At 48.5% G+C, this 142742-nt stretch overlaps 3 protein-coding genes across 4 annotated transcripts in view; all 3 read right to left on the reverse strand.

The window, feature by feature from the left end:
- Nucleotides 1-6354: 6354 nt before the first annotated feature.
- Nucleotides 6355-45547, reverse strand: IGDCC3 (immunoglobulin superfamily DCC subclass member 3). The gene is given in 15 exon segments (XM_088024860.1): nucleotides 6355-6731; nucleotides 7006-7225; nucleotides 7389-7527; nucleotides 8039-8143; nucleotides 8277-8468; nucleotides 8739-8783; nucleotides 8786-8902; nucleotides 9095-9342; nucleotides 9630-9795; nucleotides 10954-11112; nucleotides 12406-12543; nucleotides 12980-13110; nucleotides 13421-13565; nucleotides 42667-42972; nucleotides 45469-45547. Coding segments are annotated over 15 exon segments (2418 nt in total). The 3' UTR covers nucleotides 6355-6503.
- Nucleotides 45548-50714: 5167 nt separating this feature from the next.
- On the reverse strand, nucleotides 50715-86415 carry IGDCC4 (immunoglobulin superfamily DCC subclass member 4). The gene is made up of 20 exons (XM_028100160.2): nucleotides 86331-86415; nucleotides 76538-76882; nucleotides 75725-75866; nucleotides 69942-70078; nucleotides 68453-68593; nucleotides 65051-65206; nucleotides 63838-64251; nucleotides 63147-63311; nucleotides 62467-62604; nucleotides 61415-61585; nucleotides 60170-60406; nucleotides 59916-60017; nucleotides 57788-57971; nucleotides 56915-57042; nucleotides 55036-55206; nucleotides 54642-54779; nucleotides 53809-53914; nucleotides 52872-53100; nucleotides 51947-52108; nucleotides 50715-51214 (listed from the first exon to the last, which is right to left on the reverse strand). The coding sequence occupies exons 1-20, from the start codon at nucleotides 86398-86400 to the stop codon at nucleotides 50804-50806; spliced, it is 3747 nt and encodes a 1248-aa protein (XP_027955961.1). The 5' UTR covers nucleotides 86401-86415; the 3' UTR covers nucleotides 50715-50803.
- Nucleotides 86416-100438: 14023 nt separating this feature from the next.
- Nucleotides 100439-142742, reverse strand: part of DPP8 (dipeptidyl peptidase 8) — a 60907-nt gene continuing 18603 nt past the window's right edge. The window contains exons 5-21 of one of the 2 annotated variants that reach the window (XM_028100161.1): nucleotides 141019-141192; nucleotides 139373-139541; nucleotides 133401-133511; nucleotides 131026-131154; nucleotides 130400-130461; nucleotides 127934-128034; nucleotides 127067-127244; nucleotides 126072-126231; nucleotides 122237-122316; nucleotides 119074-119226; nucleotides 118183-118318; nucleotides 116750-116895; nucleotides 111515-111661; nucleotides 110107-110259; nucleotides 108681-108823; nucleotides 107508-107619; nucleotides 100439-104648 (exon numbers count right to left, since the gene is read on the reverse strand). In XM_028100161.1, coding sequence (XP_027955962.1) covers nucleotides 104526-104648; nucleotides 107508-107619; nucleotides 108681-108823; nucleotides 110107-110259; nucleotides 111515-111661; nucleotides 116750-116895; nucleotides 118183-118318; nucleotides 119074-119226; nucleotides 122237-122316; nucleotides 126072-126231; nucleotides 127067-127244; nucleotides 127934-128034; nucleotides 130400-130461; nucleotides 131026-131154; nucleotides 133401-133511; nucleotides 139373-139541; nucleotides 141019-141192 — 2277 coding nt within the window. In that variant the 3' untranslated portion in view covers nucleotides 100439-104525. Of the gene's footprint in view, nucleotides 104649-107507; nucleotides 107620-108680; nucleotides 108824-110106; nucleotides 110260-110879; nucleotides 111055-111514; nucleotides 111662-116749; nucleotides 116896-118182; nucleotides 118319-119073; nucleotides 119227-122236; nucleotides 122317-126071; nucleotides 126232-127066; nucleotides 127245-127933; nucleotides 128035-130399; nucleotides 130462-131025; nucleotides 131155-133400; nucleotides 133512-139372; nucleotides 139542-141018; nucleotides 141193-142742 lie in introns of those variants that run through there. The other variant, XM_088024861.1, reaches the window with a different exon arrangement.

Consider the following 142742-nt stretch of genomic DNA (forward strand, 5'->3'; position numbering starts at 1 on the left):
TGTGGGGCTCAGACTCACGACCCCAAGGTCAAGAACTGATTGCTCTACTAACTAAGCCGGCCAGGTGCCCCACCTTTGCCCATTTTTAAATTGGGTTGCTTGTCTTTTTATCATTATTTTTACTGAGTTATGAATTCTTCATATATTCTAGATACAAGTCCTTTATCAGAGATATGACTTGGAAATATTTTCTCCCATTCTGTGCTTGTCTTGTTACTTTCTTGATGGTGTCATTTGAAGCACAAAGTTTTTACTTTTGATGTGTTTTTTTTTTTTTTGGTGGTTTTTGATGGTATTTTTTCTTTTCTTGGATTGTACCTGTGGCATTATGTCAATTTTTGCCTAATCCAAGGTTACAAATCTGTACATCTACGTTTTCTTCTATGTGCCAGCTTTTGTATTTAGGTTTTTGCTCCATTTTAATTGTTTTTACATGGTGTGAGGAAGGGGTCCAGATTCATTCTTTTTCATGTGAATATCCTCTTGTCCCAGTGCTTTTTGTTGAGAAGTGTCTTCTTGCCCATGAATGGTTTTGATATCCTTGCCAAAGTTCAATTTATATGTGAGGATTTATTCCTGGGTTGGGTTTTCAGTTCTATCCTGTTGGTCTGTCTGTCTGTCCTTATGTTAGTTACCCCACTCTGTTCATTACTGTAGCTGTGTAGTAAGCTTTGAAATCGGGAAGTGAGTTTTCCAACTCTGTTCTTCTTTGTTCCTTGTATTTCCATATGAATTTTAGGTTTAGCTTATCAGTTTCTGTAAAGAAGCCAGCTGAGTCGACAACCCTTTGAGGTAGGAGCATATTATCCCAATTTTACAGATGAGAAAACTGAGGCCTAAAGAAGTTAAGGCAACTCCTCACAGTCACATGACTAGAAACGGCTGAGCCCAGGGGTCAGACCACACCCGTCAAATGCCACCTGGGCCAGACCACCGCCTCAGCTCCAGGGGATGCCATGCTTCTCACTAGGAGACAGAGCTCGTCATTCTCAACAACAGAGCACGAGCTCTGGGCTAGCTCCCAGGTGGCAAAAGGCTGAGAGTTTCTGGCTGGTGAGCCACCGGCTGGAGTTGGAGAAGCTCCTCCATAAAGTGGCACCCGAGCAGAGCGTGGCAGAGAAACCACTCCCTCTCCTGGGGCTCCAGTTCTTCCTCTCCTAGCCTCAGCCCCAGTAACTGGGGGTTTAGTCACGGGAAAGATGACCCCAAGCTTTCAGGCACAAAACTCCCCTGTCGTTTAACCCAAGGTGGTACCATACCAGCCAGGGATGGGACCAAAGAGTTTACTCTTTGTAGCTTCGTGACAGTGTCCCCAGCATTCCAGTCAGATGTCCTCTTCCTGCGTGCCTGCCTTCAGTTCCCGAGTGGGTCCTGGGGATACAAAGTCTATTGTGGGGAGCCAGACCATGAGGCAAGGACCTGCACAGCACAGGACATGATAGGCATTCAGGGGAGAAGGAGCCCCAGGCTGTGGGCATTTTGGAGTGACGGCCAGGGCCAGACCCTGCTGCAGTGTGGCAGTGGGCACATGGTGCGGGGTGACCATCTGTGTCCTCGGGAGATGCGAGTCCAGGGTACATCCCTCTTGAGCCCGAGGAGCAAGGTCTTTCACTCCCTGGTCAATCTGGCTCCCTCTCTACTCTCCTCTACTCTCCTCCCCCCGTTTCCTGCCCCAGGTGGCCCCAAGATGGCCAGGGAAGCAACAGAGTTCCCAAATCAGACCCTATAAAGCTGTCTGTGAGAGGCGCATGGGTCTAGATCTCCCCCTCCGTGACCTTGGCCTGGACCATCTCTGGTTGTCCCCACTCCTTCACTTCCGCTTCCGGTCCCGATCCCCCTTTCCCCGTCCTGAGCGAGGTGACTCCCTCCCCGCCACCCTTCTCCCTCTCCCTTCCCTCTAGGCTCTGGAGCACAGTTCGGTTTTGAGGGTCTGACTGGGTTGAGTGGAAGGGGCTTCAGGCCGGGTGTGGCCAGCCCGGGTGCTAGCCCTGGCCCTGCCTCTAACTTCCCTGTGCCCTTGAGCGGCTCCCACCCTGCATCTGTCTCACGAGAGAGACCGTGGTCCCTTCCAGTGCTGGTATTCTGCGCTCTACCGACCCAGGCTGGTGGGGCTCTCAGGCGTGCACCGGCCTCCTTGCAGGAGAGGGAGCAGGCTGTGGTGTTCACAGGGGCCTCAGGACTGGACACCAGGATCCCTCTTCACTGACGATAGGGATGTGACCCATAAACAGGGCTTGTGTAGGAGTCGGGAGCACCCGTGTCCTCCAGCCCCAGCAGCAGCCCCTTCTGGCTGGGTCCTCTTGCGGGGAGCTTCTTGCTCACCTAGCCCCCAGCTCCCACGTGTTCTCCACCTGCCCCCCGCCCCCGAAGTGGTCCTGTGATAGTTTGAGAACATGTCCATAACGTTGACTCTACTCCCATCAGAAAGTGGAACCTGCTTCCCCTCCCCTGGGATAGGGCTGGCCGTGGTGACTTGCTTCTGATGAACAGAATGTGGCGGAAGTGACACCACACAATGTCCTTGGTTAGATTCGAAATGGTGATGCAGTTTCCGCCTGGCCGGAAACTAGTCTCTAGTCACCTGTCCTTAGACGCCAGCCACCGTGCTTTGAGGAAGCCCAGGCCACTTGGAGAGGCCACGTGGGGTGTGGGAGCCAACAGCCAGCATCAGCCACCTGACGTGAGAGCCAGCAAGCCCTCAGATGATTCCAGCCCCAGCCTTCAAGCCGCAGCCACCGCTGCCTGGGAAAGCAGACAACTGTCCTGCTGAGCCCCTCCCAGACTGCAAATGTCTGACCGAAATAGATGGTAGATCAAGCCACTAAGTTGTGGGGTGGCCTGTGACCGAGCGTTAGACAGTTGGACCCTGTTGCAAGCCTGGGCAGTGGCTGCTTTCTGCCCCTTGGGGCAGAAAGTGTTGTGTATGGGGGTCGGTGTCTTCCACCTGAGGCCACAGGACTATTGGAGATCGGGAGCCAGATTCCAGCCAGGCACCCCCCCCACCCCGCTTTGACTCCTATTTCTGCTAATCTTCCTAATTGGAACCCTGCTTCCCTTTACCTTAGCTTGGTCCAGCCTTGTTAGAACAGGCCCTGCCTATATTTGCATGTATGCAACTTGCATACATCTACGTGGGTCATACAAGGTGGTTTCTAAATGTTTCTGGATGCCCCCCTGGGGAAGGTACTAGCCTCTTGGACTCTTGGAGGGGACAGGGACACTGGGGGTTCACCTGAACTACTCCCATCCCCTGCAGGATCTATTTGACCAGATGACAAACCCACGACCTTCCCAGGCAGCCCTCGGATGGCTGGTGTTGTTGAAGAAGTCCTGTGTTGCAAAGTTCTGTGTAAAGAGAGGTGAGGTATTCTGTCGATATTTGGGCTTGGATCTTTTATCTGGGAAAATCTGGGCAAGTCAACCACTTCCCCCGGAGACTCAAGACAGGTACTGTGGCGGCCTCAGGCTTCTCTTTCTCAGTTCAGCATCCACACACCATCACTGTTTCTGGCCTGACCTGCAGGCCTCTTCCAGAAGGGCCAGTCCAGGGCTTTCAAATGTTCTTTTAGGAGCAGAACCCTGTTTTCTCTCTCATGACCCTGAAGTCATGACCTGAGCCAAAATCAAGAGTTGGACGCTTAACTGACTGAGGCACCCAGGTGCCCCCAGAACCCTGTTTTCAAATGAAATCTCATGAAGAGCCCAACATATTAGATAAATTGGAGCCGCTCTTATTGAGTGTGGGCAGGGAGAGTGGAATCCCCCTGCAGAGAGGTTCACCCCCATACCCCTCCCCACAGCTGGAGAAGCCCAGCTTGCAAACCACTGTCCTGGTTTGCTCCTCACAAAATGTGCCTCTGGATATAGAGCCCAGCCCTCTAGACCTGCAGAGCTTCTCAGGGTGAGCCTTGACTCTCCATTTCCGCAGTAGAGGCAACACTGACATTCTAAGCAGTTGCATTGCACCATTGCCTTTTGCTAGGCTTGAGGCCCACTGAGACCTCCAGATCTTTGTCAGCACAACCACCTTTAAGCCAAGTCTCTTGGCCTATCCTAAGCTTTGGCAGCTCCAGACACCTGGCTTCAGGAGCTTGGACTGAGGAGCGGACAGGGAGTAATGGAGAGGCCTGGCCAGGAGTTACGGCTATACAGCCATAACTGTAACCCTGGAAAGAGTCACTCAGCCAGATCCCATTCCTCAACCGTAGATTGGAGACAAAAATAGTCCTTCCTGGCAAACATGCATGAAAAGTACCCGGCTCAGTATGGGAGTGACTGGTCTCAGATTCCTCACTGCCAGCTAAGGAGGTATAGAGCCATGGTCAGAATACAGACCCTGGAACCCGGTGGCCTGGTCTGGACACAAACTCTGGTCCTACCATAACTGGCTATGTGAGAGTTTCGACATTTCCTTCATTTCTCTTCTCCTTTCTCAGTTTCACCATCTGTAAAATGACATGACGATAACTCGACAGTCTACCTTCCCAGAAAGGATGCGGGGACCCAGGGAACCTGCCTCCGTGTGGGGGCCCAGGATACAAGGTGCCTGTAAGCGGTACACGGGGGCTGCCGTTATTCTGGACTCTGACCCTGTGAGGGTCAGCCGGGCCCACCAGTGGCCCCCCTAATCCCGGCACTGCCACCCCTGCCCAGGACCTGACGGACACAGCCACCAAAAAACTCAAGGTTCACTTTGGCAACAGGACTTTTATTCAGTCAAAATGAGTACAGTGTGACAAAAGTCAGGTCAAGTCAGGCCAGGTGGCTCCTCACCCGGCTCCTACCCCAGACCACTCTTCCCGTGGGAGAGGGGTTTCCGGGATGAGGGGGCTGCCGAGAGGCCAATGCAGGGACAGAGGGGGCACTGTGTGGGAGTTTTGAGGACCTTTGGCACAGGCCCAGCATTTGGGAGAAGGGGCAGACTGCCCTTTCCCGAGTCCACATGGACACGACTCCAGTCTTCTAGGAAAACACCACAAATTCTATCTTCTTCATCTAATTAACTAAACTTGGGGGGGGTTCCCTAGGGGGTTGGGGGTCAGGGACTTTATGGTCTAATCTCATACTTAAGGAATACACTTTTTTTTTCCTTTAAAAAAAAGTTTTCCTTCTATTTAAAAAAATGAGTTAACCAAAAATAGGTCTTTGTTTTCTTGGGTTTTTTTTTTCTTCCTACTTTACGTATTTCAAAAAACACCACGACAGAAAAGAAAAACAAGAAGTCACAAGAACATAAATCTTTAAACACACCTTGTATAAAAATATCTTCCAGCCGCATCTGCTGACAGTGGTCGTCCCACTGTCCAGGGGTTGGGTCAGGCCGGCTGTGTCCCGTGGGCTAGAGGGCTGGGCCATGTCTGCCAGGGACCCTCCCGACCCAACACACGCACACAGCGGTCACGCGCACAGTATGTTCCAAGGGGCCAGCCCGCTCCAGGGGCTCTGGGTCTGGGCAGGATCGGAGGCAGGCTTCAGGGTGACCCTCCCCAACCCCACCCCGGCAAGGCCCGGGCAGGGAGCGGGTTGTCGGGATCCCAGTTAAGGATCAGTTGGCGGAGAGGGTTGAAACTGGAGTGGGCAGACGAGACAGGGTGGAGCAGCGGCAGTGTGCTGGAAGGTGGCTGGTTTGGAGCGATGTGTACTTCAAGGAACACATTTTCCTCTCATTTTTGGCTTTTTTTTTTTTTTTCACATTTTCTTTGACTAATTCCATCTTTGTTTCTGTCGGTCCTGAGAGGCCCACCGTTGGTGACTTAGCCTCTGGCCTCCTCTCTAGGGGCAGGATCGAAGGGCTGCGGGCAGGAGGAGGGTCCAGTGATACAACACAGGCCCGGATAGCCAGCGAGCCTTGAGGTAGATGTTTCTTTCACACCTGGAAATGGGGAAGTGCTTTTTTTTTTTTCCTTGTTTTTTTTTTTTTTTTTTTTTTAAACTCTGGACAACCATATGGGGAGGGAGAGGGGGTTGCCCCTACAGGGGCTTGAGGTAGGAGTGCATTTGGGGCTCTGTGGGGTGGGGGGGGCTGAGGCCACGGCCCAACTCCCCCAAGAACATTCATTCCGGCTGAGGTAGGTACTGAGAGCCAAATAGCAAAAATCCATCCTGAGAAAACAAGGTCAGTGGAGGGTGACAGTGTCAGGGGCCCAGCCACAGCAGGGGCGTATTTTTGGAGTCTAATTCACCTTCCTCTCTCTTCTCTTTTTCTTTTTTTAAAGGAAAACATTAGTTCCATTCCAAGTCATGTGGATACCAGACAGAGGTGAGGGGGGACATTAGTCCAAGGGAGAGGCTCCTGCAGAAACCCCGCCAGGTCCTGGGGCGGGGGGGGGGCGGGGGGGCGGGGCGGGGGATCCCTGCTGAGGCTACTTTAGGTCTTGACCATCTGAGGGTCAGTCAGGACAGAAATGCTGGGAAGCCCCCATCTGAGTCCCACATGACAGGAGAAATCTTGCCTTTGACCTGAGAAGGGGGTGGTGCCCCCTCCAGGACCTGCCAGACACTGGCTACTGTCCCGAGCGAGCTGGCTGGGCAGCTGGTGCAGTGGGAGCCTGGGTAGCCTGTCCTTCGCTGAGGAGGCCGGGGCCTCCGTCCTGGGGTGGCAGGGCGGCTGCAGGGCCTGCGCTGGGGGCCTTGGCTTCTGACATCCTCTCTTCCAGAAGGCTGAATCCCTCGAGTGGCAGCATGGAGAACTGGGTCTCCTCACTCAGGGCAGGGTGAGGGTCTCCCAGATCCTGCTGGGGAAAGGGCCGGCGCACCGGCGTCAGCATGAGGGTCAGAGCCCGCGAGCCCCCAGCCAGAGGGTCAGGCCCTGGACCCAATCCCACTCAGGACTCCGGGCCACCCTGCCTGATTCAGGCACTCAGAGAGGGGCGCCGGCTGTAAATTCTGTGCCTGGAGCTTGGAGAAGGCCGAGGACCCAGGCTTGTGAGCAAGGTGAAGGGAGGGCCGGACGGGGAGGTGGTCTGCACCTGAAGCAGGAGGCTCGCTCGAGGTGGGGGCACTCACCAGGGGTCTGGGGTCAGGTCTGGGGTCAGGCCGCCCCGCTGCCCCAGCTGGGGGGAACAGCTGTTCCAGTTCTTTCATGTCCACAGGCTTCTTATCTCGGCCCAGCTGGCCCCGCTCTCCCCGGCCCGCCCCATTCAGGGCCAGGATGCTAGGATCCCTTGGGCTCCGGGGGCCCTGAGGAGGGGAGAGCTGGTTTTCTACATCCTTACACAAGAGGACCCTAAGGGTTGAGCCAAGAATTAGGGGGAGGGTTTGGGAGGGGGAGCAAAAACAGAAGGCTGGACACCGTGAGCCCCAACTCTGCTTCCCCCCCCCCCGGCGGCAATGCCTTCCCTAGGGCCCCCCCCCGCCCCCCCCCCCCCCGCCTCCTGCCTGGGACCCACCTGCCCCTTTGGCCGAACAGGAGGAAGAGGACGCAGAAGATGATGCAGGTGACCCCGATGTGGATGCCAATGACGAGGCCTGTGGTGGGCGTCTGGTTGGTGGGCTCCTCCTTCCGGCAGTCACACGGTGGGCTCAGGGCTAGGGGCAGGGGAGGGTTGGGCCCTGTGGCTCTCCCAGCCCGAAGCTTCTCCAGACACCCGGCCTCTGGGAGCTCCTCCTTCCTCAGCTGAACCCGCCTCCACGTCTACATCCCCTTTGCCTTTGGGACCCCAGCCCAACCTTTTCTGGTTCTCTTTACCTGCTACCGAGTACTAACTTTGTGCCCGATACTGCACATAACACCTCTACATGGACCATTTCATCCTTACCACGGCTTTATAAAGTAGGTGGTATTAAAAATAAATAAATAAAAAAGTAGGTGGTATTATCCCTATTTTATAGAGGAGACAACGGGGACTCAGGGTAAGTAACTTGCCCACGGTCACACAGCTAGAATGTCATACCGCCAAACCTCAAACTCAGATCTAGGCCTAGGTTCGCAAGGGCCCCATGTGCTGTTACACTCGCCCACCTCCCCTGGGTCCCCGTCGCCCCCTCCTCCCTCCGCGAGCACCAGTCTTGAGCCCAGCAACCCCCTCCCCCAACTCACCTGTCCTCTCAGATGCTCCCCTCAAAGACACGAAGCGGACCGTGGCATTGCCCTCCCCGTGCTGGTTGTAGGCGAGCAGCTTCACCTCATACACTGCGCTGGGGTCTGAGGGAAAAGCAGTGCTGTGCTGAGTGACCCCCCCACCCCAGCTCCCACCGGCAGCTCTGCTGCAGCAGGGGAATAGAGGTGACTCCTGCGCCGCACCCCTGCCCAGCTCCCCACGCGCGGGCTGCCTCACCGAGCTGGCTGAGGTTGTAGGAGGAGACTGTTGCAGGCAGCACGATGGGGCCGGTGAAGGAGGCCCTGCTCCCTGGGCGGTAGAACAGCTTGAAGCCGCCCTCGTGCTGGGCCAGCCGGGGCCAGGGCCCCCACCGCAGCTGCAGGGACGAGCTGCCCAGGACCCGCACCGACAGCGGGGGCGGGGCAGGGGCTGCAGGCAGAGGAGGTCCGGGGGTGAGGGGCTGGGCCATCTTCCACCTGGGGCCCCCACGAGCCTGGCTGCTCTCTGGCCTCTGCCCCAGGGCCTCTGCTTGCTCAAACCCACCTTTACGTGAACTGGATGCCCCCTTCTCAAGTAGACCCAGACCCCACTCGGCCTCGGGGCCGGGCGCCCGGTGGGCTAGCATGGTGAACAGGTGCGCGTGCTGTTTTGCTCTAATTCCCGGACTGTCTGGTAGCGCACTCTGTACCCAGGCCTCACCTTCGCCCAGGGTGCTGGCCAGCACAGGGGCAGAGGCTGAGCTGGCCCCCTTGGCGTGTAGGCCTTGATGTAGAAGCTGTAGGCAGTGGAGGGTTCGAGGTCGCTCACCAGGTGCTGAAAGGTGCTCTTGCTGACTGCCTCCTGGTACTCCAGCTCCGGAGGGTCTAGGGAGGTGAAGGGGAGGGCAGGGCAGTGTAAGGGATTCGAGGGAGTCCCACCAGCGCTGGTGAAATGAGGGCATCCAGGGTGCAGGGGGGGGGGGGACAAGGGAGGGAAGGGGTTGGGTTAGGACACTCAGGATTGAAAGGGATGAGAAACAGTGAATGAAAAGAAGGGGCTACGGAGCCCCCACTCACCAGCAGCCTTCCTGATGTGCAGGACATAGCCAATAATCTCCTTGGTGTTGACCAGGGGTTCATTCCAGGACACACGGACCTCAGTGGATGACACGGAGACTGCCTGCACATTGAGGGGGGGGCCAGGAAGACCCTCAGCCCATAGCACGGTCAGCCTGGCACTGGCCTGGGAGGATCCAGCACTGTTCTCGGCCACGCACTGGTAGATGGCCTCGTCTTCAGGACCGATCCCAGAAATTGTCAGGGTGCTGTAGGGGGAGGGAGAGCCTCAGATCGCCTCCTCCTCCCAGAGTATCCCTGAAATTTGGCCAGATCACCCCGTTTGAGAGATGGAGAAACAGCCCCTCCAGCAGACACGACTTGTCTGAGGTCTCTCCGTAAGTCGGGGACAGACCTGGAACTCAAACCCAAAGTCTCCGGATCCAATTTAGTGCTCTTTCCTGGCAGGAGGGGCACAGCCCATTCAGGCCGTTCATCCGGGCCCCCTTCCCCGCATCTTCCCCCGTTCCCACCCCAGCACACACCACACACATGCCTGTTGTTGTTCTTGAGCCTGACGTGGCCTCCTGGCCCCAGCACCTGTCCGTTCTTCAACCATGTGACATGTGGGGGCGGCTCCCCCTGGGCTTGGCAGGTGAACATGGCTGTGGTCCCAGCTGGCCTGGAGATGGACTGGGGGTGCTGGACAAACTCGGCTGGGGCTGGGGTGGGGAGCAGAGAGAAGCCGTGAGGGGTAGGTGGACGGGCACGAGAAAGCTGTGAGTGAAAGGATGGGTGGGTATGGGGACAAGGTGGGCTCGGGATGCACACATCCGCCCCTCAGAGAATCCTCCAGGTGGAGCCCACCCTCCACCCTGGCCCAGGCTTCAGGAGATGACAGCAGGCCTCAGCTCACTGGCCCCAGCGAGGCAGACCCAGGAGAGGACTCCATTTTAATGACTATTTAAAAGACTGACATTTGTATCCGAAAGCAATCAAGCTGAGCTCCCTGTTCAGGAAATTGTTAAATAAATAAATGTGCTAATAGGTTTGGCTGCACCTCGAAGGCGGTAATGACGGGGAGATGGATGAGCCCTCAGTACCAGCTCCCCTCGCCCCTATATTCAATTCCCCCCTCCTCCAATCCCAGGCCTCCAGCTTCCATTAACACCCGAGAAATGAAATGCTCCATCACTTTCATTTGGACAGATTAACGGCACATGGAATGCTAAACAAACAGGCATTTAAGTTCCTAATTCCCCTATCTCCCACCCCTTTCCCAGCTCCCTGGGAGGGAACCACCCCAGAAAGCCCCTGAGAATGGGATCCCAGCCCAGTTCCTGGGGACAGTTGAGCCCCAGTGCAGGAGGAGGGACAGAAGGACCTGATCAGCTTCAGAGGCTAACACCCGCGCCCCCCGCCGGACGCATTGGAGACCAGCTGTACATGTGCACGTGTGCGGGGCAGGAGCTGGGGTGTGAGTGAGAAGGAGAAACACCTGAGAGCGTGCAGGCAGGTGTGAGCGTGCAGGTGCCACGTGTGTGTGAAGGAACACAGCACGTGGGGAGGAGGGCACGTGTGAAGAACAGAGGGTTGGGGGAGGCAGCGGAGATTATAAAATGGGAATGACTGGGCATGGGCGGAGGGATGGCAAGGGCACCCCGAGGGGCACGCAGGGGCCGATAACCCAGAATGCATTCCCCTTCTCGGCACATGCCTTCCTGGGGGAGAGCTGGGGGCTGCCTTTTGGCCTGGAGGCCCGGAGAGGGGCAGGGGCCAGGGTTAGGAGTCCAGGGCCCTGAGCTTGGGTCAGGGCTGGTGATGAAGCCAGGAAGGAATGGGGCAGGAGAAGAGGGCTGCGGGCCTGGGGAGCTCCATACCTTGCACCACCAGCCGGCCCTGCGCTGTTCTCCTCACCCGGGTGCCTGGCCTGTTGGCCGCGCAGACATAGACGCCGGAGTGCTGGACCGTCACGTCTGAGATGATAAGATTTCCAGTGCCCAGCACCTGGATGCCCTCCACCCCAATGGGGCGGCCATCTGAGGAGGTAGGGGAGGGGGGTAAGAGTGTGGAAGAGGGCAAGTGAGGAATGGTCCAGGGAACCTCAATCTTTCACTCTGCACCCTTCCTCCCAAGCATCAGGGCGTTGCGGAAGCAGCAGGACCAGCACTGCAAACTTGCCTATTAGCAGAGACCTGGGCTCTAATTCTAGCATTTTTACCGATTCGCTGGCAACCTTCAAGTCCCTTCCCCTCAGGAAAGTAAAGGGTTCGGATTAGATGGGCGTTTCCCAGCCTGGTTTGTCTCTCTTGAAAAAAGTCCATGCTCAAATTTTCATTCCACTTGTGGACTGTCACATTGCCCTTTTAATACAAAGGCTCTGAGAAGTCCCGCAGCAAAGGGACCTGGTTAAACCTGTTTTCCAAAGTTGTTAGACGTTAGACCACCAAGCCATTCTTTCCTCCCTGCAGATCACGCTTTGGGAAATGTTGGACCAGATGGTCCTTGCAGTGCCTATGGGCTCCTCCTAATGGTGAGGCCACTCTTTCCAGCCTCTCCCAGGGACTGGGCCCTCCCCCCACCCCAGGATCAGATTAGCACAGTCAGAATGCAAGGAGACAGCTCCCCATTCAGTCGCTGAAGTGGTGAAATCTACTCCATTATCCTGCCTGCTGCCCCCTCCTTCCCTGATCACTCAGCTGCTACAATGTGGCACAGTCTCCTTGTGAATGCGACCCCACCCCAGCCCCTCCAGACTCTCCTTCCCCTAGTGACCTTTCCGCTCAGACAATGTGGGCCCATCTGCACCCTTTCACTTCTCTTCTTCAGCTGCCTAGGGATTTAGGCTGGGGATTTAGGGGGCCAGGCTAGAGACTGGGGGGCCCACAGATAGGGTGTGACAACTGGCTGAGATTTTGAGGGGTTTGGAGTGGCACTGCCGGGGAGTATAGCCAGGGTGCCGAGGGCAGGGACACGCAGGAGGGAAAAGAACCTGGGGGAAGGAAAGCTGCCGCGGGGGTGGGGAGGGGTGGGGTGGGTGGTTCCTGGAGAGCCTGGTGCCAGCAAGGCAGGCCTGCCGGGACTGGATGAGGTAACCCAGGGAGCTAAGCCACCCGTGCAGGGGGAGGGAGAATGTAGTGGGCAGACCGACCTCCCCAGTCCTGCCAAGCAGAGGGAAACTTACCCCCTCCATAAGGCCCCAGAGAGCACCGACCCCCATGGAGAACAAACAGGATTCAAAGTCCCCCCCCCCCAACAGCTGGGTGATGAGACCGCCCTCCCAGGAGGTGGGACAGGGGTGGGAGAGGCAGGGGCTGTAGGATGAGGCTCACCCAGGCGGCTCCAGGACACAATGGGGCGCGGGTTGCCCGTGGCGACACACTCAAGCACTGCGGTCTGGTGCACCGTCAGGGTGAGGTTCTCAGGCCCCACGAGAATCACTGGCTCCTTGTAGGCCCCAGAGCCCGAGCCTGGGAGGAAGAGGCCATGTTTTTTCACTTGAGCTGTGACCCTTCCCACCTCATCCCACCCACAACCCAGGACACGGGGAGTGGGGAACGAAATTCAGCCCAGAAACCAGGTCCTGTAAGGCAGAGAGGAGATGCTAGGGGCGCCAGGGCCTTGCACACCTCCATCCCGTAGCTCCCAGCCTTGCAGGGGCCCTCTAGCAATGGGAGAGCCCCAGGGGTAAGCAGAGGATGGGCTTCCCTGGGGAGAGCTGAGCCAAAGAGTGGGCCTCTGAACCCTCACCACAAGGAGCACAGAGCCGTGAGCTTAGAAGGTGCCCTGCGTTGTGCACTTGGCTGACAAGTCTCCAGGGCTCAGTTGAACAGGGATTGGTCTGAGGGTGAGGAGAAGTCAGGGGGCTGGTTAGGGGCAGAACCAGTCAGAGCAAAAAACCCTCACCTGACACGGTGAGCCTGGCCCCGTGGCTGACCCGGACACTGGCAATATTCGAGGCCACACAGTGGAAGACACCACTGTCCTCAGCCCGAAGTCCTGTGATCTGCAAGACCCCCTTGGGCAGCAATGTATACCTGTTTTGGGGGGGGGGGAGCAGAGCTGACCGCCAGCACAACCACGGGCACCATCAGCCATAGGGACACTGACGTCACACAGACACAGCCAGGTCCCAAAGTCAGCATCATCATCACAGACCCACACTAGGGCTCTCACAATTACAGCCTTGACAATGATCACACACAGTCCTCACGGATAAATCCACCAGCCTCAGATCTGGGCCCTGCCAGCCACACGGACACTTAATCTCAACACAGCTGCAGAAGCACCACCCTGGAGGCTGCCCACCTCCCCGTCTTCCCTCCAGCTTTCCCACGCGTGGCTCACCGCTCATCGTCCGTGTCAATGGGGACTCTGTTCTTCTCCCACGTGATCAGGGGTTTGGGAAGCCCATGGATTTGGCACTGGAAGCGGGCCACACCGCCCTCCTCTCCCACGGCGGCCTGGGGATGCACGTGGAAGTCCGACATGGCTGGTGAAAAATAGGGATGTGTGTATGGAAGAGGCACACTGCTGAGGTGTGAGGGGGAGGAGGGGTGGGGTGTCACAGTCCCATGTCCTGGAGCCCCGGACCTCACCCGCCCTGGGGGCTGCAAGTTTTCCCGGAGCTAGCAGATGCAGGGCAAAGGCTTGGGGGGGACACACCATCACTGACCCTGCCTCCCACCGTAAGAAGCATCTCCCCCTAAGGGGTGGTATATGGCTGGGACATGCTGAGAAAGGTCTGGACAAAGTCTTGGACAGCAAGCCTCTAACAAGGAGATCTTGGGCTGGTGATCCACAAAGGCCCTACTCCCACTGTTTCTGCTGCTTTCAGATGCAGCTGTATAAACTCCCCCTAAGGCATCGAAGGCCTGAGTAGTATGCCACCTGGTTTACAGATTAGGAAACTGAGGTCCCGAGAGGGGAAGCGGTTAGTCCGGTGGCGCCCAGCAGAGACACCAGTCGTTAGACCCTGCTTACCAGCGCCCAGCAGCCTTTTTTATTTTTTGCCTTTCCTCAGTTCCCCCGTCCCCAGTTCTGCAGCGTCTCGATGCACCCCGAGAGGGTGGTATATCCATCCAAGGTGACAAGCCTCTCAGAAGACTGTCAGACCTACAATCTACATTTCAATGTGTCATAAATATTCAGGGACCCCCTCCCCACCTTTTGGGGATCTGAACTGCTTGAACTCTGGTCTGAAGAGGCAGGGCCAGAGGGGCTATAGTGCACCCCCACACACCCCATTTTAGGCTGGTTAAGTGTCCCTACCCACCCTCATTCCCACCCATCCCCAACACCCCCCACCCCCGTGAGCCCAGGGAAGGTGCCCCTCCCATGCAGGTTCCCAGCTTCAGCACGGGGGGGGGGGGGGCGGGGGGGCTGCGATTTCATTAAAATCCACTTTGCTTCAAGTGCGGGAAGGCGGCTCACCATCTGTCCAGGCAGGCAGCCCCTCCCCTCGGGCACTCCATCAACTGGGACAGTTGTCCCCTCCCAGAAGGAGCCCTCCCCCCACAGCAGCATGGGCACTGGAGCTCGCCCTTGCTCCTGCCCCTGGCTCCCTGGTGTGGGTGGGCACACCCCATCTCAGGCCCCCTTAGCCCCCTGGCTCCTTCTGGACTCCAGGGCAGCCCCTTCGGCAGAGCCTTTGTCCCTTCTTCTCAGAGTCTCTGGGGGCTGACTCTTTTGTGGCGCATTCTCCATCTCATTTGCATGTGGTTCATTAAATATAAACATGCATAAAAATCCCCCGCCCTGCCTCCTCCTCTTTCAGGGCCTCCTGGGAGTGCAGCTGATGGGTGTGAGCAGCTCCTTGCACATGTGTGCAGGGCTGTGTTTTCTGGGAGGATGTGGCTGTCTCCATCTATGTGGTCTGCGTATCTACGGCTGGATGTGAATGGGGGTTTGTAGGTCTCAGCTCCCCCCGCTAGTCTGATTATCTGTACAGATAATCAGTGGGCCTGGGTGGCCCCACCTAGGTAGAGCCTTTATAAGGCATACCTTGGGGGCCCTTGTGAGCAGGACGTGGGGGCAAGTACCCCAGCTGGTGGCCCCATCAGGCTTGGTGAGAGGATCCCCAGAGAGCACTGTGAGGTCAGCCTGCCCCTGTCTCAGGCCAAAGGCTGTGTTTGGCCAAGGACCTGCAGGTCAACCCAGGGGCTTGCGAGAGGGGGTCCCCTCTACCACCTCCGGGCCTCAGCCTCCAGGAGGGCAGGGCTGGATGCGGGCCTAGGGAGTGGAGAGGGCACCCAGGCTCCCGGCTTGGCTGCCGGTACGCCCGGGGCTCTGCCCATTCGGGAGCTGGGGAGAGGCCTGCCCCCTCCCCACTCCAGCCGGAGAAGAGCTCGCAGCCCCCCAGGGACCTGGGGCGGGGCCTGATGGCTCTGCGGACTACAGATGCCGACTCATTAAGGAGCTGACTCCTTTTGTGTTTCTAGCCCCAGCCTGGGCTCCCTGGGGGCGCCTGGAGCGAGAGGAGCTGGCCTGAGGAGAGTGCTAGGGGTAGAGCTGCTTCTTCGCAGGGAGTTGGGGATGGAGAAAGTCCGGCCTCTACCATCTCACCCCCTCCGCCTCCCCCCAAAAGCAAACAAGGACGACAGCATGGGTTGAATGTGTGCCAGAGGGTAGTGATCAAGCAGGCAGTGGTCACAGGTAAGAAGCCGGCCTGCTGTACTTCACACAGTGGACAACAGGATTCCTAAGTGGCCCCTGAGATGCAGCTGAGCCCCTCTGCCCAGGGCTCTCCACACCTCCCTTCCACCAGAGCGGCCCCTCTATCAGCTCTATGCGACTGCAGTTCTCCCAAACATGTCATTCGAGGGGCAGCTTTGCCTTTAAAAGTACTTGAAAACCACTCCATCTGAAAGCCAACCCCTTCATTTTCTGAAGGGGGCACTGAGGCCCAGGCCCTCTGCAGGGGTCCCTTAGTTCTCCAGCAACTTTGTCACGTTGTCACTCTCCAAGGGCAGGTAACCCCAGAGTGGACTGCATGTCAGACCAGCCTCTTCCCAAGGGGTTGGGAGTTGGTACCACGTTGCCGGCTGAGGGAAGAGGAGCTTCAGAGAGAGCTCCTCAGTCCCACCCGTCGGAGCCCAGCTGGCTGCAGGTGTGGCCCAGGGAAGGTGGATGTAGTAGGAGGGGGTGGTCTTCTTTATCTGAGGCTCCTTCTTGCCTCCCCTTCCTCACACCCCCTACCCAGCCCTTTGGTCAGCCCTATCTGTTCCTTAGATGTCCGAGGGGGGTTGCCACGAGACCTGGGGTAGGCAGCGTCCTCGGACACCAGTCCGCTCATCTGTAAATGAAGGGGAGCAGGTACTCCCCCGGGCCTTTCCGGCTAGGACTCCCACTGCCTCCATAAACAGGCCCTTGTCCACATCCACAATCTTGCATTCACTCTTCTCGTTCACAAGCAACTTTTTTTTTTTCTTTAGGAAGTGGGAGAAAGATTCTAGGGGCCACTCAGGGCTCCTCCCATCTCTCTGGGACCGGTTTGGTTCACAAGTTTGTTTTTGCCCTGGCTGGTGCTAGCAGGCCACAGAGTCAGAGGGAAGGCGTCCTTCACGATGTCTCTCCGGGGAAAGGATTTCTGGGCAACCATGGGCATGTGGGCCTGAGGACGGGACCTCTGAGCATGCTGAGCCCTGAACCAGTCATCCTGGAGCCATGGCGTGATCGGTAATGGAACGCACAGGTTACCCGTGTAGCTGGAGACACTGTCTGTGGCCGCTGTTGGTAGTGTTGGGTCTGTGGCTGGTGTTATGTGAAGGTGGTGCTGTGCCTTGTGGCCGTTGATACTTTTGGTTAGGCAGGGACTGTTTTGGGTCCCTCACTCCAGGCCAGGTAACGGGAGGGGGTAATGGGCAGTGGTTGGGAGCCCTTCCAGTGTGAGGGCTAGAGAGAGTGACAGGGAGGACAAAGGCCTGCTTAGGGGCCACTGCAGAGAAAGCCCTCTGTCCCCCAGCCGTCTGGGAAGGAGTCTCCCAGTCCCTCCCTGCCCCACCATGGGTACAGCCAGGCAGTGGGGCAAGATGGGCAGAGAGAGCCCAGCAATCCACGGGGCTGGAAAGGAGCAGAAACAGGCAGGAAACAACTCCTGGACACCCCCTATAAATCACCCAAGGGGAGCGGGGGGGTCTCCTGAGAGCCAGATCTAGACCAGCTCACAGAGGGGAGGGAGGACTTGCCTCCTGGTCCAGGACCTCTGGCGAGGTCAGGTCTGGATCTGATTAGACAGGCTCCAGGGGGACGCTGGGGGGCAGGGAAAGGTCGAGGCAGAGTGCTGGGAAGGAAGCTGGCAGCAACCCCCAAGCCCAGCCTCCCGCTCTCTGACTATAATCCGACGTATGATGACAAAAAGATCAGTGGGCATGTTAGGATGGAGAGTTCAAAACACAGCCTTTGCAGAAGCTGGTGGCACTGGGGGTCCGAGACATCAACTGCCCCCCACCCACCCACCCACCCAGGCAGCTGGTACATGAGGAACAACCACAAACGACAGACTCCTCCAAAGGCCACCAAGGCAACCCCTCCTTGTATCCATTCCCACCAAGGATCAGGGACACCCTGGATGCCTAGCCCTTCCTCAGGCAGCTGAGGTGATTGTAGTGTTTTTCTTTACACCGTAGACAAGGCTGAATCTCCTCTGCTTCTACCCACTCCCCCTAACCGTCCCCTCTAGAATCACATTTTCCAATATAGTAGCCTGCTATTAAGCACTTGAAATGTCGCTAGTCCAAACTGAGATGGCTGTTAAGTGTAAAATACTCATTGGATTTCAAAGATTGAGTATAAAACAAAAAGACACTAAGCATTAGGGAAAGGCAAGTCAAAACCGTAATGAGATACTGCCTCACACCCATTAGGATAGCTTCAGTCAAAGCAAAAACAGAAACAAAAACAAAAAACAACAGAAGATAACAAGTGTTGGCAAGCATATGGAGAAATTGGAACCCTTGTGTACTGTTGGTAGGAAAGGAAAATGGCGTAGCCGTTACGGAAAACAGTGTATGGCAGTTCTTCAAAAATTAAGTAATAGAATTAGCATATGATCCAGCAATTCCACCTCTCGGTGTAGACCCGAAAGAATTAAAAGCAGGGTCTTAAAGAGCTATTTGTATACCTGTGTCCAGAGTGGCATTATTCCTAACAGCTGAAAGGCGGAAGCAGCCCAAGTGTCTGTCCCTCAGTGGGTGAGTGGATTAACCCCATGTGGTACACACATACAAGGGAATATTATTCCGCCTGAAAAAGGAAGGACATCTGACACATGCTACCACGTGGATAAAGTTTGAGGCCATCATGCTAAGTGAAATAAGCCACACACAAAAGGACAAACACTGTATGATTCCACTTACATGAGGTACTTAGAATAGTCACACTCAGAGAGACTGAAAGTAAAGGGGTGGCTGCCAAGGGCTGGGGGAATAGGGAAATGGAGTTTTACTTCTGGAAGGTGAATTCTGGAGATGGATGGTAGTGATGGTTCACACAATAACATGAAGGTACTTAATGCCACTGAACTGTACACTTAAAAATGGTTAAGACAGTAAATTTCAGGGGCGCCTGGGTGGTTCAGTCAGTTAGGCGTCCGACTCTTGATTTCAGCTCAGGTCCTGATCTCAGGGTGGTGAGACTGAGCCCTGCACTGGGCTCTGCGCTGGGCACGGAGCCTGCTTGAGATTCTCCCACTCCCTCTGCCCCTCCCTGCCTCTGCACACCCGCCCCCCAATGAGTGCACTCTCTAAAACTAAAAAAAAATTTTTTTAACTTAATACTTTAAAATTTAGTAAAATTTAAAAGTAAATTTTATGTGTATTTTACAACTTAAAAATTGGAAAAATAATTGTAATTGGTAGTAATAATTAATAATTTAAAATACTGGGGCACCTGGGTGGCTCAGTCATTAAGCATCTGCCTTTGGCTTGGGTCATGATCCCAGGGGCCTGGGATCGAGCCCCACCTCGGGCTCCCTGCTCACTGGGGAGCCTGCTTCTCCCTCTGCCTGCTGCTCCCCCTGCTTGTACACTCACTCTCTTTAAAGATAAAAATCTTTAAAAAATAATTTAAAATACTGATTACAAGTTCAAATACTATTTTATTACTATTTTTTTATTTTTTTTTTACTATTTTACTATTTTAAACTATTAACTATTTTACTATTTACTATTTTAAAGATTTGGTTCACAAAAATGCAAAAAACCTTATTAACAATTTAAAAATGATGATTATATTGGGGCACCTGGCTAGCTCACTTGATACAGCATGTGACTCTTCATCTTGAGGTTGTGAGTTCAAGGCCCATGTTGGGCATATAGATTACTTAAAAAAAATAAAAATGAAAGTAATGATTATATGTTGGAATAGTTTAGATATATTAAGTTAAATAAAATTGATTATTAAAGTTAACTTTGTTTCTTTTTTTTAATAAATGTGACTGACTCCTAGAAAATTTAAAATTAGCTATGTGGCTCATATTATATTTCCACTGGATAGTATTGCTCTAGAAGACAAACAATTTTGTTCTTCACACACAGCCCTTCAAATACTTGAGGTCTGGGTTGTTCCCTGAGAAACATCTTCGGAAGTGAAATACCTTTCACTCCTTCAGCCCCTTGTGATGTGAAATGATGTTCAGATGTCTTGAGCCCAGAGACCCTCCTCTAGCCAGGCTCTAGGTGGGCATGGCCCCCTTAGAGTAGGGCATCTAGAAATGGCCAGAGCCCCTTGGGGCTGGTCTGAGCCTTTTATCACCAGAGGACCTTGAGCAGATTTCAGCCATCAGCTGCAGTGAGTGTCCCTGTGCTGTCCAATATGGTAGCCACTAGCCACATGTGGCCATTTAAAATTGCATCAAATTGAAAAATTCAATTCCTTTGACTTACCAGCTACCTTTCAAGCGCTTAAGAGCCACAAGTGGTACAATACGGGACATCACCAATAGAATACTTGCATCATCACAGAAAATTCTACTGGACAGTGCTGGTCTAAATCAAGACAAGGCCTCAGACCCCTAGCTGCCTTCTCTCTTGCCACCCCAGCTGAGAGCCCCCTTCCTCACGATCTTGAGCACTAGCCTAGCATTGCCCCTGCGGGCTCCCTCTGCTCTTGGTCACGTGGACTCAGATGGCTGACAAGGCCCATATTCGATCATACCCTAGGGCTAGCACACTGTGTGACAGAGAAGGCCTCACACAGCAAGAGTTTCAGCTCCTAGTGGGGAAATACTTGCTAAGAGCTTTTAGAGGTAGTAGGACAGTAAATGGTATGGGTTCTGGAGTCAAACAGAACTACATTCAAAACTCAACACTGCCACTCTTAGCTGTGTGACCTTGGGCAAGTTCCTTAATCTCTCAGAGCCTCTCCTTTCTCACATATCACATTGGGAGGAAAACAGCTCACGTTGCTAAGCTGCCGTACTAGGGGGACCCAATGAGATATACCTGTAAAGTGCTTAGCACATAGTAACTCCTTGCTAGTGATTGCTGAGGGAAATTGGTAGAATCTTGAGTTAAAGGGAGCTGAGAAGATACAGAAGAGGACGGTGGGCTTGCGGGGAGAGGGAGTAAAAGCTGTCTTTTCCAAGGGGGTGGCCGTCTTCCCTCAGAGAGGCTAAGGCCCAGAGAATTAGTGGTAGGACCTCAAGCCCTCTAGAGAAGTGAATAAAGACAGAATTTGCAAGGCCTGGATGGTGAGGGGGCATCCGTGCCAGGGGAGGGGGCAGCCAGGTATAAACCAAGCTCAGCTTCTTCTATCTCACTGCTGCCTGGGGCTTCACAGGGGCCCAGGCAAGCTGTCAGCTGGAAGAGGCCACTGGGTAATTGAGGCCTTGATTTCTCTAGTAAAATGTTTATGAAGCCCATAAACTCATGCCTTTATTGGCCAGGCTCATTCCCGGGGATGGATGTGGCTCTCTGAGGTGTAGTTAAAGCACCTGCTGAACTCAGGCACCCGAGGGCTCCTCTGGCCTCCACCCAGACCCACCAGGCAGAGTGACCCCTGGAGGGCAAGGAGGCCAGCCAAGTCCCACCTCAAATGCTCTTTAAACTCCTCAAAGTACTTGTAAATGTCCTATCTCTAAACTTACATGGGAAGGAGGGAGGTGGTAGCAGAGAACCTTGAGTCCTGGGGATTTGCCACAACCCCCAAAGGGATCTTGGTCTTGTCCTCGGGGTTATCTGGCCCAGGCTCACCTTCCCCAGCACTCTGTCCCTGTCTCCTTACTATCTCAGTCCCCACATTGCCCCTGACTTTCACTCTGTTAGGGAAGAACCACCACGTTGATTAGACATTGCCATTTGGGGTGGGGGAAAGCATGAACTTAGAAGACCTGCATTTACTTCTCTGAGCTTCCAAAGGGAAGTCTGAGAGTTGAATTCAGGTTCTGAATCCAAAGAGTATGTTTTTGGGGCTGGGGGCACTTCTGGGGTTGGGTGTTGGATGGGTGTGGGTGGACAGTGTCTGCTTACAAACAGCCCCAGAGGACTGCAATGTCTCACAGGCCATGCTCGGCTTTACTGATTCCCCTAGGCCTTTGCCTGGTGACCCTGCTCTGAGAAGCCTCTGGATCCCTTTGTCTGCCACCTCGCCTCCTCAAGCCCCTTACCCCCTGCCTCAGCCCCGAACCCAGCCCCTCCCACTCCAACACCACCAGCTCACTACGCCCCCCCAGCCCCAATTCTAACACAAAAGGCAACTTTGTCTTTCAAGTCAGCAGCCATAAATCCACATCGCTCCCCTCCCTCCTGGCAGCCACCTCTGACAAATGGGGGCCTGGATGGGGAGAGGTAGGGAGCAGTGGGAGGCCAGCCTCAGCTTGGGAAAGTGCCTGCATCCAGCTGTTGGCCCGCTGTAGGGCTGGTGAGAGCATCGAACCTTTACGGGCCTGATCTTTGATTCCGAGGGACTGTAAGGCCCAAGGCACCGATGCAGGGGAGGCAATCTGGGCCTTCTCTGCACCTCTGCGCTGGGCGTTTACAACCTAAGGAGAATAAAATCTCTCAAAGTCCTGCTTGTAATGATTCTGCCCATAATTTGGGGGCTCCAGTTCTTCCTCCAGATCAAGCCATGAGCTCCTCCTCTGCACCCTCGAGTGGGGGAGAGTGTGCTGAGGGACACTCAGCGCAACTGCCTTACGTGGCCTGGGGGATGTGCCACTGGGCAGGGGTGCGGTGGTGGCCCCTTATACCTCCGGGGCTCAGGGAGCTTATGTGACACAGCCGGTGACTGATGTTAAGCACGCATTTGAACTTGGAGCGGTCTAGCTCCATGGCCGGTGCTCTTTCCCTGCGTCACGACTGGGGTGGGACAGGGTGGGCGCACGTATTCCAATGCTGCTCAGACAGGACTGAGGATACCTGCATACACTCTCACAGAGAAACACAGCATCCTAGACCCTGAAGAGCACCATGTGGACTCAAGGTCAGAGACATCCCACAGCATAGCAGGCTGCACCCAGGAAGGCACTCCCCCAGGGCTTGGAGGCAGGTTTCCCCGAGTGTAACTAATGCAGAGAAGCCCCATGATAAGACGGTGTTATCGCCCCACTAACGCTCCCTGAGCCCACACTTTTCTTAAGTTCTATGAACACAAGTGTATCAATAACCCGGATGCTCGGCCCAGGATAGCTCTTCCCTGAGCATTTCCAAATCAGCAATCCTGGACACCCAGCGGCAGGGAATGGAGAGGGTGGGGCCTGCAGGGCTACTCCCGTTGTCCGATGGGCCTTATAAAATAGAGGAGTAATCTATTTTCCTGGTTTGGGGCGGGAGGGCAAAGCACTGCGAAATACCAGTAGCTTCTGTGGGGTGAATGGCAGGGAGGAGGAAGTGCTCGAGGGGTAGTTGTGAGCCAGACTCAGTTCTTTTCGCAACTGGATGTATGATCTTGATAAAACCAAAGCCCCTCGCTGGGCCTGTTTCCTTCTCTGTAAAAAGAGGGAGTTGAGGGGCGCCTGGGTGGCTCAGTTGTTCGTTAAGTGTCTGCCTTCAGCTCAGGTCATGATCCCGGGGTCCTGGGATTGAGCCCCGCATCTGGCTCCTTCCGCGGGAAGCCTGCTTCTCCCTCTCCCCCTCCCCCTGCTTGTGTTCCCTCTCTCGCTGTGTCTCTCTCTGTCAAAAAATAAATAAAGAATCTTTAAAGTGAGGGAGTTGAGTTGGACAAGTTGTAAAGGCTCCTCCAGTGTCAGCCTTTGAGGTACATTTGCTTCCAAGCACGCCAGCCAGGGGTACAGGGTCAGGGGCTGGGGGCCGACTGGGGAATCCCTCTCTGCCTCAGACTTGAGAATGTCCAGGCCCAGCAGAGCCCCTTTCCACAGACGGCACGTCTCTGCCCGTGTCAGGGTCACCAATCTTCCTTGTGTAAACCTGCCCAGGCCCACAACATCCTTAACTTCCCGTCGTTCTGGTCAAGACACCGGATCTGTCTCACCTCCCGGAAGGGCGGCTGGTTAGGCGGCCCAGGCTGGAGCTATTAAGTAAATTGCTTTCACATGACCATGAGGACAACTCAACAAAAACAGATACTTCCCCCAAATTTCCAGAGTCATATATTAGGATTTGTAGGGACTAATACTTGCAGGGGTCAGGTGATGGACAGGGGACCTGGGATCATGCCTGCTTCTGTCACAGACACCCTATGTGGCCTTTCAGTTCCAACTTTGGTTTCCCCATCTGTAAAACGGAAGTGGGGCAGGACAGACGAGACCATCTCTAAGTTCCATACCAACATTAAGATTCTAGGATAACACTGGGTAAAGTGGTCCCCTCTGCATCCATGAAAGGACCCTCGCCTATTCTCAAACCTTGATCCGATGCTGCTTTTCTGCTTCACAGCTCTACAGAATCGCTGGTGGCTCAACACCAAACCACAGTAGATTAAGGCCTGCTGGTGCCCCACCCCAACAATATTCCAGAATAAGCCTTATCTGTTTGGGGGAAGAGGGAGTATATTCCATAAGAGGATTATAGAGTTTCTTGGTTGGTATGGGGCTGCCAACTCTTGGAAATAGACTTATTTGCCCTCTAGTTGTCAGAGGTCTCCCAAAGCCCTGAGAACCATCTTCCATAGAGGGTTTCAAAAGCTTTCCCATAAATTCAAAGGAGTCACCACACCCACCCCCTAACCTCTCCCTCTCCCTCTCTTATTGATCATCATGCACTCGCTGCCCAAGCTATAAACAAACCAAGGGGTCACTGCCCCATCCTTCTCCCTGTCCCCCAACCAACTGGTCCCCAAATCCTGGTGTATTGTCTCATTTGCGTGCCATTGCCTTGCCTTAGGCTCTTATTACTTTCCCCTCTCCAGCCTTCCCACTTGCGGTCCTCTCTCTCTCTTCCCCCATCCCAAAGCCGTAAGTATCTTTCTAACCATCCAATATGATCATTAAACACCTTTGGTGGTTCTCCATTGCCTTGAATCAAAGCACTCTCCTTGGGATGGCATTCAAGGTCTTCATTATTAGATCCTGTTTCATCTTCCTAGCCTCAAAAGCCAGCCAATTCTGCCTTCATGTGGTTTGTACTCAGACCATGTGAGACAGGTTTGCCTTCCCTGGACATATTATAGATGCTTACACTTCTATTTCTTTACTTCTGCTGTCCCCTGTGCCTGGAACATTTTGCTCCTTTCTCTAGCAGCACCCCATCCTCCACATCTCCCAAGGAGGCAGAATTGTGCCTCTCTCCTTGTCCTTATCTGTATTAGAGTCCATTGTTCACACATAATCTACCTTCTAGCCTGAGTACCTTACTGGCAGGGAACAGTCTACCTTGAGTACCTAGAACAAACACTAGGTAAATAATAATTGCTCATAAATTGTTTCCTGAATGCTGACTTTAAAGGTCATATGGTTTGGGGGGCCCTTCCCCAACATCCTCTCTTCCATGCAAGTCCCCACCCCACCACAATTCAATGTCTGGGGCAGGTAACTCCTCTACCGGAGTCTCAACTTCTGCAATGAAAATGAAGCAGTTAGATTGGGCCACCGTTCTCACACTTGGTTGTGTAGCAGAATAACTTAGGAGGCCAGCTAACAGTGCAGATTTCTGGACTCCACTGCCAGAGGTTCAGAGCCTTTGGTCAGGCGCGATGCTCAGGAATCTGTATCTCTATTAAAGCTCACCAGGGTGTCTCAAATGCACAGCCCGGATTGGGAATCCCTGGTCTGGCAGGTTCTTGAGAATCTGATCTTCCCTAAGGCTCCAGCATCCCATAAGAGCAGATTCTCAGCACAGCCTGCACCCCCTTCCCCCACCCCAAGCTTTGCTCGAAGCGGGCTGGTCCAGGCGGTGTGGACTGCGATGCCACGAGGCGCAGAGTGGGCGGCGGGCGGGCAGACCAGCGTGCGGGGGCCCCGGCACCGTCCCCGGGACGGCGGGCGGGGTCAGCGCCCCGAGCCTGGGGCCCTGAGAGCCGCTCTCTCGGCGGCAGGAGTAAGTGGGACCATCTGCTCCTCTCCTCGGAGGTCAGCGCTTTGTGTCAAGCTCCCATCCCCCTCGCTCCTCCCCCGTCCCCCACTCCGTCCCCCCCCCCCCACCCCGTGCCCTCTGACTCCCGGGACTCGAAAGAAAGAAGCCCTCGAGGTCGTGATGAAAGTGGCAGTGTGATGGGGAGCGACCGCGGCCGCCGAGCTCGGGGCGCGGGCAGCCCCGGCCGGCGGCGGCGGGGATTGCGGGCGGCGGGCGCAGGCCGGCCCGGGAGGAGCGCGGAGTCCCGCGCGCAGCGGCCCGGGGCCGGGCGGGCGGCTCCCGAGGGAGGCAGCGCCGGTTCCCACAGCCGGCCGGGCCGCCGGGCCCCTTTGAAGTGGCCGCAGCTGCACACCCCGACCCGCCGCTAATCCCCGCGGGGCGGGCGCCCTCGCCCCCCCGCATAGCGGTAGTGTCCGCGCTGAATGGCGCTGGCTAATTACCTCGCTCGCACCGCCGCGGGTGAATGAGAGAATCCGGCATTGTGCGCGGCGAATGGAGAAAATAAGACAGCCATTGTCCTCACACGCCAAACGAGGGTTTGATGTCGCTGGGGCGAGCGAGGCACCATTTCCCGCCGCCTCCTCCCCCCGGCGGCGCAAATTCCCCAGCTGGGCCCAGCCCCCGCGGCCCGGGGAAACTGAGGAAGCCCTGCGGGCGCAACCGCCCCGGGCTCCCTCCGGCCCCACCACCAGCGCCTCACCTGCCTTCTCCACCCGCAGGTTCTTCGGGCGCCGTCCTCGGCTCCGAAAACCAGGCTGCGCCCTGCGCTCACCAGCCTGATTAGATGTCGTTGGGAACACGTGAGACAATTGGCGAGGGAGCCGCAGTTTCCGCGGGTGGGTGCCCAGCTGTGTGCCACCAACCCACAGGCCTGGGGGAAGTTCGGGGGATGGCTGGGAGAGATGAGTACAGAAGGCCGAGGAGGAAGACCCGGGAATGAAGGGGAAGTGAGATGAGCTGTGGGGAGCCTGGACTGATGGAGGGACTGGCCTCCTCAGGGAGGAAGAGGGAAATGGTTGGAAAAGGGAGGTCTGAATTATAGAGGGTCAGGATGGGGTGCCCCAAGCACTGAGGCCACTGTTCTGATCCAGGGAGAGTGGTGGGCTGATGGGTAAGACTGCAGCTCAGCATCAGAAACCCTACTTGCCCCGGGGAATCTCCCCACACCTTTTAAGCCTAAGGATATAAGATAGCTCAGCTTAGAAATCAGAACGAGAGGAAATCACCGTGCAGATGGACAAGCTGATGAGCACACCCTTTATGCATTCAATAGATTCTGTGGGCTATACCAGGCTACCTTCTCCATCACCACCAAATAAGGTGTTGTTGGTGTGTGTGTGTGTGTGTGTGTGTGTGTTTTAAGGGGAAGGAGCAGGAGATTACATCCTTCGACATCAGGAAAGGTCTTATCTTTCTATCCCTGAGCCCTTAGCTCAGAGGCACGTAGGCAGAGGATAGATGCTCTTTGAGATCTGTTGATTTGAGAACTGAGCTACTTTAATATCCTTTTCCTGGAAGCACACACTTCCTAATCCCTTCTGATGGGCTCTTCGACTCTTTCTGCCTAAAGGAAGAATGTTATACGCATGTTCCAATGCCCTATCAGGCTTATCAAATGATACAAGGGTCTGGTCTGTGGCTCTGATCCACAGTAGACTGTTGGGCTGCACCTGTAGCCCTTAGTTAGCACCACTGATTGGATGCATATCGTAGAGCTCTTTCTGAGGCTGCAATCTTTTCTAATGTTTGAGTGACCACAACTGGATTATAAACCCGTTATAGGCAACCCATAGCCAGACTCTTATAAACAGGACCAACCATCTACCTACCCGTTCACCCATTTATTTGAGAATAAAAATTAAAGAATGGAAAACACTTGTTGAGCCAAAATTCTGCCTTGCTCTGACGGCCCAACCATAATTAATGGTAACAAGCACTAGCTGTTAACAGTGATACAGGAAAAGCATGCTTTTAAAGGAGAGGAAATTCTAGGTATAGCTCACTGTTTTTCTGACTCAATCCTGAATCAAGGTTTACTCTAACTCTGGTTCTACCCTCAGATGTGGTCATAATATTTTTCTTTATAATTCTCCTAAATCTTTATCTTAGAGTCTCTCTCTTTTTTTTGCCTAAGGCTCGAGAACCTTAAGATTGCTAGGCATCACAGCACCTGCTGCTGGTGAACTACTCCCTGCTTCAGCCAATCTGCCTAGTTAGTTGATCTGCCTAGTTAATTGGTTTAGAGAACAATTAACTGCCTAGTTGATTGGTTTAGAGAACAACAAAACAAAAAGATAAAGCAGAGCTGCTGTGGATGGGGTAAATGTGGGAGGCCTGAAAGCCTCTCCAATCTGGTCTCCCTCTTTCCCCATCTCCAGCCCCTGTGCCCCCTCCACAGACACAGGGACTCTAAGGAATGATGCTTCAAGTTCCCTGATCTAGAGGGAAAAAGGATTTATCCAAGGAAACAAAAGATAGTTAGTAGCAGTTAACTAACTGGAATTAAAAACTTGAAAGAAAAAAAAAAGTAGCAGATCAAAGATCATTCTAATGCTATACAGGCCTCCAGCTTCATTTCAAAAGACTGAAATGACCATTCAAACAGAAACTATAAATATAATTATTACTATATGTGTGCCTTTATGGTTTGCCCAGATTTCAGGCAGAGTGCCTGAATGTCTAATCCCCAGATAAATTATACTTTGGAAAACGATCCACTATTCGAAAACCAAGAGGAGCCTCCAGGCCCAAATTAGAGACTCAATACTTTTAACAGAAAAAGTGCTTTTAAAAGACGCCTATTTCTCTTAATATCTCTTCTTTCCCCAAACTGAACACCATAAGCAGGTTTTAAAAATGCTCCGTGGGTGAGAATTCCGACAGAAAGATAATGAGTATAATAATGATAGTGGGCTTTTCCCGCCTTATCCATTCCCCCAGCAACGTGTGAATATTCACGGGAGGCTTTGTTATCATGGTTATGACTTTTTAAGATAACAGGAAGGCTGGCATGTACACGCAGGGATAGCGCTTGCAAAAGGGATCACAGGTAGCTGGAGGGCAGAGGGATGCTTGTTAGCATGGAAATGGGCCTGGCCTGTTAGCTCTTTTGGGGGTGAGGCCACTGTTCTGGCATTCTGGGACTTTCTCCAGCTTGCCTGGGAGGATGTCCCACCCCAAGGTGACTGAGTACCGGTAGCCACCTCTCCTGTGGTGGCAAGACCGAGGTCTGAACTTGTCAGGCCAAGCCCTTCCCACTCAGCCCTAAGGAGTAGCACCTGCGGCTCAGCCCAATCCCTCCCCTCCCTGAGGTGGCCATTCTTGGAAGTAGGATGTTTCAAGGAAGGGAACAGAATAGGGAGAGAGGGGAGCCCTTTAAGACCAGAAGAGGCTGGGATGGGAGACACAGGGTACAGTTAGATGCAGGACCACTCTCTGCTCCTGACAGTAGGGACTCAGAAGGTAGCTGATGAGAATGGTGTGGGGAAAACCACACCTGCAGGCCCTTGAGGAATAATTTCTGACTTAACTCTGCCCTTCTCCAACCCAGGCTGTGGAGCCCCAGAGGATAAGTAACCCCCAGCAGGCAAGAGGTATTCCTAGCCTCCCACTTCATGTACCCACAGCTCCCCATTCCTTCACCAACCCCAGGCCAAGCACTGTGCCCAGCACTGAGGATGCACAGAGGAGCTAGCCCCTCGCTTCAAAGACAGACAAGCTATATACTCATTGTCCCAGAAAGCACCGTGTCCCCGGACTTGCCCCATCCCCCAAAAACAAAGCTGGGCATACAGACCCATGAATGCTTCTTTAATTGATGTAATAAAAACTACATCGTTTTATTTCAGGAAAGCCTTGATCCCATCAACGTTACACTTACCGGCTTGCTTGCAATGATCTTGATTTTTGTCACAGTTTGATGGGAAAATGACTGATTTGAGAAGCAAAACCAGAAACACAGCAGAGCAGGAATATCAAATAGGCTCAATCGTCAGACTCATTCTCTATGATATTGCTGGTGATCCGACATAATGGAATCAAGAATATTCTAATCCAATCTGCAAAGGAGACTAAATTAGGGCTTCTCTGAGGTGCTTGAGGTTTGAAATACAATTTTAAGAGACCTCAAAAAATTAGGGTGAAAGGACATTATTGCAGAAAGAAGGGGACATTCCAGATGAGCCAGGATGTAAGGGGAAAAACAATAACCCAAAAGGGGGGGGGGGTGAGGAAAAAAAACAAACCAGATGAGATGTGAAGATAGCAGAAAAAGATCCGAGAATTTTGTCACCAACCAAAGACTGGATTTCAATTCCCTAAGATCCTGGCTCTGAGTTAGAGCCCAAATCCCATTTTGCCAATCAGCATGTTGGAAAGCACACCGGACCCCTTCGGTCCCAGCTCTGTACATCCAGGACTTGGGGGCAAGTCCCTCTCTTCAGGGCCTGTTCCCACAGCAGGGATATGAGAAACATGGGCAGGAGGCTGAGGAACAGGGGAAAGTAGGGTGGGGGTCAATGAGCAAAGCCTGGAGAGCTCCTCCAGTCCCCATTCCTGTCTGCCCTGGGGTGAGAACACCCCCAAGCACTGTCAGGGTGCCACGCACCCATCCTGGTGTTCAAGTCTACCCTTCCATAAAGGCTCTGGGACCCTCTCTGCTTCCCTTCTCTCCTAGAGCTGGCCTGCTTAAAGATTTGCCCACAAACTTGGGTCTAGCTCTAGTCCCCGGCCTACACCCCAAGCCAAAGGGGAGGGGTGGGGGGGACCTCCAGCCCTCAGCTCTCCCGCTCCACCTTCGTGCCCCAGACCAGTTCCAGGCTCCAGGTTGGTAGGGGCGAGTTCCCAAGTTCCCGGGTAAAACGTCCCTTCCCACCCTGGCCAGGGCAGCCCGGGGGGGGGGGGCGCGGGTAGGGGCACCGAGTCCAGGAAGCGAGAACACGCACACACGTCCTCCCTCACACCCACACAGACACGTCGGGCACGGTGCCTCGGCAGCCAGCGACTGCGCGGCGCGGGGTTAATTGAATGCACATTGATTCTGCCGCCCGCCTGGCACGCCAGGCCCGGCCGGGGCGAGAGGCTGCAGCGCTCAGTGCCCGGGGTGGGTCGTGCCTCCGCCCGCGGCCGCTCGCGTGACACCTCGCTCGGCCCGGGGCGGGGAGCCGCTCCCTGCGCGCCGCCGGGCTTCGCGGGCGGCCGGGCTCCCGCTGCGCGCGCCTCCGGAAGGCCGCGGGGCCGGCCCGCAGTCCGCGGACTTGAGTGAGCCGCGTGCACCGCCGGCCGGCAGCGCGGGGGAGCAAAGGCGATGAGAACGACCCGGGAGCTTTTCTGCCAAACTTTGATCCTGACATTTAAAAAAGGAGGGGGTCGAGCCCAGCGCGCCAGGAGAGCCGGAGAGAGAGGGAGATGGAGGAGAGAGCTGGAGCGAGCCTGGAGAGGGGCGCGGAGGGGAAGGGTTGGGAGGAGGGACGCTGTGCAAGACAAAATCGAGTTGGTGTCTTCGAACCTTACAAGTGAGAAGGGACTTGAGGAATCTTTTAATCTGGTGCTTTTCACACTACCTCCACCTATGAGGAAACTGAGGCCACGGTGAACTGCCGGGTCCAAAGTCACACAGGGGTGAGCTGAACATTTACACTGTAAAAGCTAGAGGTGGGCTCCCAGGAGGGCACAGAAGTAAGTATGATGGTGTCTGAGTCAATCCAAGACCCTCAGTAGTGGTGTGGTCGCAGGAGGTGTCCCCTCCAAGCCAGTCCAAACCAGGCACCTCCAGTAGGGCCCTGGCTTCCGGTCTCCCCCTCCCTCCCAGCTTCCTGCCCTGCTGACACCAAAGCCCACTAAAGCCCCAATAAAGGGTGCCTCCTTTGGTGGCTAGGGGGTGGACGGTAGGCCCCAACACCCCACAAATGCCTGGATCCTACTCATTCTCTCTCCTTCAAAGACCAGGCAGGGCAGTGCTCCCTCCCATTTCCCACAAAGACAAACTGAGGCCCAGCAACTGTAAGGCGGCGGGCAGAAAGCTTGAACCCAGAGTGGATCCTCAGTGCAAGTCCATCTGCATCTTGCAATGACTACTGCTCCTTGAGAGTGTCAAGAGCAAGTAGAGTTTTATTACAGGTGGGGTCTGGGGATACATTCCAGGTTGTCCTTGATTTCTCCCCACAGAACTGTGCAGAGGCTTTGCACACACAATCCCAGGTGGGAAGGGGCTACGTTGGGAGGGGGGACATGGAGGCATACCCATGGCAGGCAGGGCCACAGGCCAGAGCACATGCCCCAGGAGTTATCAGCCTCCTCAAACCAAGAGCCTTCAGGCTGGGCAGGGGGGGCAGGAACCAGGGCTCACAGCAGAGGTCAGGTTGCCAGGGAGCGACTATGAGGAAGCACTGAGCACCCAGGGCTGCTGCTGGATCCCAAAGGATGGGTTTTGTGCTTCCCAGAAGTACAGGTCCCCTGTTTCTGGCTGCCACCCCAAGACCCAGCGCCCACCCTGATCCAAGGACCCCAGCAAGAACTGGGGCTCCCCTCCCCTTGCCAGTAAGGCCCCCTGCACCCTTCTAGCAGGCACAGCCTGCCCCTCCCTGCTGTGCTGCTCAGGTTACCAAGAAGCCTGCTGCTGTGAAGCCTGCCATCCAACCCATTGTTCAGTGGGGCCAGGAGGGCAGGGGCCCCAACGCAGACCCCTCCTCCAGGTTGGGGTGGGGGCGGATTCTCCCAGCCACCACAGCAGGCAGGGACTGCAGCCTTGGGTTGCGGGAGAGAGGCATCCAACTCCAGGAGGCCTTAGGCCACCTTGCCCAGGCAAGGGGACAGAGCAAGGACAATTAGCAGCCTGGTTCCTGTAGGCTGATTATGGCTCTTCTCTACCCCTCCCCTCCACCCCCCGCAACAGGACCCCTGGGGAGAAGGATCCTTCTCTAGCCACACCAGTTCCTCTCCTGTGATTTGTTCTGAATTTTCAAACAAAGAGTAATTATGACAGATGTGGAGCAATCAGCGTCATTATGCGGAAACAAGAAAGGGAAAGGGAGCTGAGGGGGCCCCACGGGGGAGGGGAGCCTGTCTTTCCTCCTAGGGAAGAAGCAACTCCCACCTCCCCTGCCAGCAGCCCCAGCACCCTCTCAACTTCCTTTCCTGCCGGGAACCTGTATCCTGCGCTCCAGGCCGGCCAAGCCTTCTCTATGCAGAGCCTCCCAGCCTAACTGGCCCTCCACATCGTGGGCCTCCAGCAGTGGCTCCCAGGGTTCAAGGCTCTGCTCCCGACACTCCTCATCTCCACCCTGTACGTGCCAAGGCACCCAGCTATGTTTCTGAGGCATTAATTCTGAGTAAGTTCTCAAGGGACTCTAGCCCCCTCTGAAGACCCTCAGGCCATTAAACTTTGGGTCAGGCAGACCTGGGTTTAAATCCCAGCTTCCCTACTTATACTGTGTGCCCTTGGGCAAGTTAATTAACCATTCTGGGCTTCTGTTTACTCATCTGTAAAATAGGGCTAGTAATACCTCTTAATGGAAATGTTGTGGGAATTAAGTAAATTAACACATCAAGAGCTTAGGATAGTGCAGCCCCATATTGCTAGGAAGACTTCTACTAGTTAGTTCAGTTCAAGTGCCAGCACATAGGTAGCCCTCAAATCACAAGGCTCAGCATCCAATGGGCTTTGGAAACTTGGAGGCCCTCTGCAATATGCCGTGGATGTCAGGAGCCCACACTCAGCGTTTGCTGGCCAACACTCACGTCCAGGCCCACAACCACAGATGAAGCCTGGGGCAGGGCAGGGCACAAGAAAAACAGAAATATATGTATATGTGTCCCAGCTTCCCCCTTGGTGCGGGGAGCGCATAAAAAGATCCCTCCCTTCTCCAGCCAGAGAGGCCCCAGGCAGGTGAGAGGTGTGACGCGCCCCAGAGGCTCTCTTACCTGCCCAGGCTGGAGAACTAGCCACGTCCTTGGGCAGGTTACCTACTTGGGGACTCAGTTTTCAAGTCTGTAAAATGAGAAGCTTGGACCAGATGAGCTTCGAAGTTCACCCCTCCGCTCTGGATGCCTGTGGTCCCACTGGAGGTTGGGAAGCCCTTCAAGGTCCCCGGCGGGGATTTGAGGGTTTTTTTGCTGCAGCCTGCAACTCAGTGAAAGAGCAAGGACTCAGTTTTCTCTCTCTCTCTCTCTCTCTCTCTCTCTTTCTCTCTCTCTCTCTCTCTCTCTCTCTCTCGGTGGTCTGCCCCTCCTCTCCATTTAGGTGGTCTGGTCTCTGTCTGCCCACCCTAAGGCCCTGGAGCCTCTCGCTGGTCCCCCCCCTCACATTCCAATGGCCTTGGGGCAGCAGCCAGACCAGAAAGTCCAGTTCCTGCCCATTATCACTGCTTGCATCTGTACTGCAACCCAACACCAGCATTCCAGAGAGCGGCCTGGGGCTGCCCCCACCACCCACCGTGGTCAGTGTCCAGGCTCAGAGACAGGCCCCAAGCAAGGGTCAGTGTTCTCAGATTCCTCCCAGGGAAGGTCTGCCCCCAGGGGGCTCCGGCTTGCCGGGGAGGCCACGGACCATTTCGTGGGGGTCATCTTTGACCCTCACCTCTCTATCTCTTTGCTCCGTGCCCAGGCCTGAGCTCACCTACTTTTGCTCCTCAGAGGGCTCTCTCTCCCCCAGCACAGCAGAAGATGGTGGGCACAGGAGTTGCCACAATTGGAGAAACAGGCAGGAGGAAGGACAGAACAGTAGAGAGAGGAGCTGGAGAAAGGACAGGGCAGGAGAAACAAGGGCTGAGGGCAATAAAGACAAAGATGGTAAGCATGGCCTCATAAGAAGGCAGGGGTGGAGGGCAGTTTGTGGGAGAGTGTCAAAGGAACCAAGATCCAGAGATAAGATAGAGAAAAGTGGGTGGGAGAAGCTGGGATGTGAACCCTTTGTATCAAATTTTTCTCCCCCTGCCTGAATCGGGTGGCTGGCTGGCTGGCTGGCTGGCTGGTAGCCCATACTCCCCACTCCCTCCATCTCCCTGGGGTCTGGCCAGGAGCTCCTCCTGCCTGCCCCTCTTCAGGCCTTTGCTCAACCCCTGCCTTTCCACCTTCACTGGTCCCAAGAGCACGGGTCCAGGCACCCCTCCTCAGGAAGCCACTGGGACTGTTCCCATCTGTCTTCTGTCCTAACCTTATATTTGAGGGCAGTCACCAGAGTTGGATTAGCATTTCTCGGAGCAGGGTGAAACAAAGTTGGCGGCAGCGGGAGCAAGCTCAGAAATCAAAGAGTGATCTTTTGTTGGGGTATGGAACAGCATAGGCCAGCGGGCTTGGATTACAGTCCGATTGTTGGCACCCGCCTAATAAATAATAATATGGTGTTGACTCCCAAGGTGCTCTGGCCATGACCACATGGCCATGAGGTAAGCCCCCACCCTCCACCAAGGACCTAGGGCTTGTCTCCCTCTTCTCTTGCTTCAGTGGGCTGGGCATCACTCCTTGTAGGACCTAAACATCCTCTACCACTGCCTCTTGCCCTGTGCCTGTTCTGTCCACTCTAGCCTTGCAGTCTGGCCACAATGGCAAGGGAAGCCCTTGGAGAAGAGATGGGCCCCAATCCTGGGCCCCATATACCTCCTTCAGGCACACACCTGTATGCTTAGGTCCCCACACAGGTCCACGTGGCAGCACGCACACACTACCGGTCTCTACATTCCTGGGTGCAACAAGGCTATGGCCAGAGAATCTTAGGGCTCCCTAGGTGATTTACACAAGACAGACATTCTTGGAATCACTTGGTCCAGTTTAAACAAAGACAGCAGTGAGCTGTTTGGTTTTCCATCCTGGGTGCCCTTCTGTTCCATTCTACTTTTTTGAAGCCTGTGTAGAACAGCCTTCAAGCTGCTCTGAAAAGTCTCTCTCTGACACACACACACACACACACACACAAACACACACACACACACACACACACACTCAGGCAGGGACTCTGGAGAGGAGAGGGAAAGCCAATACAAGAAAGCCAGGAGTGAAAAAGTCCTTTCTCCCTGGGGGTGGGGCGGGGACAGGGGGTTAAGGGGGGCTGGGGGCCTGTTTCATTTGCAGGCTGCAAATGCCTCTCCTATTCACGGGCCCACATTCCCAGCCAAGGCGCCCGGCCACGGACAATGCCGGGAACAGGAACAGAGGAGATTTGCACATTGTGTTCAAGGGGCCAGCTGGCTGCCTGCGACAGCGGAGCCAAGGTGTGGGAACCAGAAGCATTCGACTTCCACATTCAAGTCCTGCGGGTGGGGGCGAGTGGGGCCCTCCCCCCTCAGCTGGGGCCAGTGTGGCTAGGGACAGGGGCCTCATCCAGCCAGGAAATAAAGTCCAAGGCAGGAGACCCCGAGACCCAGGCCTGAAGGGAACCAAGCACTTTGGTCTCCACTTCCCGCCCCATCTGGCGAGAAAGAGTCTCAGTTCCTCCGGAGATAAACACGCAGCGGCAGCCACCCCACGATCGTGCCCTGAGTGTGCTATATTCCCCTGCCGATCCGCCCTGCTCACAAGCTTCTGTTCCTTGGAGCTATGCTATCAATTACAAAGCCAGGAGAGACACACAGAGAGAGAGAAAGCAAAAGCGAAGCAGCAAGAGAAACAAGAGAGACGGAGCTTTGCACCCGGAGGGCCACATGTTCATTTAGTTTTTACCAAGCTCCACAGGCAGGGGACGTGGGAAATACAAAAGAGAAGCCCTTTAGGAGCTTAAAATCTAGTTGAGGAGACAGATGGACTATCCAGCCACAAAACAGTTACTTAACAATGTAAGCAGCCATCACTGAGAGGAAGGTTGAGCCTGAATGCCACAGACCGCAAATACTCCCCGCTGTAGGAGGGGGAGAAGAAATTACTGTAAGCTGAGTGGTCTTCGGGGAGGGATCGGCTAAGGGATAAACAGGGGTAAGAAGAGACTGGGAAAAGGCCCAGCAAAGACAAGCATGTCCCAAGGACCGGCTGGCTGGCAAGCAAGCCTTCACACCTTAGAGCAGAGAAGACCCTGAGCCCAAGCACCCAGTTTTACAATGAGGAAGGCAGACCCTAGAGAGGGTGAGTGACTTGCCCAGAGCCACACAGGCCCCCTGGTGTCCGGGCGAGGGCCCTCCCATCATAACTCACAGCTGCTCAGGAATGTCAGAGGAGCGGGGGCCGGGGCGGGGGGGGGGGGGGGTTATCGATCCGCACGTAAAAAGGGCCTGACCCTCCCCCATTTGCACCTGACTCTGGCATACGTACAGGTGGGCTGCCAGCAAGGAGAGCCGGCCTCCGCACACTGCCAGTGACATTTCCTCTGCGACACCTGCTTCCTGCTCTACCCGGTAGGCAGATGTGTGTGTCTGAGAGGCAGTGGGGAGGCTTCCTCAGGGCTACTTCAGCTGCGCTGTCCTTCAAGGAGGAGAGAAAAGCTTGGGCTCCATACACCAGGCCTGAGTGTCCAACCTCCAGGTGACATAGGCCTCTGGGGTTCCCAGCCCCTGTGCCAGGAACCACTTCCCTCCACAGCCCACTGCCCTACCCCAAAACACTCTGCGGTCCCCTCAATACACTGAGCCTCCCCCCTCCACAAACTGTTCTCCCCATTAGCTCCAGCCCATGGTTCTCTCGTCACCCCCTCCGACCTGGTTCCACAGATCTGTGCCCAGACCCTGATCCCAGATCCACACAACTATGGATCTTGCTGCTGGGTTCCTGCGTAGCTGGTTAAACCGCTTTCCCTCAGATGGGAATCGGATTTTAGAAGTGGGTACCTGAGGGCCTGAGAAGTAAGTGGAGGCAGTAGGAGACTCCCTCTTGCCACACCACCCCACAGCCTCTTTCTAGGAGTCTGGACTCACCAGGGGCCTTCCTGGAATCACCACAAGAGGAGCTTAGAACTCCGCATTTCTCAGAATAATAATGTTAATATTTAAGGAACACTTTCTACAGGCCCTGCACTGTGCTAAGTTCTTTACCCAGACCATCACAGGTAATCCTTACAACGTTCTTTGTTGGTAAGTACTATTTCCCCCATTTTGAAGACTCTGAGAGGTTAAGGGGTGCCCGGCTGGCTCAGTTGGTAGAGCATGCAACTCTGGATCTTGGGGTCATGAGTTTGAGCCCCATGTTGGGTATAGAGATCACTAAAAAATAAGTAAACTTGGGCTGCCTGGGTGGGTCAGTTGGTTAAGCATCTGCCTTGGGCTCAGCTCATGATCTCAGGGTCCTGGGATGGAGCCCCACTTTGGGTTCCCTGTTCAGTGGAGAGCCTGCTTCTCCCTCTCCCTCTGCTCCTCCCCCTGCTTGTACTAGCTCTCTCTCTGTCAAATAAAGGAATAAAAAACCTTTTAAAAAAAGGAAATTAAAAAAAAATAAGTGAAGTGTAAACAACTTGCACTGGAATTTAAAAAGATAAAAAATATATTATATATATAAAATGAAGACTCCAAACGGGTAAGCGACTTGCCCAAGTCCATCCAGTGGGGGTATATTTGCTTCTGCAGTCCTCCCTCACAACCACCACGGGGCCCACCCCATTGGGACAGCCCCAGGCTGGGAGGGAGGCGATCCTGGCTCTTTGAGAACCTGGCCACCATCTAGATAGGCTGAACCTCATCCTAAATTAGTGGTCACTACCTAGCACTGACAATACTGCTTAATGATCATTTTCCAGAGGTCAAGCCCCGTGCCAGGTTTTTACACCCCAATCACCTCATTTCTTCCTCCAACAGCCCTCATAGGCTGATGGAGTTATGACCATTTTTTCAGATGAGGGCACAAAGACTCAAGAGGATTAGTAACTCATCGGTGAGTGGCAGAGCCGGGGTTCAAACCCATGTAGGTTTGGTCCTGCGCCCACATTCTACCAACTTCGTCGTGCTGCCCACAGACCCCCATACCAGCGATCATGGATGGCCTGGGGGTGGGCTCTGCTCTAGCACCTGTGGACCAGCAGCAGCAATCAGCATCGTGAGACATGCAGGACCTCAGGCCTTGGCCTAGACCTACTGATTCAAAACATGAATTTGACCAGTTTCCCCAGGTACCTCATGGGCACAGTAGAATTGGAGAAGTCCGGCTCTAGATCACATAGATCTTTGCTCCGATTCTGCAAGGGGCCTGAGACCAGGAAGTGAAGGGCAGGGACTGAGGGCATCTGCCTGAGGGGACTTAGGGGTGGGTCCCCCAATCATCCCCCCTCCTTGTATCTAGCCCATCTTTTTTAAAAAAGATTTCATTTTGGGGGCACCTGGGTGGCTCAGTCGGTTAAATGTCCCACTCTTGGTTTCAGCTCAGGTCACGATCTCAGGGTTGTGAGACTGAGCCCAGTGTGGAGCTCACTTAGGATTCTCTCTCTCAGGGGCCCTGGGTGGCACAGTCGGTTGAGCATCCGACTCTTGGTTTAGGCTCAGGTGTTGAGATCAAGCCCCACATCAGGCTCAACTCCAAGTCTGCTTGAGTTTCTCTCTCTCAAATAAATAAATAAATCTTAAAAAAAAAAATCTCTCTCTCCCTCTGCCCCTCCCCTGCCTCTCCCTCTCTCTAGAAAAAAAAAAAGATTTTATTTATTTATTTGAAAGAGAGAGAGAGTGAATGAGAGGGAAAGGTAGAGAGAATCTGAAGCAGACTCTGCACTGAGCACAGCCCAACACGGGGCTCAATCCCACAACCCCGAGATTACTACCTGAATTGAAACCAAGAGTGGGACACTTAACTGACTAAGCCACCCAGGTGCCCGAAAAGATTTTATTTTTAAGTAATGTCTACACCTAACATGGGGCTCAAACTCACAACCCTAAGGTCAAGAGTCACATGCTCCACCTACTGAGCCAGCCAGGTGCCCCATAGCCCATCCCTCCTTGGCGTCGTCCAGGTGCACAGACTTCAACAGGGATGCATCAGTGCACATGTTCCCACTGGGTCAGGTGATGTACATGCCCTCCCTGGAGCCGTCCAGAGGGTTGGCAGAGGGTCTCACAGGCCAACCCAACTTCAGCCCATACTCTGAGGCTTGGGAGAATCCCTAGGCCTTCCCAGGAAAGAGTTAAAACAGAACAAGTTGCTCTCTGGCTCCAATAATTCCACTCCCTGGTAGATTTCCCTAGTGTACTGCCTAACTGAATCCCAGTGAGGGAGAAAGCTGGGGGCTGGGAACGGAGTCGGGCGGTTTGCTTTTGCTGGCAATGTCAGTATAATCACCTTTCAATGGAGAATGAAGTATTGGCCCCCATGTGCCTCCTCTGTGCCTCCTAGGCAAATCGTGGGGTGTGTCAGTCCTTACAACCATCCCACAAATGTAGTATATGCACATTTCACAGGTGAGGAAACTGGCCCACAGAGAGGTTAACTTGTCCAGGGTCTGTCTCATTATTAACAAGTGTCTCAGTTTGCAGCCTCCAAACTATAAGCACATGGAACTGCAGAGCAGAGAAACCAGATGTGCTAGAAGCTGAATGCTCTTAGGACCCTGAGCCACTCCAACCTAAAAAGGGGATATTGGTGCCTGAAGCCCCCAAGGAATCAGCCTGCAGTGTAGCCCAGCCTGGCCAGGCCACCTTTCCAATGACAACATCTGAGGCCCCTGGGATGGAAGAGGGGGCACTCCTAGCTGTTGCCTCCGGCCGGAGCTCAGATGCCCCAGCAGGACTGCCCCCACAGACATGGACCCCTATGTGCCCCACTGGTGAATCCGCTGGGTGGACTGTGTGTCTGTGAGCCGTGCTTAGCCTGCCCCCTCCCCATCAGCCCCCAGGGAGCAGGCAGGAGAAGCAGGGGGCTCCAGAGGGCTCCTCATACCTTTCAGCAAGGCACCCCCCCCCCCCCCGCCATGTCCCACAACATCTGCAGTGTCTGCAGGCACATGGGCAGGGAGTTATTACCAAAGGAGAAAACTCACGCAGCTAATCAGCTTTGGAAGTTTCTAGGGACATCAGCTTGTGAAGTGAGAAAAGGAGATCCAGCCACCCGGTTGCCTGGTATCCAAGCATTCCCCCATGGGGTCACAAGCCTTGCAGGGGAGAGAGGCCTTATCAGACTGCCGGTGCTTAGAGGCAACCCCCCAGCTGTCCTCAGGACCCCAAAGGATTAACCAGGCTGACCTCACCCTCTGGCCCTGCCCCCAGTCAGAGCCCACAGCTCAATTTCTTATACTGTAGGAGTTTAAGGAAACCAAACATCTTGAAGGTATTACCATTTATAGAAAAGCACATTTACAATTAGCTATATATAAACACCTGGGATTTATCTCCCAGAATTCTAGGCTGGCAATGCAGGGGCCAGTGTTGACACAAGCCGGGGAGAGTGTGGGGGTCCTCTCCCCAAGAAATCTCCTTTCTCTCCTCGGCAAATCTTCCCGGGGGCCCCACCCTGCGTCCACATCCGGGCTTCTCTTCCTCACACCCCAAGGGCTGGGGTTGAGGGGTCGCTGAGCCAGAAGTGATTTGGTCTCCAGGTCCAGGGCTGCCTCCCAGAGAGCTCCATATGGGGGCCTGAATCAGCCTTCTTTAGAACAAAGGGGTATCTTAAACTCAGTGAGAGGGTTCCTGCCTCAGAACAATTCAGCACTCACCAGCCATTCCGAGCCACTGTGCAAATGCCCTCAGAGCCAGGAAGAAACCCGCAGGCCATCAGCCGGGGAAGCAGCGGCATGCCATAGGGGTTAAGCGTGAGGGGAAGGGTTCCCGCTGCCTAGACTGCAGTCCAGCTCCTCTGCCTACTGCAGTGTCATGGGATCCCTCTAGGAAGTCTTAGTTTTCTCATCTGTCAAAGGGGGGCAAAGACAGCCTATCTGCCTGGGCCATTGTGATGACTGAACGAGATCATTCCTGTAGAACACTTAGGCAGGGGACCCAGCACACAGCAAGGGCTTGGCAAGTGTTAGCTGGAATTATATGGGATGCCTGGGTGGCTCAGTCGGTTAGGCGGCTGCCTTCGGCTCGGGTCATGATCTCAGAGTCCTGGGATCGAGGCCCATGTCAGCTCCCTGCTCAGCTGGGAACCTGCTTTTCCCTCTCCCTCTGCCCAACCCCATCCCCACTTGTGCTCTCTCTCTCTCAAATAAATAAATAAAATCTTTTAAAAAACAGAATTATTACCAACACCTTTAAGGTGTGACCTCTTTAAGCAGCATCTTTGAGGGACGGACACTCCCCCAGAAGTATGAAGTTGTGGGGTAGAGAATACTTACCACTTGCTCAAACTTTTGCCTTCTCTCAAGAGCTGAGGTTCTCAAGCACAACATACACCCTGCCACCCACCCCCAGCCTGCCACCTTCAAAATCCATAGATAATTCTGGTTTATACACCCACGAGTGTGCACAAACTAAAGAACAACAGAATTTTTGCGGGCCAGGGCAGTAGAACACTGCCATCATTTCATCACAACAACTCGCGGTCCATCAGTATAAGCAAAGAACAATTCTAGAACTGAAACACCCCACCTGGCTCTTTCGTTCCCATACAAAACACATCAGATATCAAGTCACCACAATGTAACTGTAACTGTAAATACTTATAATTTTATTGTCAATTATACCCCAATAAAACTGAAATTTTTTTTAAGAGGCACATTAGCATGAAGGTGAGTGGGAGCAATGTCATCATGGTGATAACCTTGAAATCATCTACCATATTTTTTGTAAAATGAATTGACAATTGTTGTCAAGCTTCAGAATTGTTGACAAGCTTCAGAATATCATCATCCTACCCAAAAAGATTTGAAAGTCAGCACATAATTTAAAATTGCATGTAGCCAAATTACCCTTCAAAATTCTCTTAAATCACCCATAAAGTATGACAGTTGTTTCTTGAGACACAAGAATCCTACTCAATGGACCGGGATGCTCACAGTATGCAGCCAGGTGGAAGCTAAGACACGCTGACCCAAGAGCTGGATAAAGCTGGCCCTCTTTCTCTCCCTCTTCCCCGCAGTTTTTGGCTATATTTTTCTCGAATCACATTCCAATCAGTTAAATGACTACAGAATATAATTCCACAACCACAAATAACTACTATGTACCTCTCAACCGACCCATGCTGAGAAATTAGTCCTCCAGAAGGCTGCAGAAGAGGGAACTGCTTCCCCTGCCCCCAACCCCTGGGCTGAACCTGGATCCCCAGTCTGGGAAAAAATGGTAAGGGGTGTCCACTTACTTGCAGCCTGGATTCGAGCCTTCCGGCTGACCACCAGCCCAAAGCGGTTCTGAGCCACACACTCATAGTCACCCTCATCCGAGGGGCTGCCTCCCTGATCCAGCTGGAAGTGATGGATCATCAGGGACCCATTGGCCAGCAAGGTGGAGTGGGTACTCTCCAGCAACTCTACCCCATTTTTTCTCCAGGTGATTCTCACTGGAGGGGTCCCCTCCACCCTGCAGCCCAGCACTATAGGCTGCCCAGGGACTGCGACGTCATCACTTGGCTCCATAGCAAATGCCAGTTCGGCAGAGTGGCCAAGACCTGTATAGGGCAGGGGAGATGGAAGGAAAAGGAGAGGTTAGTGTGGGTTGAACAGGCAAGAAGAACTTCATACACAGGTGTCCCGAGTTCCCTGGCTCTGTGCACCCACCCCATCTTTCTGTAATGTTAATGGAAATCTCTATTATATATAGAACTTTTTTTTAAGATTTTTTTTATTTATTCATTTGAGACACAGAGATACAGAGAGAGAGAGAATGAGAGAGAGCATGAGCAGGGCGAGAGGCAGAGGGAGAGGGAGAAGCAGGCTTCCCGCTGAGCCAGGAGCCTGATGCGGGGCTTGATCCCGGGACCCCAGGATCATGACCTGAGCCGAAGGCAGACGTTCAACCATCTGAGCCACCCAGGCGCCCCATATTATACATAGAACTTTATGCATTACAAAGTGCTGTCTTATGCAGTATCTTTCTCAATCAGCAGACCATCTCAGAAAGAGATATTATTTGTACCATTTCCTCTTTTTACAGATAAGGGAACTGAAGCCTGGAGATAATGAAGCAACTTGTCCAGGGTGTCACAATTAATGGTAACAAATCTGAGATCCAAAAGTAACATGGTTAGTTAACACAGTTAGAACACGGCTGCCGCCGCTTCTGTGGTCACTCCGGCTCAACACTGCAGCCTCACAAAGTTCCAGGGTGGGACCTTAGGCAAAGGGTTCAGCCTGTCCTAGCTTCCCATTCCTCCTCTGTTTAAATCAGGAACATCTTGTAACTTGGGTCATAGAGTTGTTGAACAAGATGAACAGACTCAAAGTCACTATGAAAACAAACAAAGATAAAGTGAGATAGTAAGAAATCATTGCTTATTTTTGCTGGCAAAACCATCTGCAACCTGGCCCGATGCCTGGCAGGGAGCAGGATGTGTGGGTCCAGCAGCAGGTACAGGCTAGGCTACGGGCCAGCCCCACTGCCTCTCCCCTAGGTTGCTCTGGGTTTTGGTTTGTGCTGGTTGTTCTGCCTTTGTCATAAGGAGAATTGAGGGGTACCAAGGGTCAACTCAGATTTCCCAAAATTCAGGAAGAGGGAGGTTTCTAGAATCTTTACTCCCTGCGTCCTCACTGCTCCTGTAGAATAAAACAGCTGGAAGAAGAGAAGGGGAACGAAGAGAGAGGGAAGAAGGTGATCCGGGAATCAGGAGAAGCCCGACAGGAAGGACAAGCGCTCCAATCCCAGGCGTGATGCCAAGTCCCCAACTTCTCCAACGAGCAACTTACCAGACCAGTTACAACGTCACTCCGGGAGGAATGAACCCCCCTGGTTTGAAAGGGCAGCCACAGACCCCTCGTCACATTTCCAGGGAACTAGCGATCCTGGAGCTGGCCCCTCCCCAACGGACCAGCGCCCTCTCTGGTTGGGGGAGATGGAAAGTGGGTGGGGAGAAAGGAGGAGGGGGACTGGGGTTACGGGCGATTCCCCCAGCCACAAGGGTATGTAATATTTTAAGACATTTGAGGGTCACAAGCTTTCAAACCCCTATCCCCCGCCCATGCCCTGCGTTTCAGCGGCTTCAGGCCCCAACCCAACCCCAACATAGCAGTCGAGGGATAAAGTTTCTCCTAGATGCGGACGCGGTATTCTGCTTCTCCGGAGCTGAGAGGAGAGAGAATACCGCTGAGACGGGTCTGCAGAGAATCTGGGATGGGAGGGGAAGGGCCTAGATTTGCGCTGCTCTCCCGTGAGATGGGCCCATTACAGCCCCCGAGGGAACAGGGTGGTGGTGACGGAGCTCTGGGCAGCAACGCGGGCAGACCCCCGAGCCTGGGGCCAGGGGCGCTCTGCCGGCGCACCCTCCGGGGAAGGGCGGGCACGTGAGCGTCCCCGCCGCTCGCTCCCTCCGGGTCGGCTTCTCCTCCCTTTCCCCAGCTCGCGCGGTCTCTCTCGGGTCTCCCCCTCCCGAGGCTACGCGCGGCCAGCCGGGACTCTGCCTCCTCTTCTTCCTCGGTCTCCGCCGCGCACTCCGAGCGCCAGTCTCAGCTCTAGACCCGGGACGTGCCCTTTCGGACCCGCCTCCGCCCCCCCCCCCCCCCCGGCCCCGATCGGCCGCGCTCGGTCTCGGCCGCCTCGGGCTACTCTGGCCCACCGCCGGGCTCCGCGCACCCCAGCCCGCCCCCTCGGACGGAACTCAGCCTTGAGGTGCCCCCTGGCTCATTTCCCCCTCTCCCCAACTCCCGCCCGCCTCGCTCCTGCTTTGCCGAGCTCCGTGCTCCTCGGGCCGGGCTTGCGTCCTGCCCGAGCCCTGGAGCCTCGGCGCACTGAATCGAAGTCTCTCCTCGGGGGCCGCGTCCTCAGCATCCCCCTGCGGGCCCGGCCGCCGGCCTCGGGGCCCTCTCCCCGGGCTCCGCCCCGTCCCGCTCGGCTCCCCTTCCCGGACAAGTCCCTCCCGCCCCGGGTCCGCCCGCAGGTCCGTCCCCTCGCGCCCACCTCCTCCCGTCTCGCCCTTCCCGGGGCTCGGTCCGCGGCCGCCCGGGGCGCTCACCGTCGCTCGGCGCGGGCAGCAGCAGCGGCAGCAGCAGCGGCAGCAGGAGCCGGCGCGGCGCGGCGCGCGGAGCAGCCATGGGGCTCTCGGTCCGCTCGGCTCGGCGACGCGCGGCTCCGGGGCCTCTGGCGGCTCACAGCGTCCCGCGGGGCCGGCGCCGGGGCCGGGGCCGGGGCTCCGGCCGGGGCCGAGCCCGGGCCGCGGCGGGCTGGGGCCACATGCCTGCCTAGGAGCGCCGGGGGCGCCGGGGGAGCGCCGCTTGCGCCATCTTGCACCCACTCCGGCGATCTGTCAGCCTCGCCCGGGGTGCGCGCTCCGCACTCGCACTGCCCGCGCCTGCCCCGCCCTCCTCCCTCCGCCCGCCGCCCCCCTTCCCTCCCCTCCCGGTCCCCTCCCCCAAGCCCCTCTCCCCGGAGGCCCGGTCTGGGGAACAAAAGAGCCGGCGAGCGCTTTAAGCGGCCGGACATTCCCGGCTGCGCGGCGGACGCGCCCCCTGCGCTTTGAACTGTGGCTGGAGCGGGCCGGCGCCGTCCCGGGCTGCTGCCCCGTACCCCCTGCCCGCAGGCCAGCCCCGGACTTGGGGGGCTGGGGAAGTGGAGACCCAGCAGACTGTCAAGTGGGTCCGGGCTGCGGAGAAACACGCTTTGACCCACTCTTTCTGCTGCACCCTCCTCCACCGTGTCCAAGTGTGTATTTTCCAGATAATCCCCTAAAAGCTTCACAAACTTGTCAAAGATTCGGTTTTCCATGGTTTCTGGTCCTGCCACCCAAAAGCTAGGACGTTTAGCTGCATGACCGGTCTCTCTCGACTATAGAGTTCTGTCATTGAGTGGACCGGAGGTAGAAGGGGTAGAAGGCAGCTTCCCGCCGGGGCCCTGGGGTAGCCGACCCAACAGGCCAATGAGAACGCCAAAGTAACCTGGGTTCCGACCCCTGTTCTGCCTGCTGTCTAGCCCAGGCAACCCAGGCAGTCATTCTCTGAGCTTATCTGAAAGATAGAAATCATCCTATCTCTCCTGCTCACCGCTAGGGTTATTTAAAGCACAGGGGTCCTAACAAATAACCTGGTAACTGGAAAAGCAAACAAAGTAAAAACTCTCAATAACATTTCTATGTCACAAAGAAGACTCTCAATGTTTCATGTCAGAGAACACATTACCTCTCAGGAGATACATACCCATGCTAACCCTCAGAGATCTTGAATCTTGGCCACTCATTATTAAATGATCTTCTGGTGAATCCAGCGTGAACTAGTCCATCTACTAAGTTCTAAGAGCAGGAGATTTAAAGACGGTAGTCTTTGCCTCACTCAGCCATTTCTTCCTCTGGCATTGGACTGGGATGACAGAGGAATAACTAGGCACCCCTTTTGATACCAACTCTGGAATCTTGGAATCAGGAGTGTTAACCATACATAAACCTAACTTTGGTGCAGATGAGTAAAAAAGTGCAGGCCTCCAGAGATCAGATAAGTTTACTAATGTTGGGGTTTGCGCAGCCCAGGGACTCCTTACTCTTCAGTAGCAATCGGAAGATGAGTCTAGGAGGCAGGACTTGAGGCATATGAGTGAGCAATGGGAGGAAGTAGAGAAATTCAAGGGCAGGGGACACACCCAAACCCCAAACCAATTTCATTGTGAGGAAGGGCAGGAATGATGGGCCTCCACTGGCCATAGGAAAGGGAGGGACGGGGTGGGGTGGGGAGATGCTGCCTGGGCCCAAAGTCCTGGACTTCCCTCCTGCAGGGCTTGAATGCTCAACAACCCCTTCTTGGCTTGTCCTAGACTCAGAGAGGTCAAACTGGTGTCCTGAGTTGCTGTCATTTTAAATTGATTTTGACAAGTGTTTAATTCTTCTTTATCACAACCCTTGGTCTGAGAGTGATATGCAAATAATGGTTATTCTGCTGCATGCAAAATGTGCAGTATCTCTCCCTATGATCTGTCAATTAACACGGGTATGGCCCATCAGCCACTTTAGGGGTGGTCCCAGGCAGGGCAGCCTCTGGCTCTTGGTTCCCTCAGTGGAAAAGCATGCACCGACCAGACTCTGTAAAGATCTTAGCAGAGCATCTGCCAACCATCATCCTGAGATGCATGAGGGGTGTGGGTGTGGAGTTTTGCGTGTGGCTGTGTGCCCATGTTTGAGTTAATGGATCCAAGGGTGTTTATGAAGATGAGTGTGCGTGCGTGGGTCTCTAAGCTGGTAGGCACAGTGCCCATATATGTGAATATGCAGCCACGAGCAACTCTGGAGACCAGAGTTACACAAACGAATAGTAGTTAAGCCCAAATCTCTAGAGTTGCTCGTTCACTTCTCCTTTGCACCCAAGAAAGTTAAAAAAAAAAAAAAAATGTGTGCCCAGATGGAAAGAGATTCCCCAGGAAGCCTAAAAGAGTGCCATCAAAGAAAGCATCTTTCCTAAGTTTACGTCTTTTTCCTAAGTGCCTGCTGAGGGAGAAGGATGGTCTGGTTCTTTTCCATGACCACCGGCTCTCTACCCTCAAAAACCCAACATTTCCCGTCCTGGCAAGAAATACATTCTCCGGCGCCTGGGTGGCTCAGTTGGTTAAGCGACTGCCTTCGGCTCAGGTCATGATCCTGGAGTCCCGGGATCGAGTCCCACATCGGGCTCCCTGCTCAGTGGGGAGTCTGCTTCTCCCTCTGACTCTTCCCCCTCTCATGTGTTCTCTCTCTCTCTCTCTCATTCTCTCTTTCAAATAAATAATCTTAAAAAAAAAGAAATACATTCTCTAGGACAGAAAGGCTGAGGAAATTCTAGTCATTCCACGTTTTTGGAAAATAGTTTATTAATTCATTATAGGGACAGATACATGATCAATGCCTTGACTTAACACTAAAGAATATCATATTTGTGAGGAGGAAAAAAATGCTGGGAAAAGAATTAAATAATATAGCATAAACTAAATACAGACAAATAAATGAGCAGGTACCGATTACACTTGTCATGCATCAAGAAAAGGAAGGTTTCTAAATGAGACTCAAAAAACGTAAGGCATCGATGGTAGGTGACAAAGGGATTAATACCCTGTAAAAGGCCAACAGACTCTTTTCTAATAAAAATACTGCTACAAAGACACAAACCTAACACTTCCAAATTACCCAGAGCCCAAATCATACAATAATGCTAGTGAGTAATGGCCACTTTCTTATCAACTGTGAGTTATAGGCAGATACCAGATTTATTACTTATTTGCTTTTGAGAAACAATTTTCCACCCAACCTAATGGGTTATAAATTGTCTCATTTGCAGCTATTTAATTTAAACCAGAACCTCAGTGCCTGTTAAACAAGAACATGAAAAATGACTATGTGGTGTAATGCTAAGAGCCTACTGTTAAAACAGCCATTTGATTCAGGGCAGTTTTTTTTTTTTCTCCTTTTGGGGGCTGGCGGGGGAATCAAACCAGCAAAATAAAACGAGGCTTTTGACCTTCAGAGCAATGGCAAAACACATACAGTGGCGTCGGCCACGGTGACGCTGGATGCCACAGGAGTACAAGTGACAATTCCATCTTCAACGAGCTACAAACCAGCATGAATAATCTGCAGCGCTATCACAGGCTGGCTGAAGCAGGGGAGGGGAAGGAAATGTAGGTGTGGATGTCAGTTGGGAGTGACACCCGAGTGTAATAAACACAGATGCTGAAAGGATCTGAGGGAGCTGCAACTCTGCTTGAGAGACGTGTCACCATTAAAAAAAAAAAAAAAAAAAAAAAGAAAAGAAAAGAAAAGAAAGAAAGAAAGAAAGAAAAGGAAAAGATAGACTCCTTATTTCTAATTTGGTCCAGAAGCCGGAGTTAACCCTTGATGTGCCAATCAGTTAAAAAGATACATTTAGGGAGAAAAGCCCCCACAACCTATGCTCCGAGGAGAGGCTGGGGTGCAAAATCAAATAAATGACCTTGTCTTCTCTACACAGGAAATAGAAGTCCAGCTTGTCCCTGTGTGACAGGTCAACAGAAAATGACTTTAGGATTGAATTTAAAGAAAAACAACAACAACAAACCAACAAAATGAAATGAGCCAATCACCCTTGTCCTGTGCAAAGGCCTCAGAGTCAGCCCCCAGAGGGTGAAACTCCTCTCACCCCCATCCATCAGCTCCTGTTCCAGGGGTGCAGTGGGAGGGAAGCTGCTCGGCTGGGGTGCCCCTAATCCCCACTCTCCTTCTCCCCGTTTGGCTTCAGCTGGTAAGGAAGGTCCCAAACCCCCTCCATCCAGCAACCCTGCCTCCCTGCCCCGTTCCCTGTCTCAGAAGTCCCCCTGTGTGACCTGGATCCTCCAACTCCAAGGAGAGTCCTCCTACCTCAATCCCAGGGAGAAAGATGCAAGGAAAACTGGAAGATCGTCTCCAAACCCACACTGGGGGCACTGGGGGCATCTGCCTGAGGAGGGGGCACATGGCGGCACAGGGAGAAGAGAGGCAGGACGATGGCCGGGGAAGGGAATGGTGGACACAGAAGTCACGCTATGGCCTCAAAGCAGACATGAGGTAGTCATGTTGTTAGGGAAGGATGCAGAGATTGAGCCCAGGCAGGTGGTCTGGAAGAGGTTTGGGAGACAGGAGGGACAGACAGGAGACAGAAGAAAGGAAAGCGTATCCGGGAGGAGGTGTGGGGCAGGGGAACTGGGGAGAACTGGGGGCCGGCGCTGCACGAGAGTAGTGAAGGGGAAGGGAGGACAGGGGAGCCAGGGCAAGTGGATTTCCAAAACCAGGCACTTCCCAAATGACAAATGAAATGCAGAGCTGCTCTGAGGGGGGCCAGAGTCACCCTCTCAGTTTGGGCAACAGGGATGCTGGCGACGGGTAGTGACGCAACGAAGGCGCTAGGCGTTCAGAGCCTCCTGCACTCAGCCCAGCCAGAAGGGAAAATGGGCCGGGGCTGTCTTTGTCAGACAGGGCACTGCAGACACTCTCAGAGTGTGTAATAAATGGCTGGGTGATGGGGGTGGGGGAGGCCCACAGGGCTGGGGACTGACCACTCTGGGGCACTGTCCTGACGTGGAGGATTAATTAGGCCACAGGGACCACTACGTGGCCAGAATCTCCCAGCTCACCAGCTAGCACATGCACATGTGCACATCACATATAGCTGTGCCTCACAGGTCCCTCCCACAGGACATGTGCCACAGGGTGGGGGGGGGAGTGGATACTCCATTTCTTCCTTGCCCCGCAGCCACAGCACCCCGGGAGGCTCCAGACGGCGTGACGATGTTCAGGAACTGCAGGTGCACGGGTGTACATACTTGGCCACACGGGCCATGTCCCATGATCCATACTAGCCTGCCCCAAACTGCACCCTCTAGGGGAGCTAGGCAGAGGAGGGGACTGAGGCTCTGGGCAGGCCTGGGCTGGTTCCTAGAGGGCAGGGGGCCTTTGGCTGGCAGCTATTCCCTGTGGCCTCCTCCAGAGCCTCCGTGGGCTGGAGGTCTGGGTATGGGTAAGAAGCGCTGGCGGCCTCTGGCAGGCAGGTGAGTCTGTCTGGCCCAGGGGTTGCCTGCTCACACCCCCCCAGCTCCCTGTCCAGCCAGTCTACTCCTTGCCCTAGATCCACGACTCCTGAAGTGAGGTCAGGAGCCTCTGGAGGCAGGGGATCCTCAGGTTCCAGGTCTTGGAGGTGAAGGTCAGGGTTCCCTTTGGATGCACTAAAGTCAGAGTGGACAATGACTTCAGCCTCCACCTGATTCCTGCAGGCTGGGGGCGGCTTCTTCCTGCCATTGCCCTGTTCAGAGCAGAGAACGTAAAGACAAGGTGACCATCGCTGAGAGTGATCATCAGAAGAATGACCAACAGGGGTGCCTGGGTGGCTCAGTCCAACTCTTGGTTTTGGCTCAGGTCATGATCTCATGGGTCCTGGGATTGACGTGGCTTTCGGCTCTGTGCTCAGTGGGGAGTCTGCTTAAAGATTCTCTCCCTCTGCCCCCACCCACTCTCTCTCTTTCTCTCTCTAAAATAAATAAACAAATCTTAAAAAAAAAAAAGAATGACCAACATACTTGGGGCAGAGAAGGACTGACCCCCTCCCCCAAGCCCCAGAGCACAACGACTGTCCTACAAGAGATGATGATCAGGCCCATGTGAAGGCAAGGGAGAATGGAATACTACCCATCTGCCCTTGCCCAGAGTTCCAAAAGTACCAAATTAAGTCAGAGCCTCAGCGCATAGGAGGAAGGGCAGAATGCACTCAGCCCAGGCCCACGCTCAGATCCATGGTAATACTGCTGGGGCCCCCTTAGGCATCAGGAGAGGAGCGACTCTTTAACCCAGGTGAGACAGATTGCCGCAAACTGCCTGCCCTCCACGCACCCACCTTTAGAGACTCCAGGGGCCTCCTAACTAGACTTCCATCCCCATGGATGTTACCATCAGGGGTCACCAGAAAAGTCACCCCTTGCTCTTCACAAGCACAGAGCTCCTTCTCTCCTTTCCTCCCTCTCCCTCCCAGGACACTGACCTTTATGGCGTCGTACACCAGAGCCTGCAGCAACAGTGTCTGCCCCGTTCCAGCAGGGGGCAGCAGAGCCCGGGTCAGAGAAGGCATGGCACCTGCTTGGGGCAGCTCACAGCCTGCCCAGGAAGCTGCCCAGCTTGGCCCACCTGGCTGAGCCCAGGAGATCTGTGAGGGGAGAAAGACATGGGAGCACTGAGGGCTTAGCTGGGAGAGGGGAGCCTAAGAGAGGGAAGTAGATGGAGACTCTTGGCCTCCTGGCCACCTCCCCGCTAAGGCTGTGGGGAGGGGCCGAGAGTCTGGGGGTGAATGTGAGGATGGAGAAGTCCTCCTGCAGAAAAGCCCAGTACCACAGGCTCTGGCAAAGCCTAGAGGTGTCCAAGCCAGGCAGGGTCTCCTTCACCACAAAGGCAGGGAAAGAGGGAGGAAGCACCCAAGGGTTTGGGCAGGCTCCTCAGAGAAGAGCAGGATGAGCCACCACTGCTGGCATGGAAGGGACCTGCCCTACGTGGGCCCACCTTACCCAGGTCCTGGTCTCACTTGGTCATGGTCAAGCGGACCAGCCTCTTGTCTTCATACTGGGGAGGGCCGGGTATATTAGAGGTTTCTCCAGCTCCCAGGGTGAGGAGGGTGTTGTGGCCACACTGAGTCACCAGCAAACAGTCCACTGGGGGCCTTTCCCTCCTTCCGTGAGAACCAGGCTGACCTATTCTGCCAGGGGTGGAGGCCCATCTGCTTCCCTACCCTGCCAACCTTTTCAGGGAGGAAGGAGAGAGAGTGCCTTTTCTTCTGCAGCTGGCCCTGGGAAAGGGAAGGGGAGGGCGGAGGAGTTTCTCCCAGGGGTCACACATTGTGCTCTCGCGCCCCCTGGTGTCCTTTCTGGGAACGAGCTGTAGTGTGGGGCTCTGACCTACCCAGGCTCCAGGCTTACCTTTCTCTTGGAGTGACCCCGGCAGTCAGAAGCACCGCCCCCCATAAGGCTGTGCACTTCAGCCCTGTCCTCGATGTCTGAGGGCGGTGGAGACCAGTCCTCGGGACGGGGGTGCACAAGGGACTCCAGTTCATGGGCAGCTGGGGGACCAGGGGGGCCAAGGCGGGCTCGAGAGTACAGTGCGGGGTTCCCAGCGTTGGCCGTGGAGGACAGGCCTGGGAGGGCGTCCCTGGAAGGGAAGACGGAGAATAGGCACAGTGTTCAGAAAGTGAGGGGCGGAGGCAGGCCTGGGGTCTGGTCCTGCCTAAGTTCTTGGGCAGGTTCCTGTCCATCTCTGGAATTTGGTTTCCTTGTATGGGTAATGATTAAGAAACTACGTTCAAAACAGCCGTGACAGGGGCGCCTGGGTGGCTCAGTCATTAAACGTCTGCCTTTGGCTCAGGTCATGATCCCGGGGTCCTGGGATTGAGCCCCGCATCGGGCTCCCTGCTCGGCGGGAAGCCTGCTTCTCCCTCTCCCACTCCCCCTGCTTGTGTTCCCTCTCTCACTGTGTCTCTCTCTGTCAAATAAATAAATAAAATCTTAAAAAAAAAACCAGCCATGTCGTTGCAAATGGGACCTTTCCTCCTCCCCTCTCCCCAGCTCCAAGTATCTAGAGATTTGGGGTCCCTCTTTCCAAGATGCTGGTGGCTACAGAGGCAGAAGAGGCAGCTCTGCCTATGCTTGCCCTTGCTGAGGAGGTAGGCTGGGGCTCCCCTAAACCCACTCCCCATTCTCATGAAGACATAACCCCCAGTGCCTTCACCCCAGAGTCTTAGTTCCAGTGGGGCCTCTGGGGGAACCTCAGGCAAGTCATGGCCACTTTCCCTGCCCTCTCATCTCTGCCGCCCTTCTGGAAACCTCTCCTCTCTGCGGGCAGACTGGCCCCTTCACCCACCTGTGGGGGCTGCGGCGCAGGCCAGCGCACATGCAGGCCAGGAGGCAGAGGAGGCCCAGGCAGACACCCACAATGATGCCTGTGACTGAGTGCACGTCCAAGGAGTCTGGCGGGGGACAGAGAGGGGACAGAACAGGTCAAGGCCAGGACGAGGTCCAGGGTTCCTAGATCAGGATTTCTGTGGCTTCCTCAGGAGACCACTGGTCTCACCCTCTGGACACAAAAATCTGCTGCTGCAAGAAGGGGTCCACCACCACCTCTCTCTCTGACTGTCCTCCTCCCCACTGGACATCTGAAGTTCTGATCGCTCTCTGTCACCCTGGCCTCTCAGTGAAACACACTAGGGTTGGTTCCGTGGGTGTGCAACAAGAGCAGTCGCACGGGGCCCACACTTAGAAGGACGCCATGCTTGGTTGAAGGTTCTGCTATCACCATCTTGCAATTCTAATTTTTTAACAAGGGTCCCACATTTTCATTTCACACTTGGCCCGGCAAATCACATAGCCAGTCCTGCTGCCCTCTCCCACACCATAAAGCTTGTCACCTCTCCAAGCCGATCCTCCAATCAAAGCAGTCTCCCAAAGAACCAAGCCAGTCTCCCATAAATCTGACTTCTTGACTGAATCACTACTGAACTACATCCATTTCCCCTTCAAATCTGTCCTCTCCCCTCCAAACTATGAAGCCAGCTGTCCAAAACAATGAAAGGGTAGTTGTGCCTGGGGGCAGGGCCCTGGAAGAGATGACTTTAGCATTAGAAGTCAACTCCAGGGGCCTCAGAAGACCTCAGGCTGTCCCAGGGTGGACCTACTCCTCCCTCCCTGCCCTCATACCTGAGAGCTTCTCCTGGAGAGTGATCACATCCTGCAGGCCAGAGAAGGGCCCAGGCCCCACCTCTGTGCGTGCCCCCATCTTGAAGAAGTACCTAGTGTCGCTCTCAAGGCCGTGTACCTCAGCACTGAAGATGTTTCCTGGGGGCAAGGGGAAGCAAGGAAAGCAGGATTGGGGAGGGTTGGGGGGTGGTGCGGGATGCAGGGGTAGCCTGGAAAACGGGACTAAGAAGGTATGCTCTCCTACTCGAGCATTAGCTTCTGCCTGCTTCTCCTAGAAACCGGTGGAACAAGCCTCAGCCACACTCTCACTACTAACCCAGCCACTGGAGTGGTTGGAAAAGGGAGAGAGGGTGGGGAAGCTCTCGATCAGATGCCCTGGGGTGGGAGCCCTCACCCTCCGTGGTGAGCAGGGTCCACTGGTGCTCGGGCTGGGTGTGGTTGTTGCTGTATAGGATCAGATACTCCACGATCTCTCCATTGGGCTCGGTGGGGGGGCACCAGTGCAGCCGAACGGTGGATGGCGTCAGGGGGCTCAGGCGCAGGTCAGATGGGGGCGTCGAGGGCCCTGGGGTGCAGGGGGGGTGGGGAGAGGCACAGTCACTGAGAGCCCCGGCTCCGGGGCAGCTGGGAGGCAGGGCATGAGGACAAACCACAAACCACAAAGCAAAATGAGATCTGATCTCTAACCGGTGAGTTTCTGGAAAACATTTGGGGTGGGGGGGCTTCACTACCATTCCTCCTCTCCAGAAATTCTTCTTCACTCCTTGGAGCAGATCTCGAATTTCCACACCCAAATACTTCCAAAGGTGGAGGAGACTGTCTGGTATTCCAAAGACCTGGGGGCAGAGCTCAAAATTTCCTGGAAGGTTTAATTTTATTTTGAACTCTCATACTAAGTTTCTCCTCTATTCCACACTAAAGTTTAACCCAAAAATAGTGTTTAAAGTTATTTATCATTGAAAGTTCCTAATTGGACGCTTGGGTGCCTCAGTCGGTTGAGGGTCTCCCTTCAGCTCAGGTCATGATTCCGGGGTCCTGGGATCGAGTCTCGCACTGGACTCCTTGCTCAGCGGGGAGCCTGCTTCTCCCTCCGCCTGCTACTCCCCCTGCTTGTGCTCTCTGACAAATAAATAAATAAATAAAATCTTAAAAAAAAAAGTTCCTAACTCCCCTTGCTACCCCCCACCCCCAGATCTTCAAGTAAAATCAGTTGATGCCCTGTATAGCCTTTGCCTATGTCTGCCCCTGACACAGGTTCTGAGGGTCATGGGAATCCCAGTATGAGAAGTACAACCTTTGTGGTTTTGTTTGTGCTTTGTTTTTAGAGAAGAAGGTGATCCTGGGGGTAGGGGTGAATGAGGAAGGGAGGGAAGGAGAAGTCCCTTCTCGTGAGTTGGAAAGGGACAGAGATTTGGGGTTCCAGGGCTTGAAGGCCCAGCAGAGGGTGGGATGGGGACCCAGAGCTCTAGGGCATGAGACAGCCATAGCATCACAGGCTGCCAGAAGCCTTCTTGCCTCTCATCTTCTCAGTTCTAGTCCACCCGTCTGCAAAAGGAGAAAACATCCCCGTCTGTCACACAGCCAGTGCTGCCAGGAAGCCAACGTCAGAAAGCCTCCTGGGAGAAAACACTGGGGCCCCCTAAACTCCCTCTGCAGGTTAAGACCATCACAACTGAAGTCATAGGTGGGTGGGAGACAACTTGTAAGCAAATGCATGAGAGTGCACAGCGTTCGCACCCCACCCCACACACATCTTCCTATTTCAGATCCTGAGACAAAGGTCTTCTGTCGATGGGAAGGGGAACAGTTATAGGGCCGGCAGAACCAAAGAGCCTCTGCTCTGAGAACAAAAGTCCATTTGTCTTGGAATGCCATTTCCAGAGGCTCCAGAGTCACAGACGTGCACAGCAAATGGCTCCATCCTTTTATAGAAGGGGACACAGAGGCCCAAGGGGGACGGGACCTGCCCAAGCCTCCCTGTGTGTCAGGGGCAGGATGGGGCCCTCACGTGCCGAATCTAGGACACCTGCCTCCCTGACCTGGCCCCTGGTCACCAGCTCAGTGAGGTCTTGGCCGTCTCATACAAGAAGCCCCTCCTCTAAATCTCATTATGTTTAGGAGTAAGTGGCTAAGACCAGCACAGGACTGGCCGAGGTGAATGCAAAGCCAGCGGTAGACAGAAACGGGGTTCCGAGGGACATGTCAAAAAAGAGGGCCGTCGGGGCAAGAAGGAGTGGGGTAAAAGATGGATGGGTGGCAAGGGGGCCACTCACGGTCAGGCAGAGTGGAGCGTTCCACCACGGAACCGAAAGGCCCGTCCATGTCCACGCCGTGGGACTGTACCGCGAACTCGTATTTGGTGAATGGCTTCAGCCCACCAATGAGGATGTCTTCTCCAGAGCTGCCGAGGCGAGAAATGCGACTAGTGCTCTCAGGGGCACCCTCCTGCCAGGACAGGCCTGTCCAAATCCACTTCGCCAGCCAGCCCCAGGCCCTACCCTGGGTGGGGACCGGACTCCCTGGCAGGGGGGCCACGGGACACCACCCAGGGGCCCTACAGAGAGGTCTGGATGTACGCTGCTCCCAGGGTAGTCTGTCCAAATCTCCAGACCAGGCCCCCTGCTCCAAGAAACCTTCCTGGGTTCCTCCAAGTCACTGTCCACCCAGGGATCCATCTCTGATGCCTCTTTTCCTTGACTTAATGGTACTTTAGCCGCAGCTGTACATAGCTATTATGTCTTCCCACTTTATTCTATGTCTTATTTGCTTGATTGTGTCTCCAATGATATTTTTATGCGATTTTTCCTCTGCCTAACCAGCAGCATCTCCGGGGCTCTGCCTCCCCATCTGACTGGGAGCCCTCTCAGGACGGCATCAGGACTGTCTCCTCCCCCTCATGTCGGGAGGCCTCTGAGGTTGGAGAAATGGGTCTGTCCTGCATCACGTTCCCTGAGGTTGAGTGCGAGGCTCTGTTGGGAGGGGATGGGATATGATGGACTCCCCTCTTCCACCTGGCGCCAGCAGATCCTCAGGGTGCCCCAGGGCAACACGCAAGCCAGGAAAGGCTCCTGAATCCCCCGGGGTCCCTCCCCTCATCACCATCTGCTGCCTTCCGCCCCCGTGGCAGCATCGGCTGGCTTCCCCACCTGGTGTAATAGGTGACCAGGGAGGCGTTCCTGAGCCCCCAGGGGCTGAAGCGCACAGTGTAGTTGACAATCTTGACTGTGGTGAAGTCTGGCTTTTTCCACCGAAGCCAAATGGAAGTGGAGCTGTTTGATTCTGCATGGACGTGGGCAGGGGGCAAGGGAGGTCCCCTCTGGATGGGCAAGTCTGGAAGGTGAAAACAGAGTGTGGGGAAAGGAGGGAGGACACTCATCCCAAAATACGGGTAGTGGTTCGCGATTCCAAGGTACTTTTTTTCACCCTCTGTCTTCTGGTCCTGTGACGTTGGGTAGAATCATTCCCACCTCACAGCTGAGGAAACTGAGGCTCCCAAGAATTTCAGTGATTTCTGCCAAGGCCATACACAGAGCAGACTGTACTACAGAGAGGCAGCAAACTGTGGCAATTAAAAGCACAGATTTTGGAGCCAGGTGGCCCTGGTTCCAATTCTAGCTCTGCTGCGTACTAGTTGTGCAACCTGGGAGAAGCTACTTAACCTCTCTACGCCTCCATTCCCTATTCTGTCAGTGGGGCTAAGAACAGTCCCTCCTTCATGGTGTTGTTATGAGCATTCAATTAATATTTGTTAAGTATACAGAAAAATGCCTGGCATATCACTATGGACTGAATGTTTGTGTCCCCCCCCAAATTCACATGCTGAAATTTGAACACATGGGGGGCCCTCATGAACGGGATTAGTGCCTATCTCTGTCCATCCGGGCCGCTATAGCAGGGTACCACAGACTGGGTGTCTTACAAACAACAGAAATTCATTTCTCACAGTTCTGGAAGCTGGAGTCTGAGACAAGCGTGCCAGCATGCTCAAGTTCTGGGAAGAGCCCACGTGTGGGTTATAGGCTGCCAACTTCTCATTATATGATCGTATGAAGGAGAGCAGAGAGAGGAAGTGAGCTCTCCTGTGACTTGTAAAAGGGCACCAATCCTCTTCATAAGGGCCCCGCCCTCCTGATCTCATCTAACCTTATTTACACTTCCTTATACATTGTACTGGAGGGTGGAGTTTCAATGTATGAATTGGGGGGCAGGGGAGGTGCACAAACTGTCAGTCTGTAACTGTGCCCTTATGGGAGAGCCCCCAGAGAGCTCTCCAGCCCCCCTTCTGCCATGTGAGGACCCCATGAAAACATGGCTTATGGTCTATGAACCAGGAGGTGGGCCCTCACCAGACACTCAGTCTGCTGCCGCCTTGATCTTGGACTTCCTCCGGGACTGTGAGACAGCAATGGTTGTTTCAGCCACCCAAACTAGGGTATTTTTGTTAAAGCCGCCCGAGCTAAGACCTATATAGTAAGTGCTATAGGATGATGTGTTTATTACATAAATATAAAATAAGACAAACTCCACGACAGTGGGTACCTTATCTGTATTGTTCATCACTATAGTTCCAGAACAGGGTAGTAGACAGTAAAAAAGATTTGCTGAATAAACAAACTGGAATTTGAACCCAGGTTTCTTGGTTCTGGGTTGAGTGCTCCCTTCGATAAAACACATGGCTGAAAATCAGCCTGGGAAGTCAGGGGCAAGGGGGTGTCATGATGGGCAAGCAGGGTGGCCTACACAGAGCCACGGGACAGTGTACTACAGTGGACAGACTTTTGTTGGGCAGCCAGGAGTCCCGGTTCTAGTTTAGGCTCTGTGTGACCTTGGGCAACTCCCTTTACTTCTCTGAGCCTCCGTATCCTGATGGGCCACATAGGAACGTTCTCCCTGCTCAGCGTGGAGGGACGATCTGATAGACAGTATGTTGTAGGTGGATGTGCTTTAAAAAATGTTTAAAAGGTCAAACAGGGTCAGGAGTCACTGATCAACTATGGGGTTTCTCTCTGTCCAAACCTTCCAGATCAGCACTGCTCATGGGTAATGAAAATCCGGTAGCTGGCCTGAAAGACAGTACACCAACTGAAGTTTCTCTCTGCAACAGATGCTGTCTGGGGCTAGAAGAGGACCTCTGAGCCTAAGAGAATGGGTCTGGGGGTGGCCGAGGCTACCAGATGGCCTGACCACCAGGGCTGGCCCAGAGGAAAGGGAAAGGAAGTGGCACACAGACCCCTCGACAGAGCCCTCCTCCCTCTCCTTCCCCAGCCCCCTCACCTGGTGTGGGAGCCTTTTCTGTCTTGCCCTTCCACACTGCTGCATAGCCATCCTCATGTTTGTTGAATGCCACAAGCTTCACCTCGTACAGCCGGCCAGGGGCTGGGGAAGTTCATGGGGGTCACTGGCTAGAGGGACCCCTGAGGTCACTCTTTCATCCCCAGAGAGCATCCCATTCCCAACTCCCGTGCCCAGCTTGCCCAGTTCCCCACCGAGGCTACGCCTGTCTCGCTCCCTCCCACAGCCCTCCTCACCTAGCTGGGTCAACTCATACTGCTTCACTTTCTTCTTGAGCCGGACAGGCCCCACGTCCCAAGCCTGGTCTCTGTGGCCCCCTGGGGGACTCTTGTCATCAGCCTCCTCCTCGGCCCCCACCTCCCGCCAGTACAGTTTGTAGCCAGAGATCTGGGCGGGGTGAGGGGGTGGCTGCCATGACACCACCAGGGACTCCATCCTTGCCCGGACCTTCAACTCTGCAGGGGCAAAAGGGACTGGGGGCAGAGGGGCAGGATGGGAAGGAGTGAGAGAAAGGGGAATGAGGAGAAGGAAGCCAGCGATGGGAGAGGGAGATGAGGCAGGAGGAAGCCAAAAGCAGGAAGCCAACACTGAGTGAGAGCCTTGCTAGCCTCCGCCCAACACACTGGCACGCAGCCAGCACCCCCGGTGCCAGGTCTGGGCTCAGTCTAGAAGGGAACTCACTATTCTACACACCGAGAGTGCTGAGAATGCAGGGATGTCTCCTGGGCACTTGCAAAGGGGTTAGCAAGGAGCCCCTCTGGGGCAGGACTGATAGTACCTGGCACAGCGTCAGGCTCTGTAATTCTTCTGAAGGAAGGAATGCATGGATAATGACAGGCAAGGGGGTCACCAGGGCTGCTGAGGCCGGGAAGGAGGGAAGGAGCCATTGGTGTGGGGAGCCTGCTTGGAGCCCAAGAGTGGGGCCTTACTATGTGTCAGACACTGTTCCAAGCTCCTTGTACGTGTATTTTAACTTTATTCTCACAACCCCATAAAATGACAAAAATACCATTGTCTCCATTTTACAAAGAAGAAAAGTGAGAAGTAACTTGTCCAAGATCATACAGATAGTATGCGTGAGAGAGGTTCTGTCTGTACTTAATCATTCTATTGCTGGGCCTCTTGACAAAACCAACAACCCTAATCTGGACTTAGCAACTACTATCTGACAAGTTCTTATTACGTAATAAACACTTGTTTACAATGCATTAGTAATCCTCATGCCGCCTTCGGCAGTAAGTGAAGCCTCAGAGTTGTGAATGGTTTGTTCAAGGTCATGCAGCAGACAGAAGGGACCCTGGAGCCCGGGTTTGTTTGTAAAGGCCAGCCGTTCACCTCTAACACCTGGCCTCCCTTGCCCATCAAGCAGGGGAGCCATGGAGGGTCTCTGATGGAGAGGGTGCTTGGGCCTGCATTCTAAAGGCACACATACACCCACATGGTCACATACACCATCCTTCCTCTCCCCTCAGACCCCATACCGTGGCTCTGGTTGTGCATACTGGGCGTCCGGTGCTGCATCCACTGGGAGGGGGTCCCGTAGCCAGCCCCAGTGCCAGCCGAAATCCGTACTCTATACACCTTGTTGGGCTGAAGCGCACTCAGCGTAAACTGTGTCTCATTTCCAGGCACCTCGGTGGAGAAAACCTGATCTGCTGGGACAGAAAACATGGCTGCAGGGCGGCGACCCGAGGACCATGACCCTTAAACTCCCCTATGCCAGCTATTCCACCCCAGATCCTGGTTCCTCAGTGCCCATGAGAGCCTGAGGCCCTCTCGGCACGGATCCCTCGGTGCCTGGACGGACTCCACGGCTCCGGAGCTGACTCCTGGGCCTCTGGCCTGGGCTGACTCCGGTCATCACCCTCAGCTCAGAGTGGAGAGAACCATGGCACAGACTCCACACTTCCCCATGGGCTGTCAGTGACCATTCCCTTACACACACACTAGGGTGCAGGTGCAAGGGCTCGTCCCTGAAGGCCATCAGGCACCGCCTGCCTTCTCGAGCCCAAGCCCCCTTCCTCACCCTTCCCTCCTTCTTCACTCTCACCCTCGCCCCCGCCCCTTGTCTTCCCCTAACTCTTTATCCCTTTCATATCCTCTTCCCTTGATCACTTACATCTGCCCTAACGCGCCCTCCCCAGTGCTCTGTTTCCCCAAACCCGCAAGCATGCCCTCCACTGCCCTATCCCTCATCTGCTTTTTGAGTTGGAAGGGACCCCAGGGATTACCTGGGCTACCTGCCTCATTTCACAGATGAGGAAGCTGAGGCAGGGACTTAACAGCATTACCCACGATAGCTATACAGGACGTAGGGCTAGAATCCAGGCCTCCCTCTGTCTTAAGCTTTGCCTCTTTGCTTTTCTCTACACCCAGACCACACTCCTCTTGTCCAGGGTCCTATTTCCCTACTCCATGGCTCTGGCTTAGTTCCTCAGACTTCCCCCCACTTCTGCTTGGATCCTCAGCTGCTCTGGTCAGCACTTCATATCAGCAGTTCCCAGCCAGGTCCCCTCACCCTGCCCCCACTCACCTTCCTTTCCCAAACTGTACTCTATCTTGTACTTCACCACCTGCCCATTGCTCAGGCTGGGAGGCAGGGGCAGCCACGCCACCCTGATGTCCAAAGGGTTGGGGCTGGACAGGGAGAGCTGGGGCGCTGCACTGGGGACTGAGACAGAAGAACATCAGGGTGAGCTCTGCTCCACCGACGTGGAAGGTGAGGCCCAGGAGCGGTCAGAGACTTGCCCAGGTCACACAGCAAGTCAGAAGTAGGCCCAGGACCAGGATCTGAGGGAGGAAAGGGAGCCTCTCAGGGGAGCCCCAAACTGGAGATGAGGGGATAGTCTTCCCACCCCAAAGCCAGAAAAAGGTTTGGGGCACAGTCTTCTATATCCAATGGGTTCATGTCACCGGCCCCTGCCTGACTGGATGGTACATGGATATTGAGAAGGGCCATATAACACAGGGAATCAAGACCTGGACTCAAGTCCCAGCTGCACTACTGACCTTGGGCAAGTCACTCATTTTCTGGGCCTCGGTTTCCCAAACTGTAAGCTGGGAAGAACCCTCACCCACCCCCTTACAGGGCACAGAAGATGACATGATGCAGATAAAAGTGCCTTGGCATACACTAGTAAAAAGAAGCGAGCTACCATCCCCCGGGGAATTCTCTGGAACCCAAGGTGCCCATTGCAGGTTTAGAGGCCCTACCATCATCCAATGTGTGGACCAGCGCTGGGGTAGAGGTGCGGCTGGCTCCCAGCTGGGAGTAGGCCACCACGTAGAACTCATAATCAGTGTTGGGTTCCAGGTCCCGAACCTGCAGCTCTGTGGTGTCATTGTTCACTGCAAACTGGTATTCCACATTGTCCATGCCTGGGGCGGTGACACAGAGGACAAAGGGACTGTCACAGAGCCACCCCCAAAGGTCCACCAGCTGGAGGCTATCTAGGGATCTTTCATATTGTCCCAGCCTCTGGAATGGCCTGGGTATAACTAAATCATCAGATCATCTGAGCCGGAGAGTAAGACTTCCCCCGCTTCTAGTCTCACTGTATTAATTCCTTCACCAGTTAGGAAGTTCTTTCTGGTGTCTAACTGAAGTGACTCCTGCTGCAGTTAATCAACCAGCTCCAGGAATGCCTAGGCATTTTCCCTGGGAGGAAAAGCATTCTCTTCCTTATCATAACAGACTGGAGGAGGGGGAAATGGGCCACACACTTTAACCCCTCCAGCACGGCATCAAAGACTATGGCTTAGCCCATGTCCACGCGGGTCTTCTCTCGTGGGCTCCCACCCCATCTCATCCTATCCCAAAGGTGCCCACCCACGCAGCAACCCTTCCGTCATTTAACCTGTGTCCCCCTCGGGGCGCCCCCGCGCGGGTCCCCAGCGGACGTACCCCGTGCCTTCTGGTAGTGGAGGGAGAAGCCGATGATCTGCTCGCTGTGCAGCTCGGGCCGCTCCCACGCCACGAGCACCGCGGAGCTGCTCAGCGGCGTGGCCGTGACCCGCGTGGGGGCGCTGGGCAGCCCCTCGCGCACCACTACGGCCAGGGGCGCCGCGGCGCACGCGGTGCCCGCGCTGTTCTCGGCCACGCACTGGTAGTAGCCGGCGTCCTGTAGGCCGATCTGCGTGATGACCAGGCTGCCGCCGCCGCCCTGCACCTTGACGCGCCCGTTGGGCCGCAGCGGCGCCCCGTCGTGCAGCCAGCGCAGCGCCGGCCGCGGCTCTCCGGCCGCGCGGCACACGAAGCGCGCCGTGCTCGCCCGCGTCCGCGACAGCGCCTCGGGAGCCTGCGAGATGGCCGGGGCCGCTGGGGGCGGGGAGGGGGACGCTGACGGCGCGCTCCGGCCGCGAGGGGCTCTGCTGCCTCCCCCGGATGCTCCGGCCGGCTCCCGCGGGCCCTCCACTCGCTCCCTGAGTCACCCCGCCCCCAAATCCTCGCGGGCGGCGCCGCTCTACCTCCGCTCCTCCCGGGTTCACCCCAGCCCCACGCTGGCCGTTCTCCTCCTCGCCCCGAATTGTCCCCAGGCCTCCTGAGCCTCCCCTAAGTACCGCAGCTCCTCTTGGGCCTCACCCCACTCCCTCGGATACCGTAACCTCCTTCTCCCCTCCTTCCCAGTGTCCCCCACACCTGGAGACTCACCTCTCTCCACAGTTATCCCAGCCCTGAGCAACCCCGTCCCCCAGTGTTTCCTGTCACTCAGGCCACGCCACTGTCTCCCCTAACCCTCAGTCCTACCCCTCCCCCCATGACCTAGGTCCCACTCAGACCTCCCCTCACCACCCCCAAACACCCAAGCCATGCTCTGATCACCCCTCTCCTTCTCTCCCTGCCTCAACATACCCCACCCCATCCTCCAGTCTCTTTCCCCCACTCCCCTGCCTCCAGGCCTCTAGCCAGTCCCCTCCAGGACCCAACCTAACGAAGGACTCCTCCCCTGAGCGCCGGCCCCAGGGCTCCAGCCTTTTCAATCTCCAGGATGGCCCGTCGGTCCTTCTGACACACCCACTTGCCCATTCCCCAGTCCCCAACTTCGCTGGCCCTAGCTGACCGCCCCACTCCGGTCCCCACCCTCCCGCCCACTGCCCGGTCCCCCACCCTGCCTCACCCAGCACGCGGAGCTCAGCGGCGGCCGTGGCGAAGTCGCGCGTGCGGGGCTTGTTAGCGCGGCACACGTAGACGCCCGAGTGCCGGGGCTGAGCGCTGCCGATGAGTAGGTTGGTGCGGCCCAGGACGATGACGTCCGTGGAGATGGGTTTCCCATCTGGGGGAGGAGATGAAGATTACTGGAGGAGGGCACCAAGGACTGCCCCTCCATCTACTCCCTGGATTCGGGGCGGGGAGGCCCTCCACACCCGGTTAAGGGAACACAACAATCCCTTGTTTGAATCTCAGTTCCTCCACTTGCTAGAGGCGTGACCCTCTCTGAGCCCTCCTGTCTCCGTCTGTAAAATGGGGAGAGGATTGTCCCTAGCTGGAAGGATGCTGTGAGGGTGGGACACATGAGGTTTGTGAGAAGGCCAGGTACAGTGCAGGTACCTAACAGGTGCTCAGTACACTTGTCAGTTATTACTATTACCATTATTATTAAATTCATTTCTCTCAAGGAGGACACGCTCCTCTTGTATGGTGTTATCCCAATACTGTGATGAAGACATGGATGGAAAGGTCTGACCAGAACCAAATATTTGAATATATGCAAGACTTTTTATCTTGAATCTGAAATGAGAACCATTTTATTTTTTTTAAGATTTTATTTATTTATTTGAGAGAGACAGAGATAGTGAGAGAGCACAAGCAGTGGGAAGAGGGAGAAGCAGGCTCCCCGCTGAGCAGGGAGCCCCACACCAGCTCAATCCCAAGACCCCAGGATCATGACTGGAGCAGAAGGGAGACGCTGAACCGACTGAGCCACCCAGGCACCCCTGAGAACCATTTTAAAAGCCCCTGCTTTCTGAACATGAACAGAAAATCCAGAGGAGAAATGCAAATGGCCAAGAAACACCAAAAAAAGTGTTCAACTTCACATAATCAGAGAAATGCACACCAAAACACAGATGTTAATTCTCACCTATCAAACAGGGAAAGTTTTTAAAAAGGGTAAGCTGCCAGAGAAAGCTGAGAGGGGCTCCACCTTGACTTTGACCCAGGGATCCCATTTGTGGGTCCCTGTCCTGGGGAGATATTAACAGGGCTGATCACTGCAGTGTTACGTAACAGTGGGCAATGGGAAAGGACTGGCAAATTGCATTATGGTTATATTCAAATGATGGACTCTAGTCATTAAAATTACTTTTTGAAAAAGTTTTAGAGATGGGGAAATGGTTATGACATACTGTTGAATTAAAGTAAGACTTGTAACTGTAAATATAGCATGCTCCCAATTTCGGAGGGAAACGTACATGTGCCTAGAAAAAAAAACTGGAAGAAAATACACTTGTATGTTAACTATTTTAATCTCTTTGAGTGGTGGAATGTTTTCTGTTTCTGCTTTTCCCCAGTTTTCCACAATGAACACACACAACCTTTGTAATCAGAAGAAAACAAAACAAATAGCCATGTCCCTTCCCTGACTTCATGAAGTTTCTAGAAAAGGAACAGCGACAGGTGTCAGGAACGAAGTCCTTTTCTAGCCTTTCTCTTCCCAGTCTCTGTCCAGGAGTGCTATTAGCAGACTTTCTGCAAGGGAGTTCCCAGGACCGCCCATGTCAGGATTCTCTGGGACAACAATTCTTAAATCCTCACTGCGCACTCGAATCACAGAATCTCAGGGGACCTTGTTAAGATGCAGAGGCCTGGGGCAAGCCTCAGATTCTGCATTTCTAACTAGGTGCAGGTGGTGGGTCCAAAGACCACACTTTCAGTAGCAAGGACCTAGGGCAGTTTAAGATTCCTGGGTCACAACTCTCCAGGCATGAAGGGAGGGAGTCTGCAGTTTTAACAAGCTCCCTGGGTCATCGTGATGCAAGGTCAGGATTTGAGAAACATTGATATTAGAACTTCTGGGCAACACCACAGGCCCATCCTGATAATAGTATAAGGGTCCTGCTGGTGCCAGGATCCCCCTAACTAGGCAAGTGTCACAGGTCCAGTGAAGTGTGCAGGTCGGGGAGGCCCAAAGACACCAGCACCGTTCTATCTCATCAGCTCAGTGGGAGGTACATAGTTGTTCAGATTATTTTTCTTTAAACTCTGTGTATTCATTACATACTCTTTTGAATGTGAGATAAAAACTTATGAAAAGGAGGCAGTATAGGATAATAGATTGAGTTGGAGAAGAAACGTAAAAAAAGTGGGGTTTAGGACTTACTTCTACCGTCACCTTGGGACAAGTCACTTCTCATTGACAAACGGAAACAAAAATAATCCTTGCTGGGGCACCTGGGTGGCTCAGTCGGTTGTCTGACTCTTAATTTCGGCTCAGGTCATGATCTCGGGGGTCGTGGGATCAAGCCCCACATCAGACTCCACGCTCAGTGTGGAGTCTGCTTATCCTTCTCACTCCCCCTCTGCTCTGCCTCCCCTTTGTGTCCCCCCCCCATGCACTCTCTCTCTCTAAAATAAATATATACAATCTTAAAAAAAAAAATCCTCGCGGGGCACCTGGGTGGCTCAGGTGGTTAAGTGTCTGCCTTCGGCTCAGGTAATGATCCCAGGGTCCTGAGATCGAGTCCTGCAACAGGCTCCCTGCTCAGTGGGGAACCTGCTTCTCCCTCTCCTTCTGCCCGCTGCTCCCCCTGCTTGTGCTCACTCTCTGACAAATAAATACAATCTTAAAAAAAAAATCCTTGCTTTCCTTCCATACAGGACTGTAAGAAGTGGTGTACCAGAAAGAGAAGAGGCTCTAAAGTTTGGATTTTGGCTCTCTGAGCCTCCGTTTCCTCATCTGTCCACTGGGAATAAGAGCCCTTGCCCCTACCCCCTTCAGAGGGCCCCTCTAGGCTTTGGCAGGATGGCGGGCTGCGCACTCAGTAGGCGGCAGTGATGTGTAGCTAGCAGCCTCCCAACCCTGATAGCACCTGCTGGAACGCAGTCCCCCCTGGCACTTAGCACTTGGTGCCTGATGCCGTCAAACCTCTCTTCTTGGGTACGTGCTTTATCGCCCTCACCCAGACCGTGCGCTCAGAGGTCAGGGTCCCTGTCTCACTTGTGCCCAGCCCGGAGCCAAGCACACAAGGCAGCGGCAATCTGAGTGGGTGGGGGGCAGCCCTGCAGACCAGCGGCGGGGGCCTAGTTTCACCTGACTCTAGCTCTCACACACTCACTTGTAACACTGTTGAGCCCACCCTAAATAAGGTCTCAGTGACACTTTTGTGAGTGGCAGATGCAAAGTGCTTCATAAAGGGAACACACTACACAGATTGATGCCTAAGTCTGTCCACCCACACTCAGCCCTGGGAGAGGAGCTCCCACCACATGGAGCAGTCACCCTTATAACTTCCCAAGTTGGGGACACATGAGATGCCACACCCTCCTTTCCCATGCCCTCGGGTCCCCTCCCACCACTTACCCTGTCGGACCCAGGACACGAAAGGGGTGGGGTCAGCGGAGGCCACGCATTCCATCACCACACTCTGGCCGGAAACCACGGTGGTGTTCTCCGGGGCTGCCACAATGACCACGTCTTGCCCCCTGGTGGATGCCAAGGACCCTGGGGAGAGGGCAGGCCAGCAAGCAGCCTTACCATGAGGTGTCTTTACATGCAGTCCCTCACCTGATGCTCACAGTCACCTGGTAGCGCAAGTGAGGCAGGGAACAGCCAGGGTTTGATCGCACGGGTGGGGAAAGCAGCTACATAGCTCGGCAGAGCTGGGACTGGAACTCAGAGCTCTTTCTCCTGGAGCCAGGAGAGGAATAACCTGGCCTCTGGCACACCACCCTCATTCTTCCCTGCCAAACGGAGCCCACCCATCAGGGTCACTAGTAGACTTGGAGCCTGGAATTGGAATCAACAGTCATAGTTTCTGGTTCCAGCACTGCCATTAACGCAGTGCGACGTTAGGCAAGTCCCTTCTCCAAAGGGCTCTGGGTTCCCCTGTGGGAGAAGTAGGAGGTAGGCTCGAGTTTCCGTCAGCTGCTGCTCCCTGAGCACTGATTCCCTGCCAAGTTCTCCCTGTGACCCTGGCCCCTAGGTCAGCATGGGGAATACCTGGTGTGCCCAGCAGGTGGAGGCAGAGACTCCAGGGCACAGGAGGGAGACTGAACCAGACTCCAAGACCTGCCACCAGCTAAACCACAGGCAAGTAGGGTGGCGTGGAGGTGGGAGGGATGAGGAGGGGGATGGGAAGAGACGTGCAGAAGGGCAGGGTTGGGAGGAGATGCCAAGGTAGAGGAAGGCAAGTGAGAGGCCCTTGGAGAAGGCCTGCACTAAGATCGGTTGAGCACCTGCTAGGTGCCGGGCACTTTCCACTCTTATCTCAGCTATTCCCACACCCCTCCCTGAGCTAGACATTTGATAACAGCCCAGGGTCACACAGATGGTAAGTAGAGAGGCCAGGATTCAAACCAGGTCTTTCCGACCTCAAAGCCTGTGTGTGCCCTTCCTACCGCATCACACTGGGACGGGACCTTTCCAGAGAAATGGAGAGGACAGGAGCACCAGACTGCAGGGATCGGGATTTGCAGCGTCCAGCCAGCAGCAAGGGGTGAATCCACTAATGCCCAGAAGGGCAGGGACCAGGGCTTCCTGACACCCTTCTTCAAATGCCTCCCCTCCCCTCTTCCCCCACCTTCGTCCCTAGCCCGGGATGCCCCACCCAACCTTAGGGAGCACAGAGCCTCTGTAAGAAGACAGCCCTGGACTGGGAGCCTGGAGTCTGGGGTTCCAGCCCATTCTATCTCTGATTTCCTGGGTGGTACTGCCTTCTCTGGGCTACCTCGCTGCACCTGCCCAATGGCAATTTGAAGGCAGAGCTTGGACCTCATGAGGCGCCTACCAGCTCTGAGATGGCTGATGCCAGAAACCCCCCAGGGTTCCCCCGCCCAGCCTGCCCCCTTACCTCTGTGGGCCACGCTGAGTAGGGCCTCCTGGCTGAAGCGCTGGCTGACGGAGCTGGTGGCCACGCAGCGGTAGGAGCCTGCGTCACTCTCCTGAATGTCCAGGATCTGGAGGACCCCGTTGGGGAGAGTGATGAGCCTTGGGAAGGGGGAGAGGGCACCTATGAGGTGGGCAGGAGCTCCGCAGGGAGCTGTCCTGGGCCCCCCTCCCCCTCCAGCTTGAACTACCTCCAGCATCTCACTTTCAAGCCTCATTCATAATAAAACATGCAAAGTAAAGCTGTGACATACCATTTTCACCTACCAGGTTAGCGAAGATCAGAAGGTTTAATATCACACTATGTGGATGAAGGAATGGGGGAAAGTACTCCTGTCTTGGTGGCCATGCCAATCGATACACCCTCCTTCAAGGGCAAGCAGGTAATATATTAAAATCAACCCTGCCCGTGCCTTTTGATCTAGCACCACCACTTCGGGGACTCTATCCCACAGATATTCTCAGACATGGACACAAAAACCTGTTTAATGATATTCACTCCAGCACCATGAGGACAATGGCAGAAGACTGGAAACAATCCAAGTGTCCATCTGTAGGGTGGGAACTAGCTAAATCGGTTTGGGTACATTCATACAATGGAATGCTAGGCAGCTGTTAAAAAGGGGGAAGCTCCATGTGTGCAGAAATGGGACGCTCTCCAACGTGTGTTTGGTGCAGAACGGTGTGTGAGGATATGCACACTTATATGCTTGCACTGAAGGTCCCTGGGGAGGGGACCTGGGATCCCGGGAGCAGACAGTGGGAGACTTACTTTTTATTATACAGCCTTCTATACAGTGTGAATTCGTTTACCCCCTGCCTCTATTACCTCCTCCCTCCCTGATAAAAATTCCTTTTATTCACACAATATCATCTGACTCTCAAAACAATCTGAAGAGATAGAGGACATCACAACCTCCATTTTACTGGTGACAAAACGAAGGCTCAGAAGCACTAGGGCATTATTTTCCCAGGGACTCAGAGCTGGAGCAGGGTTAAAACTTGAACCCAGGTCTTCCGGTGCCAAATCCCATGTTCTTTCCACCTGCGTGTCTCAGCAGCCATCAGCTGGCTGAGAAGGCCTGGGGAAGGGTCCCCAGAAAGCCCCAGTCAACACACACACTACTTAGGAGGGGTAGGATAGATGAAGGTGGTATTCTCCAACCTCTTGGTTAGGGGGTTGGAAAGCAGCTCAGCTTAGAAAGGTCTGGAGCCCTTGTTTGGGAGACAGTGCAATGCAGGCAAAACTGTGTCCTTGCAGAGGACACTGGGGTGGTGGTAAGTGGAGTAGGCTCTGGTCCAAGTTGTGGGGGGGGGGATGTCTTCCTGAATCCTCCACCTATGATCCTTGCAGGGTTAGCTCCCAGTTGAGAGTCCCAGTTTCTCAATAGAGCAAATGGTGCTGGTCCCTGGATGTAGGCTAGGCCAAGGCTGGAGAGGGAATGGGGCAGTAGTGTGCTTGATGAAGGTCCCTTGGCTCATGGGGAAATAGGGTATGAAACAATTTAAACACAGGAGAGAACTAGCTCAAGGGTATTGGGAGAAAATTCTGGCCACAGGCCTGGAAACCTGCTGTGGCCCAAAGACTTAGAGTATGAACATAAACCTCCTTCACTCCCTCCCTCATCCCATAGGCAAACCCACCTCTGCCCCGTGTCTTACCCTCAGCTCCAGCAGCTGCCCACGTCAGTGCTGGGGCCAGCAGGGGAGAAGGGATATGGAGGCAAAGGGTGGTGGGAGGTAAAATTCTGGGCCAGGAAAATTTGATGGAGTAGGACAAGTGGGGAAGGAGAAGCAGAACCCATCTGGGAAATAAGACCCCCATCTCCATCCAGGTCTCCTCCGCCTAATACGCTCTGCCTCCAAAACCCTTCCCCTTTCAGTCTAGCTAGCTGACCTTGCCTGCAGGGTTCCCACCAGAGCAACCCATATTTCCTAACCCCAAAGTTTCCCAGACTTTCCATGGAAATTGTGCTCCAGGTACCCAAGAGTTGATACCTCCTTTGACATGGAGTTCTTTCCTTATTATGTGTGGGAAAAGAGGAAGGGAGGGAGGGAAGAAGAAAGGGAGGAAGGAAGAAGGAAGGAAGGAAGGAAGGAAGGAAGGAAGGAAGGAAGGAAGGAAGGAAGGGAGGAAGGGAAAGTGGTATACCTCTCCTCAGATGTGGTGTTATCACTGCAGCCAACAGAAGCGGGATGGAACCCCTTTTAGTGTTCATCTAAAATCTTTTTCTGTTTTGTTAAAATGTGTTTTTAGAAGCTCTGTCCTTGAAAAGATGTCCAAGATATATTGGTTAGTGGCGGGGAAAAAAGTCACCAAACAGTGTTTATGAAGCAGTTCTATGTTTGGAAACTAGATAAATGATATGTTAGGACATGGGCAGAACAAGTCATGGGTGGTAAAGCTCCCATCATTCAGGGAGGTTTTCTCTGCAGTGTGATTACTGGGAATGCTTATTGTTGTGTTTAAAAAATTTTTTTTGAATATTTATTAGGTTGGAAGTAGAACACTTAAAAAATTGAAATTGAATAAATAAAATCTTTAAAGAAAATAAATTAATTAAGTTGAAGACTAGGGAGCCCACAGTATTGAGGTCCATTGGTGTCATGTTTTCAAAGTGTGAGTGAATGGTGATAACAAAAATGATTTCAAGTGGGTCCAGACACACATTTTTTTATTCCAGCAGTTATATATTTATTTTTATGGCTACTTTGTATTTATGGTTAGTGTTGCTGGTTTTCCATTTTACTGCAGTGAGGTAATTTTCCTTTTTAGTATGTGTTAAAGTTACAGAAGAGAGCTGATTTAAAGAAATATATTAAGTAAGCAATTGAATAAAGGGCTCAGGAATGGCCAAAATTATAAAGGCGGTTTGTGAATGCCTGGGATTTGGGAAACATTGCTCTCATTGATTACTGGTTCTCATGGAAGGAAAATTATCCTCTATCATTAGAAATTAGTATAAGTACCAGGGAATTGCCTTGGGGTCTAGTCTTCACCAGCAGTTCCAAAAAATATGCACCTATACTTTGACAGAGTGTGTTTATTAACTGCACACGCGTACAGCCTCCAACAAGGCATACAGTCTCCAAACCACTGGGCTACGTTTATGAATAGCATATTTGTACATGTACTATATCTGGGCATGTGTAAAAATACATACCTTGGGCATAATCAAGTTGCTGTTTTAGACATTTCTTTATTTCCCCCACACAATGTGCTGGGACATGTGAGCCTGGCTTATTTATAGCCAAGGATCACTTTTCAAAGGACTTGGGGGCAAACACTCCCAGAGCCCTGGAACTGGCAGCTCCAGACCTCTGGGAGAGGCCTGTGGCTTCATAGAAGGATGCCCGGACTAGATGTGGGGAGGCGACGGAGCCCTACTGTTTGCCGGGAAACTTTGCGGGAAGTAACCTCTCTACTCAGAGCCACAGTTGGCCCGCCTGACCTCTAAGCCCATCTGTAGCATGAACTTCTTCAGACACTGCAGCTTCCCTACCCCAACCACCGAATCACAAGAGGCTTGCGTGTCATTTGTGCCAGGCCTCCGGCATCCCACACTCCATGTCTTAGCTATGTGACCTGGGTCAAGTTACTTCTGTCTCTGATCCTCGGTTCGCTCACTTAACAATCCAGATAATAATATCTGCTATAACCATGTATGTAGACCTGGAAGGATGTTCATGATGTGTTAAGTGAAAAAAAAAAAAGTAGAAGTTGCTTTATAATCCCATTTTTGTTTTGGAAAAAAGTTGATTGAGCAAAAAAACCCAGTATGGGGGCACCTGGCTGCCTCAGTAGGTAGAGCATGTGACTCTTGATCTAGGGGTCATGAGTTCGAGGCCCACACTGGGAGTTTACTTAAGACAAACAAACAAAAAACCCCAGTATGTACAATATAATCCAAATTTTAAAAGAGGTTATTTATAAACATATAAGGGAAAATTCCAGAGGACAGACATCAAAACTAACAGAGACTTTCTATGGGTGATGACTGTTTCTTCAGCTTTGCTTATGTGAATGTGAAAAAGGCATCTTCCAGGAATATAAATTAAAAGTAAATAGAGGAAAACATGGAAAATAAGAAATTCCTACCTTGAAGGATGATGGGAAGGAGTAAGTGAGAAAACATAGCTCTCATTAAGTGGGGCCTACCATGCCTTTCGACACGGGGCGACTTCTCTGCTCTCTCCTACTCTCTCTGGGAGCTGCCAGGAGTGGGCTCTCCTTTGGTTCTCACTCAGCAACTCCCAGGAAGCGCTGACCAGACAGCAGCAAGGGGCCCGCATTTGCAAGGCACAGAATTTAAAGGCTGGGTCAGCACTTCCAAGGTCGCTCCCTAGAATGCCCATTCATGGGATGTTAACGGGGTTGTGGCAAGAGGGGCTGTGGGCAGATGAGTCTAGGAAGTGCTTGGTTCAACAAGTTTAACAGGCTTTCTGTACAGGACTTCTCAGAGCCTTGTCAACTTCAAGAAGGGGATTTATAGGCAGCTTTCCAGACGTTATTTGACCATAGAATACTTTTCCTCAAGAAGCACCTTTAGTGACTAATGTTCTCCAAAGAACAATGATCTAATCCAACCCTTTCATTTTTTTCTTTTCCTTTAATTTTATAGATGGGGAGAATGAAGCTGAGTGAGAAAGGCCTCTGTGAGGAGCAACAGGTGAAGCAATCATCCAAACCAGCAGCTTGACCTGCTGCCCTTCTTCCTCCCTCACAAATGTTGCAGGGATGTGCCCTGTGGCTTTTCTAGCCAGAAGTTTCTCCTACACCTTCCCCCCCACCTAGATGTGGGCAAAAGTCGGAGGAGCTGGGACAACTCAACACACTCAAAACAGATTAGTCTCAGGGCAGGGAGACCAGGAAACCAGTGTTTCCGAGCCCACGGAGCCCCACCTCCACCAGGAGAGAACGAGAGCGAGCGAGCTGGTACTACAGCTAGAGAGATGGAGGCAGAGGACTGGGGTGGGGGATTGGGAAAGGCCTTGGAGCCACATCTCCAAAGATGTAAGAATCCACGGGGTGACAACTGAGTCATGAGACCAGCTCGGAGTCCACAGAAGCAAACAAGTCTTGTGCTTTCTGCTCGTGCTGCAGGTATATCTGGGCCTTCCCAGGAGGCCACAGTAAGGGTCAAGTCCTGGGTCTAGCTTCTGCTTCTCTTTTACCCCAGAGACTCTTCCTTGGGATCATTCCACCTACTCACTGCCTTTATGGGGAGGGAGGAGGGTAAAATGGGAAGGACCTATATCAGGTGCTGCATCCCACAGGGTGGAATTGAGAGACAAGAGAGGTTATGCATCCAGGGTAGCACCTCCGGAGGAACCCCGCAGAGAGAAAAGCCTCCCAGCAGCCTCCGGGCTCTGCTCTTAACCGAACAACAGACTTCCTGCCACTGACTCACTGTGTGGCCTTGGATAAAACATAGCTTCTCTCTGGCTCTCAGTCTCCTCTTCAGTAAGGCAAGTGGTTGGACAGATAAGGTCTGAAGGGCTCTATCACTACTCTCTATCTGAGCTCCGTAGCTTAGTGGGTGGCAATCTTTGCAAGGAACAAAAATGCTTGCCCAACTTTTCTTTGGGGCCTACGTGAGCGGAGAGCCGGGCCGTGTTTGGCTCCTAAGTCAGTTTCTGCAAATGGAGCCACCGTGGCTCTAAGAATCCTGGTTCCTGAGCACACACCAGGGCCCTCTGTGGCTAGCCCACTGGGACCCACTCCCCACTCCCGCACAGGACACTCACCGAGGCTCCTCAGGCACTGGCACCTGGTCCTTCTCCCAGGTAATGACGGGTGCTGGCAGCCCTTCAATGTGGCACTCAAACCGAGCGGTCCCATTCTCCTCCACCACCTGAGACTCCGGGTGCAGAGAGAAGCCTGCGAGTGCTGGGGGTGAGGATGGTGAGACACAGGCAGGGACAGGGGAGGAGCACGGGAAAGAGAGGGGGCGCACACAGTGAAACACACATACACACATGCACATGTGTGCGTGCGCGTGCACGCACGGAAACGCGGGGGTGGGGGGTGGGGGTGGACAGAAGCACAAGCAGGGCAAATTCCAGCCAACAGAGACAGTTGAAGAGGCAGCAGGGGGATAAGAAGCGGTGATTACTGGTCAGACACTGGGTCAGAATGAATTGCTGCACCCCACGTCTAACGTCACCATGATGGTCAGACCGCAGTAAGATGGACATTTCTCCTGGCCTAAAATGATTTCATGGTGATCTGTGCCTCTTGAGAACCCCCGAGGGGGTGGGCTGGATGATGGGGCTTAACTCCAGGTACTGCACCTGCTCCAGTCCCCCACACTCTAACAAGCCTTTCTGGCAGGCTTCCGGAAGAGGGCACAACCTAGACTCTCAAACTCAAAGGGAAACAAAAGGAGGAGGAAGAAGAGGAGAGGTGGGAAGAAGGTAGCCATACCAGGAAGGGACCTACTGAGCGGGACAAGAGGCAGGGAAAGAGACAGGCCTGTGTGCAAGGAGTTAATGGGGATCCCCCTTCCCACACCCCAGGCCTCCTGGGTCTCAGCTCAGCCCCCGGTTGCAGGCACTTACTGGCGAGCTTGACCACTGCAGCCTGGCTGGCCACCACTCCAAGGGGGCCGTGGGCCAGGCAGGAGTAGCTGCCTTCAATGACTTCTGAGACCCAGGGGGCTGCCTTGTCACTGCCATCAGGTGCTGGTGGCTGGGACATCCACAGGGAGCCGTTGGGTAGCAGGCGCAGGTGGTCGTGCTCAGGCAGGGCGCCTCCATCCTTGCTCCATGTGGTGCTGGTGGGGGTTCCGGCAGCCCCCAGACTACAGTCCAGCACTGCAGCTTGCCCTGGGCCCAGGATCACTTCCAGTGGCCCCGCACCACAGCTCAGCTCCACGGTGGTCTCCTGGGGCCACGGCAGCTCCCCTGCAGAGACGGCAGGCCCCAGGGCCATCAGTGTGCTTCCTCCCACCTCCACAGCCTCCAGATCCTGAGTCCCCCACCCAGGGGCTGGGGCAACTCACGGAATAACAGGTCTCATGGAGAGACCTGAGTCTGGATCCTGGCTCTGCCCCTACCGCCTGTGATCTCGGGCAATCTGCCGCTCTTCTCTGTGCCCACCTTCCCTGGGGGCTCAGTTTCCTCATCCACCAAAAAACACAGTGCCTAGCAACATTCTTCATAATAGGCAAAAAGGAGAAACAACCCAAATGCCCATCACTTGATGAATGGATAAATATCTTACTCAGCCGTCAAGAGAAATGAAGTACTCATATTTGCTACGTGGAAGAACTTTTAAAACTTTATGCTAAGTGAAAGAAGCCAGTCACAAAATGCTATATATTGTATGATTTCCTTTCTATGAAATGTCCAGAAGAGGCAAATCCACAGGGACAGAAATTAGATTAATGGCTGCCAGGGGCTGGGGAGAGGGAAGAATGAGGAGTGATAGTGAAAGGAGATGAGGTTTCTTTTTGGGGTGATAGGAATGTTCTGGAATTAGATAGTGGTGATGGTTGTGCAACCTTGTGAGCATACTCAAAACCACTGATGTGTATACTTTAAGTGGTGAATTCTGTGGTGTGCGAACTGTATCTCATTAAAAAGGACCCAGGAATTCCTTCCTCCTAGAGCTGTTGTGAGATGCGGGGTAGGAAAGGAGCACAGCACGGAGCCTGGCCCGGCACAGAATTGGCACTCAGTAAGGTCCTCCCTCCCTGGAACCTTACAGATCATCTCAACCATGGTCACCTGACCCCCTCGTGCCCCGGTGGCAGGTGGGGCTGAGTACTCCTTCCTACCCCTCAGCTCATTTCCCCTAGGCCACACAGCAAGCCAGAGCCTGTCTCCAGGGGCCCCAACATAGCCTGCAGCTCCAACACTGGCCCTTGCCACAGAGGGAAGAGTAGGGGAAAAATGGAGGGAGGGAATGTCAACCCAGGGTCAAGGCAAAAACACACAAAGGCCAATGCTTATCATTTCAACCAACATTTCAGCAAGGCCCAGTAGCCATTATTCATAGAGAAATGGCTGGTTCTGGGGTGCCTGGGTGGCTCAGTTGTTAAGCGTCTGACTTTGGCTTGGGTCATGATCCCAGGGTCCTGGGATCGAGCCCCGTATCGGGCTCCCTGCTCAGTAGGAAGCCTGCTTCTCCCTGCTTGTGTTCCCCCTCTCTCTCTCTGTCAAATAAATAAATAAAATCTTAAAAAAAAAAAGAAATGGCTGGTTCTCCCAGTTGCATCTTCCAGAAGGTTGGCCTGCTGCTGCCTCCCTGTCCCCTACAAGCTCAGTGGCCCGAGGTCCTTTCTTATCCTGTGGCCTGACACTTTGCTTAAAGGCAGAATGGCACATCTGAGAGTGAACCCAGGACAGAGGTGAGTGCAATGGCCTATCCTTACTACGAGGCAGGTTTCTGGGCAGAGAGCCATGGGAAGGCATGCAGAAAGCCGAATGGCTTGGGAATCAGGCAACCCCTCAGTTCTGGACCTGGCTCTGTCACAGGCTAGCTGTGTGGCCTTGGGCCAGTCACTTCTCCTTCTGGACTTTAGTCTTACTCAAACGTAGCAGGTGATGTGTGAGATTCTATGATGTTAGGAAAATTCAGTGAATAATCATACCTGGACATACCTATTCCTGAACAAACCTGCAGAACACCATCTAGACACACATAAAAACTGTAGACACAACCTTCTACACCTGAACATGCATACCCCAGTTTCTGCCATACTCATCCAAACCCGGACATATCTATGAACCCCTTAGAACCCCTGTCTGTCTCTAGGCTCTCTTCTCAGCACTCCTGAAGAAAAACAAGACTGAGAGGCAAAGAGAAGTCCTAGCTGGCTGAGATCAGGGGGCCAGGGCAGAAGCCAGGGCTCTGATCCCACAGTGCGAAGGACGGACAGACCAAGGGGGCCCAAAGTGGGCCTCTGCCTTTCTCAATTCATCAGGAAGGCTCTGCTGGCACGTCCCACTGCTCGCCTGGGCTCAGCATTACTAATGAGTGCAGGGAGAAGGCAGGCCTTGCCCTCATCCAGTGTCCATTCTGACTGAGGAAACCAAAGTGGCATTCCCATCACTTGGGGCTGTTTGCTGTGGTGGAAAGAGCTTTTGACCTTGGGGTGGAAGATCTAGTTTCCAATCTTGCTGCTCCACCTACCAGCTGTGTGACAAGCCACCTAACCTCTTTGGGCCTTACTTTACACATCTGTAAAATGAAGACGATACTACCAAGCCTGTGAGGAGTAAACAAGATGATGGATGTCAGTGCCATCAACCAAGGGACGGGAGCTCATTCTTTAAAGGCACTTCATAAACTGTACAAGTGTTTGGGGTTTGTTTGTTTTTTTTTAATGAAAGATTTTTTCTTTTTCTTTTACTGTACCAATGTTAATTACTGTTCTTAACAACCCGTCCCTTCTACCTCTGAGGCCCTCGATTCTTGATTCAAACATAGGGTAGGGGGAAGGCAAGCCCGGGCTCTCAGCCCAGCGGCTTCCAATTGCCCGGTTCCAGCCGCTGAGCAGTCAGTTTGCACTTCAGGGGAGAAAAGCCCCACATGACACGAATCCCTCAGCCCTCTGGCGGCCTCCCCGCCCCCCAAAGCACGTCCGGGGCCTGGAAAATCCCCTGCCGCGCTGAACAAACAATGTGAACAGTTGGGGCCTGAGCAGCTGCTGGGTATGTCAGCAGCCGGGGCTCTGGCGGGCAGGCCGGCAGCCAGAGAGGCTGGCGGCTGGCTGGGGAGCCCAGAGGAGGCTCCGATTCCCTTCCTGAATATTCATGGATCAGCAGATGTCTGGCTTCCCCACCTCTGAGGAGCCGAGCACCCAACAAGGTAGCACAGGGAAACCAACAGGGATGTAGATGTGGAGAGAACCAGGGGTCCCCCTCAGAGAGGACGGTGGTGATGGAAATGTCTTGGAAGCTTGAGATTCCTCACTGTATATAAGTGGGGAAACTGAGGCCCAGAATGGGGGGGGGGTGTCTCATTTCTCTGGGAGACAGCCTCGGGAAACTGTCCTTCGACGTTCTAGGGATGAATCCAGCACTGAGGAGACAGTTGCTCTTGAGTAAAAAGGTTCTCTCTGTCTAAGTGCCCAGCCCAACTTCTGTGCCCAGGACATGCCTCCCACCACCCCCACCACCGCCCGGGGCTCAGCTCCAGCGCCAACCCTCTGTGAGGCCGCTCCTGTCCCCGCCGAGGGAAGCTTTATGTGTTTCCTATCCCAAAGCCACTTGCAGGTCCCTTAGCCATCCTTCCTCTTGCCTAGATGGACAATGGGGTATGGGTGGGGACGAGCCTTGGTCTGGAGTCAGGGTCCTCCTGGGTCATTCACTATATGGCCTTGGGCCCGCTACTTTCCTCCTTTCAGCCTCAGTTTCCCCAGCCTGAAAAGGAGAAGTCTCCACTTTTCTCATTTTCACCAAAATTCTCCCAGTGGCAGAGGGGAGCATACTCAGGAGGCTTGCTGACTGCCCCAAACGTTTTGATTTTTAAACCTTTGGCACATTTTGCATTCTGCTCCATTACATAGCAATGATCTTTTAACATAAACGAAGTTCCTACACCCCCAGATCTTTTCGCAAAAGTGATGCTCTGAGGAGTGGACCTTGTTTGTCCAGTGGCTTCCTGGCCACCCCTTTCCTGCCACCCCCCATCCCACTGCCATGGCTGACCCCCAAAGCCCTTCCCACAAGCAGTTCTCAGCTGTCCCTCTCAGGACTGGGGACATGGTGGACACCAGCTGCCCCCCAGCTTCCTGCCTTGATGGGAGCTCCTCTGCCACAGCTCCTTTTCCTCAGGCTCCTTGGTGAGACCCTGTCAGAGACACAGAGCTTGGGAGCCCTGAGGCCATCTCTCACATCTTTTTCTAACAGATTATTTTACCCACTTACAGGATTAATTAGATTTTATGAGGCCAATTAGAACCCAGACAGAAAGGAGATTCGCTGCTGAGCCCCAGGGCCCGCTCAGTGCTGTTTCGTGGGGTTAGTGGGCCTGGTGTGAGCTGGGGTTCCATTTTCCAGTGAACTCTCAGGAAAGAGGCCAGTGGGTGGGGGAGGGGAACCAAGTCTAGATGTCTCCTTCATTAAGCCAACAACTTGCCACAGACATCAATGCCTTGTCACTTCTGATTTTCAGGGCCCAACAGATATACAACTTGTTTTCAGTGTAGAGGCAGTTCTCCATGACCCCCATCACCACTCTCTTTTCCCAGGAGACCCAAGTCAGTGTCTTCCAGAAACTTCTCTTCCCACCCCCCACCTTGGCCGCCTCTCTTACCACATGCTAATCCCCTCCCACTAACAGCTGGAAGGAGAGTTTGGGACCGTTGCCTGGGACATAGGGAAGGCTACACAGTGCCCTTCATCTGTGATCCTGAGAGGCCCCAGTGGACTTGACAGCCAAGCCACACTCAGCTCCTGCCTACCTCCTGACTGGGGCGTCCCTCTGTCCCCACCATACCAAACCACTCTGAGCTCTCTGCAAGCGCACTGCTGTTCCATCTGTTGCTCCTGCTGCCCCCCTCCCCAGAGTAGCTATGCCATCCCAGGGTCTGACTGAGTTGCGTCTCCTTTTTCTGCCCCATAGGACCCTGGGCACCTTGGCCACTGCAGTTATTACTCTAGGTTTTTTACTTTCTTTTCTCCCCAGTTAGGCAACAAGCTCAGCATCATGTCCTAGTCAGCTTCCTAAACCTCTGGTCCCTGAAACAGCGTCCAGTATAGAGTAGGTGCTCAATAAATATTCATTGAACACATAAGTGGACATGTAGAGACACAGCCCCTTATGCTTTTCCAAGCCTCAGTTTCCTTATCTGTAAAAATTATAGGAACTCCCTTAAGGGCTGGACGTGATGGGAATAATACATGTGGAAACTGCCTCTCTGGCAACTAGTAGACACTTAAAGAAATGCTTAAAAAGCACAGAGACACGGGGTGCTGGTGGCTCAGTCATTAAGTGTCTGCCTTCGGCTCAGGTCATGATCCCAGGGTCCTGGGATCGAGCCCCGCATCGGGCTCCCTGCTCGGCGGGAAGCCTGCTTCTCCCTCTCCCACGCCCCCTGCTTGTGTTCCCTCTCTCGCTGTGTCTCTCTCTGTCAAATAAATAAATAAAATGTTAAAAAAAAAAAAAGCACAGAGACAGAACAGCAAACTCACACTGAAAGAAACTCTGTACTTAAACATTACCAGGACTGGGGAGCTCACTACCTCACCTGTTCTCCTGCCGTATGGCTCATATGATTCAAAATATCTTTCTCTTGTGCCCACCTTTCTCTCCCTGTACACTCTGATCACTTGCTGGAACTTTGTCCTCCAAACTATGTGACAAAGTAATGAGCCTCTTATCGAACCATCCAGAAGTCTTGGCTCTGCACCAGCTTACATGCTCAGGTCTGCATCTGAAAGAGAGCTTACTGAGCCTCTGCTTTCCTGACCTCAATGACCCCAAGGCCCCTCAAATCCAGAGGATGTGCCTCAGCCTCAGCAGTAAGGTAACTAACAGCCCAGTTAGCCCAGAAGACAAGGATTCTATTTCTCTGCATGTCAGGGCCAGAACATTATCTCTTTGATTTTCCTCCCAACCCCAGCTCCCATCACCCTCCTCTGACCAGGCTGGGGCTGGTGTCCTCCTCCATCAAAGCTGCTCTTACTCCTCCTCCCCTCTCCCCACCCCCCAGGGAGCTGGAAGCCCCAAGCCCACCTGGCAATGACATCTGTTCTGCATCTGGAATTCTGTGTCAATTCTGGTTGCTGTACCTCAGGAACCGTGGAGGCCGAACAGGAGGTAGCGGGTGGGGAGGAGTGGAGAAGGGTGAATTCCAGAGCCCAGACTCAGACACACCAACTGAGGGAGACCAGGCCCAAAGCTGGTAACTTCTCAGGTGAGGGGCGAGGGGGTGCAGAGAGACTGAACTTGGGTATTTGTGTACCAAATCCAGGGAAAGTGTGGCTCCAAGAGCCAAGAGACTGGTTCCAGCCCCAGCTCAGTCCCTATCCGTGCAACTTTGGGAAGTCACTCGGTTTTCTCATCTGGAAAATGGGTTCGTGCTAAAATTATTTCTAGGGAGGTGGGTGGGGGATGGGCTAAGTGGGTGATTAATGAGGCACTTTCGATGAGCACTGGGTGTTATATAAGTGATGAATCACTAAATTCTACATCTTTAACCAATTTTACCATATATGTTAACTAACTAGAATTTAAATAAACACTTACAATTTAAAAAAATTATTTCTAAGTTCTCTTCGGTGCTGACACTGGATGACACTCTAATTGTGAGATAGGTTAACTTGAAAGAGGTACCTTTACGAGAAAAGAAAGTAACTGCTAATTTACACACGACACATGATGAATTGGGCCATGAAAGTACCTAACGGATCAGTGAAGGTTTAGATAACTTCTGGATAAAATTCACTATTAAGAGAAACTTGTTTGACCTGGTTCCTAACCTGGAGATGGGGTCAGAGAGGGCCACCCCAACTGAAGGGAGGTGGGCCTCTGAGTCTCTGGGCCGAGAAAGAGATGGAGGTGGGGGGACTTCCCCAGTGAGGAGAAAGCAGCTCTCATGTTCTTGGTGCCTTCCTATTACTAACCTCTGGCATCCCCACCCCCCAAATTCTGACTCGGTGGAGGGGAGAGCCCCACGTCTTGCACTGATGAAACTGGGACTCAGCATTCTACCACCACCCCCCGGGACAGAAGTCCCATTCCTATAAATCTCCCCAGTTCCCAATCCCTGGCTGGGGATTGGAAGCCGTGTTGGGGGACACCAGCCCTGCGTGCTGGCATGTTCAGGTCGCTGAAGTGTCTACTCTTCTGTACCTGCCCCTCCCTGCCCCCCTGCAAACTCAGTCTATCCTCAGATCCTACTGATTCTACTTCCTAAATGTCTTCAGAAGCCAGCTACCCTGGCCATACAATGGCCACACCAACTGCCATGACACTTGTTGCCACCATTCTTTCTTCTGGAATACTACAAAAGCCTCCCAGGAAGCTTGAGCTTCCTACCTCCAGCCCTGCCCAGCGGATTATCCACACTGGCTGCAACAAGCTGATGCAAAGCTGATCTTAAAACTTGCCCAGGGCTCACTGGGGTGGGGGAGGGATGCTTTCAGGCCGAAACCTTGGTGGGGCTTATCAGGCCCTTCAGGAGCCCCCTTCAGCCTTCTCTCTTGACACTCCATGGCCCCTGTCCCACCCCGCTCCAACCTCCCCCACTCTCACCCCTGTGCTCTAAACTCCAACCAGAGTTAGCTGCATTCACTGGTCTAAATGAAGTCACCTCTGAGGGCCTACACATGCGGTTCACTCTGGAGAACGTTGCCCATCATCATTCTCCTTCTACAGGGCTAGCTGACCCTCTGCAAGGAGCTCAATTATTCATCACTTCCTAAAGATGCCTTTCCTGACCTTTCCAGACCACCTGTCAGTCTCCCCCACACCAGACTGCAAGCTTTGCACCAGGGACAAGGTCTGCCTCCTTACTTACTATATTCCAGGCACCAGGCAGCTGCTAGTCAAAGAGGGTGCTCAGTAAATATTTGTTGAATGAATGAATGACCCTGGTCCAGATCAGGATGGCTAGTCAGAACTCTAGAGGACTGTCCCCAGGCCTGTTAAGCTTTGCACACTCAGCGGGTTTGGGGGACTGAGGGCCAGTAGCCTTGTTGCTTTAGCCATGCACACTGCTGCCAAGGGAGCCCCAGCTCGGGCCCTGCCCCTGCCTTGCGCACTCAAGAGCAGGGAGAGGCCAGGTCTCTGAGGCAAACAGCCCCTTGCAGGAGGCCCCACCTATACTATGATAGAGCTCAGGTCCCAGCCCTCATCCCGCTAGACTGGTGACCCCGAGCCCGTTCCTGGAGCTCCTGGAAGAGCATCAGAGGGTAGGCACAACTATTCCCTAATCCCCTGGGCTCCGGGAGGGCTGAGGCCTCTCCCGCACTTCCCCGCCCCCTTCACCTGACAATCCGAAGACCCGAGTAGGGGCTGGAGAGGGGCGTGTCTTTGTCGGGAGAGAAGGGGTCCGAGCATTTCCCCGCACTTTCCCACCCGCTGTTTGGGTTTCCTGGAGATGGGCCTGGGGCCGGCCAGACGGAGGCTCCTTCCCCTCTCCGCCGTCCCTGCCTCCTTCCCACGTGGCCTGGCTGAGTCTCTCTGGAAAGCCGCAGCAGCTGGAGAGAAATCCCCCTCCCCACCCCCACCTCCAAGTCCCTCCCCAACTCGCCCCGGACACATCCTCAGCTCCCCCCTCGGCAGGGAAGGCAAGAACTAGACGAACAAAGCGGGCAGCCCATCCCCCTCCCCAGCCCTGCCACCTACCTTCCCTAAGGGCCGTCCCCCAAACGCACACAGCACGCAAAGCGAGAGGGCTCGGGTGGAAGGAGCCCTAGGACAGAGCACTGGGATTCCGTCACCCCAGCCCCAGCCCTTCCTCCAGAGTGGATAACTCTCTTACCCCCACCCCCACGCGGCACTGAGGTCGGGGGCTGGAAGGAGGCCTTGCTGACCCGGTCAGCGCTTCCCTGACCTGCCCCTGGTGGGTGGGGCAGGAGTGACACGCGTCCCATCCCGAGAGCGAGTGTTGGACAAGTCCACGAAAGCAACTGGTTCCCTGCCCCCTCCCCCAGCCCTCTCCGAGCCACGGGTTGGGGGAGCGATACTAACCCCCCCCCCCCGCCCCAACCAGCCCCAGGGACCACACCCACTGGGCAAAGTTGAGTGTTTTATCACCTCTACCCCCAGTCAATCCTCAATCGCCTGCCCTGTCCCCCCCACCATGGGCAAGGACACTCCCCAAAAGCCAAGGCCAAATATTAACTCAGCCCCATAAACACAATTACACACGATCTTGACACAAATGGAGGTGCTGACACACACACCCCCACACACCCCTCCTCTTTCACGCACTCTCAACCCAGGGACACGCGCGGGCAAGACAGAGCCCGCCCGGTGCAAGCCACCAAACCCGCAGCCACAGCCCCACGATGCCACGCCGCGATCGTGACACGCACTGCGGACACGTACGCCCGCAGAAGCCCCCCGTCTCCACCCTCTGAGAACGCGCGCGCGCGCACACACACACACACACACACACACACACACACACACACTCCAGACTCCGCAAACCAAGGACACACACCCCCTGCGGCCAAGTCCGCGCCGCAGCCGCCCCCCCGCCCCCCGGCCGCAGCTCACAGACCCCCAAGCGCAGGCATCACAGGCACAGGAACCGGCCGCCCGCGCCCCGCGGCCCCGCACTCGCTCGGGACCCGGGACGTAAGCCAGCCCCACAGCCCGGCGCAGCCCCGGGTCGCGGGCGCACCGATTCGCCTTAGCCGCTCCCGCCACTACCTCGGCGCCCGCCCTTACCGCGCGCGGCCAGCAGGCAGAAGGTCAGAGCCACGAGCCCGCCGCCGCGGCCAGCGTCCCCCCGCGCCATGGGGCTCGGTTCGGGCCGCCGCCGCCGCCGCCGCCGCCGCCGCCGCCGCCTCCCCGCGCCTCGGCCGCCGCCGCCGGGGGAGGGCGCGCCGGGCGTCAGTGGCCCGGGGAGGCGCGGCGCCGCGGGCGGGGGCGCGGCCTCGGGGGCCCGGGCCCGAGCGGGGGCCGGCGCGGGGGCCGGGGCTGCAGCCGCCTCGCCCGCCCCTCCATCGCCATCTTGGGCGAGCAACCGGGGCGGGGGCGCCCAGCGAGTGCGGCCGCCGGGCCCGCCGGGGACCCCGGCCCCGCGCACCGTGACCCCGCGCCGCGCGGCTCTCTACTCCGCCGGGGTCTGCGTCCCCGGGCCTCGCCCTCTCCGGGTCGCCTTGGGCCCCAGTTGGGCCGCTTGTTTCTGGGTCTGTTTGTCTCTTGGACTCCCTGTCTCTAGGTCTCTTTCTGCCTCGGTGTGTCCGTTTCTTTTCCCTGTCGCTGCTTCAGGGTCTCCTCCATCTCGGTTCCAGGCTCAGTGGAGGCAGAGTCAAAGTCTCTGTCCCGCTGGCCCATCTTGCCATTTGAGCCCAGTCCATTTCAGCCCAGATCCTGGTTACTGCACAGGCTGCACCAGGAGACGCACTGAAGACAGGACAGCTTCCTCATCCTCATTTCCATTGCCATTCCAAGCTGGAGACTTCTCTTGGCCTCCTTCTCTTGCTCTTGCAATAATCAAGCCAGGGAGAGCATACTCTACCCTAAGCACTACCACCTTTAGACCTCTCTACAACCCTGGGAGGGACAAGGAAGGTTTGATTGCTCCCATTTTACACACAGGGAAACTGAGGATGGAGGAGGTGAAGTGACTTGCCTAAGGGCATGAGGCTAGGGAGCAGCAGATGTAGGATCAGAACCCTGGTTTTCAGACTCAGAAGGTCATTTCCCACTCATTCTTCAATGGTGCCTTCCTTGCGCTGGCCAGACTGGTTGCCTCAATATTCCACACATTTTTCTTGTTCTAAAACTGGGGAATCAGTCATCAGGCTAGGATAGGGAGAGGAGCTCAGATTAAATGACCTATTTAAGGTCCCTTCCAAGACCAAGATGCCATGATTTTTCATTCCTTAGATCTCCAGTGTTCCCATGATTTAGAGCCATTCCGTCTCTGTACCTGGTAGTTGCCTTACCCATTTGTTGCTAGTTACCCTTAATAATGACCCATATTTTGCAGATCTAACAGAGTCTGGCATATATTCATTTATTGTCAGGCCCATCGGCAGCACTTGACTTAGGTGAGCACTCCCAGTTGCTTCTCTTAGTGATCTCGTCTGGTCATCAAGGCTTTAAGTGACATCTATTTTTTTTTTAAAGTTCTTAGTTTATTAATTCTCTCATGAAAAATCTGCACCATCACCACAGAAAAAGTCACTGCGGAATTTTTACTCCTTCTGTTGTCCAATCTCCAGCTCACTTTTTGCCAGCACCAAAACTGGCTTTTCCAATCCCCCTTTCTTCATTCTGTTCTTGCATTCCTTTTGCGTGTTCTTGAGGTCTTTTTCTTCGAATACAGGCCATGTCTTGCAAGTTGAGGTTTGGGTTCATTTTCCTTTGCATAATCCAAGGAATCATAAATCACACCAAAGCCAGTTGTCTTGCCACCACCAAAATGGGTTCTGAATCCATATACAAGGATGACGTCTGGCATGGTCTTGTATGGTTTTGGCTACTTTTTCCTGAATTCCTGCCTTTCCAGGGTGAAGAACATCAATTACCATTTGTTTCTGCTGAAATACTCCGTTGGTCATGAACTTCCTGGTCCAGATATTTATTGTCATTTATGATGGTGGCCTAGCTTCAGGCAGCCAGGGAGGAAAAGAGCTTAAATGACATCTTTATGCAGAAGATGCCCAAATATATACTTTCAGCCTGGACCATCTCCCCTGAACCCCAGACATATATCCCGCCACCTGCTCAGTATTTCCATTGGCTGTCTAATAGGCATCTCGATTTAACACGTCCAAAAGAGAGCTCTGATCTTCCCCGCTAAACTTGCGCCTCCCACAGTCTCTCCGTCTCTGGTCCTAGCAGCTCCATCCTTCCCGCTACCACTTGATCCAAGTACCATCACCTCTCACCTGGGTTATTGCAGGAGCCCCCCCCCGCCCCCGCCGTAGTTCTCCTTTTCTCTGTCCTTGTGCCCTTCAGTCTTTTCCCAATACAGCACGAGTCATCCTGTTAAAATGTGCACAAGATCATGTCACATGTCTGCTCAAAACCCACAAGTACCTCCCATCTCATATTTTAAAAAAGAAAAAGAAAAAAATACTTATTTACTTATTTTAGAGAGAGAGAGCGCGCGAGAACATGTGCGCAAGAGAGAGAGCACGAGCGGAGGGAGGAGCAGCGGAGAAGGACAGAGAGAATCTCCAGGAGATTCTCTGCTGAGTGACCACAAGGGGCTTGATCCCAGGATTCTGAGATCATGACTCAAGCCGAAATCAAGAGTCAGATGCTCACCTGACTGAGCCACCCAGGTTTCCCAAAAGCCAAAGTCCTTTTTATGATGAGAAGCCCTGTGGTGGCCAGCTCCCTCCCTCTATCCTCTAGACCTTTGCCCACCTGGTTCAGTCTGGAACTCTGCCTTCCCACCCCTCCTGTCCTCACAACATCCCCCTTTTCCTTACCCCCCTTCTTTCTAACATGTTTGACATTTTACTTATTTTATTCTTAGTCTGTCCACTCAACAGAATGAGAGCTTCATGAGGACAGGGATTTTTGCCTGCTGGCTTCCCTGCTGAATTCCAAGCAGCTAGACCAGGACCTGGAGCTGTATAGGGGCCGGGGGGCCAAGATAAAAGATACAAATCACTGCCCACAGGGACAGTAGTGTCCTAAGTGACACGGGGTGGCAGGGAGAATGGGAACAAGACTGTGTGGTGGGGTGGGGGGCAGTAAGGAAGAAGTCTTCACAGAACTACGGATCGTTGTACATGTTTGATCTGGTCTTGACAATTTAAGGAGGGTAGAGCTGATGGTGAGGGGAGAAACACACTCTGCAGAGGCCCAGTGGTATGAGAGTACAGGAAATGGCAGATACTATAGTTAATTGCACAGATCTCCATGGACCACCACTTACGGGTCAGAGGGAGCATAGTGGTGAACAAAATGGTTCTTGCCTGCATGGTGCTTAGTCTAGCACCATGAGGGAGACAGACAAGGAGGCAGGCAACTCTAATACTGTGTGCTATAGGCTGTGATGGGGTACAGGGAGGAGGGGCACCGAGGCTGGACCCAGAGGGAAGAAGGGAAGGCTTCTGGAGGAAACAAATACCTGAACCTGTGTAAGTGGAATGTGGCAGGTGTGAACTGGGCAGGAGGGCAGGGTGGGAGATAAAGCCAAACAAGAAGGCTAGGGTTAGATGGGGCAGGCCATGTACTGTTGCCTGGTGAGCAGTTGATGATTCAACCGTCAACTGAATGAAAGAGTCAACGAACAAGGTGTCACCACATAAAGAGTGTCACTAAGTCCATAAGCCACACACACAAATCCAATTAATTCCTCTGTATTCATATTTGAGCACACAGACAGTGGTGGAGAGTGGGTAGGAAGGGTAACAGGCTCAGGCCACAGCCAGATCCAGCGTAAGGAATAAGAGCCACGATTCTCGTCCTGCCTCTTGCTTGTGACCTTGTTATGTGACCTTGCCCAACTTCCTTCCTCTCTGTGGGCCTCAGCTTCACCATTGAGAAAAATAAGAGGGCTAGGGTCTGATGCACATTTCAGAGAAGGAGTTCCAAAGAGTTCATGCCATTAAAAGTGGATGTGGTGCCCATCTTAATTTCTTTCTTTTTCAGTCCATTGATAAAATATTCCATTATATCCCCCCTTTCAAATGATGCCATGGAATGCCTCCAAGGGTGTATGGGGTGTTCATGAGTGGATGACCACAGATGGCTAATGAGCATGTTCAGGTGAACATCGTTAACCATTGTCATGGTTTTTACCACTAAACAGGTTAAATTGTTAATCTTCATTATTTACATATTAATTTATAGCCATATTGGACCATGAGGAAGTATGAGGAGCATTGATAGCCATACTACAAAAATCTGATGCTGAGGAGAGTGATAATTTTGCAAATTTTCCTCAAGTTGATCCTCATCAGAAAAGAATGGTATGGTTTTCTAATCAAAAGTCATTAGTCACTAATAAGCAAAGCCAGGCACCCCTCTTTCTCTCTTTAAAATAAATAAATCTTTGGGGTGCCTGGGTGGCTCAGTCGTTAAGCGTCTGCCTTCGGCTCAGGTCATGATCCCAGAGTCCTAGAATCCAGCCCCGCATCTGGCTCCCTGCTCCGTGGGAAGCCTGCTTCTCCCTCTCCCACTCCCCCTGAATGTGTTCCCTCTCTTCCTGTGTCTCTCTGTCAAATAAATAAATAAGATCTTAAAAAAAATCCCAATTAATGTTTTTAAAGTGAATGTTAAAAGAAGTTGCCATGCAAAACTGATGAAAGTTTTGAATCACTAAGGGAGTCCTCGAGATAGCGTATTACTGTGAAGGGGGTTTCTAACAATGTCGGGGAGCACTTGCCTGAGTAGCCTTTGAGATCTCAGTAGGCTCTGTGACTCGAAATTCAGAATTGAAGGACCACGTGCTCTGTAGGACCCACAGTGGGGGGCTGTGGCACTCAGACCATTCTAGAGTAGATGACAAAATCCACCACTGTGGTGATTTTAAAACATGGGTAGGAGTTCTCTAGCACTTCTCCCTTCAAGAAGTAGAGTCTACTTGCCCTCCCTTTGGATACAGGCTGGACTTAAGGACTCAGGTCTAAAGGAGAGGACGTGGTGGCCGTGAAATTTCTTGGCGGCTTGGCTTCTGAGGTTAGTCACAGAAGAAGACGCAGCTCCCACCTGGCTTTCTCTGGGGGACATGCGCCTTTGGAACCCTGAGCTACCATGTGAGAAGTCTGGCCACCTTGACGCTGCCATGCTGGAGAGACCATGAGGGGAGGTCACATGGACAGAGAAATGCTACAGGAGCCAAATGTGGGAGGAAATCTTCTCCATGTCCAACCCCAGGTCCCATCTGACTACAACCACCCTTCACATTCAAAACTATCTCCCACACTGCGCCTCTGCTCAAGCCCTCTGAGCCCATGGGATGCGTCTCCTCTCCATCTGACATGCCTTTCCACCCCTCACCACTAAATTGCTAACCAATTTATGGAATTATGGGATATTTTTATTTTCTTCTTTGTGTTTTCTATGTTTTTAACACTTTGTTGACACGGGACACATGTTATTTCTGGAATCAGAAATATTAAGTGTAACTTAGTGGTGAAAAAAATATTCTTCAGTTTGGGATGATGAAAATGTTCTGGAGATAAATAGTGGTGACGGTTGCCACTATACCCTGAAAACTGTACCCTGAAACCTGGCTAAATGGTAAATTTTATGTTATGTATATTTTACCACAATGGAAAAATATGTATACAATCCCTTAAAACTCAAGACCCAGCTCCTTCAAAGTGACCACCCAGGCCTCACCCGCTCGTCTGTATCACTCAATAGGTCCTGGATTTTTCTGCCTCATACGGGCAATTCTTCATTTACATAATTAGTTTGTCTCCGTCCTGTGTCTCAGATGACCACTAGAAGCTCCCTGAGGGCAGAAACGGGCATTATACGGGTGATCATGCCTATGTACATTTATAAAACAATTTATTTAAAAAAATTGCCTGGAAATTGGAACACATTTCCCTAAAGAATTGACATGACAAATGATGGCTCTGTTCTCAGACTAGCCAATCAAAACTTCTTAAACTCATTAAATATCTGACATGTTGTATGTTGGCAATGGAAATGTATCGCAGAAAACAATGGAAATATTGGCAATTAAACAAAACAGAACAATCAATGGAAAGGTTGACAAGTTTGGGATTGAATTAGTAACAAATATATATATTTAAAAAGAGATAATTATTAACTAGATAAAACAAAGTTCTGCATGAATGAAAATGACTCAAAGTTTATTACATGACTCATGTCTGAATATATTTGCATAGTTATAATGATGTGTAAGCACTGAATATTGGTCTAAGGAAAATTACAATAGAACTATATTGAAAAGATGAGGGGGATGGGAAATGTGTGTGTTTGGTGCAAATGGGAAGGAAAACAGTTAAATTCTAAGTTTGCATAGTGGAAATGCCACTAAATAATGCATAAAAACTGAAAAAAATTGGTAACATTACACACATTTTATTTAGAGAGTTGTTTTAGAACTTGACTATATAAAGCTATGTGTCTGTGAAATTGGGATAAAAGTAAAACTAAAAAAAAAAAAGGGTGACACAATTCTCTGTATGGTTCAGTCAGATGCCCTCCTGCCCTGAATCATCCTTCCTCCTCAGCTCTCTAGGCAAACACTGATCCACTGCCCCATTCCCATCACTGCCTTGCTGCACCCAACAGCTCACTCCTGTCTGGAACCACTGCTCCTCAACACCCACCTCTGCTCAAGGCCAGCCTGCCCCAGCAAGCCTGGGATTCAGACGGCTCCTTTCTGGCGCCCCTTTATGAAAACCGCTGCACATCTGGCATAATGGGGCTGAGACCTGCTCTCTCCCAGGGGCTCTGGATGCTCTGTTGCAGCTGAACACACTGACCTTGGCAGAATGGACACACTGCCTTCAGCAGAACTGAAAGGTAGGTAATATAAGTCACATTGTCCACCCCACTCCCTGTTCTTTTAAGTAGGCTCTATGCCCAACGTGGGACTCGAACTCACAACCCCGACATCAAGAATTGCATGCTCTACTGACTGAGCCAGCCAGGCGCCCCATCTACCCCGCTTTGGAAGCTGCACCCCCTCCTGCTGGAGACTGTCCACCCACAGCCTCTGGGGGCCAGGGCCCTCCCCCCAGGTCCATTCTGTGCAATAACCTTTTTCTTCCTCATTGTTCCCCATCAAAGCATGTCTACCCTGTGACCCGCCCTCTCCTGTGGTCTTTCAGACAAACTAAGCCTGTGGAAGTGAAGCAAGCTGAGGAGCTGGGGCCAGATGCAGAGCACCCTTAGCACTCATTAGCCAAGGCCCGGCACACCTGGCACACTCCAGCCCTAACCTTCTGCCTGTTCCATTGCCCCCCACACTTCGCTTCCCGCTTCCCAGTGTGCCAGCTATAGCCTCCTCCACCCCCTGCTTTATCCCTTCATGCCTGTGCAAAGAGAATACTTTACCTGGAACGACTTCCTCCCACCTGGGGAAACTCATTCCTCCAAACTTACTCCAAGTGCTACCTCCTTTGTGCAGCCTTCCCTGACCATCTTTTTTCCCATTGCCCAGAAAAAATAACAGCTCCTGTTTGTTGAGTGCTGTGTGCCAGATACGAGGAGCTTGGCGTGCATTTTCTCATATCAGAGCTCGTAGCAACTCCATCCAGTAGGACCATCATTAGTTCTAGGTTATAAAAGGAAGCAGAAGCACAGAGAGGTTAAGTAACTTGCTCAAGGTCACACAGTGGGAAGTGATTCAGTGGGAGTCAGGACAGGTCAAAGCTCACACTCCTAACTGCTGTCCTGCTCTGCCCCCTGGGAGCTCACACAGCACTCAACATAGTTCCTTTTGTGCTCACCCTCTTTTGTTTACGTGGCCATCTCCACTTCTGGACTGAGAATCTTTTGAAAGTAGAGAATGTGTCTGGCTCCTCTGAACATCCTCAGATCCCTGGAGCCCTCAGCATGAGGGAGGCCCATGGCAGCTGTTGAATTCACGTTGCTTGCTAATGGAGGACAGAAGCCAGAATTAACATTCCACTTCTTCACTTGACCTTGGGAAAGATGTACAACCTCTCTGAGCTCTAATTTCTTTCTCTGGGGAGTGGGGTGGGGAAGCCATGGGGGGAAGAATACTAATACCTAACTGATGTCTCCTAGCTTATTGTGGAGATCAAATTGAACACGACACTGTCAGAGGAAATACTCTTAATACTCTGTCAGAGGAAATACTCTTAAGTGGTGGGATGCTCACCATTACAAATGGTAGCAGTTGGTACTCAGAACGCAATGTGATACCTGCTCACAGGTAAAACATGGTATTCCTACCAGGGCCTTACCAATAATGATACCTTCATCTGAATGATGTGCAATACTGGAAGATCAGCTGTTGGGTCAGGCAGGTGGCAAGTAATCTGAGACCGAGGCCGAGTCTAGTCACCCCCATGGCAGGCTTCTGTACCCACCCTCCTTGCTCACATCCCAGAACTTGCTGTTCTCCCAAGATCCTTGGGGCTGAGTCATGTTCCTCTCCCCACCCAGCATCTCCCTTCTCCCCAGGGCTCAGGCCTGACAACTCAGGTCCTGGAGAGTGGACTGCTCCCACTGGCAGCACTGCACTCTTTGGGGGTGGGGGTGGGGGCCAGACCAGTGGCAGGAGTGCCAATATCAGCTTCATCAACCACCTCCGGGCCCCCATTCCATGCCAGGCCTGCGCTCTCACTTTGGCCTCACCTCAACTCCATGAAGGAGGTATTAGAACCCCACTTTGTCCAAGATTAGAGAAGCAAAGGGCCTACTCAAGATCACGACTGTTGGACTTGAACCCAAGTCTATCAGGTTCCAAATTCTCTAGTCTTTCCCATGCTCCCCCTTCTTTCTCTGGGCAAGTTCAAGGAGATTTATATCCAAGATCCACCTAGGACTGCTTTCTCAGCATGAGCTGAGTCCCTGAAGGCACTCAGATTTCAGGCAAATACCATATTTCCTTGATTCTAAAATACATTCCTATTCACATTTTTATATTTCTGATAGCAGGATCTTACAAAGGGTAACATCTTAGATTTTAGGAAATTTAGGAGAAGCCCTAGAAGTGTCTCTGTCCAGCTCCCAGCTAGTCTTGTGCCTGTAGGGGAGTCACCTTACCTGCTGGTACTTCAGGGAGTTTAGTCAACCTGACTTTGGGTATCAGCTCTGCCAACCTGACAGCTGAATGGCTTTGCAATCTTCTCTGGGACTCAGTTTCCCCATTGGTAAAATGATGGGAGGGGTCACTGATTTTTGGCCTCTTCTTTTAAGCTGCAGAAGGCTTCGTTTCCCCAGCACACATAAGAAGCTAAGCTACTGTGGATGAAATCATGGTTGGAGGGCCTGGAGCTCTGAGGTTGCCTCTCCTCCCTGCACTCCTGCTGGAGGCTTTCTCAGCTTCCTCACTCTGGCAAATTCCTCCGCTGAGCCCTGGTTTGGGAAAACATCGCTCTGGGACGTGAAGACAGGGCTGGAAGATCTGGGCTCAAGCGTGGACTTGAAGCGGCTGGGATGGCTACGGTATGATCACTTCCTGGCTCTGGGCCTCAGCTTCTCATCTGTGAAGTCAAGCAGTAGGTAAGATATTTTCTAAGAATCTGTTCTGGTGTGAACATTCCGTGAACACAATCTTCCATTGCGCTACCTTTACTTTGGTTGCATGGTAGGATCACCTAGGGAGCTTCTAAGAAAAATGAAAAGATGGAAGACCTCCTCCCTGCCTCCCCATGGTGATGTAATTGATCTTAGGAGGGACTCAGACATCAGCATTTTTAAAACCTCCCCAAGCAGTTTTGACAGCCACCAGGGCTAAGAAGCACACTCCTCCAGGCTTAAAGTCTCAGTCGGGGACAAAGAATAAAAATTCCAATGACCTTTTTAAAGAAAGGGTCCTAAAATTAGCTTAACTTAGGGAGAATTTGTTTTTTTTTTTTGGCAGTCCTATTAGTGAATTGGTAGATGGGTGCTTAGAAACCTAAATAGCAAGGTCAAAATATTCATTTGAAAATTGTTTGAGGGGCGTCTGGGTGGCTCAGTTGGTTAAGCATCTGACTCTTGGTTTCAGCTCAGGTTGGGAGATCTCAGGGTTGTGAGCCCACCCTAGGTCTTCGCACTCAGCAGGGAGTCGGCTTGGGATTCTCTCTCTCCCTCTACCCCTCCCCCTGCTCACGCTCTCTCCCAAATCAATCAATCAATCAATCAATCAATCAATCAATCTTAAAAAAAATTGTTTGATACTCAAGTATCTAAGAAGCCATTCCTGCGTGACTGACTGTGTGATGGGGAGAATTTGCTAAGTTTAAATACGGCGCCTACTCTCAGAGTCTGTAATCTAACTGGAGAAGCAAACCGTATGGTGTAAAATTAAATGTTCAATCTGAGATAACCTTTACTGAGCACTTATTTTTTTTTAAATTTTTTTAAAGATTTTATTTTATTTATTTGTCAGAGAGAGAGGGAGAGCACAAGCAGGGGGAGCGGCAGGCAGAGGGAGAAGCAGGCTTCCTGCAGAGCAGGGAGCCCGATGCGGGGCTCGATCCCAGGACCCTGGGATCATGACCTGAGCCGAAGGCAGATGCTTAACGGACTGAACCACATAGGTGTCCCTTTACCGAGCACTTATATTGCACGCCAGGCACCAAGTGTTTTACAGTACAGTAAACAAACTTAATCCTCACAACAATCTGTTTAGGAGGGTTTTGGTATTATTCCTGTTTCATTCTTAAGGAAATGGAGGGTCAGAATGTTATGTGAACATGCCCAAGCCCATAAAGCTAGCAAGTAGCAAAGGCAAAGGTAGAAGCCAGGCTCCAAAGCCAATGCTTGGTATCATTTTGCCATCCCACTTATCTTGGGTGAGGAAATTCCCATAAGCTCTGTGGGACGCCTAGAGGAACCTAGGTTCGACTTCAAAGTGTGTGTTCTATTAATTATAAGAGGAATCCCTCAGGTTGCTTGTGGTGACTGAAGAGCCTAGGTAGGGGAAAGTAGGGAAATGTCGGGTGACACAGGGCCTTGGATTTGATTAGGGGCTGGAGCAGGAACGTGAGAAGAGAAAGTTCATTTAAGAAAGTGGCAGTGTCCTGCTGGGTGTGTTAGTGAGGCGGGAGGTGACTTGGTCCTGAGAACCTATCCAGGACAAGGGCTCTGTCCTCTTCTGTTTTCTCGTGGCCTACCAAAGGCCTGGCATGTGACTGTTACTAAATATTTGCGAAATCAAAGTTGAGAGCAGCTTCTTTGAGGTCACTAGGAATTTTATTTTTATTTTTTTTAAAGTAGGCTCCACGCCTAACATGGAGCCCAGTGCGGGGCTTGAAATCACAACCCTGAGATCAAGACCTGAGCTGAGATCAAGAGTCTGACACTTAACCGACTGAGCCACCCAGGCATCCGCCAAAGTCACTTGGAATTCTTTTTTTTCAAGATGCATTTATTTTAGAGGTGGGAGAAGGAGCAGAGGGAGAGAAAGAATCTCAAGTAGAATCTGCGATGAGCACGGAGCCCCAACGCTGGGCTGGATCTCACGACCTGAGCCAAAACCAAGGGTCAGATGCTTAACCGACTGCACCACCCAGGCGCCCCTCATTTGGAATTCTTAATCTTCACGTCCAACCCAGGCTAGTTAGAGAGCTGCTACAGTTGCCCAGAATGACCTTACAGGTCCTAGACTGAGGAACGAGGAGGAATGGACAGTTGAGACAACACAAAGCAGTTAACTGGCGAGACATCACATCCTAAAGCACCCAATCCTAAAGCACCCAACCTAACTACACACCGTAGCATTTACATGCATGCTTAGGGATGCAACTATGACCACAGATATGCCCAGAAACCCAGCTAACATGGAGAGTTCATTCTACAGAAGACCAGTGTGGTTTCTAGAACCTACCTGGCCAGTGGACCTTCCTGCAGAGTTGTCCCCCTTGACTAGCATGTGAACCTATGCCACTTCTGCTGGGGGCCATTCCAGTGAGGACAGCAGGGGACTGGGCTTGGGGGGTGGGGAAGAGTCCTAGAACTGGCTAATTGTTTCTCCAAACTTATATTTCTAGAATGCAAGTTTGGGAGCCAATTGAGAGAGTATCTTTCAGAAAGGAGCACACAGCAAACTCAACAACTCAGCTGAGTCAGAGCTGAACCCCATCTACTCCATTTCAGCAGGAGCTCAACCCCTTTCAGGGTGGCAAGGCCAGGGCACCAGAGCTGTGGACAGAACCAGGCTGATGAACATTTAAACCCTGGTAATTCCTGAAATCACTCCAAGCCCAAAATAAAATTACCATCATGGGATTCTCATACTGCAGTTGTTTCAACTGTACCCCCTCAAAACACCAAGGGATCAATCATTGTTTCCTCGTAACCCCTGAATGGGTGAGGTTAAGCCAGAGGGAAATCCAAAGGCTTCAGGGCCCTGATAGGACTCTGGTGCCCTGGAGCCCTAGAGCCACTGGGATGTCTGCACCTCCAGCACAGTATTTGCAGAATGTTTATGGCCAGGTTGAAAGCTGATTTTTTTTTTTATTTTTTGAAGATTTTAAGTAATCTCTACATCCAACATGGGGCTCGAACTCACAATTCAGAGATACAGTCACACGCTCTACCAACTGAGCCAGCCAGGTACCCTAGAAACCTCTGATTTTTGATTAGCAAAAGATCTAAGCTGAATTAAAGACACCAAGGAAGGGGTGCCTAGCTGGCTCAGTCAGAAGAGCATGTGACTCTTGATCTTGGGATGAGTTTGAGCCCCACTTTGGGTGTAGTGATTAAAAAAAATAAATAAGCTTAAGGGAAAAAAAAGAGAGAGACCAAGGTAGTTGTTTCCCAACTGGAGTGCCATAAATGAAATTATATGTATGCCTCAGAGCCTGGGGGTCTCACTGGTCACTTCGTGCTGCAAGCAGCCTCAACATGTTAACCCAGTCTGCCTGTCTATCCCAGAGCGTCATAAAAATGCCTTCTTGTGTGTGTGTCATGAGGTGAAAATGTTAGGAAGCACTGGTCCACAGCACTGCCCTGTTTAAAGATCATCTTTATTTTTTTTAAGATGTATTTTTTATTTATTTGTGTGTGGGGGGCAGACGAAGAGGGAGGAGAGAAGCAAAGTTCCCACTGAGTGTGGAGCCCAATTTGGGGCTCCATCCCACAACCCTGAGATCACGACCTGAGCTGAAATCCAGCCAGACGCTCAACCAATTAAGCCACAGATGTGCCCCAGGATCATCTTTATTTCTAATAATTTCTGTATACAAATTAAAGATGTAAGACCCTGGGGCGCCTGGCTGGCTCAGTCCCTAGAACATACGACTCAATCTTGGGGTTGTGAGTTAAGTCTTACGTTGGGGGTAGAGTGTACTTAAATAAAGGGGGCATTTGGGGCGCCTGGTGGCTCAGTCAGTTGAGTGTTTGCCTTCAGCTCAGGTCATGATCCAGGACGTGGGGATCAAGCCCCACATCCAGCTACCTGCTCAGCGGGGAGTCTGCTTCTCCCTCTGCCCCTCCCCCTGCTCATGCTCTCTCGCTCCCTCCCAAATAAAGGGGGCATTAAAAAATAATAATGTTTAAAAATTAAAAGGTTACAAACCTAATAGCTAATACAGCAGTGGATCTTCTTGGGGGATCATCCTCCCTTTGAGAATCTGGAGAAGCCAAAGCCTTTCTCCCCAGAATGCACTTCCAAAATATTGCCAAGCAATATTTTGCATACCACTTCAGTGGGTTAGAGAATCCAGATTAAGTGCCTGTGCTGGAAGGATTATCAGACAAACCCCAAATTTACTAATTTTAGAGGGGTTCATCTGCTTCTCTCTCCCCCTTCCCCAGTACAGCTTCAACAGACCAGAGAACTGTCAAAGAAACCTCTGCAAAAAGTATTACACTGAACTTCCTTGAAATTTCCCAGGGAGCACTCAGAGACCACTATTTGGAAACTCCAGGTAGCATCCCTGAGAAAATCCCAGCTGCTCAGGAAGGACATGCTAATCACTGGCTCCAGGCACCACCCACCCCACCCCTGCAGTACAAATGGCCGGCTGCTGGGAACCACTTGGAGGCACAGAACCGTTCCCTGCACGCCTCCCCTTGGGTTCGGATGCATTTTTGGCTGGTGTTTCTACTGGAAACCCCTGGTAATCACCTTGCAGTCTTCCTTTCTCCACTGCAAACACATGACCTTGTTCGTGTGTATTAATCACTCCACAGTTGCCACTAATCAAGGCAAGACTATAAATAGGGAAGGGGTAGGGGGGAAGGAACATTTACATCAATTAATTGTAGCAGCATCTTTATTGCAACAAAGAACCTGTAATAAAATGCAACAAAACTAATGTTTCACTTTACATGATTAAAAGCCATGTAGCTGAAAATGAGAAAACCCATAAACTTACTGGAGTGAGACATGCAATTCCTTTTATACAAGTCAATGCTTAAAACAGCAGGCACTTCATGTTCCAAAATTAAACACCTGAACTCCAATTGTGCTGAATACAACATAAATTTGTATTTGGGTTATTCAAAAATAAACATACAAATACTACTTTTCCCCTCTGTGAGGGACTTCTGAAAGGATTACCCAGAACTGTCTCTTGACAAAAGAAGAAAAGCAGGAGCCAGCACCCTTGCACTGACATGTCTCCATATTGTAGGCTGCAAGACGGAGAGGTGAGGCCAGGTAGGGTTGGGAAAGTGGGAGTCAGGGAAGTTTCCTTATTCCTTTATGTCTGCTGGGAATGGACACTCACCTGCAATCTCTTAGTTTAGATACGGCCATGTCTCTTTTCTTACTTCAAATAGCTCTAAGTTAGGCTCCCAGGCTTAAGCAAGCACTCTATTCTAAATCCCAATTCCCAAATCCCCCACTACTAGGAAGACACATTTAGTGTAACAGTTTTAACTTCAGAATGTCATATACTAATTAGAAGTACTGCTTCATTAATAAGCATGCTTAGCATTTACTTTAGAATGGAAAAATTAACCATTTTATGTTATCTTTAAAATGTTTCATAGGAATATATTAATAAATACTTCTTTAAAAATTTGCCTTTTCTACATATCATTTAAGCTACCATGAGTCAGGGCATCTGGATGGAGTCTAGTACCAACTGAACACTAACTGGCCGCATGGCCATGGGTATATTTTCTCCTCTCTCTCTATGTAGGTTCCTCCTCTAACCAATGAGAACATTAGGTTATATCAAAGATAATAGCTTGAAAAATTTGTGATTCTACAATAGTGAGAGATCTTACAGGAGTCATTCCACCTAAAGAGAGAATTACATTACAGACAGGTGGGATACACCTTCTGTAAGGAATAAAACAAGTAGTAAAAAAAAGTAAGCATCAGTATCTATATCTCAACCTGTTAAAAAGTAATGCATGCATTGTAACTTCATCCTCTGGTATGAGGCTTTCGAAATGAGCCAGCTACAGCATCGAGGGAAGAACCTTCATTCCAAAATGAATCCCCAAAGAGGATACACAGTTCACGATACCTTCTGCTTCCTTCAGAGTGAGAAGGGCCCAAGAGTGAGCACAGATGAGCAGCTACATTGGCTATTGCTTTAGGTGTTTGTAAATGAGTCCAGTGTAAAAATCACCTCTTATTTTCTCAATCCGATTCCATTCTCTACAGAAGACTTTGTGAAAGTAGCCCACAAACAACTTTAGAATCACCCTGGAAAGGCTGTTAGAAATGCAGATTCCCGGTCTCCACCCAAATCAACCAAATCCAAACTTCTAAGAGTAAATTTAAGACTGCATTTCTTTTTAGTAATAAGCATCCCAGATGAATCTTAGATTCTGAGTCCCACTGCTCAACAATGCATAAGCAACTATACCTGTAGATGGTTGCTCAAGTGCACCTATTTATCAAGCCTGCAAAACCCACCCCATGTGATGTTTAAACCAGTGCTTTTTGGCTCTTACCAAAAAGTATTGCTACTTTTATATACTCTTAGCCTTTTAAGATATTACCCATAGACAGGGTACAAAGAGTTTTAGTGAGATTTCTACTGATTGCTTGAAATGACTATGATGTTTTCCATGTCAGTTTTTAAAATGAAACTCATCCAACTGTCTTTCTGCACCTGAATTCAGTCATGTATTTTCCCCCTATAGAAGGAGAATGGCATTTAATGAACGGGGGATTATAACAGAGGCATCCCTTGTCATATGAGGAAAGGACAGGCAAGATGCAAAAGGAAAACACTGGTGAATTCAAGAGTACTTGAGGTTCTTTTGGGTTTGTTTTGGTAAAATGAGAGATGCCATTTTGAAGAAACAGCCTTAACGGGTAAGAGGTTTCAAATGAGGAGATGTCTAAAAACCACTGTATACCATTTCCATTCTGCATATTATATAAGGATAGATCCCTGGAGGCCAATCAGATCACAAAAACCACCTTCGATAGTCAGAGATATAGTTAAATCAAGGGGGAAAATACTTTCTTGGGAAGAAAAATTACCCAAATCAATTTAATTTAACATTGAAAAAAATATAAACACACCTTGGCATGGGAAAATATCATAAACAAGAAAATCAATACATACACAGACAATAAGGAAAAGTGTGGTACCTATGATACAGTATAAATACACAAACAGCAAAACCCAATCCCCTTCCCAAGGACAGAACCACCAGGTCACCCTGCCATTTCTAGGCCTCGCCCACCTCCCACCTGGCTCTCAATGATGAATTCACCTCCGATGTACAGTCATCACCCTTACTAATGGAGGCTGTGCTCTCTATGGGAGAAATCTACTCTCCGTAGTGGTGAGAAAGAAAAAGAGCAATTTTTCTTAGAGCGTTGTTTAAAAGTACTGGAAACAACTTTCCAAACACTGAGGCTTGTGATAAAAAGGGTCAAACTCATAGGTGCCTTCCCTGCCGCTGGCAATGTGACCCAACAACACCCCAAGACTCTAAGATGACAGATTCCAATCAGCACCTGAAAGCCTATGAGCTCCCTTAACAGTCGACTGCTAGGGCTAAACCAGGAAAATGTCATGGTCATTTAAGACATTGCTCAGAGGCTCTGAACACTTAAAAATAGAGCCATGGCTTGCCTGGGATCAGTTTATGGTGAAGAGGTGGTTTGGAAACCTCTTTACTTTAAGCTCACAATATCTAAATGATGTTCAAATAATTTAAAATGTTTAAATTTGTAAGGTTACCAAAATTAAGATGAAAGTAACAAAAAATGAGAATTAGAAAAATAAGGAACTTTTCCTCCCTGAATAATGTTAGTCTGTAACTGTGTTGGCAAGACAGTGATTCTTCATTCTGGTTTCCTTAACTAACATTCTAGCAGTTTAAATTTCACCCCCCTAACTTTTTCATGAGGATTTTTGGTCAAATTTTACTTCTACTTAGTTCTTAAGCAGATCCTCTCCTTTTCTTCTCCCTGTCATTATCCACTCCCGGTATCTCCCACCCTACCACGATTCCCTTCCATCACCCTAGAACTCCGGAACATTTCAGTAAGGAAATACCCAATGGAAACTGGCCCCACTAAATTTTCTGAAGAGTACAAGTTAATGTGTACTTTTCTCTTTTCTTAAAGGAGAAGAAATTGCCTGCAAATATTTAAGCTCTAACCATTTGATTAAAATTTTTCTGCCTGTAATTATCAATATTATAAGACTAATTAAACCATGCTACATGTACAGTTACTTGCCTTTTTATGAAAGGAAAAACCCACTCTGTCATATCATCAGAGAAAACTATTTATACTAGATACAGCTGAAATTGGCTAAAATTGGTCAGAGCTTGAATGAAACAAAATAAGTGTTTTTAGGAGGCCACTAAATTATCCTTGAAAAATCATTAATGACTGGTTAAGTCATAGGTTTAATAGTGATTAGTTCATAACATGCTGGATACACCCCAAGCAATGAAGCGTAAGCTATTCAATTACGTTTAAGTGCTATCAAATCTGTAACTAGTCAGAGTTTCTGGAATTGAACCAAACCAATCACTAATATCATCATATTTTAACAAACTCAGAAGTATACTGTAAAAATACACTAATTAAGTCCATGAGGTTTATAATGCTATTAAGAAGTGAAAATAAGGTAGTATGGATACATGGTGCTAATGTCTTATTTCTTTCAGTAATTCTCATGGTATTGCTGGGTCCTTTAGAAATATGTCGTTCAATTTTGTATGTGTATGGTTAAGGTATTAGATTACTACCCACAAGCTGGAGATGCCTGCAATGGCACCAAATATACTTTCAGAAGTAGATGTTATATGGCAGGTACCAAAATGTGATGATCAATTCCATGTTTTCTATCGATTAAACCTCCTCATTTGGTTAAACAGCCAGTGTATACCAGAGTTCTACACAGGTCAAAATTATATCACTTTCAGAGCAGCAATACGCGATCCAAGGTTTTCTTGAAGGTAGTGCAAAAGATGCAGTTCATAATGTTCTCCAGATTCAGGGACTCTTATGCTGTGTCTCTCCTGAGGATAGATCTTAAACAACAACAAAAATCAAAATACAGAAAGTGAGAATTTAATAATACATTTCCTTCCAAAGTTTTCCACAGAGTTTCAACAGGATCAATAATATGGAGCACAGCCTCTCCAAGATATTACACACATATATCCAATGTAAAAGCCCCTCCCCGCTTTTTATCATTCCTTATACACCCCAAGGCTTACAGAAGGATTTATCTATAGGTCACTGGGTCTCCCAGTGTGATCTAGAGACTTCTGGGGTCCTCAGAAGCCTTTTGAGGTATACACAGGTCAAAACCACTTTCAGAACAATTTGCCTTTATTCACTGTGTTGGCATTTGCACTAATAATGCAAAAGCAATGATGGGTAACAGTTCCAGTGCCTTAGCATGAATCAAGGCAGTGACATTAAATTGTACTGGATGTCACCGTATTCTTCACTACCACACACTTGTAGTAAAAAACAAAAGTTTATTAAATTGCAACCCTTGAATAGATGTCTTTTTACATGTTCTGTGGTGATAAATGGGAACAAAGCAGAAAGCACTTTTGCTATAGGATGTCTAAAAGAAAAGCACTTATGAAATTGAGTTGCAAGCCAAACTACCACTTCTTAAATGGAACTCCCATTTTCAACTTGAATGACTGACAACTATGGTGATTCAGATTTGGGTATTTGGCAAACATTTGCTTAAAAAATGAATGAAGTGAGCTGGTCACTTCAAGGACAACACTGACAATATTCGTCACCAATGATAAATTTTGAGCTTTTAAGTAAAAATTAGAATTTTGGAAAACTTGCATCTACCACTACTAGCTCATGAGCTTCCCCAAACTTACAGACTTCTGATGGGATCAGGGGTGTAATATTAATATATGTGATTTTAAAAATACTGTATAATGAAATCAGTCAATACTGAGAAGACTGATGTTATACAGTGAAGCAATATTTTCCAGATGACCCATGTATGTGTGAAAGATCCATCAGAAATACAAGCTCCAACATATTTTAATGTAACACAGTATGAAATGTTTTAGATATGGTGTCAGATTCCACACTAAAACTAACCTTTAAGAAACTAAGACCTGTCCAGTTTTGGTGTAGTTTCCAAGAAGAATATCCACAATTATCTGTAAAAGCTAACATATTCCTCCCCTTTCCTAGCTACATATTCTGTGAGGCTGAATTTTCTTCACACAGTAGTCCCCCCCCTTATCCACAGGGGACACATTCCAGGACCAATATTGGATGCCTGAAACTGCAGATAGTACCAAACCCTATAGATACTGTTTTTTTCCCCATACATACATACCTATGATGAAGTTTAGTTTATAAATTAGGTACAGTAAGAGATTAAAAACAGTAACTGATAATAAAACAATCATAACAACATACTATAATAAAAGTTACCTGAATGTGGTCTCTCTCTCTCAAAATATCTTGTACTATTGCTCGTTCATCCTGGGACGATGTGAGGTGATAAAGTGCTTACGTGATGAGACGAAGTGGAGTGAATGACACAGGCACTGTGATATAGTGTTAGGGCCACTAGTGACCAGACACTATGTCAGAAAGAGGATCATATGTGTCTTTTTTTTTTTTTTTTTGAGAGAGAGAGAGAGAGAGTGTGCGGTGGGAGGGGCAGAGGGAGAGAGAAAATTCTAAGCAGGCCCCACATCCAGCTTGGAGCCCGACATGGGGCTCCATCTCACAGCCCTGAGACCATGACCTAAGAAGAAACCAAGAGTCCGATGCTTAACAGACTGAGCCATCCAGGCGTCCCAGCGATCATCTGCTTCTGGACCTCGGCTGACTGAGGGTTAACTGAAACCTCAGAAAGCAAAACTGCACATAATGGGAAACTACTGTATTCTTTAGCCAAAATAACACTTCCCAACAGATTGCATGTGGAAGCAGATATGAAAATCCAGGTGTCTTCCTTAAGTCAAACATTAAAGGGATTTTACAAAAATGTAAGAAAACAATGCTATTTCTCGATTTTTTTTTTTGTTTCGGAAAATAGTTTTTCTCCCCCACAAAAACTGTGATTTGTGTTAACACATAATAGTTTATTACGGTTTTTTAAAAAATATTTTAAATTTTTCTTAGTTTTGGGGGTACCTCACTGGCTCAGTTGGAAGAGCATGTGGCTCTTGATCTCAGGTCGTGAGTTCGAGTTCCACAATGGCTGTAGAGATTACTTAAATAAACTTTTAAAAAAACAAAACAAACATTTTCTTAGTTTTAGTATCTTTTATGGAAATACTGAAAGACACAACCCACATAAATGAAAGCTCTTTGGTGTGCATAGGGGTCCTGAGACCAAAATGCTTGAAAACTGCTGCTACAGACAAATAGCTCATAGTTTATCTACGTAAATGTCAACTGAAACATAAATGAGGAAAAAGTAATATTTTTCATTTCTTATGAGCACATAATCTGTGAAAGAAGTACAAAGGTGGAAGAAATGAATAGGTTATCTTTTAAAACCTTTTTTTGAGTAATGGAGCAATAGAGGTGGTTAACTTGTGGCTTTCTATTCCAATGTCAATATAAAATAAAAATTAAAAGACCATGTAAAGAAAAGCAAAGGGGATACTGAATGGACTCCTGTCATCTTTTCCATGATTACAAATTGAAAGCAGTTACAGATACACAAGTTATATAATTCAATAGGCCAGTTCTTAGCCCAACTTCAACAAAATCTTAATTTTTACCCAAACAGAGGCACTACTAACTATGCCTATGACTTTAGATCTTTTAAGCAGAGAGTGGCCACAGCTGAAAATTCAGCCCTACTCCATAGGTTATTATATTTCAAAGTAATCAATCACTAATCACTACTTACTTCAATCAGAAAATGAAGAACTCACCTGTAAATCATATGGCTTTCCAGCCCTCACTAAAAAACTCAGTAATATACTGGTGTGTGCAAAATGGACATTCTCATCCAAGAATCCATGTAAAAGTAGTAAACGATTTGGTCTAGAGAAATGGAAATATCACAGGATTAGGCAAAATAGAGTACTTGGGAAAACCACTTAACCCCTCTGATCACAATTAACTATTAGTTAATATTGTAGTTATGTAATATATACAACTATATATAGTTATATAATATACAATTACATAAAAACAAATATAACTATATAGTAATATAGTTAATAATAGTTAACTTCCTTATAATGTAATATTAAAATAAGAATTCAGTATTTTGTTTTTTTATTTTTATTTTTTTAAAGATTTTATTTATTTATTTGAGAGAGAGAGAGAGCACAAGCAGAGGGAGTGGGAGAGGGAGAAGCAGACTCCCCGCCGAGCAGGGAGCCTGACTCAGAGCTCTATCCCAGGACTCCGGGACCACGACCTGAGCCAAAGGCAGACGACCAATGACTGAGCCACCCAGGAGCCCCGAGAATTCAACATTTTCAATAATAAATTTATAATATAGTAACCAGATACTACATATAATGAAAAATTATGTGTTCTATTTCTTATGATGATATTAGCATCTATCAATAATCATAGCATGTACCTAGGGAAAGAAAAATCATAAACATTGTCTATAGAATATATTTAAGCAGAAAGAGAATTTTTTCCACCTTGAAACAGTTATATAGTTTACTTCTTTCAGCACAGTAATTGCTTCAAATATAACTTGTAAAAAAACCAGGTTAGGTGAACTGGCCTGTAATTCAGCTTTGAGAAATAGCCATGCCATTTGAGTTGTCTATATAATATTAGTCTTGGGGTGCCTGGGTGGCTCAGTCGTTGAGCGTCTGCCTTCAGCTCAGGTCATGATCCCAGGGTCCTGGGATTGAGCCCCGCATCGGGCTCCTTGCTCAGCGAGGAGCCTGCTTCTCCCTCTCCCACTCCCCCTGCTTGTGTTCCCTCTCTCGTTGTCTCTCTCTCTGTCAAATAAATAAATAAAATCTTTAAAATATTAGTCTTGGTTTTGCAGTATTTGAGGTTTTCATTGTTATTAAAGACAAATTTTAACACTACAATTTTAAATTTATAATCTGAATTTTAAAGCTTGAACTTACTCAGAGGGAAACTTTTCTGCTTGCATGGCCACAGATCCTAAGTAATAGCCCTGTTCATTTTGGTCAGGGTGGCCCATATAACGTTCTGTGTAACCTGTATCATAGAAGATCCACAGAGTAACTGGGGCCCCAGCAATAGCAACCTACAGAAGACAACAATAATAGTCAAGTGTGGTCCAAAAAAGAATGGCTAGCAATGAGAACGTGTAACTGCAAATTTATAGGCTAAAATTATCCTTAGGCTTTAGCCCCACAACTGGGGCATACATGGTCTCAGGCAACTCAGAAAATCAAAGTGGAGTGCCAAGGTCAAGAATTTGATACTTTGTCAGTCAGTGAGCTTCATGTCCCATAGGCATGCCACATATCAAACCCTTAACCTGGGCTAGTTGAAATATACACTGGGGCCCCTTTGTGAAAAGGGGAGACTGAACTAGAACATGTGACTGCCTCAGTGTAAACTCATTCCTGCTGCTGGGGAAAAAAAGTGTGACAAGTGTCAGCTTTATATAGGAAAAGCAGTCATTTCTTTCTTCTCTTTTAGCCTCTGCTGGCAGTACAGAATTTTTAACAATGAATGAAATACATTTAAGCACTAAACACTTTCCTCATTTTAAGGTTCCCACTCACAGTTTTATACTTAAATATTCTAATTACTTTCTTGACAGCTGCAAGCCTGGTAAAATTATGGCAATTTTCAGAGTTTATTTTGTGGTTATTATAAAGATTATCCGAATATACATGCAAGAACAAAAACCCTATCATTTTCATTCTTAAAATTATTTTTCACTGTAAGAAAAAAATCATGTTATTAAAATAGTAAAGAAGAACACTTCATAATTGCCATTCTCTTAACAACTTTTGGCATCTTTATTATTTCCTTCTAACATATTTCTCTAGGAAGTTGTTTATAAAATTGTAATCGTCATTTATATATTTAATATGTTATTCATTCAATAAAGATTTACTTAAGACCTACTATGTGTCACGCATTGTGCTTGGCTACTGAGGATACAGTGATGTGAAGGGCACGCAAGTCCCTGACATCAGAGCTTGCAGTCCAGCAATTAAATAAGTAATTACAATCCAATATGTGCACGTGTGCGCGTGTGTTTTACTAATCATGACTATCTCCCATAATCTTTGGCATGTCTATAAATAGCCAACAACTGGTCATCAAGTTGACAAGTGTTTTTTAATATATAGATAGATAGATAGATAGATATGTAAATATATATCTCACATGGCTCTCACAAGTTGACAAGATACATCTATTATCTCACATGACTGTTAGATACACAAATCCTAACATTCCATAATATTGTCAACTCTGTAAACCTTCAGAAAATAGGCACTTTCTCATATCCTCAATTTATTGAAAATTCTACCCCTATTGCAAAAAGAAATACAATAGGAAACCACATACCCTGAAGATATCTGACCTCTGCATTAATGCCATCAGGGACAGGTATCCTCCATAGGACCAGCCATGGATGCCCACACGATCTAAGTCAATGAAATCATATTGAGAAGCTAGATACTGGAGTCCTTCCACCTGATCGTCAATTTCTATTTGACCCTGTCAAAAAAGGCAGAACATTTCACTGATTCTGATGAATAAAGTCTCATTATCAGAGTGTTTTTAAAGCTGATAAATGGTTTTCACTAAAAATACCTGTAGTATTTTTTAATAATTCATTATTGATTGAGATTCTGTTGCCCGAAAAAAAATTTTTTAACTCTATTTAGAGATAGGGGACTATAGCTTCTGCTGCTAGCCAGTCCTAGAGTTTAGTTACCCCTTAGCCACAAAGTTCTTTCCTACTGAGACCCAAACTGTTCCTTGCTATATGGGTATTTCCCCTTTCCATTTGTTCTGTTGTCTGCTAAGAGGTCAGCATCTTCCTTGTAACAAGCCTTCCTATACCCAAAGACAAAAAATTAGCCCCCTTAAGTGGTTGACTAATTTTACTTCTTTTTAAAACTTAATGCAGTAAAGCAGAAGGAATCACTCCTGAGGTCTTATTCTATTTCCCCATCATCTACTTCTAGGAACTGAACACACGCTATTTAAATCCTATTAAGTCCTAATTCCTACCACCACCACCCTATCTGTATTACTAGGCCTGCCAGTGCACACAATCTCCTTTACTGAGCCAAAAACAAAAATAAAAACAAAAAAACTTACATGAGAATACAACATAAGGTCAAAGAACTGGCTGTGGGAGAAAATCCCATGTCTTACTCAGCATGTCCAATACACTGGCAAACACAGTAACTGCCTTACTGTGTAAAAGGAACATCGGATTCTCATCATTTCCCAAAGCAGCAGAAAGGACATGGGGCATCTCTAAAAGGTAGCATTTAAAGCTTCCTGTAGAGAGAAAGAGGCTTGTCACAAGGAAGGCACTAACCAGTTGGTTTCTCTCTTCACAGAGGACAGAACAAATCTCAATTATTCCTCTCAATAGGGCACAGGATGCTGAAAACTATGGTGCTGCTTTCTGGCTAAGCTGGATATACATCATAGAAAGAAAGGGTATTTCTGTGTAAAAGTGGTTCTATCTCAGCTCCCCAAAGTTATATACAGGTAGACAGGCAGACGTGAGCTAGCCTAGTGAATATCAAGTTGCATCTTCCCTCCCACCCCTGAACTCTAACACATAGATACACACACACACACACACACACACACACACACACTCTCACTCTCTTTCCCCCCATCTCTCTCACTCACAGCCCCTTCCCCCAACTTGCTGAGATTTCACACCAAACAATGAACCAGAAAATGTAAATGTCTTTAATAAAAGAAAAATGTTTGTATGCTCACACACCATTTTGTATTTAAAGGCGCCTTCAAATTTAAGCCCTCGGTGACAGGATCCCCTGTTGTCTATCACTACAACCACATAACCCAGAGAGGCTAGGGTATTCAAGCGGAAATACTTGACTCCTTTAAACCGATTATTCACCAACTGCACCTGAGGAAAAAATACAACTTCAGTGAAATGTATTATATGGTAGCATAAAAAAGCAAAAGAGACAGGATGCTGTGAAAAGTAGAAAGCCTGAATTTTTTGTATTATTTTGCTTTTAAAATGAAATTTTATTTTCTTGTGGCAAGAACACTTATCACAAGATGTACCCTCTTAACAAAATTTTAAATGTACACTACAGTATCATTAACTATAGGACAGTGTTGTACAGATCTCTAGAACTTTTCATCTTGCATAACTGAGACTTTGTGCTCGGTGATTAGCAACTCCCTATTTCCCCCTCTCCCTGACTTATTTTTAAATTAACTTAAATTTCTCATGTTTATGTGGTTTCTTTTTCTTTTTTAACTTCACACTCAAGGTTCAGGGCAATTACTGAGCAACTGAAGACTTTAAAACTGTAACCAAGGTATTCTTTACATATGAGACAAGAGACTTAACCTACCCCATAGAAAAAGTAACTAAAATAATTACTGCTACTCTGAAGAACTGTGTCATTCAAATTACAGAGACAAGAATAAATAAGATCATTTTTCTTCCCTACCCGTCTCTTCTGGGATTGTCCCTGACCAGCAGCAGAAAAATTTAGTATTTTAATGAAAAACTGTGACCAGTCCAGCTTCCTTTTTCCTGTTATACAAATCAATGCAAAAGGTAGGATAATTCTTAAATCACTTATCATACTATCTATCATACTTCCAAATGACTGAGGAATTAAATGTGGTTTAGTGCCTCAACAGAAATAAACTAGTGAAAAGAGGACTTCATTTTTTTTTTGTTTTTTATTTATTTAAGTAATCTCTACATCCAACATGGAGCTTGAACTCATGACCCAGAGATCAAGAGTCACATGCTCTTTGATTGAGCCAGCCAGGTGCCCCCAAAAGAGGACTTTAATTAGTAGAGAGAAACTTAGAGAAGTTCAGGGTTTGGTGGACACTAAGATAGACGTTAAACAATGACAAAAAAAGTTCTGTCAAAAATGAAAAAAGTTTTTTTTTTTTTTTAGGATTTATTTAGAGAGAGTGAGCATGCGAGCGAGTGGGGGGGTGAGGGGCAGAGGAAGAGGGAGATAGAGAATACCAAGCAGACTCCCCAGTGAGCATGGAGATCTATGCAGGGCTCCATCTCACAAGCAGGGCTCAATCTCACAACTGTGAGACCATGACCTGAGCTGAAACCAAGAGTGGGACACTTAACAGACTGAGCCACCCAAGCCCCCTACAAATGAAAAGTTTTTTTTGGCTGAAACCAACAGGAAAACCAAATCAGCCACTTAAATAAGAATCGACACCATCTTCATACAGTAAATACATACTGAGCATTTATTAGGATAAACTGGGGTGTGTGTGCTATGTGTAGAGAATCTTCTCTTTTTGAATTTCTGGATATTCAGTACCTCTGTAACAACTGCCAAACTGGTCTTCCTGTTTCTACTCTTGTCCTCCTACAGTCTATTCACACAATAGCGGAGGGATGGTTTTAAAATGTAAATTACATAAGACTTTATAGCTTAGCTCCCTCTAATAGTAAAGAGTTTAGATCTTATTCTAAGATCCTTACCATTGCCTTTTAAGACCTTATATTATCTGGCCATTGGCTTTTTCTCTGACCTCATCTCATACCAAATCCCTGCTTGTGTACTATACTCTAACCTTATTATCAACTACACCAACTTGATTCTAATCCCCAGGACCTTGACATTTACTGTTCCCTCTGTCTGGAATGTTCTTCCCTCAGGTCTTTAAGGTGGTTCACTCATCTTACATACCCTCTGAGACCTTCCCTGAACTTCTTAACAGAACTCCCATTTTAGCCTCTTTGCCATCCTCTTTCCCAATAATTATTCATAGCATATCCATTATATTAAATTGTATCATTTATATGTCTAGTCATTTATTATTTTCCTCATTAAACTCCATGAGGGTGGGACATTAGTCTGATTTGTTCACTATGGTATCCTCACTGCCTAGAATAGTACCTGTTACATAGTAGGAACTCAATGACTATTTGCTGAATGAATGAATGAAAAATGGAGATAGGAGAATGCTGTTTTCCCTTTCTTTTTTAAAAATTTATTATTTATTTTTTAAAAGATTTTATTTATTTATTTTACAGAGAGAGACAGCAAGAGAGGAAACACAAGCAGGGAAAGTGGGAGAGGGAGAAGCAGGCCTCCCGCTGATCAGGGAGCCCGACGTGGGGTTCGATCCCAGGACCCTGGGATTATGACCTGAGCTGAAGGCAGATGCTTAACGACTGAGCCACCCAGGTGCCCCTATTTTTTATTTTAATTCCAGTATAGTTAATAGTGTTTTCCCTTTCTCTTTTAGGAGGAGGAGCAAAAAAGGAGAGAGCTGAAAAAAGAAGTACTACGCATAGAACACAAAAATGAGTATTTAAAGAAAGCTACTTCAGGGTGGCTGGGTGGCACAGTCAGTTGGGTGTCCAACTCTTGGTTTTTGCTCGGGTCCTGGTCTCAGGGTCCTGGGACCAAGCCCCATGTCTGGCTCTGCACTTAGCAGGGAGTCTGCTTGTGGACTCTCTCTCCCTTTCCCTCTGCCCTGCAACCCCCATGTGCTCACACTCACTCTCTCTCTCAAATAAATAAATCTTTAAAGAAAAAAAAAAACACTTTACTGTTGTCGGTTGTCACAAAAATGGCCTCAACTGTTGTCACACACAAAAGTGACCTCAACTGCCTGATATGAACATTTCTCCCAAGAGCCAGTGTTTGTGTCCTCACAGCCAGAGGCCTGCTACTTCCGGAGGAAGGTACTTAAACATAATGCCCTTTGGCACTGAGAATTCAGAAGTCTCCTTCAGTATCAGTTCTTCAAAACCTGTGTCCTGCTATCACTTAGTCTGCTTTCTTGTACATTTATATTTATAAAAGTGTCTAGCACATAGGAAACATCATAAGGATTTGTTAAAACATACAGCTGTTATCAATAAAGAGCTTAAAAAACTAAGATGACTTTAATCGGAAATATTTGCTTTTCTTGGATTTCACTTTCGTCCAACTATAGACATTGCTGCAGTTAGTGACAAAGTAATTCACTCCATGTTACAAACTGTAACACTGTTGCCAATCAAGATTCCCACTTTGACCTGAACATACACCAAGAAATAATAATTTCTTAGACTGATTAAGATTTAATCAAAAATTTATTTTTATTTATTTATTATTTATTTGAAAGAGAGAGAGCAAGCACAAACAGGGGAAGTGCAGAGGGAGAGGGAGAAGCAGGCTCCCCGCCCAGCAGCAAGCCTGTTGCGGAGCTTGATCCCAGGACCCTGGTATCACGACCTGAGCGAAAGACAGACACTTAACCTACTGAGCCACCCAGGCGCCCCCTGTGGCTTTTTAAACATAATTAGTAATAAGGAGTAATATAAAGGAGTTCTATAGTCTTAAAGATCTACATAACCAGTTAGTCTTTATAGTGTGTTTGTCACATATCTCATATATCATTTCTTCACTGGAAAGGAGAAACATCCTTCTTACTTAGTCTTATTATCAAAATAATATACGAAAATATGTAAAACTTCTGAGAGTGTCTTGTAATTTCTCTCTTGCATTTCTTTGTATTAAGCCTTTATTTTTAAAAGGATTTATTTATTTTAGAGAGAGCGAGCACATGAGCAGAGGGAGAGAAGCAGACTCCCTGCTGAGCAGGGAGCCAGACACAGGGTAGGGCTTGATCTCATGAACCTGAGATCATGACCTGAGCCAAAACCAAGAGTCAGATACTTTAACCAACTGAGCCACCCAGGCGCCCCAAGACTTTTTTTAAAGTTTACAAAGATTTGGCTTCAAGTTTTTAACAGAAGGCTAATTTAGCTGTTTATAATTTTGTTTATGATTTATGTATAGATGAGTATAATACAAATGTGAATTATGTTTTGTTTGTAAAATACACTTAACGATGGCAAAGTGATTTAACTTGATATATGATTGCCATTGCTGAGATTTTGTGGCTTATGCAGTTATTTTGCTTTTATTTTATTTTTCAGACGTCTTTTTCTTTTTTTTCCTATTTTTAAAGTAAGCTCTACACCCAAAGTGGAGCTTGAACTCATGACCCTGAGCCAAGATCAAGAGTCATGTGCTCTACTGACTGAGCCAGCCACGGGTCCCTATTTTTTGGATGTTTTAGCATCTAACATTTCCAGATACTGAATAACTGGATGTAATTATGAAGGATATTTACGGAGTCAAGAGCTGTATTATAAAAATGGTATAATTATATTCTAATTTCTTCAAAGGCCCAACAAGATAAATAATCAATAAACATTTTTAAAAAGTGCCAATTAACCAATGCCCCTACTCCAAATACTTTACTCTGATAGTCAACAGGATTTACTTAATATTCACATGCCCATATTTAATCCAGAAAAAGGAAAATCCAGGTGTAAACTTCTTACAATGCTAAATAGTAGTATAGCAGTTGCCTTAACTAGATGATAAAGTATTCTAGTCTGCTTGAGAGATATAGACTTAGAATGAAAAGGTGGAATTCATTAGGCTACCAAGGCTTCTGAAAGTATCTATTAAAACTCTTTATTTACCAAGACAGTTAACTATTTAATTTCATTTCCCAAACAAGTTTCTTTACATAAAAGACAACACATTTACCTACTGACATGAATATTCCATTCCCATGACAATTTCAGTCCTACTGTAAATTAAGAAACTGACACTGATTTATTAAATTAGCCATGTAACAAAATCCAACTTCTAAATAGGAATTAGAACATAAGCCAGAGTCAAGAACAGCAGAGGTCCAACAATGCTCAAATCTTAACTTGAACAACTAGACATTTAAAAAACAAATCATCTAAAAAATACACACACACACACACACACACACACACACACATTATGTATATAAATATGCCCACCTGAGAAGTGGGTGGGGGGATGGGTGAAATAAATGATGGGGATTAAGGAGTGCAGTTGTTGTGATGAGCACTGGGTGATGTACAGAATTGCTTAAACTAATATAACACTGTATGTTAACTACACTGGAATTAAAATAAAATTAAATTAAAATAAGTAAATATGCCCACCTGAGGACCACCATATATGAACAGCACAGTGGGGTACTTCTTTCCAGGCTGTAGATCATGAGGTTTGTATAGCATCCCATACAATGTAAATCCAGTAGTACTTTCAAAAGAGAAAATCTCTGGAGGGGTGTAGTCAGGAAGAGGACCTATGAGGAGATAACAAAAAAAGTACGTAAAAGGAGTTCTTATGGGAACTCTGCAATCTGAGAGCAAGGAAAAGAAACCATAAACCCACAACCCCCCCACACAAATAAATGACCATCCCCCTTTCAGGTGATAAGCAAGAACATTTATCTTTTAAAAAAGAAAATCTAATGAATATATTTAATTATTTCAAAAGCAGATACACAATATTCTGAATAATCCTTGGAGCCTAGGAGGTATTCAGATGCAGAACTATACAAATACTTTGTGCTTGGTTCAGTGTAACTTAATGATGGTTAAGCCATATACCTGATCAGAAACTGGAAGCACAAATTTAACTCAATTTAACTTGCTCACAACAGATGCTCAATAAACATCTGTTTCTGATCATTACAGAATAAGCCTAACCAGGACCCAGAAAAAATGAAAGTCATGATCAGTCTTTGGTTTACCAAAGCTATACAGACTTATCCTGAGTCTGTGTATACTGGATAATGTTACAATTTCAGCAGAGATCATCACCATATTACAAATTCTACTTGTGGACATTAGAACATACCCTGTGGTTTTGCACTAATTTCTTAACCCTTCAGCAGTTATTCATGAGTGAAAATACTTAACAGGAAAAAGGATTTGGGGAGAAAGTGGATTAAAGATACATAAAATTACTCCATTTTTTTTAAGAAATCAAGCACTTAAAAAATAGATAATTCACAGTGCTCTTCACTCCCATACAGAACAAGTGTTCTTTCATTAAGATGACCACTGTAAGTGCTTTAAAAAGTTAAGAAAGCTACCAGCTAGTTATTCCCTAAAGCTTCAGCTTCCCTGCTCAGTCTTACTAGTTCTATGTACATTATCCTCATCTGTTTATCTGGGAAATTACCCAAACATGTGAACAAATCATTTCTTAGCTGATACTGTGACTATTTTATGCTTATTTTCAAAAAGGCCCTCCAGGGGCATCTGGCTGGCTCAGTTGGAAGAGCGTGCGACTCTTGATCTAGGGGTCATGAGTTTAAGCCCCACATTGGGTGTAAAGACTGCTTAAGTAAAAACTTAAATCAAATTAAAAAACTTCAAAAAGGCCTTCCAGACCTGCTCCTGCCTGGAATGGGAGGTAACCCATCTTATCTGGTGGTTGATAGAATAGAAAGGGTGGGATTAATCAGGAACTTAGCAGCTCAGGGACAAGTGGTGGTAAGAGATGAGAAATGTGGATCTATGAAACAGATTTAGTGCACTTATGTACTAATTCTACTTAAAATCAGGTTCAGGGAAATGAGTACCTGCTGAATCCAAAATGGTGGCCCAAAATTCCTTTGTTTTGTAAGTTGGGTCATCTTCAGGACTTGAAAGCTTGTAAAGGGACACACAGTGTGGATTCTTCTGGTTACTATACTTACTTATAAAGAAGTCACAATGCTAGAGAAAGGAGAAACAATTACTTTTTCCCTGTGGAAAAGTAAAAAAAGGTGCTACATCTGTGCTGGTGCTAGAGCAGGAGTATGGTTAAGAGTCTGACCATTTACGTCCATATACAATGCTAAAGTTAAAAGTAGACTAGGGCGCCTGAGTGGCTCAGTTGATTAAGGGTCTGCCTTCAGCTCAGGTCACGATCCCAGGGTCCTGGGATCGAGCCCTGTGTAGGTTTCCCTGCTCAGTGGGGAATCTGCTTCTCCCTCAGCCTCTGACCCTCCCCCCTGCTCATGCGTGTGCTCTCTCTCAAATAAATAAATAAAATCTTTAGAAAAAGAAAAATAAAGAGTAGACTTTTTAGGGGAGCCTGAGTGGCTCAGTTGGTTAAGCATCTGCCTTTGGCTCAGGTCGAGATCTCAGGGTCCTGGGATCGAGCCCTGCATTGAGCCCTGAATCAAGCCCCACATCAAGCCCCACATCAAGCCCTGCATCGCATCGGACTTCCTGCTCAGCCAAGAGCCTGCTTCTCACTCTCTCTCTGCCCACTCCCCCCTGCTTGTGTGTACTCTTTGGCTCTCTCTCTCAAATAAATAGATAAAATCTTAAAAAAAAAAAAATAAAGAGTAGACTTTTTAAAGTTTTTTCTCAGAGAATCAGACTTCAGCAGGCCAATTTCACTGATTTTCACATTACTCTAAAGGAGTATTACAGCCGAAGGTCTTTTATATGATAGGAAACTCTTTTCCAACAGGGACTAATACCTGACTGATGCAGCAAGAGTGGGAATAGCCACGGTCAGTCAGCCTTGTCACCTCTCCAGGGTTTACATAACTGACCACGTATAGGTGATGCTCCAAAGGAGAGTCCTTGGTGCCTTCAAAATATACCAGCTTCCTGACTTCATCAACCTGGATCTGTCAGAAAAAAACAACAGAAAAATCAGTGCTAGTAGGACCTTGGCCAGGCTAGTAATTCAACAAACAATTCCCAATTTTAAATAGAATCATTTGAGTCACCCTTTGACTTGTGCCTCTTAAAACATTTTGCCACCAATGTTAATAAACCTGAGTTGGTTTTGCTTATGACTTTTACCTAAGAATAGATCTTGTCCACAAGGAAAAAGGACACTTGAATTGCATGCTATTGTTAGTTTCCTATATGACTGAAATGTGGGCTTTTCTTAAAATGCAAGAATTATTTCATTAAGGGCGCCTGAGTGGCTCGGTTGGTTAAGTGACTGCCTTTGGCTCAGGTCATGATTCTGGAGTCCCAGGATCGAGTCCCACATCGGACTCCCTGCTCAGCAGGGAGTCTGCTTCTCCCTCGGACCCTCCCCCCCTCATGCTCTCTCTCTATCTCATTCTCTCTCTCAAATAAATAAATAAAATCTTAAAAAAAATTAAAAAAAAGAATTATTTCATTAAAACGACAACATTTTACAGGGAAAAAACATACCTATATTGCGGCTGAGGTCAACCATTCACGCACACTTAGAGTCTAATTTTAGAATCCTGTGTATTTCTCAGTGCAGTATTATCTTAGGCAGTACTTTTTTGGTCTTTGGTACAAACTTGCAAAAGTATTTTATCTACTGGGTTGGGAAATAACTGAACTCAATTACAGTTTCAATACTGGTATAGTTTATAAATAAGTATGGATAAGATCTTTTAAGTCTTCATTCAGAACTCAAAAAAAACTGTAAGTAAACTCACAGCTGAATTCATTTAATATTCTTCACAAATTACAGTAGGAGTCTAAATAAATGGCTTTATTGTCCCTTTAAAAAAGTCTTCTACCAGGCTACTCAGTGCTTAATGAAATTTAAATTTTTTTGCACAGCAAAGAAAACATAGATACATTTCTAGAGGCAAGTATTTTTAAATGCCACATTATCTCCACGAAGCTGTTTCTTCATTATTAAATATTTTTTAGCATACACAGGTACAGAAATAAACAGGGTTGAGATTAAGTAGGCCCTCATGACATATACAGAAAGGATACAAGTGAGAGGAAATGCCAGGACAAACATTCATGAAGTTTCACAGGTATGTGTTAATCTGCACAAAAGGTTAGGATAGGTTCTGCTCTTGACCTAGCAGCTGGGAGTCAGGCCTTTCAAAACTGAAGAAATAACTGGTTAATTTCTTATCCCTGATTTAAAGGCTCTTTTCTTTGTTTCATGTAACTACTTTATTAAACACAAGTATCAGAATCACCTTGAGGGGTTTGTTAAACAGATTGCTGGGTTCTGACACCAGAATTTCTGATTGAGAAGGTCTGGGGTGGGCCCAATAATTTACATTTCTAAAATGTTCCCAGCTGTACAGCTGGTCCAAGGACCATACTTTGAGAACCACTCCCCAATAGTGAGGAGCACATGGGCTTAAAAGCTTCAAAGCTCAGGGCACCTGGGTGACTCAGTCATTAAGAGTCTGCCTTCAGCTCAGGTCATGATCCCAGGGTCCTGGGATTGAGCCCCTCATCAGGATCCCTGCTTGGCGGGCAGCCTGCTTCTCCCTCTCCCACTCCCCCTGCTTGTGTTCCCTCTCTCGCTGTGTCTCTCTCTGTCAAATAAATAAATAAATAAATCTTAAAAAAAAGGTCTCAAAGCTTTACCCAATTATTGCCATTAAAAATCTTTGGGTGGGAACAAGGTCACTGACAAAAGCAGAGAAGGAAAAGGTTAACTTAAAAAAAATAAGGCCAGGATAGAGGGATATGAAAGAGTAAGAAAGAGAGGCACAAACACATTATATAAGCATGACATAAAGAAAGAAGAAAACTGATGCACATAACTGCAAGTAACAGACATTTAGGTTGCTGAAATAAGATTCAGATCTGCGTAAATACAATTCTGTGGGTTCCCTCAGTATTATCCAAACATTACACAAGCAGGAACTTTATAATAGTGTAATTTTTTGTTATCAGAACTTGGAATTGCACAGTAAGATTCTTCTCAAATGACAATAACATCCAAGGTCCCTAAACAGAAAAAATATATTTGGATATATATAACCAGAAGGCCACGTGAAACGCTCAGTGGAAATTAGACTTTAACGGTTACCTATGATATTCTAAAGTTTTTACCAACAAAACCAAACCTGAGACCCGGATCTTCACTTTTTCTCTTTAACCACCTTGGGGACTATAAGTGACTTCTATAGCAGCCAGTACGCCTAATCCTTTAATAAATCTCCAAATCAATTTGAGGAAATCAAAGACCTCCCTAAATCCTGGTAGCATACATCAACTTAACTGAATGTATCACACACATAAAGAATGGAGTTCTTAGAGCTCTCAGGAAACTGACCACCTAAATGAAAGTTCAAAGAAACACAAGATACTATGAAAGGCAAAAGAAAAAAAAATTCAAATTCACTGAATTGCTACAGAAGGCCACATGCTAAGAGGAAGGAGGGTGGATTTTCCTCCTTTTCCATATCAACCTACACTCTGTATATATGTCCACCACTTTTTGAAGGCGGTGGATAAAACTTTAAATTTGTGAGATAAGATAAACAGGTAAGTGAAAGAGAATCACTATCTCAGAAGTAGTAAATGCAAGTTCTAATATAGAAATGACATGAGCAGTCTATAAGAGATATAAAAATAATTTTCAAACAATATCCCAACTCACAACTTTTAGACTCAGAAAATATGGACCAGCCCTTTCCTTATTAAGCAGAAACACTATACTTGAAAATGATGAACTTAAGTAACCAGAACACATCTAATATCAGGGCTATAAAACGGGTGATTTGTAATTTAAACTAAGATTCTTCCTTTCTAAAACTTGAGTTCTTGTAGGCCCTAACTTAATACCGTCAAATCACTGGGGTCATATAAAGTTGTCCTACAGCTTTTTTGTACTGCATAAACACAGCAAATGTTGACCAAACAGATCAGTAGAATAAAAGAGCATACATTAGATCCATGCCGGCCAAGAACTTCCCATTCACCACTGGTAATTGCTATTTCCTCTTTGACAGGACACTTGAAATCACCTAAAGATAAACATAGTTATCATTCAGCACTCTGTATGAGACTATAAGCAAATGAAACAATGAAGAACATTACTCTAAACCTCTTTTTTCCAAAAGCACATTAAACAATTTAAGTTATATCTGGGGTAATGAAAATGTTTTGAAACTAAGCATGGGTGCTGACTGCACAACACTGTGAATGTACTAAATGCCACTGTTTATCTTATTTTTCTTAATGTTTTAATTAAAAAATTTTTTTTAAAAAGTAATCTCTACACCTAACGTGAGGCTCGAACTCAAGACCCTGAGATCAAGAATCATATGCTCCACCAACTAAGCCAGCCAGGTGCCCTGCCACTATTCATTTTAAAATGTTTGTTCAAGGGGCACCTGGATGGTCAGTCGGTTAAGCATCCGACTCTTGATTTCAGCTCAGGTCATGATCTCAGGGTTGTGAGACTGAGCCCCGAGACAGGCTCTGCACTCAGTGGGCACTGAGTCTGCTTGAGATTCTCTCCATCTCCCTCCGTCCCTCCCCACCCATAAATAAATAAATCTTAAAGAAATAAAATGTTTAAAATGTTCATTTTAAAGTGGTTAATTTAATGTTATGTGAATTTCACCTTAATTTTTAAAAAGTCTACAGTTAAAAAAATTCCAAGTTATGAGTCTTCACAATACAATGGAATAATGGTGGAGGGATCCATGTAAATCAAGTAAAAACAGCAAAACAGATTCTGATGGCAAAGCCAGAAAAGAACTCAAAAACAACTGTATTCCTAGACCTAGAAGTCTAATGGGTTGACAAGGCATTTCCCCTAGAAATGCAACAAACTACTTAAAACGCCACAAAAGAAAAATTTTTATACAATTGTTCTTCATCTGCCAAAAAATAAACTGGGTATTACCACAGTAAATGCCAACATGCCCCATTTGTCTTTATGAGATTCTGTCTGGGTAAAGAAAACTCCCGGTGGCCAGTGGCTGAAGGAGGAGGTTAAAATATGGAAACCATTTCTCTTTGCCTAGTAGTACTGTGGGAAGAGACAGCTGGGGACAGATGATAAGATGGCACAGGGTCTTAACTAGGGTCCCCGTAAGGTTAAAAAAGTTTATTTTTTCTTAAGACACAAAAATTCAACTTAGCCCTTTAAATTTTATGTCCAGAAACTACTACTTAATATATATATATAACAAGTACTAATTGTTTCACATTATAGCCACTTGAGGAAGAAGAGGGAGGAGGAAGAAGAAGTAGATATCAAGGAAAAAGATGTGGAGCAAGAAAGTCTAGGAAGAAAGGAGGGGAAGGGAAAGAAGAGGCAGATAAACTGAGGGGTCCAGAAAGAGACACTGAGAGGAAACAGAGAGGCTAGGCCTCAGGGATGAATGTTAACGTCCTACCCTCTTCAACAGGAGTATATGATTTTAAGTTACCAACATTGTATTACTGTTCCCCAAATATTGTTTTAGTTAATTATGTACTATTCACAGCTCTCTGACCAGTCATCACTAAAATTTCTGGAGGGCGCCAAGGTGGCTCAGTTGGTTAAGCGTCTGCTCAGGTCATGATGCCAGGTTCCTGGGATTGAGTCCTGCACTGGGTTCCCTGCTCGGTGCGCAGCCTGCTTCTCCCTCTCCCCCAGCCCCTCCCCCTGCTTGTGCAGTAAAATTTCTGGAATTTCATAAGTGGCTTTAATTTATCAACAACAGAGGAGCTGGTAAGGGCAATTTCACCCAAGGGTCAAGTTAAACTAAGGCTCTCAAGGAAGAAATTCTTCATCTTGGATATACAAGATCTAGTCTGCCTTAAAAAAATTAGGCTAAGTAAAGGAACAGAGTCATAGGCAGTATTTATTTTGTCAGTTGAAAGATGTAGCTCATGTTTCCCAAATAAGAATGATATTTAAAAGGCCCCGCTGAGAAAAACATGCAACCCACTTGAAAAGTTGCCAAAGGATTCAAACAGACACTTCTCCAAAGAAGATATACAAATGGATAATAACACATGAAAAGATGTACAATGTTACTAGTCATTAGGGAAATGCAAATCAAAGGCACAATGGCATAACACTTCACTAGGATGGCTATATCCAAACAAACATACAAATAAACAAACCACACAGAAAATAAAAAGTGTTGACAAGGACGTTGATGAACTGGAGCCCTTGCGCACTGCTAATGGGAATATAAAATGGTGCCGCTGCCACAGAAAAGAGTATGGTGGTTCCTCAAAATATTAAAAAATAGAATTGCCATATGATCCAGTAATTTTACTTCTGGGTATACACCCAAAAGAACTGAAAGCAGGGTCTCAAAACAGGTATCTGTACACCCATGTTCATAGCAGTATTAGTCACAATAGCCAAAATGTGGAAGGAACCCAAGTGTCTGTAGACAGACGAATGGAAGACACAATGTGGTCTATACACACAGTTGAATTTATTCAGCCTTAAAAAGGAAGGACATTCTCACATATGCTATGATATGGATAAAACTTGAGGACATTATGCAAAGTGAAGTAAGTTAGACATAAAAGGGCAAATACTGTATAATTCCACTTATATGAAATATCTAGAGTAGTCAAAATCAGAGACAGAAAGTAGTTGTCAGCGGTTGAGGGGAGGGAGCAATAAGCTAAACCGGGTAATATTTACGGCACAGTTTCAGTTCTGGAAGATGAAAAAAGTTCTGGAGGTAGATGGTAGTTATGGTTGCCTAACAATAGAAACATACTTAATGCGACTAAACAGTACACTGAAATAGTTAAAATGGTAGGTTTTGTGTATATTTTGCCACAATTTAAAAAAATGGCTATTGAGTCTGTTATGTCCCAAATGGCAGTTAAGCATATAACATTATCATAAAGTGCCTACCATTCCAAAACAAACTCTTTATTATTAAAGTAGGAAACTATAACTCAAATAAAAAAACAAAAACACAAACAGGAGAATTATTGGATATATCATTTCACTTTTTCTAGGCTTACATATCCATTCTGTTATTACATTTCCCAGAAGGAAAACCATCACTTTTTAGAGAGAAATTAACTCCAGCTAATACAATATTTGATTTCACTTTGGACAGCATAATTATATCAATCTGAAGAGCTATAACCATATTAACTTCAGTGTAGATGCAGACAGTATTAAACAAAAAAAAATAGGAGGGGTGCCTGGGTGGCTCAGTCAGTTAAGCAGCCAACTCTTGATTTCTGCTCAGGTCATGATCTCAGGGTTCTGGGATGGAGCCCCATGTTGGGCTCCCTGCTCAGCAGGGAGTCTGCTTCTCCCTCTCCTTCTGCTCCTCCCCCTGACTCGTGCTCTCTCCCTCACACTGGTGCTCTCTCTCATAAATACATAATCTTAAAAAAAAAAAAACATAATATGTAAAACAAAACAAAACTAGGATGTAAAAATATCTAATAACCAAATAACATTTTAAAAACAGCTTTTTAAATCTAAATATGACTTGGGCTCACTTTAAACAAATTAAAAATTACAGTCAAGGCAAAAGTAGAAAGCAAAAACAAGTAATTCCATTCCCAGAGATTACTCACTATTAATAGTTTCTTACATATCCATCAAGAACTTTGTCCTATGATTTCACATATGTATTTATATTCTAGCTTAACTTATGTATTAAGTTTAATGAAGAACCGATGCTTATAATGGATATAAAGTATACAAAAGAGACATTATATTACCTTGCCCCTCCCAGTTTCCGCCCCCAACATATATATATATATTTTTTCTAAATAAAAAAGGATTTCTTACTTGGGGCAGGCAGCCCACCACTGGATCGTTTATATTTGCTCTCCTTTAAAATGGATGTGATTTTGTATAAATGACGGAAACCTGTTTTGCATTCAGAGGCAAAAATAAATTCAATTTCATCTTCATGACTTTGGGGAAAAACATGAAAGATGTCATGGATCTGTAAAATGAATAGCTTAATTTACTATACACATTAATGAAAATACTACATAAACAATTCAATTAAGTTAGAGAAAGAAGAATTACTTGATAAATACATTCTGAAACATAAATAACTGTCAGTGCTAGGGGGTACTGTGTATTTACAATACAGATTTTGTCTGGTCCTTTCAGATTTATCTCACTTTAGTCATAGACTTCATCCATTGAGAAATAAATGTTCCCAAATGGTGAAAAAAGAAAAATACGACCAAAAACTTTTTCTTACTCATCTCTATAATCCTTTGAAACATGGCATGAGCTTTAATGATACAAATCTTATTTACAGAATCCTACTACTTATTCTTATCCAAAATCTTATTACTTTTCTTTTCCAAAGAGAAATATTCTAACAGTTGAAGGGTGAATCATATAAAGCCTGTACTCAGCCAGGGAGTGATCTGGCTTTATTTATTTTGTACGTTGTTTAAGTTTTTTCCACTAAATTGGAAAAGGAAAAACTCAATCCCAACTGGTAAATTTTGGTACAGTTTGCCAACTTAAAAGAGAAAGTCTCTTCTAGACTTCTACTGAGGTCCTCTTAAGAGGCACTGATGAGGCTGTTTTTCAATACGTGATGTGTCCAGGAACAAGGGCAAATTTGCAACCAAGGAGATGTCATTTCAATGACATCTACTTTCTATCTACAAACATTCCAATTTGAAATGTTCAAACTAAGCAAATAATGTTCCTGGTTACTCTGAATTTAAAAATTCGTTTGGATAGTTTGCTATAAAACTTCACTTGCTTTAGCATTCTGAGAAAATATATAATCGAGTACAGGAAAGCATACATACATTTATCCAGATGTCTGTTGTTTCTTCATAGATAATTAGTGGTGTCACGGAGTCAGGCACCGACTCGATGAGTCTCTGTCTTTCCATGGCATCATCTTCTACTGGGATAAATAATTCAGGTGAGATCAACACTATCTGTAGGCGAGTTTGGGAGCGATCTAGTAGAATGGACCAAGCACTATTTAAACAAACAAACAAAAAAGCACCAAAAATAAAGCCATCTCTCAGAAAATGAATATTCCCCTACTCTCTCCTCTAGTACCCATCTATTATTTCTGTAATCACAATTAAAGAATTGCTTTAGTAGATGTTAAATTATCATTTACAAATGGCTAATTAAAAGTATTAGCTTATTCTATACCTATTTTTTAAAGTTAGGCTTGAATAGAGTTTTTTTAAAAGTGGTTTTCTTTAAACTCCTAAAACCACAAATGACCTATGAAATTGTTCTTTCCCCTTAGTGTCAACAATTTGTGGCCTTGTGAAACTCCTGTTGTCTACCTTAGGAACTATATGTAATCACCTTCACATAAAACTCTACAAAAAGTTTTGCTTAAATTATGTAATAAAAAAATATAGACATCCTTATATGTGAGCCCTAAAGTCATACAATTTAACCACAAAAAAACACTGAAACCATGACTGGATATGTAACAGACAGAATGAAAATGCAATGCCCCTATACTTACAGAATTACAAATCCGCAAGCCCACTTAGCTCAGGAAAAATTCTCTGTGCAGAAATAAATACTCTGCAAATCTGCATGTGAAGGCATCTCCAACTGAAGGGCAAGCCTAGTAACATAAACATTTCTAAAGTTCTAGATTCTAAATTACTTATAAAGAAGTGACAATTTAACATACGCACTATTTTCCCTCTGGAGTCCATCCAGCTCTGGCAATATATTCAACTCCTTCAAACAGAATCTCAAAAGGTTGAATTAGTTCCTTATCTATGACATCGATAATCTATTAAAAAAGAAAAAAGGAATCGAGTTACAGAAGATTTAGATCAGTAACTAGTTTACTAGTCTACCTAAATCATCACCTTCAACAGCATGACATTTTTTCAGACTTAAGATATTTAAAAAGGCATGAGAGATACAGCAAAACCAGAAGTAAGTTATGGGTTACCTACACTGGCGTGCTCTTCATGCCTAAAAATATTCTAAGCACAAAAATTAGCACAGTCTAAAAGTCTTTTCCCATGAGTTTATATATACTAACAGAGCTCTTGCTAGTAACTGGTAAAAACAGGTTTTAATCACTTTATTTAGACCCTAGTTATCAAAGAAAAATAATAATCCCTAGTTCCCTATATTTTAGCCTAAAATATGATTTGTGTAATATATTAGTGAAATGGCCCTAAGTAAGCAAACTTTTTTCCTTTAAAAATCTAGCCAACACAAAAAAGTTTGTCTGTTTATTTATTTTTAAAGATTTTATTTATTTGAGAGAGAGCATGAGTGCGGGGAGGAGCAGAGGCAGAGGGAGGGGGAGAAGCAGACTCCCTGCTGAGCAGGGAGCCTGATATGGAGCTCGATCCCGGGAACCTGAGATCATGACCTGAGCCGAAGGCAGACGCTTAACCAACTGAGCCACCCAGGCACCCAAAAAAGTAAGTTTTTTAAAAAAAGGCAAAGGATCTGAATAGATAATTCTCAACAAAGATCTACCTAATGGCCAATAAGCACATGAAAAGATGGTCGTCATTAGCCATCAAGAAAATTTAAGTCAAAATCACAATGAGATACAACTTCAAACTTACTAGGATGGCTATAATAAATAAGACAAACAATAGAAGTGCTGATGAGGATGTGGAGACTGGAAACCTCACACAATGGGAATGTAAAATAGTGTAACCATTTTGGGCAAACAGTCTGGTAGTTCCTCAAAAGGTTAAACATGGAGCTACCAGATGACTGAACAATTCCACTTCTTGGTATCTATCAAGAGAAGTGAAAACATACACACAGATTCATGGTTGCATTATTCATAACAGCCAAAAGGTGGAACACCCTAATTGTCTGTAACTGATATGTGGGTAAATAAAATGTGGTATAGCCACACAATGGAATATTACGGGGTGATAAAAAGCAAGTAAGTGCTGGGGCGCTTGGCTGGCTCAGTCGGAAGAGCATGCGACTCTCAGGGTTGTGAGTTTGAGGCCCATGTTGGGTGTAGAGATTATTTAAAAAAATAAATAAAAACTTAAAAAAAAAGGCAAAATAGTGCTGATACATGGTGCAATATAGATGGAGCTTGAAGACATGATGCTAGGTAAAAGAAAACAGACTAGATACTGTATGATTCCATTTATATGAAGTGTCCAGAATAGGCAAAGCTACAGACAGAAAGTAGATCAATGGCTGCCCGGTGCCAAGGGACATATAAAGGTTGGAGGGTGATGATTAAGGGATGTGGGGTTTCTTCTGGGGTGATGAAAATGTTCTAAAATTGTGGTAATGGTTGCATAATTCTGTTAATATACTAAAAGCCATTCTAAAACTTTAAAAAAGTGAATTGTATTGTATGTGAATTATATCTCAATAAAGCTGTTAAAAAAAGTCTAGCAGAGAAGACTGGGTTTTTGTTTTGTTTTGTTTTTGTTTTTTAAGTAGGCTCCATACCCAGCATGGAGCTCAGTGCAGGGCTTGACTCACTGCCCTGATATCAAGACTTGGTATGAGATCAAGAGTCAGATGCTTAACCGACAGAACCACCCAGGTGCCCCAAGAAGACTATTTTTTAATTCATCTTGTGTGCAGTCAGCTTATAAGCATTCGATTATCCAAATGGAAAGCAGCAATACAAGAGAAATGTGGGACATCCAACACAGAAGGTAAGTCACTAGTCAATGACTGCTATTTTTAAAATATTGATCTGAAGAATTAACAATGGCAAAGAGGAAAAACTTTTGGAAAGGAGTGGTAAATATGCACATCCCTATATTCTTATCTTGGGAACCAGCAAAAAGTTTCCAAAGCATGGTCCACAGATACCTCAGCAAGTTAAATAAGTTCAAAAAATTAAAAAGTATATCTAGGGGAGCCTGGGTGGCTCAGTCATTAAGCGTCTGCCTTTGGCTCAGGTCATGATCCCAGGGTCCTGGGATTGAGCCCCGCATCGGGCTCCCTGCTCAGCGGAGAGCCTGCTTCTCCCTCTCCCTCTGCCTGCCACTCTGCCTATCTGTGCTCTTTCTCTATCTCTCTGTCAAATAAATAAAATCTTTAAAAATAAAATATAAAATAAAAAAATAAAAAGAATACCTAAGATATCTACTAGACTGACTAGTTAAGTGACACAAAAAGTCAACTCAACATTTTATACTTACCCTTCCTTCAGCATCAATCATTATTTCTGACATCTTAAAGGTGACTTTTGGATTTGCTGTGCCTTTAGAAAGAGACATGAATAGTAATGAATAATCAAAATTATTCAAACTAATTTTGCTAGATCAATCCCCTTTATACTTTAGTTAAGTCAGGAATATTGTAGAGTCAGGGCTTTACTGTATAAGAATCTCAGAACTCCAACTCAAATTCATAACTCTCAACATTAGTATCAAAAAAAAAAAAAGAGAGAGACTAGAAAACACCAAGAGTCAATATGAAATAAATAAAATTCTGTATCATTTTGTAATTGAAATGTTAACAGCAAAATAGAAAAAAATTACTGACTTATTAAGAACACAATCCCTTAAAAATCTTTACTTCCTAGCAAAAACTCCTCTTTTTTCATTCCTTGAAGTCACCAGCTTTGTATACTTCCCAACCTTTGAAAAGAATTAAATAAGATCAGCCTATAATTAAGAAATCTACTTCAGTGATACTTAACGAATCACCTACCTTTACTAAGGCTGTAAATGACTAATGTTGACCATACCTCTGGATGATTGCAGAGAGAATCTTGTTTGGAAAGTAGAAATGAGCAAATATAAATGTCAATGAAATATAGTACCTGTTTTAGGATAACGGAATGAATCTGCCCTCCTTGTTTCCAACATAGGGGATGTAACATGAATAATTTCCACCTCAGATTCATCATTTTCTTCATATAGAATTCTCAGAATTTTGCTGCCACTGGGAGCTTTTAAAAAGGAATTTAAATATTGAAAATTTAGAAGAATTATTCCAGAGAGTAATCATAACTGACCATTCCCTCTAGTAGTATATTTCCCACAGTGAAAAATAATTTATGTATAAAATATGCTGCCTTTTGTATAGTGTATGAAAGTATCACTAGCCTTTGCACTAGGAAGGTGAGTTACTACTAAACCACTTTTGCTGGTTAAAGGAAGGCAAAACCTGAAGATAATTATGTACATATACATATATATGTATATATTTAAAATTTAAGTAGGCTCCATGCCCAACATGGGGCTTGAACTCATGACCCAGTGATCAAGAGTCACATGCTCTACTGACTGAGTCAGCCAGGTACCCCTGTACCTATACATATTTAAAACAGGGGAAACACACTTATGAAGGACTTCAGTCCATGTATACCTTAAATGCATTCCTTGTTGAAAAACGAATTACTCAATTATGTTTATAATATTTCCTATAACAAAATAAATGCTATTTTTTAAAAAAAGATTTTATTTATTTATTTATTTGAGAGAAAGAGAGAGAGCAGGGAGGACAGGCAGAAGGAGAGGGGGAGAGAGCCCCAAGCAGACTATGTCCTGAGCACAGAGCCCGATGTGGGGCTCCACTCCATGACCCCAAGACCACGACCTGAGCCGAAATGAAGAGTTGGACACCCAACCAAATGCGCCACCCAGACACCCTGAAAATAAATGCTATTTAAATAGAGTCCAGTTTTCTTTTAATGGTTTCTCTAATTCATGTCAAAATCTTGTTCTAACAAACACAATTACGGCAAAACATTTTACATCTTAAAACTGAATGTCCAAATCTAAGACATGGCTTAAAAATAAGTATTTTTCATGGTCCCTTAGAGAAATGTTCAAAATACGAGCTGCTGGGGCACTCAGTCAGTAAAGTGAGCAACTCTTGATCTCGGGGTTGTGAATTCAAGCCCAACATTGGGCAAAGAGCTTACTAAAAAAACAAAAATGGTAGCTGCAATCCATTACTGTGTCATGAAATCTATTAATGGGTAATAACAAGGATTTAAAATACACAGTATCAGAGTGCACTACACATAAAGGAAAGTATTGCTTCATGAAATTTGTTTTTTGTTTTTTTTTTAAAAAGATTTTATTTATTTGACAGAGAGACACAAGCAAGAGAGGGAACACAACAGGGGGAATGGGAGAGGGAGAAACATGCTTCCTGCTGATCAGGGAGCCTGATGCGGGGCTCAATCCCAGGACCCTGGGATCACGACCTGAGCCAAAGGCAGACGCTTAACGACTAAGCCACCCAGGCACCCTGAGTTTTTTGTTTTTTAAAGATTTTATTTATTTATTTGTCAGAGAGAGACACATCAAGAGAGGGAACACAACCAGGGGGAGTGGAAGAGAGAGACGCAGGCTTCCCATGCAGCAGGGAGCCCGATGCAGGGCTCCATCCCAGGACCCTGAGATTATGACCTGAGCCGAAGGCAGATGCGTTAACGGCTGAGCCACCCAGCACCCCGAAATTTTAGTTTTTGTATACAATATGAAGTATTAGGCCAGAATGTAAAGCAAATTTCTAACTGGATCTTCAGAGAAAGCTGTTTCACAGGCAATAAAATACTTGCGAATTCATCCAGAAAAGAGAGGAATTTTCCCTTTTTCTGATCCCTTCATATACTAATTTGGCCATAAGTTTATGCAGACACTCTAGTCAATCCTACGTTTTTATAGCAATGGATCAGGGTATAGTATTTTTTTTATTTTGTCACCAATATTGCCACTAAGACCAGCCTCTAGATGAAAGATTGGAAAAAAGAGTTGAAGGACCAGAGGCACTTATTTTTATTAGAATTCATTCTGCAATGCAATTACTATTAGAATTCATCATGGTGGGATACAGCCTATACATTTTTTTTTTAAGATTTTATTTATTCATTTGACAGACACAGTGAGAGAGGGAACATAAGCAGGGGGAGTGGGAGAGGGAGAAGCAGGCTTCCTGCTGAGCAGGGAGCCCGATGCGGGGCTCGATCCCAGGACCCTGGGCTCATGACCTGAGCTGAAGGCAGACGCTCAAGGACTGAGCCACCCAGGCGCCCCAGCCTATATATTCTAAATAACTACTGGTAGGATCCAAACTTCATGACTTCATAATTACTATTCAGGACTTAGCATCTGAGCACTTAACTAATTGGCAGTTCAATCTCATAATACTTTAATTAACTTATATTATTTGGAACCCTCTTACTTGTTTCAGCTTCTGGACACCACCAGTAGCCAGAATATCTATCAAATTCTTCTTGAAGAACAAAGGTAGCAACTCCAGCTGATCTGGGATCTTCTTCCATGTTGGCTAGCTCTAGACAAACATAAACAGCAAAATTATCACAGGAAGTTGTCTAACTTTTCATAGGTACTAAGCACAGTTAGTTTTTTTTGAAATGCAGCTGTAGTACTGTGGTGAACTCTGGAGCCAAATGGACTGGATATAAATCTGAGCTCCATCATGTACTGACTGACCTTGGGCAAATCATCCAACCTCATTCCACTACAGTGTCCCATTTGTAAATGGGAGTAACAGTGTACCTCATAAGGTTGTTAGGATTAAATGAATTAATTCACATAAAGCACTTAGAACAAAGCCTGAACCAAAACATGTGCTCCATAAATGTCAGTTATTATTTCCCCATTTAGCTAGGATCATGGAAAAAAAGAATACATGGAAAGGGTCACAGTGACTTGTAACTTCTACCCAGAAAAGTCCAACTTTATGGGTCTTACACATCAAGTAATCTTTATCATTCCCCCTCCCCTTCCTCCAGTCAACCAGAACATTTCAACTTTTATCTGTTTTACACTTTCCAGCAAATAGTTTGAAGAGAACTCTTGCTTTAAAAATAAACCCTCCAGGATGCTAGGTGGCTCAGTCAGTTAAGTGTCTGCCTTCGGCTCAGGTCATGATCCCAGGGTCTTGGGATCAAGCCCTGTGTCAGGCTCCCTCCTCAGCAGGGAGCCTGCTTCTCCCTCTGCCTCTGCTGTTCCCACTGCTTGTGTTCTCTGGCGCGCGCGTGCATGCGCGCGCGCGCACACACACACACACACACACACACAGTCAAATAAATAAAATCTTAAATAAAAAAAAAAGATTTCATGACATGAAGAAATGTTTGTAATATACTTGGATTAAAAAAAGCCCTATTACTAAATGGCATGTACACTATAATTTCATTCAAAAAATGTTAAACATATATTTTAAAAAGTGTTGGGATATAAACCAAAATGTGGTTCTCTCCAAATAGTGAGACAGACTACGGAGAAACATTTTTTAAAAATTGCTTTATAATTTACAAAATCTTAGGTGTATTGTTTATTTGTGAAAAACGTATACACTTGTATAACGAACCACACCCTGTCAAGACATAGAATATTTCCAACACCCAGAATGTTTTCTCAGGCCTCTTCTCAGTCAATGCCCATTCTCACCCCAGAAGCAAACACTGATCTGATTTCTGTCACCACAGGTTAGTTTTGCATATTCTAGAATATCATATAAGTGAAGTCATATACTTTGTCTGCTTTTTGAGATTCACCCATATTGTTACATGTATCAATAATTCATTCCTGTTTATTGCTTGGTGGTATTCCATAGTATACCAGTTTTTTTTGTGTTTTTTTTTTTTTTTAATCCATTCACCTGTTAATGGGTATCTGGGCTGTTACTATTGTCAGTTATTGGCAATATGAATAAAGATACTATAATCTTTCTTGCATCGGGATCTTTGTGGGTGTATGCTTTCTCTTGAATAAAAGACCTAGAAGTGGAATGACAAGGTAGTATGATAAGTGTTTATAAGAAACTGTCACACAGTTTTCCATAGTATTTGTATTATTTTATATTCTTACTAGCAATGTATGAAAGTTCCTCTCCAACATTTGTGTTCTTAATCTTTTTCACTTTAGTCAGTCTAATGGGTGTATGGTAATATATCATAGTGATTTCAATATTATAGACAAGTTTCAAAGTATTATTTTTGGTTATCTGTATTTTCTATATATTGTCTGAAACAAATATGCAACATGAGCCAATAATCCCCTATCTAAAAATTTTGAGTCCAGAAACGTTTGGAACTCAGAATTTGGGGGATTTTTCATATTTATCATATATCTACCATATAATTACATAACATCTCTGGCAGGGTAATTAAATACCCTGTAACTGAGTACACTAATATTCTTGGAGCAAACTTATGAATAGACACACTAAGTAGGATTAAGATTATAAATAGCCTCAGGTCAGTTCAGGGCAGGTTTTGCCACCAAATGAGTTTTAGCTCCGAGCCAGTGAAAACTAAGCTCGGTTTTCTTTTCTTTTTTTTTTTTTAAAGATTTTATTTATTTATTTGACAAAGAGAGCAAGAGAGCACAAGCATGGGGAGCAGCAGAAGGAGAGGAAAAAGGAGGATCCCCGCTGAGCAGGGAGCCCAATGCAGGGCTCGATTCCAGGACCCTGGGATCATGGCCTGAGCCAAAGGCAGACGCCTAACCATCTGAGCCACCCAGGCACCCCTAAGCTCAGTGTTCAAGAGTTTTTCTGAATTTTGGAATTAATGATATAGGCAAAACTAGTGTTTGGTTTTCTTGGATCTTTCAACTACGCCAAAATTATACCCACCATACTGTTTCATATTTGTTCTCTTTTGGATGTGAGAAGAGGTACCACTCATTTCTATCTCCCTTTCACTTACCATAGACCTCAATTATTAAGAGTTATTTATTAAATGAATAAAAGGTATCACTTTGTTCTTCTGGTATGTCAATATATTATTTGAGAATAGAGGCTGGTACTGTATTACTTTTACATTCCTTTTCATACTAGGCAGAAAATAAACACATGCACATGCTCACTGACTAACCCCATCTAAAAGCAGACTTTTACCTGGAAACTTATTGTAAGCAGAGTTAAGAGTGAAGATGCTTAGTCTGTACCTACCTTTCTACTTAAACACATCGCTCTTACTATGTTTCAAGACACCATCCTAAACACTTCACAAATATGAACTCATTATAATCTCATAAGAACACTATAATAACACAACTTTTTAGATATGGAAATGAAGAGATCAGTTAAATAACTTACTCAAGGTCACAGAACTAAAAAATGGTAGATCTAGAATTCAAACTAGAATGGTTCTAGACTGCATTTTTAACAAGTACATTAATCTGGAAAATAATAAACATACCACATACCCATATGCACAGAAAGGAAAATAATAAGAACAATACTACAGCATCCTGCAGGATGCCAGTGCTTTCTACTTTAAATTCTGTCAATTCGGGCGCCTGGGTAGCTCAGTTGGTTAAGCGACTGCCTTCAGCTCAGGTCATGATCCTGGAGTCCCGGGATCGAGTCCCGCATCGGACTCCCTGCTCAGCAGGGAGTCTGCTTCTCCCCCTGACCCTCTTTCCTCTCATGCTATCTCTCATTCTCTCTCTCTCAAATAAATAAATAAAATCTTAAAAAAAAATAAATTCTGTCAATTTTTTTTTTTTAAGAGAGGGGGAGAGAGAGAGATATAGGGGCAAAGGGAGGGGGAGAGAGAAAGTCTTAAGCAGGCTCCACGCCTAGCACAGATCTCACAACACTGAGATCATGCATGATCTGAGCTGAAATCAAGAGTTGGATGCTTAACCAACTGAGCCACTCAGGTGCCACTAAATTCTGTCAATCTTCACAATAATCCTGTGTGGAAAAACAATTCTACAGAAGAAAAACTAGACTAAAAAACGTCCTATCAGTTACTGTCAGAGCTTTGCACTCCCAGCCTCAAGTAGGATAACTAGTACATAGTGAGTGTTCAATGTTTGTTGAAAGCATGAAGAAATGGCTAGGATTTCCAACCCAGATTTACTAATCATCAACCTAATCCTACTGTCATTGGTAGCCGTTCTGATTCCCTTACTCCAAATGGAGACCCAAAACACATACTTTTCTTCCTTTTTCTTTCCTTTTTTAAAGATTTATTTATTTATTAATTTGAGAGAGAAAGAGGGAGAGCGGGAGCAAGGGGGAGGTGGTGGGTGGAAGGGCAGAGGGAGAGGGAGAAGGAAGAAGCATGCTCTCCACTAAGCTCAAGACCCTGAGGATCATGACCTGAGCAGAAATCAAGAGTTGGATGCTTAACAGACTGAACCACACAGGCGCCCCCAAAACATGTACTTTTTACTTAAAAAGTTCCCTACTCCATCCCCTTTTGTCTATCTGATGCTCTATAGAGTTTTAGACCACTTAAACCTGGGTAACTTCAACAGTCAAGTTTTGGTTTCCTTGCCTCTAGTCCTGGGCTTTTCAAATACAACTCTCACAAAGTATCCAGAACAATTTATCTATAATATGACTCTGACCACACCACCCAATTGTTAAAAACTTTCAGTGGACCCCCACATCATGCTAGAGACTCTGTTGATTTACATGAGATACAGTTAACCCTTGTCTTGGTTACCTTTCCCTTCTTCTTGACTCATACCTTATGCTTTAGAACCATCAGACTGCTTTTAACTCCTCACACACCACCTTCTGCATTAAGACCTTTCTCACATGGTCCCCTCACTTGGAATGTACTGGTTAATGTGCAGTCATCTAAGATCAGTTTAGGTGCCAGTTAGGTGTCCTCTCTTCTGGGAAGTCTTTCTTGACCACTACCCCACACTGATGCCCTCAAAACACTCTTTGCTTATCACTCTGTTTTATTATTCATATAGTTTCCTTGAGGGCCCGGGTTATGTCTTATTCAATTCTGTATTCTTAGTTCCTGCCATGTTACTTGGTGCACAGGAACTTAACCTATCTTTGTTGACAACTGAATAGCTAGAACAGATTTCTTGACTACTAATTCAGTGTTCTTTCTACCAACGTAAATTGTTCAGGAAAGGGCTTCTTCTGTAACGCTGATTATCCTAATAATGAAAAAAAATGTTTGTTGTCCATACACTATTGTATTCTAAAATAATTTATTAAGAAAGATGCCCAATAATTCAGCTTTGTGAACATTAGATTAAGCAAGAGTTGAATAAATGAATTTTGAAAGTGACCATCCTTCACTGTAGAACTTACTAATCTTAAACTTTGTTTCATGGTTTCAAAGAAAAAGCAATACACTATTTCCCATCTTTCATTTGTATGAAAGCTTTAGAGGAAAACATCTTCATCTTTTCTGTGCTTTGAGCAGTGCTTAGTATTACTATAATCGCTTTAATGAAAATTAAGTATTTCCACAATACACAATTCTATAAAATTTTGTTTTTCCTATTATGACAAAATAATTAGGCTCTCCAAAAAGGGGAGATAAATTTTTGTGTATTAGGTTTTTACTTGTTTCCCAAAAGCAAGATTAATTTTTTTTAAGACTTTTTTATTTGCAAGAGAGCGAGCACAAGCAGGGGGGAGCTGCAGGCAGAGGGAGAATCAGACTTCCCACTGAGCAAGGAGCCCAACGTGGGACTCGATCCCAGGACCCCAGGATCATGACCTGAGCCGAAGGCCAACGCTCAACCAACTGAGCCACCCAGGCCCCAACTGGTCCCCAATTTGGGGACCAAAATTAATTTTTTAATTGAAATTTTATTTTATTTAATTTTTATTTTATTATGTTAGTCATCATACATCATTAGTTTTTGATGTAGTGTTCCATGATTCATTGTTTGCATATAACACCCAATGCTCCATTCAGTATGTGCCCTCCTTAATACCCATCACCAGGCTAACCCATTCCCCCACCCCCCTCTCCTCTAGAACTCTCAGTTTGTTTCTCAGAGTCCACAGTCTCTCATGGTTCGTCTCCCCCTCCGATTTCCCCCCCTTCATTTTTCCCTTCCTACAATCTTTTTTTTTTTAAACATATAATATATTATTTGTTTCAGAGGTACAGGTCTGTGATTCATCATGAAATTTTATTTTAATGAGAACAGTTTTGGGGAAATCCCGGCAGTCTTAATAAGCTAAAGAAACAATCATGTCAGAAGTGCTACAGTGCTATCTGAAAATGAACATTAAAATAAGGTAGCATTATGCAGGTGGTACATACTATTTATCCTCTGTACTTTTTTAAAGATTTGAATTTAAAATATAAAGGTTGCCTACTTTGCCTCAATTTCAAAAAGTGAGCAAAAGCAAAATTCTAAAAATACTTTTCAGAAAAGTAGATCTGAAGAACTATATGTTACCATTGTGCACATAGGTGAGCCTCCTTTCTTCTCTGGTTACGATGTTGGATATCCAAATATCACTGCTATGTATAAAAGCAATCCAGTCTGGATCAGCTGGGCATAATTTGGGATCCATGCGAATGTTGGGACAACTAGTCTCTACTAAATTCGGCCGTAAGGGCTGTTGCTAGAAAAGAAAAAACATTTTTAAGGCAAGTATCAGGGTGATACATATTCATTTGCTAACACCCTTCCTATAAAATGAACAATAATTCCAAGTAAAATGTCAACTATGATAATTGCTCCTCAGAAAAACACACTTTTGCATGCCTTAACTTACAAGGACGGACTCTTTTCTCTTTTTACTATGAATTAGAAAGCTAAGGGTAATAGGAAAGTAAATAAAGATTTTTTAAAAGATTTGTTTATTTATTTGAGAAAGAGAGAGAGAGAGTGAGAGAGCATTTGAATGTACACGGAGGGGCAGAGGAAGGAGAAGGAGAAAAGCAGACTCCCTATTGAGCACAGAGCCCCCACATCCCACGACCCATGAGTTCATGACCTGAGCCAAAAATCAAGAGTCAGATACAACCCACTGAACTACCCGGGTGCCCCAATAGGAAAGTAAATAAAGACAATATAACAGTGCTTCATAAATTTTGTTATCCAAACCTGTTTTAATAGAGTAATTATTGCTTGTTAAATACTTCTGTTATTTATTGAATATTTATTAAATATTTTAAATTAATTTTACCAATCTGAAACAGTTTGCTCATAAAGATTTAACAAAAGCCAGGATCATACAATTCTAAAAAAAGAATAGTTCTAATACTATGTGAAGAATTGCCTGGAATCTGGGTGGCTCAGTCATTGAGCATCTGACTCTTGATTTCGGCTTAGGTCATGACCTCAGGGTCATGAGATCAAGCCCTGCCTCAGGCTCCATGCTCAGTGGGGAGTCTGCTTGAGATTCTCCCTCTCCCTCTCCCTCTGCCCCTCCCCCACTCGTTCTTGCTCTCTCTCTCTCTTTCAAATAAATAAATAAATCTTAAAAAAAAAAAGAATTGCCTGGAATAAAACCAAACATTTAAAACCATTTATTAAGATGGATTAAGTTTTTTGGGTGCCTGGGTGGCTCAGTCAGTTAAGTGTTCAGCTCAGATGATGATCCCAGGGTCCTCGGATCGAGCCCCGCATCTGGCTCTCTGCTCAGCGGGGAGCCTGCTTCTCCCTCTCCCTCTGCCTGCTGCTCTGCCTACTTGTGATCTCTCTCTCTCGTTGTATCAAATAAATAAATAAAATCTTTAAAAAAAAAGATGAATTAAGTTTTTAAGGGAACCAAAATTAGATAGACTGCCTTGTGATAACATTATCTCCCAAAATCCCCCTCAACATTTACTCAGAAAATGGGCATTGATGCCCTTTACTAAATCTTCCTACACAGCAAGTGTTTTTAGCATTTAAAAAAATTACATATTAATGTCAGTGCAAAAATGATTAATTCTTAATATTAGAAATTAATACTCATATATCTTGTTTTCTTTACTATTAAATTTCTCACTTCGTGGGCAGATATAATTTTTGGCTTAATTACCTTTCTGATTTGGATGCAAATAACCTTTAGGACCCAAAAACAGATTTAACAAATAGTAACACCAACTTACAGTAAATCCTTGTGGCCCTCCATCTTTTACATGATAAATTCCACTACCAGCTTGAAATAGAAATGTTCCACTTCCTTGGTGATAATCATAGGAAGCAATTCCAACAGTTCCAATGCGTTTTCTTTCTCTTAATAGTTCTTCTTCTCGAGAATACATTCCATAGTCCAGTGTTGCCTAATGCAAAAGGAAAGAGAAGTCACCTACTCCAGTTTTCTGAAAGCTTGCTATTTGCTTTTAGCAAAAAATTTCCAGTGAAATCCTAGCATCTCCCATATTACTGAGTCTACATGTTCAATGACTCCAAAATGTGCCAGTAACTCTAAGCAAACTAATTTCAAGAAGTCTGCTGAAAGATTTCCTGGTAGAGGGTCTCTAGATGATTACTGCATATAGTAGAGAACAAGAATTGTCTCATCACCTTGGCTTGGCATTCTAGACCTTCCACAACTTAAATGTAATTGAGCAGTGTTGCATGTAGTTAAGAGCACAGACTGAAACCAAGTGGTTTGAATCTAGGCTTTGACACTCACTAGAAGACTGACTTTGGGAAGTAGCTTAATTTCTTCAAAAGTAATTGTTCTCACTTTCAAAATAGTAATATATCATCTACTTCAGCTTTGTGAAGATTAACTTAGATAAAAACATGTCAAGCGTTTAGCATAATGATTGGCATAAAGTAAGTTCTCAAGTTATCAGTTGTCATTAATACCTTCCTACCACATCTATTAATACTCTTCTAATAAAACCCTAGATCAGGCTGATGTCATTGACATAAAACCCAACATATGAGTTCCTGCCTCCTGGTCTGTTTGTTCCACTATCTCCCTTTGAAAGGCTATTTTTCCTTCAAACATCCAAGTTTTACCATTATCCCAAAACCTCAATTCTGATTCAACCTTGCCAAGGAAAGTTTCCTGATCCACTATGATGTACAGTTATCTCTCCTTTGAAATTTATATGAGTTATTATCTCTTTTACTCATTTGACTATGGTATTGTTTTTCACTTTTTTCAGTATGTCTGACTAGAAATAGATTAAAAAAAAACTTAAAAGCAGAATTTGTGTCATTTTGTTTTCCTACTTGCAGCATCTGTTAAAATCTCTCTCAAAGACTATTTGTAATTAATGACTAATGATGATGATGATATTTTATCTAGCTTTCCTAAGCTAGAAATATTATTTGATACAGGTATAAAATTTAAAAAGGAATATAAAGAAAACAAATTTAGTAAGTGCTAACAAAAAAATTTACATCCACATTTTCCCTATGAGCTCCTTAATACTTTATTTGAGTATGATAAATAAGGGAAGCAGACATGGTTTCTACTATCAAGGATACCTTACAAAGGAATCTAGATGAGTTCACTGGCAGGAATGTATCACTCCCAAACTAAGCTAGCACACTGAAAGTAAACATTGTTCAAGGATGGCAAATACATGTCTGTACTTGCAAACCTAAAATAATGTTAGGTGAGGATAAAAACGAGACAACCTGGAAATCTTGCTAAAAACCACCTAGTTTTTTGTATTCATTGTATCACTTTTTTATTAATACTTAATTACATGTATATACATTTATATGTGTGTTAGGCTCCAATAGAAAAAAACCTGTAAATTCAATGAACATATAATTCTATTAATTCTGATCTCTTTAAGTATCTCTTAAGACTCTTTCCATTGAAGCCAAAAGCAATTTTGAGAATATGATTATATTTTAATTTCTC

Source organism: Eumetopias jubatus, unplaced genomic scaffold, assembly GCF_037043125.1.
Source record: "Eumetopias jubatus isolate StellerSeaLion01/CBP00866 unplaced genomic scaffold, mEumJub1_p1.0 scaffold_7, whole genome shotgun sequence".
Classification (NCBI taxonomy): Eukaryota; Metazoa; Chordata; class Mammalia; order Carnivora; family Otariidae; genus Eumetopias; species Eumetopias jubatus.

Coding starts and splice junctions, on each gene's coding strand:
- IGDCC4 (XM_028100160.2), bottom strand. CDS start 86,400: ATGGCGCGGGGGGACGCTGGCCGCGGCGGCGGGCTCGTGGCTCTGACC. Junction 70,079..75,724: donor CCAGTGCCTGAGGAGCCTCG/GTGAGTGTCCTG, acceptor CCCCTTCCCAAG/GCTCATCACTCTCCCCAACG. Junction 60,018..60,169: donor GTATGAGTTGACCCAGCTAG/GTGAGGAGGGCT, acceptor GAACTTCCCCAG/CCCCTGGCCGGCTGTACGAG.